Here is a 144,179-nt window from a genome sequence, read left to right on the forward strand (position 1 = left end):
CACATGGAGGGCATCAGGAGCTGCTGATTCCTCCCTTTCCCCTATCCTCTCTGCACCCCCTGCCCCTCCCACAGATGCTGCTGAATTTCATGGTCTCCTTCTGAGCCTGACTTGTCTCAACTTGCAAGGCATCTCTTTTGTCTCTTTGTTTGCACAATGAAGGACTTTGGAACTGGGGTCCTCTGGCTGGGACCAGAGTGCAGTTCTGGCCAGTCCAAATGATTCTTGGCTAGAGATGATGGAGCTGCCCAGGAGTGTCCCATTGCCCACTGCCCTGGCAGACGGCTCTGTTTCGAAGTGATTAAGGAGGGCAACCTAGGGAGACAGGTGTGGCAATGTGAGGGCCATCCATTTCTGGTGACACCTCAGCAGGGAAATGATTACCAGCCCAGATCTCTGGGAGCATCCCCTTCAAATGCCCCAGCAACTGAGAAAGGACCTTGAAGTAAATTTCAGCACTGACCAGAACTGTAAAGGGTTTGCTCAGCACCAGACCCACTCCCAGCTTCAGGGATTTACGTTCTCATTCTCCTCCCGATACAAACACCTCTCCAGGCTGGGGTCTTGTCCTTCCACCTGGGACTTATCTATGTATTGGAAGAACCTGCCTTTTTCTTTAGAGTCTTAGTATAGTTGCTAGGTAATTGGAGAATTGCATCGTCATTGTGAGTAAAACAAACATGCCTCAGAGTAGGAAACACACCAAAAAGGTTTAACAATCCTCCAGAACCACAGCTGGAATTCCTCCTGCCCCCTAACACTCTGGGACTCTGAGAATGTCTGCGGGAGGGAGTGCATTCTCAGGATTTACAGCCTCATCATTCTTCCTGCCCAAAGTCTGCCCACAGAGCCCTGGGTCCATCTTTCCTGCAGAGCTCATGGCACCGGACTTCTCCATGACTTTGTCTTAGCGTCTAATCCTGCTCCCAGCTCAGCCCAGTGCAGGGCAGGAGCACGATGCACATTTGCTGAGTAAACATTGAACCAATGCCTCAAGAAAGCAGATGGCATTCTTGGGTGTCTTCATTTAGTTTTCCAAACCTTCACTTCTCAGGATGAACAATAGTTACAGAAACTGCAGCCACGCAGTCTAAGGTCTACCAGGCCTTGCACACTTCCTCACCCACACTGGGAAATGCCCTGAGTGGCTCAGAGGGAAAGGGCTCTGAGCTTGGGCAGAGAATCATGTGCACTGTTTTTAATAAGCTCTGCCCGCTTGTCGCTAGCCTAGAGATGCAATCAGCTTTGAGCCAAGCGGGGGCCATGCATCATGTTAAGTGTATTTTCTTCTCTTTAGCAGAGCAATCTGCTGAAGTGATTTCTACATGAAGTGAACCTGACCTGGCATCTGGGGCCTTCCTGGCCTCTCTTTTCTGTGCTGTTCTTTCTCTATCTCCTCCACACTCAGGCCTGTGGTGAACTCCCTTTGTTTCTCTTCTTCTTGTTCATCTTGAAGGGCAGCAGGAGGTGAAGATAGTGCCTGGGTGGCTCTGGGATGCCACGGGGCAAAACCCCAAGGACAAATGCTCGGAAGCTTCACATGGGTGCAGGGAGATGACCTCTAGGACCCCACCCAGTCCAGGCCTTACAGCAGGGCCTGGGTTTTGAGGGATATGCCAAACAGCCTGGATCCTGCAGAGGGATCTCAGCCCTATGATGGGCTGAGAGTGAGCCCACCCGGCTGCGACATTTGTAGCCCCTTGGCTTGCAGTGTGGAGGAAGGGGTGGGCTGGCGAGGAGGGTGGAGAGTGGAGAGGCAGGGGACCTGCACAGGTGTCCAGGTGAGAGGGGCTGAGGCTAACTCCAGATGTAACCGGAGTGAAGGCAGGAAGGGGACAGATTCTTCTAGGAGAAGTACTGTCAGGGCGTTCTGCTGGGGTGCAAGGGTGGAGGTGTAAAGGTGGCGTCCTGCCTTCAGACTTGAGCAAATGGGTGATGGTGGTGACAGAAGGAGGAGAGGCAGACTTGGAAGAAAAGTTGAACACTTTGGGTATGTTAAGAGTAAGACGACTGCGTGCAATGGCTCACACCTGTAATCCCAGCACTTTGGGAGGCTGAGACAGATGGGTCACCTGAAGTCAGGAGTTCAAGACCAGCCTGGCCAACATGGTAAAACCTTGACTCTACTAAAAATACAAAAAATGAGTCAGGCGTGGTGGGGGTGCCTGTAATCCCAGCTACTTGGGAGGCTGAGGCAGGAGAATTGCTTGAACCCGGGAGTCAGAGGCTGCAGTGAGCCGAGATCGAGCCACAGCACTCCAGCCTGGGCGAGGAGCGAGACTCCATCTCAAAAAGAAAAAGTAAAACACCCCCTACTTGCTGAAGGGAGTGTAAATTGGTGTCTCCTTTTTGGAGAACTATTTATGAATACCTCTCAGAGCTACCAATGCACCCACTCTGATCCAGCTGTTTCCCTTCTAGAAATTTATCTTTATCCTGATGATAGAGCCGCACCCCGAAAAGTGAAAGGTATACCAGCTTGTTCATTTCATGGTGGCATTGTTTACATTAAAAAAAGTTGGAAAGCACTTAGTGCCCTCTGTTGGGGGAATGGTAAAGAAAATTATGGTCCAGCTAATCATGAAGTGGAACAGTGTACAGCCATAAAACGGAACAAGGAAACTCTGCATACACTGATGTGGGAAGGTCCCTGGGATACAGTGTTCAACTGAAAAGTCAAAGTGGCCGGGTGCAGTGGCTCACGCCTGTAATCCCAGCACTTTGGGAGGCTAAGGCAGGCGGATCATGAGGTCAGGAGTTCAAGACCAGCCTTGCCAACATAGTGAAACCCTGTCTCTATTAGAAATACAAAAAATTAGCCAGGCATAGTGGTGGGCACCTGTAATCCCAGCTACTTGGGAGGCAGAGGTAGGAGAATTGCTTGAACCCGGGAGGTGGAGGTTGCAGTGAGCCGAGATGGTGCCACTGCACTCCAGCCTGGGCGACAGTGCGAGACTCTGTATCAAAAAGAAAAAGATAAAAGAAAATTCAAAGTGCAGAATGGCACGTAGAGTATGCCAGCATTTGTGGAGAAAGAAGGCAAAAAATATTTATTTATATCTGCATAAAAATCTCTCGGAAACTACACAAAGATCTACTCATAATAGTGGTTCTGTTTTCTGGGGGTAGGTGGAGTAGATGGGGGTAGAGGAATGTGGGGAGACTTTTCTATATGCCTTTTATATTTTTTTAGCTTTAACCCTATAGATTTACCTGGTTGAATTTTTTAAAATTTTATTTTAGAGTCGGAGTCTTGCTCTGTCACTCAGGCTGGAGTGCAGTGACATGATCATAGCTCACTGAAGGCTTGAACTCCTGGGCTCAAGAGATCCTCCTACCTCAGCCTCCCCAGTGGCTGGGACTACAGGTGTACACCACAACACTAGCCTTAACTGTTGTCGACTTTTAAAAGCCTAGTTTGAAACTTAAAGCCCACAATGATGTTTTGGCCTAGGTGGGCTCTGCCTTCCCTCCCCCGTGTATCTGTCCTCGCAAGATGTCTGTACATTTGCAAAGGAGCTTATCTGTCCTGAGGGCCACCCCCATTTCCTAGAAGATGAGAACTAGATCTTCACCCAGACCTTGCTTCCCTATCCATCCCCTCCCAAGGTCATTGGTAAGCCTGACATCAGGTGAGGGTCTCACTTTCTTCATCCAGGGACTTGTCCATCCCTGGAACACTCCTAGTTTCACCCCTGTCCTAGTGGGCACTCATTCATGAACCATAACAAAGCTTTTCTTCAGTGGGAATGAGCCGTGCTCAGGCATCACACCATAGGGTGAGAGCCATCTCCTGAAAGGCAACAGAGCACCCAGCCCAAATCTCCCCCACACTCGCTGCTCCACAGGGTGATGCCAGTCTTTGGCCTCAGCTGTCTGACTCAAGAGATCCCAGCTTGGAGGCACATAGGCTCGTGGACGACCTGGTGGTTCCCCTGGTTTCCCAGGGCTGCACAAGCTGCCTATAGCTTCTCTCAGCTCTGGCCTTGCTTTCTGGCTTGATTGTGGAATATAGTTTCCTCCAAGGCCTAATCTCCCTAAGTAAGCTCTAGATCACTGCCCCTACGGCCTAAGGTGACACCGTTGAAATTGTACTTCCATCCCTGAGAAGTAGTTTCGCTCCTTAAACATTCATTGTTGAAGAATGATGAATATCCCTGTCTGCCTTCTGTTAACTCTCTGGGATTTCTTTCCCTGGAGTTTGACCTCAGCCCAAGACGATTTCCTTTCTCCTTCTCATCTAGGAGCTGGAGGTTGATGCTATGCACAGATCTTAGGATGACTTGAATCACAGGTGCAGCAGGATAGGAATTTACTCTCCGCAGTTTAGGGCACAAAAAAATCCTAATTTTTGAGACAGAGTCTCCTCTGTTGCCAGGCTAGAGTGCAGTGGTGCGATCTTGGCTCACCGTAACCCACCTCCCGGGTTCAAGCTATTCTCCTGCTTCAGCCTCCCGAGTAGCTAGGACTACAGGCGTGTGCCACCACATCCAGCTAATTTTTGTATTTTTAGTAGAGATGGGGTTTCACCATGTTGGCCAGGATGGTCTTGATCTCTTGACCTCATGATCCACTCACCTCAGCCTCCCAAAGTGCTGGGATTACAGGCGTGAGCCACCGCATCTGGCCAAAAATCCTAATTAAAAAAAATATTATCTCTTCTTGCCCTCTGGAGTCCCCAGTTACCACCTCGCACCAAAACTTGTATTTAGATTTTGTTGTGTGACACTCTTATTCATTTTAAAATGGTCTCTCTTACTCTATCTCTCTTCTTCTGTCTCTGTAAACTAGCAGTTACTTCAAAGTTCAAATATCCTGTAAGGTTTGTCAGAGGTGTTTGAGCCAGAATGTCTCCAACTTGAATAGGGGTTGGGTAAAATAAGGCTGAGACCTCCTGGCTGCTTTCCCAGGAGGTTAGGCGTTCTTAGTCACAGGATGACATAGGAGGTCGGCAGGTCACAAAGACACAGGTCACAAAGAACCCACTGATAAATAAAACAAGATGCAGTAAAGAAGCTGCCAAAACCCACTAAAACCAAGATGGCAATGAAAGTGACCTCTGTTCGTCGTCACTGCTCATTATACACTAATTATAATGCATTAGCATACTAAAAGACACTCCCACCTGCATCATGACAGTTTACAAATGCCATGGCAATGTCAGGAAGTCATCCTCTATAGTCTAAAAAGGAGAGGAAGCCTTGTTTCAGGGAAGCCTCTGCCCCTTTCCTGGTAAACTCATGAATAATCCACCCTTTGTTTAGCATATGACCAAGAAATAACCCTAAGTATACTCAGTTGAGCAGCCCATACTGCTGCTCTACCTACGGAGTGGCCATTCTTTCTTTACGTCTTTATAAACTTGCTTTTGATCTATAGAATTCGATCCTGAATTCTTTCTTGCGTGAGGTCCAAGAACCCTCTCCTGGGGTCTGGATCAGGACCCCTTTCCAGTAACAGGTCCACTTTTCCCCAAATAAGTGATCTTCCTCCTCCTTCCTCCTTCTGATAGTGGCATCTAGGTCAGGGTGAATCTTACCAAACCTGCCACTGGAGCAGGGACCTCTGGCTCTCTGGGATCTCTTGGTTGAGGTGTCTCTGGGAACCAGCTTCTTTCCTTACGGTATTTGCTGTGGAGGGGTCACAGCTAGCATAACTTGTGTTTCATTTTCCTATCGGGGGCAATGCACCGTAATTACCCCGGAAGCTCAGCCTGGCTCCAACATTTCCCGTTAATGATGAGCCCTCCACCTGGTTTCTCTGTGCTTGCCGAACCTCAGAAACTCATTTGCTCTTCTCAGTGGTCCCCAGCTTTGGGCTCTCAGCTCTGCAGACTTTGCCACACCATCTCGTGCCCTGCTCAGGGCAACACCCTGGTGGACAAGGTGACTCTTAATTCCCAGCCACCCCCCACCCCATAGTGGAAATTGTGATTGGACATTTATTATTATTATTTTATTTTAGAGACACTGCTGGAGTGCAGTGGCACGATCATAGCTCACTGTGGCTTCCAACTCCTGGGCTCCAGCCATCCTTCTGCCTCAGCCTCCTGAGCAGCTGGGACTATAGTCATACCCAGCTAATTAAAAAAAAAAAAAACTTGTAGAGGAGGGAGTCTCAGTATGTTGCCCACACTGGTCTTGAACTCCTAGCTTCAAATGATTCTCCTGCCTTGGTCTCCCAAAGTGCTGGGGTTACAGATGTGAGCCACTGCACCTGGCCTTATTATGTTTAATTGGAGGGAACATTGATAAAGTCTGTTACATAGTAGCAAGAGTATCCCTAACATGCCTTACCACTGAGAAATAAGATTCTTTGCTGCTGGAGGTGTGTGAAGTTTTTCTATAGCAGAAGGAGATGTAATTTTTTTTAAAAGTCCTTTGACTACAGAGATTTTTATATTGTCTGTGTACAATATTACTGGGTTTATTAAAATAATTTAATTTAAAATATCTCATTTGATTTATCACCTACATCTACAGTTGTGTATTTAGTTATGGGACATACATCTAATTGAATTCCCATCTTTTTGTGGTAAAGGTTTATTTTCAGCATCTCTTTATGCGTCTCATCCTTTCCCACTCTCCATTTTCTCTTTTTAATGCACTATTTTCTGATTCTTATAAATGATGTATCCTCCCCCTTTGGCAAGGTAGCATTAGCCAGCAAGCATACCTAATATTTGTGTGGATGGAAGGCTCAGGAAGAGAACTATTTGTCTCTTTCGAGCTTATGGCTTTCACAAAGTGTCATAGCAATTTTTATGATTCAACTTTCAAAAGAGATTTATTAGCTTGGGTCTCTAGGAAAAAATAATTTATAAGGCCACTGACAATCATAGCTGCGAAGACATAAAATAACATGATAAGCACTTATTTTTTATAGCACTTTTTACATATGAGACTACCATGGTATGAAGTTCAATTATGATGACTGATTTATAAACATCATTTCTTGTTTAACGTGGGTAATTTTTAAAAGTATGAACTGGTGAGAATGTCAAATGGTGCAGCCAATTTGGAAAAGTGTGACAGGTCCTCAAACAACTACACATAGAGTTACCGTAGGAGCCAGCAATTTCACTCCTGGGTATCTGTCAAGAGAACTGAAAACAGATGTCCACACAAAAGTTATTCATGAATGCTTACAACAGCCTTATTCATAACAGCCAGAAGGTGCAAGCAACTAATTGTCCATCAGCTGATGAATGGATAAATAATGTGTGGTATATCCACGTAGTGGAACATTATTCAGCCATAAAAAGGAATGAAGTACTAATGCTACACCTTGGATGAACCTTGAAAACATTACGCTAACTGAAAGAAGCAAGTCACAAAGGACAACAGACTATGGAAATCTATGGAGACAGGAAGTCATTAGTGGTTGCTTAGGGCTGGGGGTGGGGTGAAGTGGGAGGGGTGGGGGTGATGGCTAAAGGCTTTCTTTTTGAGATGATGAAATCTTCTAAAATTGACTGTGGTGGTGGTTGCACAACTCTAAATATGCTAAAAATCATTGAATTGTACACTTTAAATAGGTGAATTGTATGTACAGTATATGAATTACATCTCAAAGCTATCTTAAAAAGATAAATAAGCTCTGTGCCTCATTTTGCCTCCTACAGTGTTTCGTAAAGTTGTAGTACTAAAAGGGAGATTTGATAGCAATAATGATAATAATAATAAACAGGCTGGGCGCAGTGGCTCAAGCCTGTAATCTCAGCACTTTGGGAGGCTGAGGCAGGTGGATCACCTCAGGTCAGGAGTTCAAGACCAGCCTGGCCAACATGGTAAAACCCCATCTCTACTAAAAATACAAAAATTAGCCAGGTGTGGTGGTGGGCACCTGTATTCTCAGCTACTCAGGAAGCTGGGGCCAGGGAATCGCTTGAACCTGGGAGGCAGAGGTTGCAGTGAGCTGAGATCACATCATGGCACTCCAGCCTTGGTGACAAAAGTGAAACTCCATCTCAAAATAATAATAATAATAAACAATTTCTAAGTATTATTCTTAGCAGTTACCTACGCATGGCACTTTGTGCAGATGATTCCTGCATGTGTCAGGGTTTTTCTTGCGGGCAGTGCAGTCTGATCAGTGTAAATTAGGCAGAGAGGTATTTGATGAAGGGTTTGGGGAGCTCAGAAAACGGACTGGGAAGCTAAGAACCAGGCATGGAAATGAGCAAGAACTAGGGGAGATCGGGGAGCAGGAGCAGAAATGCTCTTGCACCAGGGTCAGAAATGCCTGTGGTTGAAAGTCAGCTGTCTTCAGCGTTCGAACCTCTGTGCTCCAGATTCCAGCTCCAGGGTGGTTGGCTTAGTGGGTACCTGCCTCTCAGCCCAAGGAGAACAGAGCTTTCGATTCACAGAGCTTCTGATTCACAGAATTTCCAGCCTCTACTCAAGAACAACAGGGATCCAGGTGCTGAAAAGGGATAGATGCCTCCCACAGACTCCAGGGAAGCATTCAGTTGTGACCACCTCTACCCTTTTAAGGGATCGAAGCCCAGCCTAGCAGGAAACTGAGCTTTGGGGCTTTGAAATTTTGCCCCAGAGTGCTGCTAGAAGAATTGGATTAGATAGGATACCACCATGTCACTGACTACTTAGGGGGAAAAGAAAGCTGAGGTAGTGAAAACATTTAATGAAATCCTGAACACCCAGAGTAACCTATTTCTTCCTTGCTCAGTTCCCGTTTATATCTGAGAACTGTGTTCATGCCCCAGATGTTGCAAGAATACTGCGGAAACAAAAGTGTTCGAAATAATTCTTTTTTTTCGAGATGGAGTCTCGCTCTGTCACCCAGGCTGGAGTGCAGTGGAGTGATCTCAACTCACTGCAAGCTCTGCCTCCTGGGTTCACTCCATTCTCCTCCCTCAGCCTCCTGAGTAGCTGGGACTACAGGTGCCCGCCACCATGCCCGGCTTTTTGTATTTTTAGTAGAGACGGGGTTTCACCGTGTTAGCCAGGATGGTCTCAATCTCCTGACCTCATGATCTGCCCACCTCAGCCTCCCAAAGTGCTGGGATTACAGGTGTGAGCCACCGCGCCCAGCTGATATAATTCTTATGCTCAGGATCAAAATGATAAGGGGTCAATTGTGTTAAACACACACACACACACACACACACTTTGCCTTAAACATAAATGTGTTTCACAAGCTTGGAAGCAGAAAATAATTTTAGGAGCTGAGTATTATTAATCAGCCTATGTGTTTTCAACTGCACCAAGAAATATAGCAAAGATATGCAAACTCTTTGGATTTAAGACATCACCTTTGTGTTTGGACACTCTTTCCCAAACCCCGCCTAAATGACAGGTGGGACTGTTTTCTTTTAAACAGTAAAGTCAGGGTCCTGAGAAGACACTTGAATGGGGCAATTGGAGGAGTGTTTAATCGATGAACTATTTACAAAGATGTGGGCAGGAAGACCATGATAGACTGAGCAGTTGGGGGGCTGGAAGCAGCAGGGCACCCCTAGAATCTACAGCTCTGAGGGGGTGAAGGAGAAGCAGTTTCAGGAAGGAGGGTGGGATGGAAGCTGATGGGGGAGGATGCAGTCACCTGAGGCCAACCTAAGGGGAAGGAGAAGCTGTGGAGTGGAAGCCAGGGAAGGAAGGGAGCCCCGTGACACCATCTGTGTAATCAGCCTCCCAGGAGGTGGAGCAGGGTGACAAGTGCACTCCGAGGGAGGGGCCACCAGGTGAGTCAGCCCAGGGCCCAGCTGCTAAGACCAGGGGCAGGCCTCCTCCAAGTGGGGTTGGGCAGGGGGGCAAAGGAGAACAAAAAAGCCACTTTACATACTTCTGTATCGAGTTTTTAAAAAAGACTGTATTAATTTACATTGTAATTTTAAAATAAAAATGTAAAAATATTAAACATGACTCGGAAATCATTGAGTTTGAGGATCTCATGAGAAGTTGATGACCCTTCTTGAGGTAACTAATGACACTTTGGAAGGTGAAACCAGGTTGCTCGCCCACTCTGAGAAGGAGCGAGAAGGAAGAAGGAGAAACAGCACTGTGCCCCCTTCTCCCGCTGCAGTCGGGGCGAGATTTCCATGCTCTGGGAGGTAGTGGAAGGAAGCGTTCAGTGAGGCCCTTAAAGACAATGGCCCTGCCAGCCAGTTGTGATGTTGACAATGTTCTCCTGCAGGAGGGCGGGAGGCCGATAAAGTACCAAGCACAGTCCTCCATGAGCAACGGGGAGGTGATGAGCTACCCTCTCCTCCAGGGATAGACACAGACCCTCTCCTCCAGGGATAAACACAGCCAGTTATGGCCAGGCGCGATGGCTCACACCTGTAATCCCAGCACTTTGGGAGGCCAAGGTGGGCAGATCACGAGGTCAGGAGATCGAGACCATCCTGGCCAACATGGTGAAACCCTGTCTCTACTAAACACACACAAAAAAAAGTTAGCCAGGCGTGGTGGCAGGCGCCTGTAGTCCCAGCTACTTGGGAGGCTGAGGCAGGAGAGTGGCATGAACTCGGGAGGTGGAGCTTGCAGTGAGCCGAGATTGCGTCACTGCACTCCAGCCTGGGCGACAGAGCGAGACTCCATCTCAAAAAAAAGAAAAACAAAAAAACCAGCCAGTTATATTTACCAGCTATTAATTAAATTTTTCACTGGAAGCAGTCTTGCCTTGTACATAGGGATGAAACACACACACACACACACACACACACACACACACACCATATATATATTTATAAATGCATATGTAAAAATTATGGTAAAATACATGTAACGTAAAATTTACAACCTTAACCATTTCTAAGTCCTCAGTTCATTGGCATCAAGTATATTTGCATTGTTGTGGACTCATCACACCATCCATCTCCACAATTCTTTTTATCTTCCCCAACTGAAATTCCGTGCCCATTAAGCAAAATCTCCCCATTCTCCCCTCCCCCAGCCCCTGGAAATCAGCATTCTATTTTCCGTCTCTATGAATCTGACTATTCTAAGAACCTCGTAAAAGTGGAATCATATAGCATTTGTCTTGTTGTGACTGGTTTATGTTACTTAGCATAATGTCTTCAAGGTCCATCCATGATGTAGCATATGTCAGAATGTCCTTTCTATTTTGCTTGAATAATATTCCATCGTATGGATATGTCATATTTTGTCTATTTATCTGTTGGTGGACACTTTCGTTGCATTCACCTTTTGTAAACATAACACATACACAATGACACACAAACTCCAGTATGTGCCAGGGACCCGCACTTGTTAAAGGGTCATCTATAAAAGAGAAAGAGAAAATACATGTGCCAACCTAAGAGAGAAGATGAGAAGCTTCAAGAAGCTTGAGTTGGGCTTCTGTGCATCACAAAGTTGGAGCCTGGACTGTCATCTGGGCCTGGCCTCTTGGGTAGTGGTCCCTGAATGACTGGCAGAACAAGAACATGAAATGGTCTCCACACAGAAGACAGCCACGTGGAAGTGGCTGACTGGTAGACCAGCTGAGATGAAGACTACTCCAGTCCTCACAGTGGTGCTCAAATGGCCCCATCAAATCAAATGTAATGACCAGGCAGAGACTAGGGTGAAAACAGTTGTGGAAATCCATTTGTATGTCTCCTGTAATATATGATTGGATTAGCTCATCCCAACTCAATGAACTTCATTGCCAAGTTCTCCAGAGGAAAAGTCTGTCCTTCAGGTGCCTTCTGTTTTCACACAATAAGCAAGGATGACATTTTGGCGTGACTTGTTAAATTGTAGCAAATGAGACAACTGTCAGGGTGTAGACAAAGGCAAACAAATCACTTAGTGATTTGTCGAGTGAAAATCGACCTCAACTAAAGGCGCTCACTGGAGTCTCCTTGTGGCATTTCTCATGGGCACTTGCTTTCATAAGCATCGCCCTTTGATGTTATTTTGCTAGGAGAATGTGGAAAAGTGTATTTGGAAACACTGAGTTTCAGAGCTGATAGTAATGCTGTATCATTTCAATCAGAAAGGAATTTTGCAAAAAGGAACTGACTTTTTTGTTTGTTTGTTTTTGAGACGGAGTTTAGATCTTGTTGCCCACGCTGGAGTGCAATGGCGCAATCTCGGCTCACTGCAACCTCTGCCTCCCAGGTTTAAGTGATTCTCCTGCCTCAGCCTCCTGAGTAGCTGGGATTACAGGCATGCGCCACCATGCCTGGCTAATTTTTTGTATCTTTAGTAGAGATGAGGTTTCTCCATGTTGGTTGGGCTGATCTTGAACGCCCGACCTCAGATGATCCACCTGCCTTGGCCTCCCAAAGTGCTGGGATTACAGGTGTGAGCCACCAAGACCAGCAGGGACTGACTTTTAACAGATCAGTTATTTAAGCTTGTCCTCTGTGCCTGGGATGGTTTTAGGTACCTGTCTGCATTCACTGTGTTAATACAGTATAGTCCTCAAATACCACTGGTCCTTGAACAACACAGATCTGAACTATGTGGGGCCACTTCTTGGATTTTCTTCCACCTCTGCCACCCTTGAGACAGCAAGACCAATTCCTCCTCTTCCTCCTAAGCCTACTCAACCTGAAGATGATAAGAATGAAGGCCTCGATGATGATCCACTTCCATTTAATAGAGAGTAAATATGTTTTCTCTTTGTTACGATTTTCTTAATAACATTTTATTTTCTGTAGCTTACTTTGTACACAGTATATAATATACACAGTATGTAATACCTACGACATAAAAATATGTGTTAATCAACATTACATTATCAGTAAAGTTTCTGATCAACAGTGGGCTATTAGGAGTTGAGTTTGGGGAGAGTCAAAATTTATTCTTGCATTTTCAACTGTGAAGGAAGTCAGTGCCTCTAACCCCAGTGTTGTTCAAGGATCAACTGTAGTTCACCAAGAAAGCCAGGGTTGATCCCATTCCAGCCCCACCCTGCTCTTGGTGGGCGCAGAGAGTTTTGAGACCTACCTCTGGCCAGACACTGTTCTATGTGTGGAAATATTGCAATGAAGAAGATCAACCCTCCAAATGCTCACTGTGGCCAGGCTCGGTGGCTCATGCATATCATTCCAACTCTTTGGGAGGCCATGGTGGAATGATTGCTTGAGGCCCAGAATTTGAGACCAGCCTGAGCAATATAGCAAAACTCTGTCTCTACAAACAAACAAACAACAAAAAATAATGCTCACTGTACATAAACCAGGACATAAGTAATATAATTTCATGGGATGATAGTCACTGTAGAGAAGATAGGAGTGGTGCAGTGGAATAAGGTGAGATAGGGTTGGGGGGCAGGGCTCTTCTCTGGGGGTCATCAGACGGGTGAAATTTGAGCTGAGATATGAGTGATGAGGAGCTGCTGCACAAAGATGCTGGATGGAGGGAACAGCAAGAGTTGTGCCTTAGGAAGCTTTGAGTTTCTGTGGGTTTTTTGTTGTTGTTGTTGTTGTTGTTATTATTTTTTTTGAGATGGAGTCTCACTCTGTCACCCAGTTTAGAGTGCAGTGGCATGATCTTGGTTCGCTGCAACCTCCGCCTCCCAGGCTCAAGAGATTCTCCTTCCTCAGCCTCCTGAGTAACTGAGATTACAGGTGTGTGCCACCACGCCTGGCTAATTTTTTGTATTTTTAGTAGAGACGGGGTTTCACCATGTTGGCCAGACTGGTCTTGAGCTCCTAACCTCAAGTGATCCACCCACCTTGGCCTCCCAAAGTGTTGGGATTACAGACGTGAGCCATCGTGTCTGGCCAAGTTTCTGTGTTAATGGACACAGAGGAAGTCAGCACAGCTGGAAGGCAGAGGACAAGGAGGTGCATGGTCCAAGGCTGTAGAGAGAAGGGCAGCAGCCAGGTCGTGTAAGTGACTGCACACGGCAAGGATTCAGGAGTTTCCTCTCATTGCAATGGGCAGCCTTGGGGAGTTTTCCTCTGGGAGGAAATCTCATGGATTTATACTGAAGAAATAACTGGCTGTGTGCTGTGTGATAACAGATGGAAGGGGGCTGGAGGGGAAGCAGAGAACCGGGTTGGGAGGCCTGTGGGACCGCTAGAAGCCACCCCTGCACTAGGTAAACAGTGTGGACCTGAAAGGGACAGGCTGAAGCACAAAGTGTGATTTACAAATATTACTCGAGCCAGAATAAAGACAGCTGCCTGGAAGCCTCAGACACAAGTGACCTTGGATATGAACTCCATTTGGCTTTCGTCACAAGGTTTTTAAAGGAACAAAAAGGGAGGAGTCAGGGAGTGGCCCGATACAAAGTTCTGTCAGGAGTTCTCATTGGTTTCCAGAAATAACATTGATTAGTGATAGGCTATACATTGTTAAGCTATAGGGTGTGGTTTACAGTGTCCAGTGAGGCACTATTAGGTTAATTCATAACTACTCTTGGCAATAGCAAGCAGTTTCAGTGGATGAATACATAGCTCAAAAGGGGCATGTAGGATGCGATTGATGTCTCATTTTAATGCCTATCTGGGCCTAATAATTTGAAAAGGTTCACATCCCTCAGATAAAAGTTATTTTCTTTCTTCAACAGCTGTGGGCACTGTTGGAGAAGTATAATGGAAAACAAAATCTCCCAACCCAGAAATCCTCTCTACAAAGGTAGCAAAGAAAGAAAACACTCTCATTATTGAAAAAAACATTAAACCAGAAAGTGTTACACACCACAAGCAATCTGCTAAGAGACAGCCAAGATAGAAAGGAAGCTCACCTGCTTATGGAGCCAAGCAGACACAGCTCGTTCCACACACGTTTTCAAGATGGACAGTAACTGTTACCAACTGAGTCAGCTTTTCCCCTAAAGATGGTATCGTGAAGCCAATACATGAAACCCAAAGCAAGCGTCAAGCAGTGCAGACTTTATTCAATGGCCAAAGAATGGAGAAGCAGGAGCATGGCCGCAAGTCAACTTCTTGTCTAGTGAGAGGTGAGGGGGTTAAAATATAGGGTATCTTGGCTGGGTACCCTGGCTCAACCTGAAATCCCAGCTGTTTGGGAGGCCGAGGTGGACGGATCACTTGAGATCAGGAGTTTGAGGCTAGCCTGGCCAACATGGCGAAAACCCATCTCTACTAAAAATATAAAAAACAAAACAAAACAAAACAAAAAAATAACCGGGCATGGTAGCTCACACCTGTAATCCCAGCACTGTGGGAGGCTGAGGCAGGTGGATCACCTGAGGTCAGGAGTTTGAGACCAGCCTGGCCAACAAGGTGAAACCCTGTCTCTACTAAAAATACAAAAATTAGCCGGGCGGATCACAAGGTCAGGAGCCTCCTGAGTAGCTGGGACTATAGGTGTGCACCAGCACGCCTGGCTAATCTTTTGTATTTTTAGTAGAGATGGGTTTTCACCGTGTTAGCCAGGATGGTTTCGATCTCCTGACCTTGTGATCCACCTGCCTCGGCCTCCCAAAGTGCTGGGATTACAGGCGTGAGCCACCGTGCCCAGGCCGCCTTCCTGTTTCTTAAAGATAAGATAGAGAAGACAGGTTAGAGAGGAGTAGAAATTCAGCTATGTCATGTAGGCATTACACTGGGTGACATAAGTAGTAAGAGAACTTGACAACACTACTTGTCACACACAGCTCATTCTAACTTTACCTGGCAACTGAGGTGACCATCTGTATTAGCTAATGGGCTTTATCTAGAGAAAAACAAGCTTCTTACATCTTTGTGACAGGAGGCAGTTTTGCAGCTTGGAGGCATGTGCCCACTGAAGGCAGGCTCTCACCCTCCCACAGACACTGGGAGCTGGGGCCACTGTCTCTCCCTCGATGTTTGCCTTTCAAGGAGATGGCTCCTGGGTCCTTGAGAAACACATGCCTGGGTAATCAAGCTGACAAAAGTCCTATCTGATCTTCACAAAAATGTTATATACATTTGAAAGAGAGGAGAAAGTGCTTATAATTACAAGTTTTCTAAGGTAAATGCTCTGAGAATAAGAGAGGGAGGGAAATCTCTTCCCCCATTTTCAACCGGGAGAATTAAGCCTCTTGTTTTTAAGTTGCATTTGTCCTTACAGTGGCTACTAGGTGTTGGGAACACTGCCCGGGAGCTAGGAAGAGCAATTAGGGCTGGAGGCTGTTTGGCGCCAACAGGCTGTTGCTGAGTGCGGATGAAAGTCCAGAGAGAGAGTGGAAGGTGGGGGTCAAAGGGCATGGTGGTGCCCTGCATGGCAGATGGTGGAGAAACTGCACCAGGCAGGTGCCTCAGGATTTCTGGGTCAGGGGAGAGGGTCAGGTGGCCTTTGAAGTTCTGTTTGCTGTTAGCCTGACTGAGTTAACTGCATGGGTACCTGACTGTCTTTGCTCAGTCTCCTAGTGGACAACCACATTTCCAGAAGGCTTTTCACGAGTGACATAGCAACTAATGCTCTCCCAGGGCTCACTGCCTGGCAGGCTCTGCTCCAAATGCTTTCATATGTTAACTAATTCAATCCTCACTATGAGGATTCTCTACTCCCATGAGACAGGGATTGCAGGGAGTATAAGGTTGTGTTGGATGTGTTTCCTGGCATTAGTAAAAGAGGATGTGAGGCAAGAGCAAAACTAATGCATGTGCTGAAAGAGCTATGGTGCAAAGAGTACACACAAACCTTTTCTCCCCTTCTCTGTACGCTGCTGTGGACGCTGTTACAAAGCATGAAAATGAGGCCGTAGATGCAAAAGCTTAAAAGGGTGACCCATACCTCAAAAGTTCTCAGTAAGTGGCAGCATTTTATTATCGTGGCTATCATTTTGCCAGTTATATCTTAACAGGTATAAATATTGAAACCTCCTTAGCGAAAATTATAACGGTGAGCAAATTATGACAGCGGAGGAGATCTGACCTAACCATCTCCTTCTTGCCTTTTAACCTCTAAACTGTCCTGGGTCATTTTGGGGCATGGGTCAAGCTAACTTTAGGAGAAATTTAGTTTATAGTTTAAATGATGATAGACCTTCCCAAAACTAAGTCATCTTTGTAAAACTAATGAAAGGCCACCAGGTCAAAAGAATGAGAGGGGCCTGAATTCTGCTGAGATGTAGACATAGTTAAGCAATCACCAGCCGTTATTCTGGAGGTCATGAAATTTGCAAGTTTCTCAATTACTCCTATAATTAACATCACTACTCTAGACCCTAAAATTGGCCTTTTCAGATTCCTTTTCAGACTTTTGTATTTCTGAAACCAGGTGACTTTACCTGGACCCACGACCCCTACCTGTGGTCCCTGACCTAGAAGCAGGCTCAGCATATGAGGACCATTTTTTCCACACCCCTATGATTGCGTCTCCAACCAATCAGCAGCATCTGTTCTCTAGCCACCTGCCTACCAAACTATCTTTTAAAAACCCCTGCCTTCATATTTTTGAGGAGGCTGATCTGAGTAATAATAAAACTCTGGTGTCCTGTTCAGCTGGCTCTATGTGTATAAAACTCTTTCTCTATTGCAACTCCCCTGTCTTGATAAATCAGCTCTATCTGGGCAGTGGGGAAGATGAGCTAATTGGGTGGTTACAATATTACCTCTTCAATGTGACTGAGGTTCTTGAAGGCAGGAAATTGTCATATAATTTATGTCTCCCATGTCAGTACCTTATATAGGGTAGGTATCAATAATTACTCATAAAAGATGAGAATTATTGGTTCCCTAGAAGTCATTTTCCCATTCCAGGCATGGTGCCTTTTAGGGGACAGAGCTCTGACTGAACTTTATATGTCCTCCTTAGTTAGTTACTTAGGGTCTTGATTTCTTCTGGAGGCTGTATTTGTCATTTAAATTTTGCTAGATATTATGCATATTACTTAAGTTTTCACACTTAATGGCATAAATCTGTCCCTAGTATTCCCTCTCAATTTTCTAATCTCCTCTGTAACTGCAGTCTGTTTATATGTCCTCAGTAAATATTTGTTGAGTCTGATAGTTTTTGGTTATGATCATGGACTAGTGCAGTGAGGGCAGTTGGATATTTGCCTCCTGGGAGGACATCTGGGATTCACAATCTGGATGTTTGGTATCATGAGACAATCTCCCTGCCCTGGCTTGGGGGGCCACCCATGGGTTAAGGCATAAGTAACAATTCCTGACAAGAGTGGAGTCATTAATGTCTGGAGCAGGAAGCTGAGGGGAGTTGTGTTTTTCTCTTGCCTCAACATTTTAGGAGGAGAGAGAATCCTTTCTAGGCATCAGGGTCATCCCTGAGCACTCCTGGTGTGATTTTAGGGTTCTCCAAGGCCCACTGTGGTTCTAATTTCCTGCCACCATCCCTGAACGTCCCACCATTCATATCCTCAGTGTAGAAAACAGAGATGGTAACTTTGACTCCAGAAGGTCACCATTCACATGACCACTTAGGAGAAAAGGAGAAGGGAGAACTTTCAGTATTTTATCCAAATTCTTTATTCGTCACTCAGCTAGCCCAGACGTCTTCTTAGGAAGCATTGGGAGATATGAGAGAGTGGTGTGGGGTGGGAAGCAAATGGTTGGGGAGACATAGCATCTGGCTTTTTTGGGAAGCCCTGCTGGGTTTAGACAAATCTGCAGACAGGAGGAAGAATGAGATGAATGGCACTTAAGTGTTATTCCTCTCCAGATCATGATTCTCCCAGTTTGAATTAAGACTCTTCTCTGAGTTTTGGAGGAGAGATGCTTGGAAAGGATGATTGAAGAGATTCATCCACCCATTAGACTCCCTACTATTGATTAAGGATGTAATGAAGTGATATAAGTCATCCAATAAGCTATGCTTACTATGTTTTTTTTTAAACATAGTAAATGCAAACCAAATAGAGCCCTCTCCCACCTTAGCCAGTAGAGTGACATCTTAGGATCTTAGGTGAAGTCTTTTTTTTTTTGGTTCTTTTAGTTTTTAAATTTGGAGGATTAGGATGACAAAAATGACACCTATGGGTGAAGGGGTATGGAAGGACTGGAATGACATTCAGACTTTTTTTTCAGTAGGTTTGCTGGTTTAAAAAGTGTATCTGAGGACAAAATGCTTGGATTCAAATCTTGGCTCCCTAACTAACTGAGATCTGTCTTCTCTGTTCTTTGTCATCTTCATCAGTAAAATGGGGGAAAATAACACTGTCTATGTCTTAGGGAGAATAAGATGGAACATTGCATATAAAGTGTCTAACACAAGTCCTGGCACATAGTCATCAATAACTTGTTTATTATTGTGCTTGTTAAATTCCATTCACCTGGAAGATCCAGGGATCCATTCAAAGTTGGCTCTGGCTGCCATAATGCCAAGTGAAGTCGTTCCAATTTTGCAGTCTAAATAGCACACACCGCCTTGTCCCTAAGAGAAATACCAGCCCCAGACATTGTGAATTGATCATTTCCACTGAACCATTTATAAGGCAGTTGATCCTTCTTATCATTAAGGTGAGCAAAGCAGTTGTTGTGGGCACTTCTCTTCATGATGATGTTCAGTCATTTAGGTCTCTGTGGAATGGCTGGCAGGAGGCCCTAATGGTGACAGAAATCCCAGTGACTACTGTCCTACTGGCTCTAGTTGGGAGCCTTTCCTAGCAGTCCTACCATGACTGGCCTCTTGGATCCACTCTGAATTCTCTACTTCTCTTTGCAGTAGAAAGGCATTAACTGATATTTCTCTTTCCAAATTTCTTTGCAATGTTTTCTGTAGAAGAACTGAACATTAAATAAATATTATTTCTAGAACTCAGTTTTCGCAAGAGATAGCATTTCAGTCCCACAAGAGCAATATTTATATCATTGCAACTATGGGGCTTCGGTGGGAAAAGGATGACAATATTTTTCCATTTGGATAGCTGTTTCTTATCTAAACTTATTAAATGGTGAGCAGAACTCTTCATTGTAGACTTTTCCCAACCCTGAGTGCCAAAGCAAACACACAAATTTCGGACCACTGACATGTTGCTGCAGTAGTATAAGGGCAAATAAGTCTGAATGGAGATAACAGACTTGGAAACGGTACTTTGTGTCTCTACTTTCATGGTCCTTCCCTCTACTGACATGGAAATAGCACCCTAGGCCTGCCCAGGGCCATCCCTGAACTAGGGATGCATCCCCCGTCAAAACAAACTGAGGACATTGGATAATTCACATTTTACGTAACAGTATTTTACTCAGATTTATGTGGCTGCTGATGAATTTTCATCAAAAAAGTATTTTCTGGAATAAAATCCATTAAACCAATTTAATCCCTTAATCAATTTTTATGTAGTGTAGTTAAATCATTTTTATTTTTCTAAAAGTTAATGAAACATTTTCTATTTTTATTTCTGAAAAGTAATTTTCATCAGGATAGATTCTTTTCCATTTAAAGCTTATAATAAAGAGCTAATTAATCAATTGATTTTTGTCCTCATCAGATTTTCCTGAGTATAGCTTCTGCTACTGTGAGTTTTCTTTTATGGCCAGATCCAAAGTTTCCTTTTGTTTTATTTTTCCCCTGCTGTAGTCAAGTCCAATGTCTCAGGCTCAAATTTTGCACATCTAAATTTTGCCAGCAATATTCTGTTTGTTTGTTTGTTTGTGACAATGTCTTACTCTGTTACCCGGACTGAAGTATAGTGGCATGATCATGGCTCACTGCAGCTTTGACCTCCTGGGCTCAGGTGATCTTCCCACCCCAGCCTCCTGAGGAAGCTGGGACTACAGGCACGTGCCACCAAACCTAGATAATTCTTTGTATTTTTTGTATAGATGGGGTTTTGCCATGTTGCCGAAGCTGGTCTCAAACTCCTGGGCTCAAGTGTTTTACCCACCTCAGCCTCCCAAAGTGCTGGTATTACAGGTGTGAGCCACTGTGCCTAGCCAGCAATATTCTTTTTAATCAGTTTTCAATTGGTGACAAAGTGACTATTTCTACCTATAATATTCATTATGGATTGGATAAAACATATTGTCTAATTATTTTGGTGTCATTATATTCAGAATTCCCAGTATAGTCATCCCTTCATACAGGAATGGAATAATAAAATTATACATTAAATAAGTGTTGTAAATACAGTAGATGTTTCTAAAGCTAATTTTTAAATGAAAGGACAATATATAAGTCTAGAGCTAACTCCTCTGTCATGCACAATCTGAGTTAACAGAATAGAGTAGGGGTTAGCAAGCTTTTTCTATAAAGGGCCATGTAATAAATATTTCAGGCTTTGCAGTTCATATGTTCTCTGTTGCAACAACTCAACTGTGCTGTTGTAGCACAAAAGCATCCTGGACTATTCATAAACTAATGAGCATGGCTGTGTTGCAATAAAACTTATTTACACAAACAGATGGTGGTCCAGCCCAGATTTGGCCCATGGGCTGTAGTTTGCCAATCCTTGGAACAGATAAATGTTCATGCTATTATTTGTTTAGTAAGAGTATTCCTTAGTTGCCAGGTTGACCATGAACTACCATAAATAGAGAGCTCCTGGAATGTATATTGGAAAAGTTTTTCTTTTTGTCCAGTTTTTCAGGATCACAGCTGTTATACAAAGCTCTGTGTACCAACAATGCATATATCACCAGGCTCATATACAATTTTCTTAGAGGAGCTCAATACCCTGTGGACTTAAATTAAAAACCATAAAACTGCTTGAGAGTGGACAAAGAGAAGATAACAATTTTTCCTATCTTACTGAAAATAGAAGCCGAACAATCACTCGGACTCACATCACAGGACTAATTATGGATGGACCATTTTAGATGATAAAATAAAAACTAACAGGAAAGGAAAGCATGACACTAGCTTTGGTATTCAGTCATGGCTTAGAGTTACTAGCCTCATCTGGGTATAGCAGACAAGCTCTGGCCTTAGGAAAATATTATACTCTACACTTTGATGACTCCCCTAAAAACAAAACAACTAAAACAATTGTAAAAAGCAAAGCCTATTACAAAGAGGGAGCCAAAATTCAACATGAAATATACCATGCTTAATAGAATTGAATTCTTGAATAATGTTCTTCTGGCCTCCAAGTGAGAATAAAGGCTGTGCTATTTAAGAATGTTTTTCAGCTGCACATAACTGCCTGTATTAGTCCATTTTCACACTGCTCTAAATAAATACCTGAGACTTGGTAATTTATAAGGGAAAGAGGTTTAATTGACTCACAGTTCTGCATGGCTGGGGAGGCCTCAGGAAACTTACAATCATGGTGGAAGGGGAAGAAGACACCTTCTTCGTAAGGCTGGAGAAGAGAGAAAAGCGTGTGTGAAGGAGGAACTGTCAAGCACTTATAAAGCCATCAGATCTCTTGCAAACTCACTCTCATGAGAATAGCATAGGGGAAATTGTCCCCATGATCCAGTCACCTCCCTCTCTTGACACATAGGGATTACAGGTGCCTCCCTTGACATGTGGGGATTACAATTCGAGATGAGATTTGGGTGGGGACACAGAGCTAAACCATATCATTCTCCACCGGCCCTTCCCAAATCTCATGCCTTTTCAGATTTCAGAACCAATCATGCCTTCCCAACAGTCCCCCAAAGGCTTAATTCATTCCAGCATTAACCCAAAAGTCCAAATCCAAAGTCTCATCTGAGACAAGGCAAGACCCTTCTGCCTAGGAGCCTGTAAAATCAAAAGCAAGTTAGTTACTTCCAAGATACAGTGGGGGTACAGGCATTTGGATAAATTGGCCAAAACAGAGGGGCTACAGGCCCCATGCAAGTCCAAAATTCAGTGGAGCAATCATCCAATCTTAAAGCTCCAAAATGATTGCCTTTGACTCCATGTCTCACATCCAGGTCATGCTGATGCAAGCAGCAAGGTCCCATGGCCTTGGGCAGCTCCACCCCTGTGGTTTTGCAGGGCACAGCCCCCTTCCTGGCTGCTTTCACGGGCTGGCATTGAGTGTCTGTGGCTTTTCCAGGTGCATGGTGCAAGCTGTTGGTGGATCTACCATTCTGGGGTCTGGAGGATGGTGGCCATCTTCTCACAGTTCCACTAGGCAGTGCCCCAATGGCAACTCTGTGTGAGGGCTGCAACCCCACATTTCCCTTCCACGTTGCCCTAGCAGAAGTTCTTCATGGGATCTCCACCCCTGCAGTAGACTTCTGCCTGGACATCCAGGCATTTCCATACATACTCTGAAATCTAGGTTCCCAAACCTCAATTCTTGTCTCCTGTGCACCCACAGGCCCAACACCATGTGGAAGCTGCCAAGGCTTGGGGCTTGCACCCTCTGAAGCAATGGCCTGAGCTGTACCTTGGCCTCTTTTAGCCATGGCTTAAGCTGGAGGTGTTGGAACGTAGGACACCAAGTCCAGAGGCTGCACAGAGCAGGGGGGCCCTGGGCCTGCCCACAAAGCCATTTTTCCCTGTTAGGCCTCCAGGCCTGTGATGGGAGGGACTGTGGTGAAGGTCTCTGACATGCCCTGGAGCCATTTTCCTCATTGTCTTGGTGATTAACATTTGGCTTCTCATTACTTATGCAAATTTGTGCAGCTGGCTTGAATTTCTCCCAAGAAAATGGTTCTTTTATTTTCTACCCCATCATCAGGATGCAAATATTCAAAACTTTTACGCTTTGCTTCCTTTTTAAACATAAGTTCCTATTTCAGATCATTTCTCTCAAGTTCAAAGTTCCCCAGATCCTAAAGGCAGGGGTAAAATGCTGCCAGTCTCTTTGCTAAAGCATAGCAAGAGTGACATTTGTTCCAGTTCCCAATAAGTTCCTTATTTCCATCTGAGACCACTTCAGACTGAACTTCACTGTCAACATCTCTATCAACATTTTGGTCAAAACCATTCAACAAGTCTCTAGGAAGTTCTAAACTTTCCCACATCTTCCTGTCTTCTGAGCCCTCCAAACTGTTCCAACCTCTGCCTGCTACCCAGTTCAAAAGTTACTTCCACATTTTTTGATATCTTTACAGCAGTGTCCCACTCTCTGCAGTACTAATTTACTTGCCTAAAAATGCTGCAAATAGTACTCACACAATAGTGCAGAGATAGGCAATCATTTGTACTAGTTTAAATAACTCTATATGCCAAGCAAAAACCCAGGTGTTTTCATCATTCTTTGCTTGCTGGCTTTTGGTCCTTACACTTGTTGCCTCATGGTTGCAAAATGGCTGTTTTGTCTCCAGACATTACATCAACATTTGAAGGAGGAAGAAGGGTTAGTGTCTGAGCCACTGACTCTGCTGATAAAAGGACAGAGAAAGCTCTCCCAAAAGCCCTCAACAGATTTCTGTTTGTCTCATTGGTCAGAACTATCTTACTTGACCACTAATGGTTACAGAGGAGAGCAGTGATGCAGGATTTTTCTTGGTCCCTTTGCCAGTCAGGGACCTCTCGCTGGTGATGCTGGAGGCCTTGCTTGGGGCATGCTACCTGTCCCTGGAGGTGCCTCACCCAATCGGCCCCCCTGGGCCAGGTCTGGCTTGTATACCAGTTCCTGAGTTCTTGTCCCACGCCCAGAATGAATGAAGCTGTGCTGAACTCTGAAGGGTGAGGGTGATAGAGAAGAATTTTTTTGACCAATAAAACAGCTTTCAGTGGGGAGGGGATGCAGGGGTGGTCTCCCTACCAGAAGGTGGGAAAGTCCCCCATGTGGCTGGGTCTGGGGCTTTTTATGGACTCAGAATGGGGAGTATGTGTTGATTGGTTTATAAGTATGCAAAAAAGTTTAAAGCAAAGACTCTACTCAAAGGTGGGCATGACAGTGTAGAAAATCAGTTAGGAAAGGACAGGTATATGTAAAATAGGTGAAGGGTGGGGATCAATCAGAGGAAAGCACACCAAACAGGAAGACAAGTTCTCAATCTGGTCCGAGGATTTAAGTTGTAGCTTGGCTTTCAGGCTTTAAACTCTCTTCAGCTTGGAGGCGGGATTTCACCGGGGACCCGCCCCATCTGCCTAGGCATTTGGCTGCCTCCTCCTGCCCTTAGTAGGAAAGTGAGTGTTTCATTTTCTCAATTTCTCTGTGGATGTGGACAAAGGAGAAAGGGGTAGGGAATAGGGGGTTGTAGTCAGCCTCCAACAGGTTATTACCACTGAAATTGTGCCCTAAAGGATTAAAGAAGTCAGTAACTAACAGAAATTCTTGAGTTTGCAAGGTAAGAAACAACTTGCTCAAATGCTGAAACTCCCTCTGCTTATGAGATAAAACTAGCAGAAATCAGTTGGAACCACCATGGCCAACTGGAGTTTGCACACAGTGAGCTTGGTGAAGTCACGGCCTGAATTTCTACCACGTGTTTCATATTAACCCCTTGAAATTTTCTCATGGGACCCCTGAGGCAGCATGAAGAGATAACTGTGCAAACCTGAGGACTTTCTAGGCCTCCCCTTTCCTTTCACTAATCACCTACAATCCCAATATCCACCCCCTAAACCTTTTCTAATAAAATTATGCCCTGCCTTAAAGCCATCTCAGGGAGACAGGTTTGAGCTTGACCCCTGTTGCAATAGAAAGCTTTTCTTTTGTCAAAAACCCAGAGTCATAGCATTGGCTTCTAGTGCATCAGGCAGCAATCACTTTTTGCTTGATAACACCATTTTTCATAAGTACCTGAAACTGGATTCACTAATTATGTCAGCTAATGTTGACACTGATAGAGGTAAACAACTCATTTCTTATTTATAAATCTGCAACTGTTGACAAGAAAAGCCATTGGCTTGGTTATAACTTTTGAAATGTGCTGCAATTATCCAGGTGTGGTGGCTCATGCCTGTAATTCCGGCACTTTGGGAGGCCGAGGCAGGCGGATCACGAGGTCAGGAGATCGAGACCACCCTGGCTAACACGGTGAAACCCTGTCTCTACTAAAAATACAAAAAATTAGCTGGGCATGGTGGCAGGCACCTGTAGTCCCAGCTCCTAGGGAGGCTGAGACAGGAGAATGGCGTGAACCCAGGAGGCGGAGCTTGCAGTGAGCCGAGATGGCGCCACTGCACTCCAGCCTGGGCAACAGAGTGAGACTCCGTCTCAAAAAACATAACAATAATAATAAAAAATAGAAAGAAATGTGCTGCAATCACAAAATTTCCCAGAACTTTATCTTATATGACTGTTTTCCTCCAGCTCATGGACAGCTATGTCTGAATCAACAGCAGTCCATAGGGCACTGCCCGAGGTATCAGGTGATGTCTAAAAGGATTCAGTAGGAGGAGCAGGCATCTGGGAATATACCAAAGGAAATAAAGTCAACACCTGGTAACAATATCTGCACTCCCAAGTTCAATGCAGCATTATTCACAATAGCCAGGATATGGAAATGACTTCTGTCTGTCAACAGATGAATAGATAAAGATTTGGCATACTGTATACACAAAATGGGATACTATTCAGCCTTCAAAAAAGCATAAAGGCCAGGCATGGTGGCTCATGTCTTAATCCCAGCACTCCGGGAGGCTGAGGTGGGCAGATCACTTGAGCTCAGGAGTTTGAGACCAGCCTGGGCACCATGGTGAAACCCTGTCTCTACAAAAAAGTACAAAAAAGTTAGCCAGGTGTCATGGCATGCATCTGTAGTCCCAACTACCAGGGAGGCTGAGGTGGGTGGATCACTTAAGCCAGGGAGGTCAAGACTGCAGTGAGCCATGATTGTGCCACTGCACTCCAGCCTGGGTGATAAAGTGAGACCCTGTCTCACAAAAAAAAAAAAAAAAAAAAAAAAAAAAGCAGTGTGGAACTGTGCCGCTTGCTATAACATTGATGACTGGAAGACATTATGCTAAATGAAACAAGGCAGATACAGAAAGGAAAATACTGCATGACCTCATTTATATGTGGAATCTTTTTTTTTTAAAGTGAATATACAGAGATAGAGAATACAACAGTGGTTACCAGGAGTTGAGGAGGAGAGCAGGGAGGAGATGTAGGTCAAATGATACAAAGCAGCAGATATATACGATGAACAAGTCTAGAGATCCAGCGTACAACATGAGGACTATACTTAAAAATGTCACATTGCACTTGGGATTTTTGCTAAAAGAGTAGACTTTACGTGTCCTTGCCACCTAAATGAGTAACTGTGAGATGATGGATAGGTTAATTTTCTTGACTACCATAATCATTTTACTATCTTCATATCAAAATATCATGCTGTACACCTTATATAAATACAATAAAAATTATTATTAAAAAAGAAAGAACAGGCTGAGAATGGTGGCTTATGCCTGTAATCCCAACACTTTGGGAAGTTGAGGTAGGGGATCACTTGAGACCAGTAGTTCAAGATCAGCCTGGGCAACATAGCAAGACCCTATCTCTACAAAAAATAAAAATAAAAAAATTAGCCAGATATGGTAGCATGCACCTGTAGTCCTAGTTACTCTGGAGACTGAGGCAGGAGGATTCTTTGAGACATGATCATGCCACTGCACTCCAGTTTGGAGGACAGAGCAAGACCCCAACTCTAAAACAACACACAAAAATACAGCCATTTCTCCTGGGTGAAATGGGGGAGCTCAGACTATTTTGTTTTATTTGTCAGGAGTTTAAAGCCCATGTGAGCCAACTTAAGAAAATTCTGTTTGTATTTGAGTGTTCTTTATTGGAAAGAAATGGACTTTTCCCTAATGAGCCCATTTTACAAATCGAGAGCTCCAAATGCCCGGTTCCAGCCCCCATGATATAGATGGGCAGCAATGAGGACCAGAAATGCTGGGAAGTGTCCTTGTCATGCAAGGAAAACTTGGAACTTCAAGGATCCATCATGGGATGCAGGACAGTAGGCTCCACCCCTCTCCCTGCTTTCCAGTAAATGATGTTCAGGGCTCACATGCCTCTTCCAAGGCATGATGTGGGGTTGCAGTTCTGATCCCAGCAGAGAACAAGGCTCCTGTGAAACAATTAGTTTTGGCTCAGAGGCAAAAAATGGAAACCCCATTCCTGTATTTACCCTTCATTCTTTCCTTACCTCATACAGCTGGTTCCAGGTTTGATTGCATCATATACATAAATAAATAATCTCCTGCTTTCCTGGTTTGGTTTAGTTTTGCTGGAGAGAGGAGTTTATGTGTTCGTCCCATGACTAGCTGGGTGGTCAAGAGATTGGAAAGTAGGAGTTCTAGTTTAGACCAAGTCTCATCTCAGAAACCACAGAGTAGAACTGATCCCAAACGTCATCATCCCTGTAGGGAAAAGAAAGAGAGATCAGACTGTTACTGTGTCTATATAGAAAGGGAAGACATAAGAGACTCCATTTTGAAAAAGAGCTGTACTTTAAACAATTGCTTTGCTGAGATGTTGTTAATTTGTAGCTTTGCCCCAGCCACTTTGACCCAACCTGGAGCTCACAAAAACATGTGTTGTATAAAATCAAGGTTTAAGGGATCTAGGGCTGTGTCAAAGTGGCTGGGGCAAAGCTACAAATTAACAACATCTCAGCAAAGCAATTGTTTAAAGTACAGCTCTTTTTCAAAATGGAGTCTCTTATGTCTTCCCTTTCTATATAGACACAGTAACAGTCTGATCTCTCTTTCTTTTCCCTACACATCCCAATAGCACCTGCCTGACTAATGCATCATGCTCTGCTGACTCCATATGTGGCTGGTTTCCTGGATCCGATTCTGACTGATGGTATATTAGTCTGTTCTCACGCTGCTAATAAAGACATACCACAGACTGGGTAATTTATAAAGAAAAAGAGGTTTAATGGACTTATGTGTTCCACGTGGCTGGGGAGGCCTCACGATCATGGTGGAAGGTGAAGGAGGAGCAAAAGCACATCTTACATGGTGGCTGGCTAAAGAGAGAAAGCATGTTCAGGGGAACTCCCCTTTATAAAACCATCAGATCACATGAGACTTGTGCACTATCACAAGAACAGCACCAGAAAGATCCACCCTCATGATTCAATTACCTCCCACTGGGTCCCTCCCATGACACATGGGAATTATGGGAGCTACAATTGGAGATTTGGGTGGGGACACAGCCAAACCATATTAGATGGCTTATTTGGTTTCTATGTAGAACCTCTGCTTTTCATTCAAAAGTCTTCATTTAGCCACAAATAAGCTCTGTCCCTAACTTCCACTGATGGAATGTACACATAAGAAACTTCCACTGATGGAATGAACACAGAAGGTGCCTACTGGGAAGAAAACTGGCCTGAATCTGAGCTGGGTCAAATGTCTGCAGTCAGTTTGAATGGCTGCTCCTTATGGGAATAATTTACATTCTCAGTAAAATTCTCTAGCAATTTTCTGATTGATTTTAATGAGCTTTAAAGCCTTACGTAGAAGATCCCCCAGCTGATAGTCAGTCTTGGGCATGGATTAAGGGCTTTTAACCAATCTTGCAACAAGTTTAAGCAGATATTCTTTATTGGGTCCAATCTAACCAAAATTATTTTCTTATGTTCTCCCCAGTAACGTGTCATTATTAAGAGAAGTTTGGCTTGCTTAGAGGCCAAATTTAGAGGGTCCTGAAATTTTATTTTCTTTTACACCACTTTCCAGCATGTTACCTGATCAGTTGTTTATTATCTTTGCTGTTGAATGGAGTGATCATTCCAAGGGCCTGAGGCAGGAGGCCCAGGCACAGTGGAAACTCTCCCAAAGACCAGGATCTTTGTTTTGTTCCCTGACATATGCTGAGCACCAGGAATAGTGAATGAATGAAACAAATTGTGAGGTTTTAAAGAGCTGAAATATTTAAACACTGGGCACAAGGTTGTTGCTTAATCAGTGCTAGATCCTTACCTCCCCCTTGTGTCCAGGTCTACTTGTTACTGCAGTTAAACCACTTGCTGATCCTCAAACAACTAGTTAGTGGCACAGCCAGGCCTAGGACCCCAGTCTCTACTGTTCCAACTAACCCATTCGCAGGCAGGAGCACTTTGAATGGTCTCTTATTTTTAAAAAAATTAAATTAAAATTGTCTATTTATTTAGAGACAGAGTCTTACTCTGTAGCCCAGGCTCGAGTGCAGTGGTGCAATCATAGCTCACTGTAACCTCCATCTCCTGGCCTCAAAAAGTGTTTGAATTACAGGTGCAAGGCACTGTACCTGGCCTGAATGTTCTGTTCAGACAAAGCCACCTCTAAGTCGCTGTGGGGCCCCAGACAAGTGATTTTTGAGGAGTCCCTATCTATAGGAACAAAGTAATTTAAAAAATGTATTTCAGAATTTACAGGCCCATGTGAGATATGATTTTTTTAAATGAAGATTTAGAGTAATGGGTAAAAAAGAGGTATTTGTGTGTTTGTTTATTGTTCAGTCAGTGAATGTACAGCTTCTGCCTCATATCCAGGCACCATCTCTTCCTGCTTTGTTGTTAAATGTTCCATTCCTGGGTAATTTCATGTCTGCCATCGTGGATATGCCGTGGCTCCTTGAACCTGCTTGTGTTGAAGCAGGATCTTCCTTCCTGTCCCTTCAGTGCCCTAATACCATGTATTTAAGGCTGGACACATCACCACTCCCAACCTGCCTCACCCACTGCGTCACTTGTGATCACTGGCTTCTGGTGACTCTCACCAAGGTCTCTATCATGCCCCGTTATAATGACTACAAAAGCAAGTCTTACCTATAGGAAAATAAGAATTATAACCCTTTTACTGGTCATGTGAAACTTACCATTTGCAATTTGTACAGCATAAACACAGAACAGCACATCTTTCAATGCCTGCATCCTGAAGGCATTTTGTTTATGTCTTTCAATCTGGCTGTGCTATTGTTGGTGTTTAACAGTCTCCCCAGCTACACTGGAAACTTCCAGAAGGCACTTTTCACTTGCTTGTGTGTTTTTCCCAGTGTCTATTAGAGGCCTTTGCACAGGGTAGGCTCTTTGGAGCAGCTGAAGGTCACACATCCCATGAGCGGGCAGCAGGGTCAGAGGTGGCCCCCGTGTTGCCTAAGCAAGACTCTCCCCTGCCCTCTGCCCTCTGCACCTCCGGCCTGCATGTCCCTGTGGCCTCTTGGGGGTACATCTCCCGGGGCTGGGTCAGAAGGCCTGGGTGGTTGGCCTCAGGCTGTCACACACCTAGGGAGATGCTCCCGTTTCTGGGAACCTTGGCCCCGACTCCTGCAAACTTCAGTAAATGTGTAACTCGACCCTGCACCGGCTCACTCTGTTCAGCAGTGAAACTCTGCATCGATCACTAAGACTTCCTGGAAGAGCCCAGTGTGAGTGTCGCTTCTGGCATCTGTCCTTCTGGCCAGCCTGTGGTCTGGCCAAGTGATGTAACCTCCCTCTCCAGCCTGTGCACAGGCAGCCTGGGAACAGCTCCATCCCCACCCCTCAGCTATAAATAGGGCCTCGTGACCCGGCCAGGGGAAGAAGCTGCCGTTGTTCTGGGTACTACAGCAGAAGGTAAGCCGGGGGCCCCCTCAGCTCCTTCTCGGCCTTGTCTCTCTCAGATGTAACTGAGCTGTGGGCCAGGAGGAAAAGGCCGGGAGGAGGCACGGTGATGACTGAAAAACCTCTCCCCTCTCATAAGACCAGTCATCCGGACGCGGGCTTTCCCCCACTCGGTGCCCACCCGGGGTCTTACAGGAGGAGCTGCTCCTCCTCAGCAATAGGACAAGATGGTCAGGTCTTCCTGCTTCCGCTGAGAAGAGTTAGGGTCCTCAGGGACAGAGCAGACTGGTACAGGAACAGAGTCATCATGGCCAAGAGTCCACCGGGTTCTCTTGCCATCAGAAGGAATAGCAGGGCTTGTGCAGGAATTGGGGCTGGAGGGAAGGGCCGGGCTTGGTCAGTCTCCAGCTGGGATCCCCAGAGTGGTCACCCTACCTCTCCCTCGAGACAGACTGCCTGACTGTGTGTCATCAGGCTGGTCACCGTCTCCCTGAACCTCGATTTGCTCACCTATAAAATGGAACTAATAATGATGCCTGGGCTCCCTGTCTCAGGGGCTCTGGTATAGCTGAAGAGAACTAATATAACATGAAAGTGCTTTCTAAGCTTTGGGATAAGCTAAAAGGCAGTTTCCAATTTTATTCGAGGGCAGCGTAGATTGGTGCTTCAGCTCGTGGATGACAGAGTCAGGGGGCCTGGTTCTGAGTCCTAGTTCTGTCTCTTCCCAGCTGTGTGATGTTGAACAAGTCACTGGACCTCTCTGTTCCTCTGCAAAACAGCATGAACCAATTCATTAACTACTTCTCCAGGATGCAGTAGGTCCCAGGGACTATCCTAGGAATGTGGGCTGTATTAGTAAACACAACAGCGGGAACCCTGTTCCAGGGCTCACATTCACATCAGAGCAAACAGACAAAGACGCTGGACAGAATAAGTGCATAACTACATGGTACAGAGGGTTATAAGGAGGGAAAAGGGGAGCTGGATGAGAGAGTTGAGAGTGCCCGGCGTGGTGGGGAAAGCTGCAGGGTGAAATACTGCATCAGGGAAACCTCAGGGAAGGTGAGGACTATGGTGAGGTCAGAGGGGTTGATATGAGAACGGTGCCCTGCAAATGGCAGGCACCACAGGAGCGTGAGCCGTCATCTTCACCTTTAGCATTCAGCCCGGGAGAAGTAGGGAGACATAGAAGGGGCAGGTGCTGGCCAAGAGGCAGGGGCAGGAGGGGAGAAGGCGGAGGGGCACTCAGGGCACCATTACTCCCAGGACGCGGCTGCGTGCAGACCTGGAACCAGCCTAGGGAGCAGCCGCAGATCACAACTGAGAACAAACGACAGTCTCTGCCTCAAAAATGGCCCATGGAATTGCGTCTCTGGAGACGCTGCCTTAGCAGGAGCAGCACAGTGAGCGGGCTGCATCGACCAGCTCCATCCAAACCCCAAACAGTTGGCACTTGTCAGGCAGGACTTCCCAGCAGTCGGTTCCCACAGGTTTCCCCTGATGACCTGATTTGATGTGACTGTCTAGATTAGGTGTGAACTGGTGGCTTAGGCTTCTCTGCACAGAAAGGCCTGCAAGCAGCAGAGAGAGTTTTCTGTTCTGTTTTTCCATGTCATGTGGCTCTTCCTGAGAACAGCGGATGGAGTCAAATGCATGGGGAGTGGGGTGAGATGGTAGCTGAGGTCAAAAGTCAAAGTCTCTTTGGCATTTGAATGACTGAAGCAGAACAAAACACACCAGGTACTTCAGCAGCTGCACCATGTTGAGGGCAGGTGCTGGTTACGGGTCTGGGTGAGGGAAGCCAGCTGCCAATGTAAGAAGAATGACTGGGTGTGCTTAGGTGAAGCAGAAAACTCTAGGCATCAAGGTGGCCTTGAGTCAGTGATGACACGCTACAGCTCCAAGGAAGCCTGGCCTAGCCCTGGGGGGACAGAAAAGACTAAGAAGTGACGATATTGCAGTACACCCCCCTCCACAAGAAATGAGTGAGATGTGGTACAAAATGTTAGAATTGAATGAATCAATAGAATAAACGTTCATCCCTTCAATCAAGAAGAGTCAGATGAAATGAATTAGCAGGGCCAGCCCAAGAACCTTCTCTTCTGGAGGTCTCAGGGTAGCTTTCATTTGTAGCAGCTGAGGCTGAAGCCCAGCTGCAAGGCCTTTGAGAGAACGTGGTGCTGGACCCGTGTCTACGGCAGGGGTTCTAAACCCTGCTTACATATCAGAGTCACCTGAGAATTTTCTTTTTTTTTTTTTTTTTATACCTGGTCCCAGCACAGACTAAGGAATCCAACTACCATTGGGCAAGCCATGCTAGGTATGCATGCCTTTGGGGCTCTGCAGGGGACAGCGCTATGCAGGGATGGTTGAGAGCTGGTTTTGGGGTTGAGACACGTGGGAAATACTTGGACTTTGGGCTGAGCCTGTGGTGCTCAATCCCGGCTGCATGTTAGGACCACAGGGAGATGAAAAAACCATCCCCAGCCCTCACCCTAGGGCCCTCGAATGAGCATCTCAGGGGTCTAGGAGGCCTCCACAAAGACCTACTGATTGGCACACACTTGTTTCTCTAGGAAGACAACTTACAGCTGCAGGCAGAAGCATGTCTTAATCTGCTTGGGCTGCCATAAGTACCACAGACTGGGAGGGTTTAACAACAGAAATGTGTTATCTCACAGTTCTGGAAGCTAGAAGCCTGGGAGCCAGCCATCAGCAGAGTTGGTTTCCTCTGGGTCCTCTATCCTTGGCTTGTAGATGGCCGTCTTCTCTCTGTGTCCCCACATGGTCTTCCCTCTGTGTCCCCACATGGTCTTCCCTCTGTGTGTGTCCGTGTCCTCATCTCCCCTTCTCATAAGGACACAGGTCATATTAGATCAGGGCTCACCCTCTTGGCCTCATTTTCACTTAATCATTTCTTTAAAGATCCTGTCTCCAAATAATGGTCACATTCTGAGGTCCTGGGGTTGAGGACTTCAACACAGGCATTATGGCCGTTGGGGGAGGTAGGACATAATTCAGCTGATACTGGTGCATTTTGCACTTGGATCATGTAGATATTTTCCATGGAGCTTTGAATCCATTTCTTCTTTTTTTTGTAGACATGAATGGATTTATTCTGGGCTAAATGGTGACAGGGAATATTGAGACAATGAAAAATCTGGTTAGATGGCACTTAACGGTCAGTTAATAACCACCTTTCACCCTTTGCAAAATGATATTTCAGGGTATGTGGAAGCGAGCACCCCAGTCTCAGATGGCTCTTGCCGGCGTGAGCCTGAGGGCCACCATCCTCTGCCTCCTGGCCTGGGCTGGCCTGGCTGCAGGTGACCGGGTGTACATACACCCCTTCCACCTCGTCATCCACAACGAGAGTACCTGTGAGCAGCTGGCAAAGGCCAATGCCGGGAAGCCCAAAGACCCCACCTTCATACCTGCTCCAATTCAGGCCAAGACATCCCCTGTGGATGAAAAGGCCCTACAGGACCAGCTGGTGCTAGTCGCTGCAAAACTTGACACCGAAGACAAGTTGAGGGCTGCGATGGTCGGGATGCTGGCCAACTTCTTGGGCTTCCGTATATATGGCATGCACAGTGAGCTATGGGGCGTGGTCCATGGGGCCACCGTCCTCTCCCCAACGGCTATCTTTGGCACCCTGGCCTCTCTCTATCTGGGAGCCTTGGACCACACAGCTGACAGGCTACAAGCAATCCTGGGTGTTCCTTGGAAGGACAAGAACTGCACCTCCCGGCTGGATGCGCACAAGGTCCTCTCTGCCCTGCAGGCTGTACAGGGCCTGCTGGTGGCCCAGGGCAGGGCTGATAGCCAGGCCCAGCTGCTGCTGTCCACGGTGGTGGGCGTGTTCACAGCCCCAGGCCTGCACTTGAAGCAGCCGTTTGTGCAGGGCCTGGCTCTCTATACCCCTGTGGTCCTCCCACGCTCTCTGGACTTCACAGAACTGGATGTCGCTGCTGAGAAGATTGACAGGTTCATGCAGGCTGTGACAGGATGGAAGACTGGCTGCTCCCTGACGGGAGCCAGTGTGGACAGCACCCTGGCTTTCAACACCTACGTCCACTTCCAAGGTAAGGCAAACCCCTCTGCCGGCTCTGGCCCTAGGACTTAGTTTCCAATATGTAGCTGAGATCAGCAGGTCAGGCCTTGGAGATGGGCAGGGGGCAGGCCTGCGGACATACCTGGTGACCACCCTTGAGAAGTGGGGAAGTGGCTGCTCCGCTGGGTCCCTGGATGGGCCGTCCACCTCCTGGACCTGCTGCCCTACTATGTGCGCGACTATACAACATCCTTTTTCTTACATCATTTAATCCCCTTATGATGTGGTGAAGAGGTATTTGTGCCTTCGTTTACTAGTGAAGAAATAGAGACTCGGAGAAACAAAGTGCCTTGCTCAAGATGGCACAGCCACCAGTGGGGGTCCTGGGATTGAAACCCACATCTCCTGGCCCCACAGCCGAGTTCTACACTCATAAGGGACAGGTTCATATCTCTTGAGAAGGTCAGGAACTGGGGTCCCTGGCCCATGCAGAAATAAGCAATTGGCTTGCTTAAATCCCTTTCATGTTAGGAGGGGCATTACTGAAAACCCTCTACTACAAAGATTGTTGATTTTTTTTTTTTTTTTAATTTATTGAGACAGGGTCTTGTTCTGTCACCCATGCTGCAGTGTAGTGGTGCCATCATTGCTCACTGTAGCCTTGAACTCCTGGCCTCAAGCGATCCTCCCACCTCTGCCTTCCAAAGTGTTGGGATTAAAGGTGTGAGCCACTGCACCCAGCCACAGATTGCTTAAAGCATTCATTTAACAAATACTTGTTGAGGATTTGCTACTTGTAAGACTTTAAGCCTGGCATCTCAGAGGAGGCCAGAGGAGGGCTGTATAGGCCCTGCCTCCAGGCTTTTAAAGGTCAATGGGCAAATGCCTAGGATTTGGAGCTGCAGGGAACCACAAGGTACTCAGGGAAGCCTCGGAGCCCTCAGAGGACAGAGGTCACTGGGGAGTGGAGAGCAGGCCTTGCCTGGCAGTGAGGGAAACAGGGCTGGTGAAGCTAGGAGCAAGCATGATGAGCCCAGCCTGCAGAGTTTGGGGCAAGGAACGAGGATGGGGCGGTTGGCTTGGCATGAGTGTTGAACCAGAAAATGGGCCTGGGAAGGGCAGAGCTGGAGACACTTTGAACGCCATGCTTGGTAGGTGTGGGAATGGGGATGCGTTCTGTTCAGAGGTCATCCCGGAAGCCTGCCGTGTGCAGACTGGAGGCAGGGAGGATTGTTTGAAGGTTACGCAAGAGTCCAGGCACACAGTCACGGGAACACGTGCTCAGGGAGCAGCTCGGCAAATCCATGGGTGGGGTGGGGCTGAGGGGTGTGTCTAAGAGACACTGAGGAGGCTCTGTCAAGATGTTAACCTCGTGAGGGACAGAGAGCCAGGCGGGAGGTGAAAGACAAGACCGTGGAGAAAGAGGTTCAGTGGCGCATAGTGATTTTTCTTACCACGACAACCTCCTTGAGGTCTTTCCCTTCGGGTTCAGGGGTAGGTGATAGATGGGGGGATTGCTCAGCCCTAGCACTGACTGGTCACAGGGGCAGAGGCCAGCCCGAGGGTTGCCCGGTTGAGGGTGGCAGCACACTGTGCAGGGCAGAGCGGGGACACATGGACTTAGCCTGCTGTCCCTAGGAGAAGTGCTGGGAGGAGCGCTCACTGAGAAGGAGGGTCCTGCAGAAGGCAAAGGCAAGAAAGCCAGTGGCGTCTGAAATGGGTCTCCCTTCGAAAGAGAGCACATCCACCTGACCCAGACCGCAGAGCCAGGCCAGGAGGAAGAGGAGGAAGAATAAAAAAGCCAACCACATCGGGACTCAAAGGAAGCCCAGGATCCTCGCCGGCCTCCACCGCATGCTGCCCTGACCCTGCCCCACTTCCTAACCTTTGCTGGCCTCAGTTTCCGTCAAAGGAGGCAGCCACTTCCTGCCCACATGGTCTGTCCAGTGAGGAGATCGGGGGCTGTCTCAGGACCTCTAGGTTTCCCTTTAGCAATGATGTTCTATTTATGTGACCTCAGCAGGCAGCTAGATGTGTCCCACTAGAGAGGACCTGAGGATCTGGGGCCTGATGGGCTCCAGGGTACCGTTTGCCCAGTGCTTGCTGTGCTCCTGAGCATGGGGCGCTGGCCCTGGCAGTTTCCATGACACCAGGTCCTGACTTGACCTCGACAGATTTACCTAGCCTCCGGATGAGAATGGTGAGCTGTGTGTGTCAGACGAGCAGAGGGAAGACGGCAGCCACTCTCATGTCAAATCCCAGCGTCTTTTGGGAGGCAGCTTCCCTTTTTTGGTTTAGTTTGTTGGAAGAAAAGAATTGTCCTTTTCCCCCCTCTAAACTAAAAGGTTTGCCAGCCCAGGTGGGCAGCACCGAGGTCCCCGCAGGGAACGTGCAAGGGGAACCCTGCAGTTTCCCGCTCACATGCCCTTCCGAGACTGCGTGCTCCGAGGACTGAGGACGAGAAATATGCCAGGTCTGCCACTGCCTTCTTACGAGACCCGGATCCAGGGGAGGCACAGCCATGCCCAGCTCCTGCCTGCCAGTTCTGTCCTCCCAGCTGCCCTACTTTCATGCTGGGACCTCCAATTCAGTACAAAGGGAGACCTCACTGTTTCTGAACCATCTCTACTCAGACTCCCAAGTGCCACGTGCCCAGGGGACTGTTCTGTGACAAACTCATACACAACTTCACCCTATTCTCCTAAGAACAACCGCAGAATAGGCCTTTCAGGATGCGTGGGAGGACAGCCGAGGGCAGGGATGTGCTGGCGTAAGGTCGAGGCAGAGGGTGGGCTGCTGTCATGGAAAGACCCCACGTAACTGCCTCACACACAAGTTTGTGTCCTTCTCCCACAACGGGCTCTCCCGAGTTCTCTGTCATCTCCACGGCCCTGTGAGCAGGAGGGGAAACAGAGGGCTCACCCCTGCCCCCAAGGCCCAGTGTGCAAATCCATTCATCACAACGAGGTTGTGTGAGTCTCCCCAGTAGCAAGGGCTGCTGAGGAATGGAGCCCTCGTTTCCGGGGCCTGCGTGGCCCGCTCTGTATTCTATGACTGTGATGGGGGAGGGTGGGGCCCACAGGACAGCTGGCGGGTTCTGCCATGGCTGGGGCTAGACATGGATTAAAAAGCGAGTATGAGCAGGGGCCTCTAGGAGTGGTGGGATAGTGCGGTGGTGGCCGCATGTCATTCTACGTGCGTCCAAACCTACAGAATGTAAAACACCAGGAGGGAGACCCAAAGAAAACTATCAACTTTGAGTGCTGAGGACGTGTCAATGTAGGTTCGTCAGTTGCAACAAATGGGCCACTCTGGTGTGAGATGTTGATCACGGGGGAGGCTGTGTAGTGGGGGACAAGAGTTATATGGGAACTTTCTGTACTTTCTGCTCAATTTTGCTGTGAACCTAAAGTCACTCTAAAAAATAACATCTCTTAAATTTTTTAAAAAGTGAGTGTGTCAAACCACAGCCTTTGGGTCAGGACAGTTCTAGGTTTGAGTTGACCTGGCAGGTACCAGTGGCGTATGTCCCTTAAGGTGACAGATGCAAAACCCCCGGTTTGGTGCCTGGCATGTTGTGTGTCTTGCAGGTGGTGGTTAGGGCTGCCTCAGTGAACTCAAATGGCTGCATTTTACAGGAGAAAGATTTGAGCCACACTTGCGGTCCTGTGGCCAGGAGAATGCAGAGTGGCCTGGGGCGGGCCAAGGAAGGAGGCTGAGGCAGGGCGAGGGGCAGGATCTGGGCCTTTGTTGTCTGCCAGCCCTCATTCCTGCCCCTGTCCTGGGTGACTCTTCCCTCCCTGTCTCCTGTCTGGATTTCAGGGAAGATGAAGGGCTTCTCCCTGCTGGCCGAGCCCCAGGAGTTCTGGGTGGACAACAGCACCTCAGTGTCTGTTCCCATGCTCTCTGGCATGGGCACCTTCCAGCACTGGAGTGACGTCCAGGACAACTTCTCGGTGACTCAAGTGCCCTTCACTGAGAGTGCCTGCCTGCTGCTGATCCAGCCTCACTACGCCTCTGACCTGGACAAGGTGGAGGGTCTCACTTTCCAGCAAAACTCCCTCAACTGGATGAAGAAACTGTCTCCCCGGTAGGAGCCTCCCGGTCTCCCCTGGAATGTGGGAGCCACACTGTCCTGCCCAGGCTGGGGGCGGGGTGGGGAGTAGACACACCTGAGCTGAGCCTTGGGTGCAGAGCAGGGCAGGGTCGTGGTGGCATGGCGCTGGGCAGGCGGCCTGTGTGTCTGTCTACCAGTCCTCCATCCAGCCAGCACCCAGCTCTCCAGTTAGTGTCTGTCTTTCAAGTGCAGGCAAGGTAAAGGAGGAGAGGAAGAATGCTTTTTCTACACTTACACTTGCCTGGTAGTTTTGGAGGGGGAGAAAACATTGCAATCCGCCCTCTGAGAGAGGACCATTTTGGCCCCACACCTGACACACAGCACACCTGTGTCATCCAAGAGCTTCTTGGAACTGACTTGCCAGGAGGGTTCGGACTTCGCGTGAGCGGGGGTGGGACCTTCTCAGGGAGCGTCCTTGACTCCAGAACGCCCTTGCTGGCGACTGGCGGCTGGGTGGGGATAGGTGTTGTTAGCTCCTCTTTCCTGCTGCAATTCCTTTCCACAGAGCCCTGGACTCAAACTACACATCACCCCAGATCATCGAGGCCTGGAAATCTGCTCCCAGAGGCAGGCATTGAGTGACACGATGGCTTGACATCAACTCTGGGTGTTTTTTATGTTTTAAAAATTGTGATGGTAAAATATACATAACAAAATTTGCCATCGTAACCATTTTTGAGTGCACAGTTCAGTGGTACTAGGCACATTCACACTGTTGTGCAGCCATCACCCCCGTCCATCTCCATTTATCTTCTCATCTTCCCAAACCGAAGCTCTGTCCTGCTGAAACACTAACTCTCCATTTCCCCTTCCCCTTGGCCCCTGGCAACCACCACAATGTCCTCGAGGTTCACCCATGTTGTAGCACATGTCAGAATGTCCTTCCTTTTGAAGGCTGAATAATATTCCATTGCATGTGGTTACCACCTTTTGTGTATCCACTCATCCATCGATGGACACGTGGGTTGCTTCCACCTTTGAGCTGCTGTGAATAGTGCAGTGTACCCTGTAAACATGGGTGTACTGTCAGCTCTTATAAGTGCTTGATACATCACTGGAAATGTCCATGGGCTCTGAAGGATGCCAAAAGATGGAAGAGGCTCTATACGAAGATCAATCGAGTTGACATAGCAACGTGTCAAGCACGAGGTTGACACTGTACCCTCCCGCCTCTCTCCTTTTCATGGGTGTCATGTCATCAAGAACACTGCTGTGGCAGTAGTAAGACACAGTGCATTATTTTAGAGAATAGCATTTAAAAATTACCCAAGTAACACACCTTCAATGCAGCCAACCTAAAAACAGAATGCACCAAAGGACAACCATTCCTAGGTCCTCATCGGTAAATGTTCTATGTCCCTCGCATAGTATTTCAAATGACATGAAGGATTTTTATTGTAGGTTTTGCCGAAATTTTCCCCAAGGGGGAGGATGACTTAGTTGGGTGATGGGGGGAGCAAACATCCCTGTCGTCAGGGTTGGGTGCAAGGAGCATATGCCTGCCTGGCCTCTGGGAGAGCGCTCGCTGTGTGGCCTGGAGCCTTCCTAACTGTGCATCATCTCCCCAGGGCCATCCACCTGACCATGCCCCAACTGGTGCTGCAAGGATCTTATGACCTGCAGGACCTGCTCGCCCAGGCTGAGCTGCCCGCCATTCTGCACACCGAGCTGAACCTGCAAAAACTGAGCAATGACCGCATCAGGGTGGGGGAGGTATGTGCGAGCCTGTGTCTGTGCCTGACCTGGGTTCCGAGTGTTCACAGGGTGGGAGGCATGGATGGAAGGGACACAGAGGAGGCTATGGGTGGGGCCAGCAGGGCAAGAGGGAGCGGAGAGTAGGGCCAAAGGTGGGAGAGAAGTAGCCAGAGCACTCTGGGGCTTTCCAGGTGCACAGCAGCAAATCCCTCCCCATCCCTGCTGTGCCTCCTCCTGCTAGGTGTGTGTTCCACGGTCCTGCTCGGCCTTGCCTTGCCTCAGGGTCCTCCAGGGTTCCTATAGTGGAGTTGAAACCGGGATGAAGACAGCAAGCACCCCTGGACCTGGTGCCCTGGGCCCAGCCCCTTCTTCAGGGAAATGCTGAGCAGCAGACAGAATGTCCCCCTGCCATGTGGCACCATGCACATCTGCAGCTACCAAGGATGTGCCTTGATGTTCTGGGCCCTGTGCTCAGTGCTGGGGAGAAAGTGGGAGTTCTTACGGGGGCCAGCGGGAAGAGCCCTCTGTGCTAAGTTAGCTAAGCCCTGGCACTGGTGGGCCATGGCCAAGGGAGCCAGGAATTCTGCCTGGGACATCAGGGCAGAATGTGAAGATGGGAGGATGTAAGGGGTGTGTTAGGGAGGAGCCGGCATGTGAGTTTGGCCATTGTGGCCGATTAACGGTCATCTACACACAGACACACCCTTGCCTACACTGAGGGGCAGGCATACACTGTGCATCCTCCTGGCAGGCTGGAAAATGTCCCCCTCCAGGACAGTGCACAGCACAGAGGTCCTGAGCCCACCCCGGCCCTCTAGCCCTCAGCACCCTGGGTCACCCAGTGGGCCCTCAGAATGATCCTGATGTCTGCTGCTTTGCAGGTGCTGAACAGCATTTTTTTTGAACTTGAAGCGGATGAGAGAGAGCCCACAGAGTCTACCCAACAGCTTAACAAGCCTGAGGTCTTGGAGGTGACCCTGAACCGCCCATTCCTGTTTGCTGTGTATGATCAAAGCGCCACTGCCCTGCACTTCCTGGGCCGCGTGGCCAACCCACTGAGCACAGCATGAGGCCAGGGCCCCAGAACACAGTGCCTGGCAAGGCCTCTGCCCCTGGTCTTTGAGGCAAAGGCCAGCAGCAGGTAGCAACCCCGGACAAATCAGCGATGTGTCACCCCCAGTCTCCCACCTTTTCTTCTAATGAGTCGACTTTGAGCTGGAAAGCAGCCGTTTCTCCTTGGTCTAAATGTGCTGCATGGAGTGAGCAGTAGAAGCCTGCAGCGGCACAAATGCACCTCCCAGTTTGCTGGGTTTATTTTAGAGAATGGGGGTGGGGAGGCAAGAACCAGTGTTTAGCGCGGGACTACTGTTCCAAAAAGAATTCCAACCGACCAGCTTGTTTGTGAAATAAAAAAGTGTTCCCTTTTCAAGTTGAGAACAAAAATTGGGTTTTAAAATTAAAGTATACATTTTTGCATTGCCTTCGGTTTGTATTTAGTGTCTTGAATGTAAGAACATGACCTCCGTGTAGTGTCTGTAATACCTTAGTTTTTTCCACAGATGCTTGTGATTTTTGAACAACACGTGAAAGATGCAAGCATCTGAATTTCTGTTTGAATGCGGAAGCATAGCTGGTTATTTCTCCCTTGTGTTAGTAATAAACGTCTTGCCACAATAAGCCTCCAAAAATTTTATCTTTCATTTAGCAGCCAAACAGATGTAAACAATTTAGCAGATAGACTGTGCAAACGAAAGTGCTTTCCTGGACTTTGGATGGAATTTCCATGGGAGGTCTGAGCCAGTACTTAGCAGTCCTTTGAAGTTTTAGGTGATGCTTTTCTCTGGACACTTCCATTGGTAAGCAGTGGTGGCCATCTGTGTGATGGACAGGGGGCGGGAAGAGGGTGACAGGGAAGGCCCCATACCCCATGTGGCACCTGGGAAAGGAACCAGGCAGATGGGACTTCTTCTGTCCTGGTGACACAGGGCCAGACTGCTGCTGGTATTGTGCCCCAGGAGTGGAAGGTAGAGAAATAAATCTTCACAAATAAATATTTGCAATTTTCCCCCATCTGTTGAGTGCCTCTGCCTGCTCCTCCTCGATGGGATTAGGCCCACAGTTCGGAATCTTGGGGAGAGCCAAGGAGGCAGTAGGCACCCAGTAGGCCCACGGCCGTCGGCTGATAGCAATGGTGATGCTGTCCTACCTATGTGTGTAAGGCATTCGATCTTCCTCCCTTCCATACATATTGAAATAAATAAGCCGTGCAATGTGTTAGCTATTGATCAGAACTAAAGTGAAGTCAGCCACGGGGATTACAAATCTTGGCTTCTCCCCTCATGTTCCTGAGAGTCTTCCCCTGGTTTTGAACACGTCTCCCTAGCTTGATGTCAAGGTGAGGGATTCTGTCGGTGACAGCAGTGCCCTTAGTTGCTTCGTCGTAACTCCCCGTCACCAGTTTTATTCAGTTACTTTCCAGTCCCACTCTCAGCGCTTCCTGGCTTGTTCTGCTCTCAAAGCGGGTAGAGCTGGCACACATGGACTCTCCAAAACGGCTGCAGGATGCCAAGTTTCTCGGAAGAACTGGAAGCACAGAGACCAGAAGTGCCTTAAGGTCTCGCTATTCAGTGTGGCGCTTAGACCGGCAGTGGCAGCAGCTGCCCTGGGAGCTTGTTAGAATGTGGCTTCTCACGCCCCTCCTGGACCTACAGAGTCAGAATCTGCAGTTTTACAGGAGGTCCAGGCTTGGAAGTTGCTCGTAGAGACCTGAGACAGCGCAGCCACGTGCTGGAAACAAAGCATTTAAGTTTGTGACTTTATTTTAAAAGGCAGCAGGCAGTCGACAAACCAATTTCTTCTACTTAGAGGCGGCTTTGGCTTCTGGAAGTCGCTAGGAGTATAAAGTTGCCAACCAGCGCTGTTCTCCTGCTGTTTTCTGTGCACTTATAAATGGGAAGTTAGGTCAGGATAGATCTCTCAGCTATTACAAGGATACAAAATACGAACATTCTCCAAGTTACTTCACACACACACACACACACACACACACAAAATTAATTCCACAGGTCAGTTTCTCTGAAACATTTTTTCACTAAATTCTAAGTCTTCCTGGAGTTGCAAGTGCCTATCTCCTAGACAAGGCAATTACTCACCAGCTACAATCACTGTCAATCTGAGATTTCGGCTGGGCATGAGACCATGGTCAGGGGATGCTTTGAACAGCCTCTGAGGAAATTAGTGAGTTTGAAAAATGGAAAGATTTTTATTACTCACTTGGCAGTAAAACCTGATGGGGACAGACGTCGGGCTGTTTAAGATCCTCAGAAGAAAAAGTTGATAGTGTGAATATTCCTAAATTTGCCACACGAAGATGTACGTGTGATTATAAGGTGCTGTTGCAGAAGCCCCTGGGGGTGTTATGGGATATACACTATATGGGCCACTTTACCTTCCTAAAATCTGAAAAACTTCAACTACTGAAACATGGACTGAAGGTTTTGAATAGTGGATGGTGAATTTGAACACCATCCCGTGTGATTTTTTTTTCTAGCAGACTTTAGTTTTTTAGAGCAGTTTTAAGCCCACACCAAAACTGAGAGGAAGATATAGCAATTTCTCATATACCCCCTACTCCCTTCCAGTCTCCCCCATTATTGACATCCCCCACCCAGAGTGGTCCATTTCTTACAACCCACGAACCTACATTGACACATCATTATTACTCAACGTCCATAGTTTACATTAGGGTTGGCTCTTGGTGTTGTACATTCTATGGGTTTAGACAATTTTCAGGAGTTTCACTGACCTGAAAATCCTCTGTGTCCCTCCTATTCACCCCTCCTTCCCTCCTAACCACTGGTAACCACCGATCCTATTCCCATCTTCTCCATAGTTTTGCCTTTCCCACCCAGGATGTCATATAGTGGAATCATTCAGTATGTGGCCTTTCCAGATTAGCCTCTTTCACTTAGTAATATGCATTTAAGTTTCCTCCATGTCTTTTCATGATCACTCATTTCTTTTTTATTGCTAAATACTATGCCACTGTCTGGATGTGTCACAGTTTATTTATTCACCTACTGAAGGACATCTTGCTTGTTTCCAAGTTTTGGCAATTGCGAATTAAGCTGCTACAGACACCCATGTGTGGGTTTTTGTGTGGACATGTTTACCCCACACAATTTTTAAAGTTGCTCAATGATCAGAGATGTTCTGAGTGACTCTGATAGACCCACAAACATGTCAGTGACTCTATCCCTTCAAGAGAGTAAGGGTCTCAGGGCCCACACCCCTGAACTTGAGTAACCTCATTCTTCTGTTAAGTTAGCTGGAGCCAGGAGAGGAGTTTATGACTAAGTCCTCAAAAGCCAACACAACAGGAACAAAAATTGAAAACTGGCACTAAGTAAACTAAAGAGCTTCTGCACAGCAAAAGAAACTACCAACAGAGGAAACAGATGAACTAAAGAATGGGAGAAAATATTAGTAACTATGCATCCAACAAAGGTCTAAGATCTAGAATCCATAAGGAACTTAAACAAATCAACAAGTAAAAACAACCCCATTAAAAAGTGGGCAAAGGACATGAACAGACACCTCTCAAAAGAAGACACACAAGCGGCCAACAAATATGAAAAAATGTTCAACATCACTAATGATCAGAGAGATGAAAATCAAAACCACAGTGAGATAGCATCTCACACCAGTCAGAATGGCTGCTATTAAAAAATCAAAGGAACAAAAGATGCTGGTGAGGCTGAGGAGAAAAGGAAACACACACACTGTTGCTGGGATTGTAAATTAGTTCAGCCTCTGTAGAAAGCAGTTTGGAGATTTCTCAAAGAACAAAAAAACAGCATTACCATTGACCCAGCAATCCCATTACTGCATATACACCCAGAGGAAAATAAACCATTCTACCAAAAAGACACATGCACTCCTATGTTTACCACAGCACTATTCACAATAGCAAAGACGTGGAATCAACCTCGTTGTCTATCAATGGTGGACTGGATGCAGAAAACGTAGATATACACCATGGAATACTATGCAGCTATAACAAAGAATGAAATCATGTCATTTGCAGCAACATACATACAGCCAGAGGCCATTACCCTAAACAAATTAATGCAGGAACAGAAAACCAAACACCACATGTTCTCACTTATAAGGGGGAGCTAAACACTAGGTACACATTGGGCCATAAATATGGGAACAACAGACACTGGAGACTCTAAAAAGGGGAGGAAAAGAGAAGGTCAAGGGTTGGAAAATTATCTACTCGCTACTATGTTCACTATTTGGGCGACGAGTTCCACTGAAGCCCAAATCTCAGCATCACACAATATATTCATGTAACAAACCTGCATATGTACACCCTGCAGCTAAAATGAAAAACAGAAAGTTACGTGGAGTGAGTGTCATCCTTCGAGGCTTGATTCTATGTTTTGTGAGGTGGCTTCAGAGCAGCCCTTCACATCGGGTTAATTTGGCTCCACTGCGGGGGCCATACCCCCACCCTCCACGTCTTTCCACTCTGGACACACTTTTCCCGGGCCCGTTTTGCTCTGGGGCTTTTTTCTACCTGCTCCTTTCTGGGGATTCTTTCCTTGGCCTTGACAACCTCTTTACACAGGTGGGCTGGTCAATACCCAGCTCCAAAAGCAAAGCGACACTCCACAGACCTGTCTCCTCTCCGTTACTCTGCACCCCCAGTTCCAGCCTCTTCAGTGTCCCCAAACTCCACACCGCCTCCTCTCAGGGAATGGGCTGGGCTCTGGATGCTCCTGTGCATCCAGAGACCCTCCATGCTAGACGCTGGGCCATCGCAGGACCCCACCTGCCCCTTCTCTCTAGGACCCTGCACTGCCGGCATCCGACACTGAGCAGCGCTGTTTCACACAGTGTCGATTTTCAGTTGTTCAGGATGGGAGAGTCAATCAGGTCCCAACATGCCATCAAGCTAGATTACACAAGAGATTTAAACAGTCAGAATGCCACTCTGAATTTCGCTCTGTTGTCCAGGCTAGAGCGCAATGGTGCGATCTCTGCTCACCGCAATCTCCACCTACCGCATTCAAGCAATCCTCCTGCCTCAGCCTCCCAAGGAGCTGGGCATACAAGTGCCCACCACCATGCCCAGCTAATTTTTGTATTTTTAGTAGAGACAGGGTTTCGCCATATTGGCCAGGCTGGTCTCAAAACTCCTGACCTGAGGTGATCCACTCACCTTGGCCTCCCAAAGTGCTGGGATTACAGGTGTGAGCCACACCGCACCCGGCCAATAATACATTTTAGTTCAAGATTAGTGAGAGCTAAGGAAAAATGAGAATGCTGATTGTTCTGAAATTCAGTCTCCACATGAAAACCAGCTGAGGGTTGAGTGGAAAATGGAGAAACTTTCGCAATCAAATGAAGGTAACACTTCCTTCACTCAACAATTTACAGATGTTCACAGCCATCCAACACGAAGCTTAGTGGCTGATCAAAAGTAGCAGGATATTTTCAGGGTAAAAACTGAGACTCACGGGCAGCATCAAGAATGTCTGCACATCTCAAAAGACAGACAGCGTTTCCTTTAGGGCGCTGAGGCTGAGGTCTTACACAGAGAGAGGATTGCCAACTGGCAAAGGCCTGCTTTTCACCAACTGCTCGAACAGACTGGACTGCCTGGCTGCTGATAGGGAGGGAGAGATCCACCAGATCTATTCAGACGCCGTGAACAGAGAAAATAACACTGCCTTCAAACGTGGACCCCTAACAGATCTTGCTTAAGAATCTAACAGCTCAGCATCTGCAGTTGATCACTGCTTTTGAGTTCTGAGACATGAACACACCATGGAGGCGTCCACGTTGTCAATGACTCAGCCATGCTGGCTCCAATTACGGCACCACCAGTGCTGTTGCTGCTGTTAGAGTGACATCTAGACCCCAGTACCAGAGAGCTTCATGGTTGTTTCAAAAGGGCCCCACAAAGGAAAATCAGCCCTTACCTCCTGCACTACAGAGTTCCTGAGTGACCCTGCTTTTATTCCATCACTAGGATCATTAAGCCATGGCAGCACAGTTTGGTGACTGCGGTTCTCATATGGGCAACTCCATATAGCAGTTCTAGGGAGCTGCGAGGAATTACCAATAAAGACCCCAGATGAGAGATTGGGGAGTTCATCTACAGAAGTTCCAAATCCTTTTTTTCTTTCTCTCCTTCCTGGACACACAGCTAAAACTACAGTTCCAGGCCCCACGTGCCTGAGCTCCACACACTGGAGCGAGGGGGAAGGATTTTGTGCTCACCCAAACTGGGGCCAGAGCCACACCCTGGGCGCCCCCCTCACACTCTTCTCCCTTTCTGGTAGGTTGCAGTGGAGGGGGAGTGGGCTGAATGGTGGCCTTCAAAAAGATATGTCCACATCCCATCCCCTGGAGCCTGTGAATGTGAACACATTTGGAAAAGGGTCCTTGCAGATGCAATTAAGCAAGGGATCTCAAGATGCGATCATCCTGGATTAACCAGGTGAGTCCTGAATCTGATGACAGTATCTCTATCAGTCAGAAGGGGAGAAGGCCACGTGAAGACGGAGGCAGAGACTGGGGTGATGCTGCCGTAGCCAAGGAACACCTCCAGCCACAAGACGCTGGAGGAGGCGAGGAATCTCCCCTAGAGCCTTCAGGGGGAGCACGGCCCGGCTGACGCCATGAGTTTAGACTTTTCAAAACTGTGAGAGAATGCACTTCTGTTGTTACCAGCCACCACACTTGTGGTAATTTGTTACGGCAGCCCTAGAAATGAATGCAGGAGGTTCCCCCAGGGTGAACTTGGAAGCCATAGGATGGAGATGGCTGACTTCCAGTCAGCCTGGGTCCCCGAATGACCTACTCATGGCCTCCCCAGCAACATTATAGTAGAACAAAAAAACTTCTCCTGTGGCTGACACCCACTTTTGAGTCTGTATATTAGAAAAATTGAAACTAATGACAGGTTTACAGTATGTAAGTATTATTTCATCTTTAAGCTTTATTCAATAGTAATTTCTCCAAAGCAAAGCAAATAAAACACATACCAAAGAAAGGAGAGATGTTCTGGGGGAACCATGGACAAAGGCTCTGAAGCCTTTTGCTTTACCTAAAGATTCTTGTTTCTTTCCTTTTTCTTTTTTTCTTTTTTTTAAGACGGAGTCTCACACTGTTGCCCAGGCTAGGGTGCAGTGGCATGATCTTGGCTCACTGCAACCTCTGCCTCCCGGGTTCAAGTGATTCTCCCGCCTCAGCCTCCTGAGTAGCTGGGACTACAGGCACGTGGTGCCATGACCAGCTAATTTTTTATTTTTAGTAGAGACAGGGTTTCACCACGTTGGCCAGGCTGGTCTCGAACTCCTGACCTCAGGTGATCCGCCCACCTCGGCCTCCCAAAGTGCTGGGATTACAGGCATGTTTCTTAGAAATAGGTGTTATGGCATCAGGGCTGTCACTGAGAAAGGCAGTGTGCTGAGTCCCGGGCCAGCCTGGGGCTTGACAGGGTCAAAGAAATCAACAACTTGCGCTCCAATTCTTGACTGTCAGCTTCTTTGTTGTAGTGCTGATTTTAGGGATGAAGAATTATGTAACAATTAGTAAACCAGGCTCTGGAATTATCTTGCTTGGGTTTCAACCCTACTTATTAGTTATCTTGATGACCTAAGCTGTCCGTTTCCTCATATGTAAAATGAGAATAATAATGCTGGAGTTGGATGGGCTGTTAAGTCATAACCCTCTCCTCCTATGTTCTAAAACAAATGAGAAGGGCAGAGCACTCAGGGAGATGGGGACAAACATTTGGGGTCTATTGATGAAGGCTGGAGTGGAGGAAGTAGTTTACCTCCATGTGGCTACTGAGGTAGCTTTGCACTGGATCGGCTTAGCGAGGCTGGACCTGTGTTCCCCACGACTCCCTTCCTGGGATGGTTTGAGGTTGGCCTTGGTCACAGGAAACAGCTGCAGGAGGTGGGGTGGGGTGGCTGCATGCTGACACGCAGCAGGCTGCTGCAGCCCCGGCTCCACTAAAGCTCTTGCACGTTGACTCAGAGCTGCAGGCTCTCCTGCTGGCTTGGGGTGGGAGGCAGGCATGCAACTCCTCCAGCTCCTGCTGGGTCTCTTCCTTCAGCTTCCCTGAATCCTGGGCCAAGTGCATGTGCAGCTTCCTCTGCACGTCACCCCATCACTGAACTGGGGAGACCAGGAGGCAGCAAGAGCCAGATGCGGGCTCCATTTATCCCCACGGGTTCCAGTTCATTCTCTCTCCCCCACTGCACGCCCGTCTTTCCTTCCGCTGGCCCCCTGCTGATGGTACCCCACCCTACCACAGCCCTGCCAGGTGAGCCGGCTCCCACACCAGGGAGGTCAAGCCCTGAGAAGAAATCCCTTCTCTGTCTCTCTCCCATGGTTCTGTCACTGACCAAATTTTCCAACAGTGAACTCCAGAACTGGACACTTCCCCCTCCAGGGGCAGGGCCTCCAGTGCTAAGCCCAAAGCAGATGCTCTCTACACAGGGCGCCACTGTCCAATGTCTGTTACCTGCAAACAGAAAGTGCAAGCCCCTCTTTGTGGCAGGCTGGGGGCTGCGTGGAAGCCCCTGGGGCTCCACACACACCTGGCTCTTGGTGCTTTCACCACTGGGGTTTCCTCTGACTTCTCTAGCCCTCATCCCGGTCTGTGCTAAAAAACTCAAGCCTGCTAACTACAGGACCTGCTCTCATTCCCTACCATTTACTTCCTCTCCCCAGGGCTAACCTTTGAACAAAGAAGGGACTGAGATGCACGGGAATGCAAGACTAAGGACTCAACATAGCTGCTTCCAGCTCATCAGGCTGGGAGGGCCGAAGCCACAGCTAGGCGGGGGCTGCACGGCACTCCATGCTGCCTATGTGAGTTCAACCAACCAACCAGTCTTGGAGTGCCTCTCCCCAGTGCTTCCATCTCTTCTTCTCAGGGCAGTCTTCTTTCCTTCTATCCACATCAGCTTGCCAGGAAGGGCCTGCCGACTCCTAAGGAAGGTGTTACCCCTCCAAGGAAAGGAACTTCCACACATCGAAAGAAAGGGTCAGTGCTGGCCAGGACCCTTCCCATCAGTGCTAAGAGGAGCATCCGCCTGGAAGGGAATGTGTGTCATTACAGGGCATGAGTGACAAGGAGTGCTTCCCTGGTGGGGAATTCCCAAAGAAAAGGAGCACACACTCATGGGAGACACTTCTTTTATTTAGGAAGGAGGTCTTTCCTACTGGCGCCGGCTCCTGCCAGAGGTCGGGGTGACAGCAGGATCAGAAGCACTGCTCTCACACACAGTGGGAGTGGAGGATGGCTTCCCGCAGTCTCTTTAGAAAGCCCAGGAGTTCTCTTTATTTCAGAGAAGGGCATTTCTATACAAGACATCACTCCACTACAGTCGTCACTTGCAACTACAGGCTCAGGGGACTCTTGATATTCATAGGTATATATTTACTTTAATCATATTTTAGAAATCAGCTCTTCCACACTAAGATTTACAATAAAAATAAAATAATTTGTTGTGTAAACTATAGTAGAAAGTTTCAAATGTCTTAAAAACTATCTTCCACACAATGGAAAAAGGCTTTTGTGTTCTTTTGGGCAAAGGAAGACCCAAATACGCTGAGAGAAGACGCATGGGCGTGTTGCTGGAGTGATGCTGGAAGCACTTCTTTGCTACGGACGGTTGCTAAGAGAACAGAGTCACTTTCTCCCCTTCAGCCTGGAAGTCCAACTCTTCTCTTGCTTAAGAATCTAACCTCGGGATCTTCCAAGATGCTTAAGGCTGCTCTGCGGTTGCCTGGTCCTTGGCAGCGGCAACAAGCTCTGCGAGAGCTGGAAAGCTTTTTATGTCACTTGCTTGTAGTCCCAACTTTTGTATCTGCAAAGGCCATGAGAATGAATTATGTTACTGCAATTCAAGCTGAATATGGGGGAAAAAAAAAGAAAGAAAATCTTCATCCTCTACTCAACCAGAAGACAGTTCCCTGAAGACTTGTAGGACATTTTTTCCTCTAGAGCAAAGGATTTACTTGTTGTAAAATGTGAGGATTTTGGGGTCAAACACTTAGCATTCTAAGAAGCCAGTATGTTAATTTATCTCAGTTCATCAAATCAGACAGAATAAAAGCCTCTTTTGTGGGCCTAAAAAAATTCTAGAAAAGAAAATCCACACTAGAGGAAATAAAAAAGTGAACTATTTTTTAAGTAGCGAATTTTCAAAAAAGTACTGGTCTGTGCTCTTAGTTTCTTAACATATTGCCAAAAACCTTTTAGAATCAGATGAGTTGAAAACACTTTGTTTGGCAAAGCAACTACCGTGGATTATTTTGGTCACCGAGACGTGGCACACTATGTTCCCACTTTTGTTTAAAAATGACAATAACAACACACACACACGTATACATCCATACACAAACACACACACACGCACCACACACACGCACAGAGAAACATCCGGAAAGATACACACCAAGCCTCTGTCAGCATTTTGTGGTTTGTTCTGGGGACTGGGACTGCGGGAGCACCTTTTCTTTCCCTTCTCTTTCCTTTTAGTTCCCTATCCCACTCTCCTTCCTTCCTTCCCTTTCTTTTGCTCATTGGCTCTTCACGTTTCTATAACATACTTTCTTGCTTGTAAAAAGTCTTCGGGTTTTTTTGCCAAATAAAGAAACATGGCAGTTGACTTTTACCGGGATGTATCTCTAAATTCATCTCAAAGCAGAAAAAAGTTGAATTTTCAGTGATGATCATGATGTGTAGAAGAAATTCCTTAGTGAGCTAGAAAATCAAGTGTCTTGTTTTGACTTTTTTTTTTTTTGCTTTTTCTATTAACATTGTATCAGTTCTCCAAAACACCACCAAGTGTCCTCTTGTGGAAACTTTATGATTTCACTTTTTTTCCCTGTGGAAAGGCCTCCCTTGAGGACCTAGTACTATGTGTGACACTTTAACAGTTTAGAAGGCCAGTTTCTGAACATCTAGAGGTTTTATGATACTGTCCTCACAGTATCATAAAATTTCATTTTATGGTGAAATTTCATTTTCACCTCAGTGAAAAATGAAAAGACATTCATTGCACCTTATCCATATCACCTCTTAAGTGATAATATCCACATTACCATTCAACTACATGCCATGATTCTAAAATTTGTGTTTTATAGGAAAGCTACAAAAGCCAAGCAGGGAAGCAGAGAAGTTATGCTCAAAGGATTTCTCATGCACCATAGAGGGGTAATGCTTTCAGTTATTTTAAGCTAAACCAGCAAGCATTTCAAAAGCCTGGGGTTCCCACCAATTAAGTATCAGGCACTGGACCAAAAAGTCTCACTGTAGTGAGCTCCGTGAGCATGGGCACTGGGGAAACAAGCAGATGGCAACAGCGCCAGAGAGCACGCCACCAGACTTCAAAACGGGAATTCTCATATTGCCTTCTCATACTGCCTAGGGGCAAAGTAATCTGGGAGCCCCGACTCCTAGTCTTAACACAGGAAGCAATTCCCTAGCCACTGTGACAGCATCTCTGGGATCACGTGAGCCACCAAGTAACTGCCCGGCTCTCAGAATTTGGTTTCAGGCTCGCTGGAGCTGCCGGCGGCTGATGGGTTACCTGCTCTCCCAAGTACTCAACATCTAGGGCCAACTGCAGCCTGATTTTGTCGTCGTCGCTCATGCCACCACTGGGACCGACGGGGTTGGCGGGAGTGGTTTTTCTGGCTTGTTTCAGCCTTTTCAGGCTCTCTTCCATCTTCTTCACAGAGTTTAATACATCTGACACGGTTTCATAGTACCTTGAATACAAGACACGTTTTATTGGTGAAAAGAGGCATTTGTGTGTAACACCAAATAGAGTAACTGGCTTTGTGGACCAAAAAAAGAGATTTTTAAGATAAAAATTCACTTCCAACGAAAATTCAACCACGGTAAGTATTTAAGTTTCTTAAGATCATTTTATATATATATGTATATATATACATGTATATACGTATATATATATACACACACACATATACACATATGTGTGTGTGTGTGTGTGTGTGTGTGTGTATATATATATATGGTCTTAAGTGTCTAACATAGCATTCCCTCAGAATTTAAGAAATATGTGTGTGCGTGGATTTTGCTTAAATTTTTAATCCTGAACATGGAGAAAACTATAGACCAATTTTGTCTTTCATGTATCGAGGGTGGACATCTGTAGCTCATGCCCAAGATCAAGTAACAAGTTCATTTCCAATCAGTTCTAGGAACAGTTCATCTTTTAGAGTGTAAAAGTATTTCAGAATTTTAAATCAAGCTCATTGCCTTCAAAATACTTTCAATATAATTTTCAAATTATAAATGAGTTATATTTCAAAGCTTTGTCTACAAGCTGGTTACTTGGCATCTGAAATACATTTGCCCACAAAAACTGTATTATACATCATTGTTATGTTCTAAATTAACCCATAAATGGCCACTTAAATCTTAAGTAAATAAAATACTACTGCAAAATTAATATTTAATAATTAAACAAAATTGGTAACAAAATTGAATAACACACTTTTTGATTTGGGAAAAGCAAATTTCATTAGAAAAAGACAATCAAGTGTTTTAGAGGTTTTAGGAATCGAGTCCTTGTCAGCTGTAATTACTTTTAAATGTATGTTTTCTCTTCCTTGATTACAAGGGTTTCACCAACCTAAGTCCTTTGAGTATCTGTTATGATTAGAGCCACTTTGGACTGACAGGGTCTGAGTAACGAAAGGGCCTCCCAGAAGAATGTGGCTGGACCTGGGAGAACGGCACCTGCAGGGAACGCAGGCAGGGCCTGGAGATGCAGGGGCCCCGAGGCTGAGGCCCAGGCAGAGGAAGCCAGCCCACAGGCCGTCCACAAGGGTGTGGGGAGGGAGGAAGCAAACAGCGGGACACACACTCTGCCTAATCCAGTGAAGAAGTGCTAGGCAGTCTCACTGCCTTATCCATACGCAATGCTTGATTGCCTTGGGGGTTTCTGCCGCAGACTCTTCTAAGCAAGGCCCACAAGGTCTGCTTTTAATTTACTTACTTATGAGTGCTTTCACTGAGAGTGCCTTCTAGCCACTGCTGAATTATTGCTTGTTTGAGCTTATCCTTGTGTCCGCTCTGAAGCTGGAATAAGGACTTCAGAGCACTGTCCACATAGGAGGAAGCTGTGGTTGGGACCTCCTGGAATGATGATGGTAGGAGATAAAGATGCACAGGAAAAAAACAGAAAAGAAACAAGAGTAAGTTACCCAGACCTCAAGTCCAAAAGGATACTATTAACGTTCTAGTTTTGAGACACGGACAACTTCCATCCCTCCCAAAAGTAACACTGGGGTCCACAGAAAGCTGCCTGGAGAACACGAGGGAATAAGAAGAGCCAGCACAAGAAGGTGATGTCTGGAGCCAGGCTGGGCTGAGGTGCTGGCTGGCACAGCCACCCACCGCTCAGGGCACCGAAACTAGGGCACTGCTTCCCGTAGCCTCACGTCCACACCAATCACCTGGTGATCTCGTAAAACTCAGGTTCTAATTCTGTTGGGGGCAGTGGGTGGAAGGGTTGAGTTCTGGGATTGTGCTTTTCTAGCAAGCTCCCACCCACAAGGTGATGTGAATGCTGCTGATCACTAGACCACTGTTTGAGAAGCAAGGATACAGGGTCAGGAATGTAACCTTTCTTAGCTCTGGTTTCTTCATCTGCAAATGACAATACTAGCACCCATTTTGTAGGAGGATAATAAGACTATGCAAAGTGTCTAGCATAGTGAATGACCCGTAACAAACTCTCAGTAAATGTATTACTGTAACAGCCTATTGAATAGAAAGGGAGAGTTGGTAGATTACTAAAGAAAAATAACATATTGGTTTCTCTCTCCCACTTTCAAGTGGCAGCTTCAAATCAGACAATAATTATTGAGCAAATATAAAATGGCATAATATTTGCATATAACCTATGCACATCCTTCAGTATAGTTTAAATCATCTTTAGATTACTAAAATTTATATTTTTTTTAATAAAAACTTTTTTTGTGTGTGGAGACTGGATGTCATGACATTGCTCAGGCTGGTCTCAAACTCCTAGGTTTAAGCAATCCTCCTGCCTCGGCTTCCCAAAATGCTGGGATTTTGGTGTGAGCCACCACATCTGGCATGTATTATTTTTTATTGTTGTAGTTTTTTTTTTCCCTCTAAATATTTTCGATCCACAGTTGGTTGACTCTGTGGATGCAGAACCTGGGGACAAGGGGCCAACTATACTTCCAGTAACAATAAAGAGGGAACAAGATATAAAGTGTGGAATACCTGATATGGAGACAAAAATGCATAGGACTTTAAAATGTTATTAAAATGCTTTCTTCTGAAAAACCTACTTTTCCTCAAGACCGAAAGGAAACTGAGTATATCCTTAAATACTTTTAGGATAGGATGGGAAAGGTCTAACTATTTCAGTTTGTGGCCCAGAGCCCCTGACCACCCCTGCCCAACCTCCCTCTCTTCATCAATACCATTCTCAGAATGGGATGAGCTCAGTCTGTCTCAGGCTACCCTGGGAATCCGCCGCTTCCTTCCTTCCTCTTTGGCTTTCCTAACACACACTTCCTCACCTCAAAATTCTCTCCCATAAATGGCGCTGACCTTATTGGTTCTTCGGTAAAGCCTGGGAACCTCCAGGGCGCTTTTTAGGAAACCGAAGCAAGAGTCACTTAAATCCTGGATGATCTTGCTACTCAAGGAGGGCACACAGGCTGACAAAGAGCTCTGGGAGTCCTCCAGGGCTGCTGTTGAGATTAAAGACTGGATTTAATCATCATGCTCAGGCCCAGACATGAACTTCATTTGAAATACTGTCACAGCATTTACATTGTGTACTATAATAAATCAGATCAAATGAATTAAATAAAACATCTTATTTAGGTAAGTTATAATACAGAACAGAGAAACAACCAAGGATTTACAACTACAGAAGAAAATGTTAAATATACCCTACAGTCTCTGAGATTTTATTTTAAATCATTTCTTATTCAAAGATTTGCTTAGTCAAGATTCATTTTTACCTGAGATAGAAGAAAAATTCTTAAAGCCAATCATTTCAAGTTTTGGCTTGATTATTTCCAAGAGTTCTGGAAGCTGAAATAAATATGCACTTTATATATTCAGTTACTTTTTATAAATCAAAGGAAGAGGCAATTCTATTTGCATCTACAAACTCTAGAATTTGCTAATGAATGGTGAACTTAAAATCAGGAATTTCAGTAATTTTCATCAAAGGAAAGAAACAGTTTTAATGCTTTTACTATAAAAAGATTTCAATAACATGAGAAATCACATGGTTTAATGGCTATTAACAGGCACAGAGAATAAGCAAAAACATTTTCTACTCTATGGCGCTCCATAATACGAAAATAGCTCACAGTAAAGACCATATTCTTACAGAAAACATACAAATTTTAAAATTCAAAACAGTATTTATTCAAGCACCACAACATATCTAAACTTGAGGAAAGCAGAATTGTGTATCAGAGGACTTAACCACTAAATTCACCCCACAGAGTTGATGTTACAAGCAAAAACATACGGATATACAGAGAAAAAAGAGGAGGAAGTTTTAATATTTTAGCACTTTCAAAGTATAGCTGAAGATTAAACATCAACAGAAAATATCGGGGTAAATTAATGTAAAGTAACTAAAATCCAGCCCACTAAAGATCATGCCTGACCAGAATAAGGTGAGCTAATGGAAAAAAAAAAGTGGGGGAGCATGGCTGCTCAAGCTTGTCCCATCACTACTGAAAAGGAAGCAGGGTGGAGGTGAATACAATACAGAATGCACTCCACGCAGGAGGAGAAGTGCACACCCTTAGAAACCCTATATGGACATGATCTGTCAGGGGAAGCTGGAGAGACACCTAGAAAGGGAGGTGAGTGAGAGGTTCTCTCTTGGGGTACCCACGGGTCCCCCAATTTAAGTCCCGTAAGGCCCAGTGGTGTTTGCCTTTTACACATACTACCTTCTGTGAAAACATTAAACCAAGCACCTGGAATTCTTCTGGGACACAGGCTTACCTGCTCCTGAAGCTTGTCCAGGTCTGCAACCACATACACGAGCTGAGTGCGGGAAATGGAAACCACAGGCTTTGTTTCTGAAGGACCACTTCCTTGGTCTTCAGTGTTTCCTTGGGTGATGGAAGGTTCTTTGCTACCAGTTACCAAAGGTTTCTTGATCTCCTTGGGACTTTCATTAGAAATGGGCCTGAGTGAAAGCTGAAAAAGGATTTCACTGATTAACTACTTTCACACTAGCAAGATACATGAGCATTTATATATTATATATGTGTGCGTCAATAACTCACCATTAAATGCTAGCTGTCTACACAGCATTTAGTAAAAACTTACTAATAAAAGTACACAATATTGTATCTACAGGAAGGAGTGAAGCACTAAGAGAGAAACAAGGACAAACTACGGCCCCATGTACATTTACCTTCTGGAACTTGTCTAATTTCTGGTGATAAAAATAACATGTGAAAAATAAAGTGCCCAAACCACAATAAAATTAATTTTGGGGACATCACAGGTTTTAAAAAAATCAATTATATTAGGCAAATAACATAGCGTAATACATTTGTAATTATAATTAACAAGGGTAAAATATCAAAATCCAAACCTTCAAATACAAAAAACAAAGTGTTCTTTGTGTCACATTGTTTATAAGGGAAAAAAATCAAAGAGAAGTAAGCTAGCATCAAGAAAAGAATGGGATAGAATGGGATAATGAACATTCAGGGCAAAGTGATCTACTAGAGATAAACGGAGAATTCCTGGCTAGCAAGAACGCATGCTTAGCCTAATTGAATAGTCGTCCTAACCCCACTCTGTCAGGGGAATCACACAGTGGTCTTCAGAAACAGCTGACAGCCCAGGCTGGTCCACTAAGACCCTTCTGAGTGGAGGAAAGGCAAAAGGGAAACACAAACTAGATTTCACTAGACTCCCATTACCTGACAGGAGCTTTAGTCCAAATAAATCCTCACGACAGCCACATACAGAAGCTGTTTTCCCATTCTCCAGATGAAGACTCAGCTTAATTTCTCCAGGTCCACAGAATTAAAAAGTTAAAGAGCCAACGTTTGACATTAGCTCCAAAGCTGACACTCTTTCCATTAAAATACACTGCAAGAGGAGGACTGCGATCCTTTCCTACTCCAAATTACAAAGATTTTACTCAAAGTGTGCTGTTTTCTCCCTGTTGTCTTTGTTATTTTTTAGAACACATCTCCTTTGCATACTCCTCACACTGCGATGACTGGTTTACCTGAGTGTCTGTTACTCACGCTGTCCCCAGAGAAAGGGCAGCACTGCAATCCGAGGTCCCAGCAAGGACCCGCCGGGCTGGTGCTCTGCACAGGACTGGACCAACGCTCTTGTGGATCAAGAATTTCTGGGTTTTTGTAGGGTATTAATAAGTCATCAGAGCATGTGGATATTTAATATATTTGATTATTTGAAAAGGGAAAAGGATATTCAAAAAAAGAATTTTAATACCTTTTTATGTTGATGACAATATCATTTTGTAAACTTCCAAATATTAAGTATTAAAATGCATATATTTTCATTTCTAATCATTTTCATAATCACCTTGAAAAAAATGAACATCTTTTTTTTTTTTAAATTTGGAGGCAGTTCAAAGATTCAGGTTTTGAGAAGGAAAAAAACGGACTTGCCAGAGTGGTGCTTTTCAACAAAATAAGTTTGTGATAATAGACACCCCTAAATGCAATGCTTGCAGGAGTAAAAATGAAACACAGACACAGGGCTGGAGACAATCTTGGGAAGTCAGACTACTGTGGTCCTCTGAATTAACCTCTCATGGTATTTACAAAAATCTTAGGGAGTTAGCCTAACATATCTTTAATTTTTATCAGTATTGATTATGGATGAGCTCCACAGCCAGCCCTTACCTCATTGACAAACACAGAGTATCGTGCCAAAATCTGCAGAGTGAGTCTCCACAGGCGATGCACCAGTAATGGCAAGAACATCTCATCTGACCAACACCTCCTAAGGCTGCTCCAAGTTCTATGAGAAGCCAAAAGGCAATATGGACTTTCAGCTAGAGAAAAAACAACAACAACGCACATTTAAGGAATTTCAGGCAATTTTAGGCTATAGTCTAATGTAAGACTTTCGATGTACGATTCAAAGGTAAAGAAAATGGCCTTCTGAAGAAAACCATGTGGTCAGCAAAGCTGTTGGAGGCACAGGGATGAGGAGTGGCCACAATCCAAGTTCCCTACCACATCCTTCATGCCACGCACAATTTTACATGACACTATTTCCCAGGCGTTTGGATAAACATCAAACACATATAGCATTCAGAAATAACGTTTAATAGGTACTTCATACCAAATCGACAAACATGGGCTGGAGTGGCAATCACTTGCAGAGGTTTAAACTTCAGTTTCAAATTTGTCCTATTTCACAAGAGTCTTCCTCTATCTCAACATACTTCTTATTTTTATAGAAGAAGTTAACTACATATGACCATTTTTGGCAAAGACAGATGAAAACTAACTCTGAGGCTAAAATTGATTCAAAATGACAGTAGACTTAGCTGTATAAAAGAGAGTGGAAATTTAAGTTGAGGAACCTAGATATCAGCACACAGTATTTCAGTGGTCACTAGGAATAAATATATGATACAAAAATTAATGAGGCTGTCAGGGTATGTCAACATGTACTGGTAAGTCCACATACCTACAACTGTTACCTGCCCAACATCCCAGGATGGGCGGCCAGGGCACAGGAGGCCCAGGATGCATGCTCCAGCTGTGAGTCATTCTCAGTGAGACGCAGGAGCACCTGACCCTCTACCATGCAGACCAGTCCTCAGCCTGGGAGGAAGGCAGATCACAGCCAATTTGCTAAAAAAACCCAGCTGATCACATAAGCACACCAAGGGGCCATATCCCCTGGACAAGTTATATTCAGGAATGAAAATGAGGTCTGTTTCCTATATTCTTATTCATTTTTCATCTCTATAAAGCAAGAACTCTATACACCAAAACTATTCGGTTTATTTTTACCTTATTAAAAAAAGAAGTCAGGCTGGGTGTGGTGGCTCATGCCTGTAATAATCCCAGCACTTTGGAAGGCCAAGGTGGGTGAATCACTTGAGGTCAGAGTTCAAGACCAGCCTGGCCAACATGGTGAAACCCCGTCTCTACTAAAAATAAAAAAATTAACCAGGCGTGGTGGTGTACACCTGTAATCCCAGCTACTTTCGAGGCTAAGCCAGGAGAATCGCTTGAACCTGGGAGGCGGGGGCTGCAGTGAGCCAAGATCATGCCATTGCACTCCAGCCTGGGCAACACAGCGAGACTCCATCTCAAAAAAAAAGCAAAAAAAAGAAGTCAAACTAAGTGATTTTTAAGGTCCAGCTTACTGTATGATTAAAAAAAAAAAAAAACAGTAAAAGTACGCTCAGAATACTGCGATCCAGATGACTTGGTGAACTGAATGAACTCATTTAGGATACCATGCCACTTATCACTTTAAGGGAGTTACCTGGGGCATCTTCCAGGACATCTGTAAGTGCTGCTTCTAAGGATCCCGCTATTTCTCTAAATCTGAGATAAAAACAAGAACAAGAATTAGTGTTTATGACTCTGGTAGATGCCTTTCCCTATCCATTCTCTGTTTTTCCTAAGTAACAGGAACTTCCTCTGTCACTAGCTGGTAAGTCCAGCCTCGGAATGCCTATTCTCCCAGCCTTTTTTTTTTTTTAACTGAACAAGAAATCGTGACTAAGCCACTGTTATATAAGGGTTCTCTGTTATTTGCAGCTGGTCTGAATCATAACTTACCCCATGTTTCTCAAATTAAACAAACTGCCAGTTAAGTCTCCATCAAGAAGTTGTTGCTGGTGAGCAGCACCTGATTATGATCCTCTATTCACTTCAAGGCCATAAAACTTTGGTTCCTCCAACCCATCTATCTTAACACCATCACAGGAAGGTAAACGTCCCCAAGCTAAGAAAGCTGCATTCTGTACCTGTGTTGGCAGCTTGAGAAAAATCACAGGAAGTGGCCAGTTAAAACTAGAATTCGCTGCTTGGTGCTCTTCTAATCTGTGACCCTCTCCCACGTCCACGGTACTTGCCCTTCGGGTTCTACGGCTGTCTGTACCAGCACTTCCTAGATGTGTGTTCTTTCTTCCCTGATGACAGCTGGCTCACCTGGCACCTCAGCTCATCCTATCACAGACTTCTGTTCTAATAATGGATATGGACATGTTTTTATGACTTTGTGAAAGGCAAATGTGTTATATAGTTTTTTAAAGCTAGCTGCTTTTGCAGACATTGTTTTCTAACTATATAACTCTTGCAATTTCATATATCTCTTTACTAGCATGCTCTTTTGTCACCTGCTAATTGCCTTACTAGTAATGAATTCTGATGCATGCTCAATATCAATTTATCCAACTGATATTAAATTTTTTTTATAGTACATAATGTGCTTTTACAAAGTGGTTCACAGACTGAGCTAAAGGCAACTGTCTGAAGAGTAAAAAGAACAGCTTGAGACAAAAAGCAGCAGCCCTACCCAACACAGCTGAGCACTGAAGACACTAAGGCTATCCTGGACCATTATAGTTGGCTGGTTTCCAGGAGCTGTCCCGTCTGCCCCATGGAAGGAAAGGAACTCTCTAATTGCCCAGTGAAGCTTACAAAAGGCTAGTCTTTTCAAGCTGCAGTTGAGAGGTACAGAAGGAACAAGTGACAGATGGAAAAGTGGGATAAGAGAGCACTGGAAACTAGCCCAGGAACAGCAGTAAGAGGAGGCAGTGACACTGAGCACGGGAACAAGGGAGATGGGACTGCTCTGCACCTGGGAGAGCAAACCAGCACCTAGAGCTCAATCTCAGACCCCCAAGTCCTGCCTTTTTTCAAAATCTCAACAAAATATAGGAAGTTAGCCCTGACACAGAAAAGGCCTGATAGCTGGCACAGCACTGTTTATATCAGGGAAAAACTGGAAGCAACCTAAATGGCCAAAAGAAGGAATATGCTTATGGAACCTGCGATATATTCAATGGACTAGTATGCAGTATTAATGTGGAAGCTTGATGCTATAAACCAATAAGGAAAAATAGGTATAATTTAGTACTATGCAAAGACATGGGACACAAAGTTTTATGTATATTTATGATTAATTCTGAAAAGCATAGAAATGAAAAAGGACCAAAGAAATGCAGCAGAGCCTTGATCCCTGCACTTCACAGAGAGGTTCTGCCTGTCTGTGAGCAGGGACAGTGATGCATGATTACAACTGCCTGAGTCACTTGGCCTAGGTGTGCTCCCCAGCCAGGGGACCAGCCCCTCACACAGCTCTGCTGTGCAGTCACTTCCAGGAATGAAGCAACAGATCATATTTCTTTTTGGAAAATGGCCAAAAGTGAGAGGGAACCTCTGCTGAAATCTGAAAAGCCATGCTGTGGTTTTCATGTGCACGTCGAATGTCATTCTACTCTCAACAGGATCCATGTAAGAAGGGCAACCCCAAATACAAACATTTCTAAATTCTTAAATATAGGCCTGGGGAAGGTCTCTAGACATATTCCTCCACGAACATCACAGGTCTACAATAATGCTTAAATAAAAATAACAATGGCGATAATAATAGTGATGCCTATTGTTTTTTTTCTCTGAAGTATTGGAAACATCATTAAGTGCACCCGTCTCTTGTGGATACACGTCTGAGAGGAGTGCAGGAACAGGAAAGGGCTACTTGCACCTTAATACTACTATGTAGATTCCACATCATAAGACTGTGTTCAGCATATACTATGTAATACAGTATATACATGTGAATGTACTATAAAGATTTCAATTTTAAAAAGAACAGCAAACTGAAATTTAGGCTTTAGCATTTAAAGGGCTAACACCTGCAGTTTCCAGGCAGCCACTGACTCATTATAATTTGGGGCTGTTTTGATCACATCTGCATTTAATTTCTTCCTATGAGATACTAAGTCCTCATCTACTTTCCAATATGCCCGTAGGTGCAAATGAAATGTAGACACAGTGGGGTCTCAGGAAGAGTTAGAGGATACAAAATGTGTTCACAAGAATTGTGGTGGTGGCTGGGGTGGGGAGGTGGCCTTTTTCCTGAAGGTGATTGGGATGTGGGTATACAGTCAGATCCAGGAGCAGAAAACTATTACTGAGAGTGCAATATTAATATTTCTTCTTAGGAAATGTCCAGCCATCACCACCCCACTGTCTTGAGGTTTACTTCAAATGACCTTGAAATGAATCTGATGACAATGCAACTCTGACCCTAATCATGTTTGCGGAACTTTTTGTCATCCTTCAGAGCAAACAACCCAACATCTGATAAAAATCAATAGAAAAGTTCTACAAAGTCTTAATGGAATTTACTTTTTAGATGGAAAAACAAATGTACTAAAGACAAGTTCTACACTTCCATAACTCAAACGTATTTTTTTAAAATTTCATGAATTTTAAATAAAAGAGGTTTTTTTAAAAAGGCTAATCAGCTCCTTTGAAGGCTTAAGGCTGAAATCTGGTGAAGGTGAAAAAGACTTTCAGGGAACTGGCTGAGTTTCAATGTAGTTTAAGGTCCAATTACCAGCTTTGAGAGAAACTGAAATGAAGGGAGATGCAGCTGAAGCCAAGCTGGGCCATCAACAAGGGGCCCAGCCTGGCAGAGCCAAGAGCATGGGCTGAAATAGCCCATGGGGGCTCCAGGAGGTGCAGGGGTGGGATGGAAGAGTGAGGTGATGGTGCATGGGTCCCAGGGTCTGAGGAAAAGGACCAGGAAAGTTTGGAGGCAGGAAGCAGAGGAGTATGTTTGTGAGGTGACAGCATTAGATAACTAAAGCAATCTAACTCCAAACCTGGATGACAAAAAGAGATGGGGAAATGTAAACATTATTTCCCCATAGCAGTATCATTTTATAAAATGATGCTTTGCTATTTTAAATCCTGCTCACAAATCAAAAAGGTTTCTTGCCCTGGCTTGATGTTGATTATCATATACCAACTATTTCCAGTGCATCCCATTAATATCTTAGATGAACAAATCCGTAATTTCCTGCTGAGAGACCAACTACATGATGATGCAACCTTGGAAAATTTAGCATAAAACACAGTATTATAAGTGAAAGGGTACCTTACTACTTCATTCTGAGAACTGTGATTTCATTATAAAAAGATGATTACATACATTCTCAATCATCTCAAGCAATTATCATCAGGGTACCTAATTCTTGATTTCCCTCTCTGTAATTATTCCTCAGAACGCTAGGGGAAAGGACTGCATCATAATTAATGAAAGCATCCAGCAATTTTAATAAAAAAGCCTATGATTCTTCAAAGAGCATTTCAAGTAAAATCCATTCTACGGAAGAACATACCATGACTTCATTCAAGAGAATCTGCAAAAATGACTCTTATCATGTTTTTCCAATGCAGTGTATGATAAGGGTTCATCCTAAATTTCCCCCAAGTATTTTATAGAATGGCTTATTGACAAAGGTGATATCATCATGAAACCTGGAAGAAAAATGTCACCATTTTCCTGAATAGAGGGTACAAATGTCACAAAGATGATAAGGGAGGCTGAAATAATGACTAGGCTTCTCATAAACTAATAGATGGAACCAGCTGCAAAGAACACTTAAAGCTCTGCTTCTCCCCATTCCCTCTAGGGGAAAAGTATCTCAGATGAGCAAAAACAGATGTGAGACAGGTTCATTATTTGAGGCAGACGATGAAATAGGGTAAATGGAAAAAAAAGAGCTGCTGTATAACTCCTACTTTCTCTTTTCACAATGAATGAGGACATGGTGGGTGGGAATGAGGCTGGGCTTGGAGTCAGCTCCTTCCAACTCTTGTGTTCTGAGCTCTCCAATTACCAAAAAAGAAAACTTATCTTTTTGTCATGCAAGCCAGACTTTGGCAACCATAATACTTCTTACATCTCTTTCTCCACTTTCAATTTTGTCTCCCAAAGCCTATTATGATGATCAGAGAAAAGGAGCCGCTAACTGAGGCAACATCCTTAACTGGCATTCCAATTCTGTTTTAGAAGGGTGCGGGGCGGGGGCGGTGAATAGATGACCAACCTTATCTGAAAATAAACAGGCAAGTTCCACTTCTTATTGAAGCTGTGATAGGCAGGATGGGCTCTTAATCTCTTTACACTAGCCTGTGATCCACACTGCCGTTCCAATCTTCTGACAAAATCCATACTTATGGTATATTTCTACAATAAAACAAAAGGAAAATTTTCATTATTAGAACACTAACTAGAACAGGGAGCACGTACTGAAAACTGTAATCAAGATAAAGAAGCTCAACACGTAAGAATCACAGTTTCTAGAGTTAACAAGGAACTTACAAGATCTTTCTTCCAATGTCCCCATTTAAAGATACATAAATGCCCAAAGTGGTTCTGTGATATGTCTTCCGTGTCTTCCATGGCAAAGCCCATCTGAGACCCAGGCACTCTAAGTCTGGTGCTCTTTAAATGGCAGTGCTCATGTTCTAGGGCCCCCTACCCCAGCCCACTGGAATTAGAATTGACAGCAGATTAAATGACATAGTTCGTCATTGCCTCACAAAGGAGAAAGAAGGAGAAAATTCTCAAGAAGAAAGAGAGAGAAGAGAAAGAATCAAACCATGTGAGTATTCACTTCATTTTTATAAATAAGATAGCATGAAAACTGACAGGGAGATGTACCAAAACCATTAAGAGTGGCAGCTAACTCGTAGCATTTATCATCGACACACTGTGCTTAGAATTGTCTTATTTAATTTAACCCACAAAACGACCCCACAAGGCAACTACCATCATCATCATCATCATCATCCCCATTTTACAAATGATGCTTCTTCTTCTGTTGAGGCTCACAGAGAACCTGCTCAAAAGACAAGCCAGGAGGTAGAGGAAGCAGAATGCTAGTCAGTCAGTTGACCAAAACTGCGGCTGCATGTTGCTTTTGTGGGTACTTTATTCCCGAAGCCCCCAGGCTCTAAGAACACTGTTGAATTTTTTATGTTCTTCTCAATTAAAAGGGGCTCAATCCAGGGTCATCAAACCATTAATCTAAATATGCTAAAGTCTGTGCTTAGAAAGGATCTTATAGTAGTAAAAACTACAGGCTTTAAATTTATTTTAAATGGTTTTGGGCAAACTTATGTTATCCCAGAGGGTGGTCTAGGTGTGTGGAGTTGAGACAAAAATAGGGATTATTCTTCCCTTTTGGGACAAAACTATACCTCTGCATATAATGGATGCTAAAACAAATATAAAGATACTGCCCTCTTACAAGAAACACATTACATTAAGGCTTAAAGCTGAAAGTATTTCTGGAAATAAATGGATACTATCTGCTGGAAACTATACTCACAAATGTTAAGTATTAGCCTAAAATTATAAAGTCAAGTTCTATCAGAAAGGTTCATTTCTGAGCTGAAACATTTCCTGAGTCAAACATGGTCAATACGAGTCTCTAAAGCACACAGCAAATTGTAAAGCGTCTTCACATTTGCTAGTGCTTAAAGCTTACAATTGCTTCTGCTTAAAGCCATTATTTCACTCTCCTTATGCGATCTTATTTAAAAAGCCCTACTTTTTAAAATTACAAATGTTGTTGCTACAAAATTTATTGAAAATGGCACAATCCTGTTATTCAATGCACTGTAACATGGGACAATCAGCCAACGGATAAGGTAAGTTGCATTTCTGGAATGGTAAACCTCCCAATGTGCTGTCTTATCTGTGGGAAACCTGCTGGGCCCCAGGCTGTCTGTTTATGCTTATCTTGTGCCTCTCTACACTTAAAAAATTAATAAACAAATTCGCCAGGGAGGCTAGACAAACAACAAATATGACTTCTAGAAATAAAAAAATAGGATAATTAACCAGAAACTCAATGTGCAGGTGGAAAAGAGTTTAGACACAACTAAAGAAGGAATTAGTGACCTAGAAGACAGACTGTGAAATTATCGAGAATGCAGCAAATACAGAGGATAGGGTGAGCCTGTCGAAACAAGAGATCTAGATGGAGATGATAGAGGAATGAAAGAAAAGCACAATTGAAGAAATAATATATAAAAATGTTCCAGAATGGATGAAAGATGCCAATTCTCAGATTCAGAAAACCTATCAAATCCTAAGGATAATAATAAAAAAAGAAGTTCTACTGGACATATCATAGCAGAACTTACTTAGCACACCAAAGTCACACAGAAGATCTTAAAAGCAGCCAGAGAAAAAAGGCATTAACTACAAAGAAATAACAATTAAATTAACGGCTAACTTAATAATGCAACTCAAAAGACAATACTCAAAGTGCTGAGAATTCTGTTAATACATCCAGCAAACTGACCTTACAAACAGAAGCAATACAGTTATTTTCAGACAAACACAAACTGAGAAATTATTAAAAAAATAAATTATCATCAACAGAAGACTAAAAAGTCTTCTAACATGAATTTCAGAAGAATGATTCAAGAAGGATGAGCTGACATTCAAAAATGAACAGTAAGCAATGACAAACATGTAGGGTAATTCCCAGAGGACGATGACAATTTAAAACAATAAAAATGCCCAGTTTTTAAGATTTTAAAAAAACGAAACAGAAGTACGAGCGAGGAAACAAAAACATATACTATGAGAAGGGATGGTTGGTGTTAATGTGTTCTAAGTTCCGCGTATTGTCCAGGAGAAGGCTCAAGAACATAAATCAACTTTAGATTCTGTTAAGTAACCAGTAAGGTTACTCAATATGTACAGAAATAAAGGGCACAACTTCCAAATTAGTAGAGGGGACAAAATGGAATAAAGATGGAAAACAGATCCCCAGAAGTCTAAAATACAAAGAAGGTGAAAAAAGAAGGGAGGAAGAAAAGATGGGAGGAAGGAAATAAGGGAAGAAAACTGGAACAAAGAGAAAGTATAAAATAAGAGTCAAATGCACTGACAGTTAGAATCACTGTAAATTTAATAAAGTACCTAATTAAAAGACAAAGATTATCTCACTGCATAAGAAACCAAAAACTGAAATCCAGGAAAGAAGAAGGAAGAAAAGTGCCAAGAGGCTGAGCCTTTAAAATGATAGAATGGAAAGCAAACTTACACATTAATTTTTGAAATCCTAACCATGAAATCTTTTAAATAATGATTTCTTTTTTAAGAGGGCGGGGGAAGCAGGGGTGGAATAGGGCTGGACATGGGGGCTGAAATCCTAGCACTTTGGAAGGTTGAGGGGGAAGGAGTGCATGAGGCTAGGAGTTCAACACTAGCCTAGGCAACATAGTGAGACCCATCTCCACAGAAAAAAAAAAAGAAAAAGAAAAGAAAAATTGACCAGGCATGGTGGTGTGCGCCTGAAATCCCAGCTACTCAGGAAGCAGCCTGAGGCATAGGATCGCTTGAGTCCAGGAGTCGAAGACTGCAGTGAGCTATAATTGTGCCACTGCACTCCACCCTGGGCAACACAGTAAGACCCTGTTTCAAAAATAGTAATAGTAATAATAAAATAAAATATAAATTAAAAAAGCAAATAAATATTGGGGCTTTCTAACTTTTTAAATCATAAAGGACATTTATATAGTATATTTTAAAATCCAACCAATTCCTTTGTACTTGCTGCTGGAAAACATTCAGTGAATACTTTCTGTTTTCATTCAAAATTATATGGCAGAGATGTACAAACTTAATTTTTCACAGAAAACTGCAAAAACACTGGCTTTTAATGGTCTTCAGGATGTTTTTAAGAAAGTTAGAAAATAATGTACATTTCTACTCACACTTGTACCTAGCCTTAATTATACTTTATATTATAAAATGAAAATGTTCTTATTCCTAAAAGTATCATAGATCATATCTTGGATAAAACGATGTGTGTGTTTTAAGGTTAAATGTTCACTTAGTAACTCAAATTTTTATTTTTAATAAACCACAGAACCAAGACTAAGTAGAAGAGAACATGATATTTCTCCAGTCTCCGGTTAACATCTTCAAGAATCAAGACGATGGGCGGGGAGATACCTCATGAAATGCATCGGGATTCCCAGGATTAAAAAGCGAGGGTAACTTTTCTTCTAATCCTTGTACTATTTGTGGCCAGACAGAATTCACCAAAAAGTCATATCCAGGAACAGTATTGCCTTTTTCACTGTAAAATAAGGGCACATATCAGTAAAATACACCATAATCTACTTACAAAGAGCAAATTTCCACTGTGTTGCTTCTGCCAAAAGATCCGCAGTCTAAAACTTATTTCAACTTTAAAAAAAAACCGTATTTGTAATTTAGTTTGTTTCCAGACTCAAGTTTCTATTTCACTTCTTAATTTCAGTCTCACCTCAAACCTGGCAAATCTCCTAGATCCTGACTCCTCCAACTGGTGTCAAGGCTAAGGGAAACCACATAAAATCACCTTGGTACACTCTTCCCTCTAAAATACTTCCCACCCCCTTTATACTCCTATCTTGGAAACAAAAAGTACAGTAGTCTAATACCACAGGAAAAATAACCTTCACATTACTGAACACCACTAAACCACACAGCATTGTAAATTATGCTAATTTATAAATTACTAACAGCTTTGTATTTACTAAGCTATCTCTAAGATTACTTTCAGTTCTAAAATTCTATGACTATCAAATGTGAAATCTTATCACAAATCTTGACACAAAAACCTGTTAACAGATTAATGTTTTATTTTGTGTGTGTGCCTGTCTTGTTTTGTCTTTTTTTAGCACCAGACTTTTAAATTCCAAATTCCCAAATATAGATGACAGGCAGCACTGAGAGAAGGCATGCGCTTTGGAGCTGGTGTGCCTGATTCAAATATTGGAGAGCGGGCAAATCATTTAATTTCTCTGTGCTTGGTTTCTTCATCTTTAAAATGGTGATGATCATAGTACCAACTTCGCAAAGTCATTATAAGAATTAATATTTGTAAAGTACTTAGGATAGTGCCTAACATATAGTAAAAGCCCTATGTTAGTAACGGTTAAATAACGGAGATTCCTTAAGTCGCTCGCAAACTCAAAGACCCATAAACATCCATTCTAGGCAAACACCATTTCACTAATCTGCCCACTTTGTTTCATATTGGGTATTCTGCTCTATTTCAAGGTAATTTTTTAAAATGGCAAACAATTTAATAAATGTTCTATTTTAGCAAAACTGGGAGTTTTGTAGCTAAGTTGCCATGTCAAAATGGGACTTAACATTCTGGTAAGTATTAAAATAAATTTTTTAAAAGTTTTCATAATTTTCCTGCTTAACAAAAATTATCAAGACAGATAAGTTATCAAGGAAGCTTTGTTTCACTGTCCAGGAAGAGCTAGCAAATAATGTTATTATAGCTTCACCTAAGTATTGTTAGGAAATTACTGGTGGGGGTGGAGGAGGGCCAGGAAGGGGAAAGAAGATGACTGTCTCCCATATATCCAATTCCACACATCATATTATACACTTCCAAATAATAGGAAGAGCAGGCTCTGTTAAGGTATCTAGAGAAAGAAAGCACAAAATTGAGGACTCCAAACTACAGATATACATAATGTAATCACTATCAAATGACAACATTTCCTCATTCCCAAAGTTAATGTCTAATCAAATCCCCAAAGAGAGAATGTAAAACCTGCAAGATTAACAGTTGATGGATTAGAAAAGCTCATCTGTATTCTCTGGAGGAGAAATCACGAATGTTGTTGGTGTTGCCAGTTATAAAGCTCATGAAGGGTGGCACAGGATAAAAGAAAGGAGTGACAAGGGGAGCACCAAGCTGGAAATCTGAAGCCAGGAGCCGAGCAAGGGAAGGAAAGGGATATGCAGAACCTGCAACACAGTGACAGGCTAGCGGCAGATGATGATCTCGCAAGGTACAGTTCAGATTCCTCAAATCTCTAAGCCTTCTACATGAATTCCCCCACACTAAAAACTGTGGAAAAGATCCCCTAAAGCTTTGAAGCTTGACATCTCTGGACCCAGACTGGCCCTGTCAAATCTAATGGCTGATTGTTTCATATCTATGGCTTCATTTTACATCATGATTTCTACTATGTTCTTATCCCCAAATCCAACTAAATCCTTACGATTACTAAACAAAAGTAGCAAAACTAGACTTCATCTTAGGTGGTACAGAGGAAACAGAGAGGGTACTGCAAAGGCCAAGCAGCATATTAATTACCCCATATTTCTGCAAAGAACAAAAACTCAAGGCCAAATACATTGCTTGCTCCATGAAAACAGAGACCTTATTTGCCTTTCGATCATTAAACATAGTTAATTCTTTCATTTCGCAAGCACTAACTGGGCAGCTGCTAGCTCTAAGACACTGTGTCAAGAGGCAGGGGAAGGTGTGAGCAGCGGAGAGGTGATCATAATGCAACATGGAAATCAGTACTCAGCAGACCCAAGAGCAACACATCCTGGAATCCAGAGGACATGATGAATGCTGAACATTAGGAGAAAAAATGGTCTTTTTTTTTTTTTTTAAGATGGGGTTTTGTCATGTTGCCCAGGCTGGTCTTGAACTCCTGGCCTCAAGCGATTCACCTGCCTTGGCCTCCCAAAGTGCTGGGATCACAGGTGTGAGCCACTACGCCCGGTCAAGGATGGTCTCTTGAAGGAGGTGGTATCTGAGCTGGAGCTTCATGTGGAGAGGCAGTTTGACAGGAAAACAAAGGGCACAGGAAGGGGAGGGCAGGCAGAGGAAAAACGCAGAAGCACGTTGAGTACAAGGGAGCTGGGGAAAGGCAGCTAGCACTGTGTGGCTGGAGCATCCAGGGCTATGGAGGGAAAGTTCCACGGCAGAGAGAGTCCTACAGCGGAGAGCTACCAGGCAAGAACAGAAAGGGCCTCATGCCCTCCTTCGAGAAGCCTGGATCTTCCTCCATGCGCACTGAGAAGCCACTAAAGATTTATGAAGAAATCTATGAATCTCAGATTTCTGGGTAAATGTGACAGTCAGAAGCCTAGACTAGAGAGGGAGAGACTGGAAGCAGGGAGACAGGGTGGGAAGATTCTATTATTGTGGACAGCAGATGACAAGGCCTGGACTGGGACAATGGCAATGGTGAAAAGTAATGGGATATTTATGAAAGAGAATCAGGAAGTCATGGAAACTGAACAAAAGGAGGAAAAATTGAAGATGAGTTCACAATTAGTATAAAACCTGTTGAAATAAACTGAATTAATATTTATAGACAGATTATGACATATTAGAATCATGGAAGGAAAGCAATTCTGACTTCAAACTAAATTTAGGAAAAAGTGCAGAGAAGAAGAAAGGCTAGGCTTTGGATTCGGAAATGTGGTCTTCAGTCTCAGCTTCATCTCAGTTTCCACAACTTTGAAATGAGGCTAATGGAATCTGCCTCACAGTATCATGGGTAGAAACAATGAAATAACAAGATTCATAATGGATTCATACAAGACAGTTCATACAAGACAGTCATCGTCCATCGGGCACCTGCAGTTAGCAGGTGCGGTCACTGAAAGGGAGGTGGGGGTCCACACAGGGTTGTTTAAATTACCTGGAGATGGCACCTCCTGTGACTTCTCGAAGAAGGCGGCAATGGTGAGGAACAAACTCCAGGAGTTTATTATACATGACCTGAAGGCCATTGGGATGAGATTCAACAAACTGCTCTATAATCACCTATTAAAAGGAAAATCATTTTTTAAAAAAGCATTTAAAAGGGAAGTACAAACGATCTATTTCAGAGAAAACAATAAAGAAAACTTTACAAATCTGCTTCCTCACGCTCACCCTCCTCCCTGTGACACATTTTCTAAACAGTGAAGTAAATAACAGGTCACATTCAAAACTACTTCCTCGGATTAGGCTGTACAGATACAACTGTGGGGGAGACATGGGCTGACAAACCATGCACTCTCATCTGCTTTCCTGTGAGCCTGAAAATAACAACTTTTAAAAAAAGATTTAAAGCAGAGCACATGATTCGCCACCACAACTCCTCACTGTCTTCATCCTGGCCTTTTTTTCTACCATCATTCAGATTAGGGAAGGGCTTGAGGCAGAGAAAGACAGAAGAAAATATATTAGTTTATTATTTTATTTTTTGTGATAAAATTGGGAGACAAGAATGATATGACAAGATAAGCTGAGTTTAAATAAAACACAACGTGGCTACTGAATTTAATATGCCACTGAAAGTTCAAATAGTTCTTTAATTTAGCACACTAGATTCAGTTCCGTGAAAAAGGAATAGATTAGTGACTAAAATATTTTCATTGGTTGGCCGCAGTGGATCACGCCAGTAATCCCAGCACTTTGGGAGACCAAGGCAGGCAGATCACTTGCGCTCAGGAGTTCAAGATTAGTTTGGACAACATGGCAAAACCTCATCTCTACAAAAAAAACATTAGCCAGGCATGGTGGTGTGTACCTGTAGTTCCAGCTAACTGGGAGGCTGAGGTAGGAGGATTGCTTGAGCCCAGGAGGTTGAGGCTACAGTGAGCCATGATCATGCCTCTGCACCCCAGCCTGCGTGACAGAGTGAGACCCTGTCCCCCAAACCACAAAAAAATTTTTTTACTTATTGACAAAGAAATAATGTACGTAATTTTTTCACCCCCACAGAGACAGCTATGGAATATAACATGATATAAACAGAGAGAACTGAAATATCATTTATTTTTAGTAATCTTAACAAGGCCAAAATAATTATTAAAATGAGTCCCTACATTTCATTTTTATCATTGGAAGTCTCAACTTTCCACTTTAAAAAATAAAAGACTTTCACCCTGAAATCATGTGAGTATAATCTTTGTATTTACTAACAGTCAGAACATTCATACTGACAGGACACTGGAGGAAAGTCCCCAAACACCGAGGACGGGCTCAGTGACTTCTCTCAGTTTGAAGCAGACAAAGCTGCTGTTTTTGTATGTCAGAAACTGTTGAATATCAGCAACTTTATATGGCGCAATCTATACTCTGGCTGCTCAGAAGTGGGATATACTTGTTTCATACATTTTAACTATATCCTACTAGGTGAAGGATACTGCATAGCCAAGTTCTAGATTTAAGGTATTACTTGGCTAATTTGCTATAAAAGCCCTTGATCTTTGAATATTCCTCCTCTCACCTTCCTGGTCCAGCAAACTCCTCTGTATTTTTCAAGACTTGGGCCAAATGTCATTTATTCCCTGAAGACTTGAGGGTACCACTGTCTACCCCACTCACACACCTTTCCACACTCACAGCACTCCCTGCACCTTCCTCGTACACTGCAGTGTTGTCACTGCTTAATTGCCTTGGTCCACCCACAAGACCAGTGATTTGAAAACATTCTTTTAACAATTACTGAGGAACCATCGCCTCCCATAAAATTGACCTAAAAGCACGTGGATGCACACGTTCTCCCTAGGCGAGAATCTCGCCCTTGAAGCCTGAGCCGCAGCATTCCTAGGACACCTGAGACGGCACACCCAATTCCTGGCATCGTAACATTACTTCCCAACTGTAACCCATGGAGACCAATCCTTCCTTATAGCTGGTACTGTAGGAACTGAGAATCTTTCCAGAAAGATCTCTGTTCTCTCTTCTTATCTTCCTCACACCCAGTGAAGAGTCAATGACAGAACAGAAGCTCATGAATGTTTGTTGAAGGAGGTACACAGACCTCGTCTATGTATGGTTTCACTAGTACTTGGCCAACCAAGGCCTCCGCGTCCCGTGTCTTGTCAATCGTGGCGTAAGTCCGCAAGCAGTGCCGTATTATATCGACGTCAGACGTCTGAAGGCCTTCTAATAGGAGACCTTCCAGTGACTGCTGTAACATGGCTGTAATGCCAGCTATACGCTGCAAGAAAAGGTGGGTAAATAAAAAAAAAGCTCTAGTTGTAACAGTTTCTGAAACTGCAAGTAGATATATAACAAGCCTCTTACACCAACAGATAATGACATATATAAAATCAAAATAACTTTTCCTGGAGAATAACAATGAACCCCTCACTCCAATCACTTTATAAGTAAATCTCTGCTTCATCAAAGAAGAATTTAGACAGAATTACAGAATGAGAAAAAAGTTACCTTCCTCTTAAGCTACGAAGTCAATCTTGAGGAAACATCATGGATTTAAAATCCAATTAAGGGCTTTGGATAAATTAATTGTCGACATCATATAAGACGTCCAATTCCATGAAATTCAGAATTAATTTTACTCTTATCATCTGGAGAATGTGACTGAGTCTTTACACAAAATCTATAATGTGTGACACTTAGGAAGCTGGTGCCCAAAAAATTAAAAATTGAAAAAAAATGCAAGGTTAGCTTCAAAACCCTGTAGATCAACAATATTACTAGTTTAAACCAGAATTATTTAGCAAGTCCCTAAACACCAAACTGTGGAAATCCAAAACAACACTTACCGGTCTTACTTTGTCCAAAAGAGGCATGCCTTTGCTTTGAACAGCATGAAACTGTAACTGATTAAATTCTGTGGCAATTCTCTCCAAAATTTGTCCAGTCAAAAGGGGGCTAGTAGAGAAAACAATTATAGAAGTGTAACCCCTAAGGTCTCTATTTCCACGAGAATACATCACACGCCTGGCAGTGAGAGACTTTCATACCCACTATATTTTGACTTTTGTCAGAGTGTTTTATGTGGCCACCTTGTTACAAGGTGAAAGCTAAAGCGTCTTTTGTGCCATCAGTCAATGTTCCCCAGACGCCATATGCACAGCATGTTCTAAGTGCACCGGGGAATCTGTTGAGTACAAGCTGCTGATGCTGCCTGGCCTTGACCCACAGGGACCAGACAGCAGCAGGGCTGGCTAGGCCTGTGGACATGCAATTATGTGTTTCTGCCACCAACTCCAAGCTCTCCCATTCATGACCTTCTTCTTCAGCTCTAACCTCCCTTCTTTTTCCCTCTTCCCCCTCTCCCCTTTCCCCTTCTCCCTCCTTATCTTTTCTTTTTCTTTCCATCTCATTTCTTATAGCTGGATCCTTTCTACTTCTCTGCCTGCCTCACTCTCCTTGCTAAAATACCTCTAAATATTTCTAAAATACCAAATATATTTGTCTCCTCAATGAATGAAACTGATCCTCCAGCAGCAATAAATATCTCAAAATATCTTATTTTAAATTTAAATAGTAATAACTTACTTTAAAATTACATTTAACAAACAGCAAGAGCAGTCAACCTACATGCTGTGGGTCCTAGTGAGAGGGCATTCTTTACGTACCTGGCACAAAATATAATAAATGCACTTTTTCCTCCCAAACATATTATAAAATGTCAATATCACTCAAAAGGAAGTAAAATAGCAGAGGAGAAGTATAAAGGCATAATCACTTGCTGTGTATACTGAGGCATCCTGTGTACACTGATGGCTCATCACCAGTTAGGGAGGAAAAATGTCCCTATCATGAGGACATATAAAATGCTGCACTGAGACCATCAGTGGTCCACCCAGTTCTGTATTTGTAGCATCCAAACTAGTTTAGAGGAACAGGAACTGCCCAGTGTGACCAACCAGAAAGGGAAACTCTGTCTTGAATATCCCTGTTTCCTGAATAATCTCGTGTGAATTAATTATTTATAAATTATCTAAATGTTTCTTGGCTTAACAAGCATGGTATATCTACTATTCAGTAATATTGCCCTGGTTTTACCTTCACTACAGCTCAAATTTGCAGATCTGAATTTAAGAAAAGCTCCTCAAAGATGATTCGGAGCAAGGAAGAGTGCAGTGTCTATTATACTGAATATAACATACTGAATATAATATAATACAATAATATAAGAGTATGTCTAGAAACAGACATCACTGAGGTCATCAGAAGCCCGTTCCCCACTAGTGGGAGACGTTTGGTATCTTTTCTTAGGTACCTACTAGTTCCAGACACTGTGGTGTAAAGATGTCAGGGGCCTTATAGACTGATGGAGAAGGCATGCAAGCCAATCAACAGCTCCAGTCTCACCGTTAAGTTGTCTAGGGGATGACCCGGAGGCCCGATGAATGCATGGAGATGGAGCATCTCAATCTGAACGGTCAGGGAAGACGTCCTAAAAGAGGCGGTCTTGTAACTGAGCTTTATGGAAGGGAACTCTTACAGTGTCTTGTTTGTACTTTCTCTCACAGAACTGAGTGAGACAGTTTAAAAGAAAGCAGAAGGGATCAACAGTATCCCACACAAAAGAGAAGAATAAATTTTACAAATCCATATCGTTTTATAACCTGCTTTTTTTCCATTTAGCACAGTATTTTTAAACTTTCTATACTTTAAGCATGTTTTGAGCTAGATTTGGATGGAATAAAGAGAAATCGGGCAGGTGAAAGGGAGGGGGAAGTTAAAGGAAGGGCTTTTAGTACAACAAATGGCCATACATAGTAAAATTAAGGAAGCGTAAGTCAGCAATGTTCAGGGCAGTCAGGGAACCAAAGTAGTTCTGAATAGCTTTAGTGAAGAATACAGAAGTGGCAAGGAGCAGCTTGGGAGTTTAAGATTTACCTTAAAAACACTAGGAAACCATTGTTTCCCAATCACATAGTAAGAGGTGATTAGACAAATCTAAAAGATCCATTTGGCAGCTAGGGTTAGTTGTCCTAGAGAAAATGAGAGGTCAGTCAGGAGGCCACTGCCTGAAACGAGGCAATGGGAGAACTGAGAGGGGGAGGCAGACATCTCTCAATCTCAGAGACGCTAGAGCAGCAGAGTCTCCAGGGCTTGCCTAGTGAATGCCAGAAGGAGATGAAGTTTAAAAAAGGAGAAAATGACTCCCCCAAGATGTCTAGCCTCGTTAGTGAAGGAAATAAAGGCACCGTTTCCTAAGACAAGGAATAAAAGGGAGGAGTAAAATGTTTTTGCTGGTGGAGAGAGGCAGGGAAAGAAGATGAGAGCTCAGTTTTCAACACGATGAATGTGAAGTGCCTGGAGAACGTCCACTAAACTCCCCGCAGTCATCAGACTGATGAGTCTGAGGACTACAGAAGTTCATCTGCAGGTAAAGAGATCAGCATCCAGGAGGCCATTAAAACCATGGGGTTGGATGAGGTTACCCAGAAAGTGCTGATCAAGAGCACAGTCCCAAGAACAGTGCCCTGGAGAAAGCTGGCATGAAAAAGGGCAGTGGAGTCCATCAAAGGAACAGAATAGGAATGGGGAAGGAGGAAAAGAAAATGAGGAGGCAGGTATCACAGATGCCAAGTGAGGACACAGTTGGGAGGGGCTGTCAATGCTGTTGAGTGGAAGACAGAAGCAGAGCAGTTAGTGGAACAGGGCTCCACTGGGCTCTCAGAACTGACACTGACGGGGACTCTGATGAGCGCAGATGAAGGGGAACAGAAGGAACAGAAGCAGAAGTACTACAGGCTGAAGAAAAAAGATGGCAGCGATTGACCACTTATTTATACATCTCGATCAGGAAAGAAAGTAGAGACCTAGGACATGAGAATAATTTCCTTTTCGGATGCCTCATCTCCTCATCTATAAAATGAGAGATACACAGCATACTGTCTCTATAGTCTCTCCAAATCTAAAATTCTGATTCCTAAAATTAAGAAATCCAACTTGTCTTGATAATACGATCAGGACTTTGAACTGCAGGTATATTCCATTTGGTCCTGGTTGGTTTTCCTGTAGCTTATCCCATATTAGTCAAGGAAAAATATGATGGCTATCAATATGACTTTCAGAGATGCTTGTGTTAGGCTCAAACTAGACATGTATGAGGGTCTACTCTATGGCTACCAATCCTGCAAGTGGAGTTCCTATTAGCCTTATATGAGAGATGACAACACCAAGACACAGAGTGAAGTAACCTGACTCAGGCTACCCAGCTGGTACACGCAACATAAGCCCATGCTCTTTCCACTGCAGCATGGAGTTTCCCATTAATGTTCATAATGACCCATTCAATTCATTTTCTGAGTCACTCAACTACCTGACTGATTTTAAATTCAGTGTGGGAAGGTAATAAGACACTACAGTATAACAAAGGAAACAGTCATCTTTTGCTTATTTTGCAAGCTTTTTCTTTGCTGTTTATAAATTTCAGTGAAATATGTCCTGTACTATTTCTTAATAACACTTGTGCATTTTGAACCTCAAGATACGTCAACTGGAATACTCTGGGCCTGTCTAAATAAGATGACTGCTATTCCACACCTTGAAGGTCACCAGGGATTTCACTAGTCCATGGGTAAGGCAATTTCAAAGATAAAAACCTTCCACAGAAAGTACACGTTCTCTGACTCCCTGAAAGGTGCTGTATTGGAACAGTGGCCTACGACCATCAAGGCTATATAATAATATGTATAAGCTTTACCATTTCATGCACTCTGCTTTGCTTGAGCTACATTTAAAAACACTAAGCCATAGACTGGGACTCTCTTCTTTATCAGAAATGAGTTCTAACTAAAAAAATTTTTACCCTGGATGTGAAGTATTAATTTATGAGTTATTTAGTAAAAAATACTTACCTGCTTGCTTCTAGTGCAGAGGTTTCTTTAGAACTTTGAGAGTTTAAGATTTTTTCAATTTTCTCAACTGATCGAATAACTTGTATAAGCCTCAATACACACATCTATAAATAAAAATTAAGGAAAAAAGTTATTGTCATGTTTAATCTTAATTTTCTTATTTCATCATCCTAAGTGCAGGAAAATACAAAGTCAAAAGTCAACATAAAATTACCTATAGCATTCTATATTTTTAGTATTTCTACATAACACTAAATTCCCAAGAATGTAAATCTTTTGGCTTTCTAGAACAAACATATTTCAATATTCTATCACAATTTCAGAATTTTTTTAAAAACTTATTTTTTTGGTTTCTTATATGATATCCTTATTCCTTCTTTCTTTTCCCCATCTTTTTTAGGACAGGGTCTCACTCTATCACCCAGGCTGGAGTGCAGTGCTGTGATCTTGGCTCACTGCAGCCTCAACTTCCCAGGCTCAAGTGATCCTCCCACCTCAGCCTCCCAAGTAGCTGGGACTATAGGCACACACCACCACATCTGGCGAATTTTTTTGTATTATTTGTAAAGACAGGGTTTTGCTATGTTGCCCAGGCTGTTCTCAAAGTCCTGAGCTCAAGCGATCTGCCTGCCTCAGCCTCTTAAACTGCTGAGATTACAGGTGTGAGCCACCACACCTGGCCTCTTTCCCCCATCTTAAATACACCTTTATTTTGGTACTACATTTATGTTTGTCAGATCCTTTTTTTATGTTCTTAGTTTCCGATCATACTTGTCCTCTTCATTTACATGTGCATGATATACCGATAAACGTTAAGTGCCAATTCATTAAAGACATTTATTACACAAGGCAGATATTATCAAGGAACATTATAAAAACTCATTGTTAAAATAACAAAAATTAAGTCATTCATTAAATAAATAGTTACAAAGCATCTACCATGAACCAAGACATTCTTCTACACATTGGGGATATAAGTGGATAAAACAGGCAAAAATCCCCTTCTCATGAAGTGAACAATCTTTTCTAGCAATGCATTACATTCTTGAATCTTTGGACAAAAGCTGAGAAGGGATCTAAAGGAGAATTAAACAGAAGATCTCTAAAACAGGCTTCTCTCCCTTGAGATTTTAAAAAGTGTGCTTGGGTACTAAAGTTATCAAAAGAAAAATAAATACATAAATACATCTAATAAATACATTTAGAAAACACTTTAATATAAAAGAGAGACATCACACTCCTCTCTGCAAAGGTATCAAGAAGAGTAAATCAGACCATATGCCTGAAAGTGCTTGTTACTACAAGGTGCTACAGTGAATCAACGCTTTAATATTGTAATATTTGAGTATACCTTTTTTTTCCTAATGTCCTCTTGTTTAGACATTCGTTCATCAACTGCCCGAATTCCTTCACTGACAGACGATCTAAGGCTCTTTAAAAGACAAAAAAAAAAAAAAAAAAAAAAAAAAAGTACTGCAGAGATTGTTTTGTAACATTATGAAATTTACACATTTAATTCAATTCCACAGGACTTAACACCTACAGGCCAGTATTACACAGATATTGACAAATTACAAAATATTAGACACAATTGCTGTTTGTGTCTCAAGATTTAGGGGGAAAATGACATATAAAGCCAAGGTCATGCAGGATTGGCTGCCAAAAGAAAATTAATATATATACAATCAGCATCACAGGTGGTCAGGGTAAAGAAAGGATAACCTGAGTCAAAGTATAAGGGTGTCTGGTGGGGGAGATGAGACTTGAGGTAGATTCTAAAAATTTGTGGATGCTGACAAACGTAGAGAAAAGATTATCAGAAGACAAGGCAGGAAGACAGAACAGTTATGACATATTTCAGGACCAGTGAGGAATACATCCGGGGGTACTGCAGGCATCAATTTGGACAAAAGTAGAAATAAAACAGGAACGGTTAATTCAAGAGGGCTATGACCAGGTAAGACTTTAGACCAGATTCTACACATTTTAAGTACTAATATATCATGAAAAAGTTGTTTTGGGAAAATTCAGAATCAAGAAGTCAAGAACAGGAGGCAAGGAAAAGGGAGAGGTCATAAGTGGAGAAACATGTCCAGAAGCTAATGAATTAATCAGAAATTAGGGCCAAAATGAAAGTAATGGAAAAACTAGAATAAACTGGAGAAATCACAAAAATTCTATAGAAAAATGAATTCATTCATCCCACAAATGTTACAAAATACCTATTAAATGCCAGCTATTGTGCAAGCCAATGAGGATGCAATGGTGAACAAGATAGAAATAGTCTCATTTCTCAACGACTGCAGAATCTCACAGAGTAGCTTCATGAGTTGGAGGCCAAAAAGGAAGAACAGGTCTATTGCTAAACCAATCAGGAAAAAGGTGGCTATAGAGACAGCTGTGGAAGGAGGGAGAGCATATGGTGCTGGCAGGTGGCAAGGAAAAGACTAGAGCCTGCAGGTGAGACAGCAGTTAACAATGACAGAGCAGAATTCGGGAGAGTGAATCCACCTCCATGGGAGAGAATTTGGAGAGGAGAGAAGAGGAGAGGAGAGGAGAGGAGGGAGAGGAGAGGGCTGAGGACTGAGGGCTGAGGCTCGGAAAACACCCTATCTCCAAGGCTAGGGGTAGGAAGAGGTACACTGAAAAGAAGGCAGGAGAGCCACCCAAGAGCCATGTAAAAGCCACCCAGAGTGTGGAATCCAACAGTGGATCACAAAAACAATTTTCCTTCCATGCCAAGAAGAAGCACTTTAAAAGCTTTTTTAAAAAATCGAACAAGACATAAACATTTGAAAATATTTGCTAGTTCAAGGCACAACTCGAGATCTCTCTTTTAAGAATTATTTCTTGCCTGCCATTCCTATGGACTTCTAAACACTGACATTTCTATTATTCTGCATTTTTTTTTCAGCACTACACATGCACTGAATGTTTACTTATGTCACCTACTGTGAGCATACTATGTGCCAGGGACTGTCTTAGGGGCTAAGTGCATAAGGCTACACAAGCTGCGCATGATCTAATGGTGACATACACAGGTAATAATGGTGCAATCAACCAAGTTTATGACAGTTCATCAATCCTAAGACAGCATGGAAGTCGGGGTGCCTGACACAGACTGTGGGGTGGACCGGCAGGGACAGGACAGGGTAGCACACTTTTCTGTTGAAAATGATGCCAAAACTCCCTTCTCTACTGTTCATCCGGATGGAGTCCCTGTCTCCAATGGCTTAGACATGGGGAGTCCCAACTCACAGCAGACATTATCTTATAGAAACATTAAAATAAATACAATTAGTTATTACATTAATTGTATATTATCCTTTGGTTACATTAGGGTTTACAGAGCTTCTGTGGACTACTCTACGAACCTAACAATATATAAAATATTATTTGGGAAAATATTTGTAAAACTACAAATTTTTAAAATAGAAGCTATTCTTAAATTAGTGACTACCTACATATGAGTGAGCTGACAGTAACAAGTTGAGTTTTCAAATAGCCTTCTTCTCCTCCCCCCACATTTTAAAGCTGTCTACTCTAAGAATCTGTCATATTCAAATCAAACATACATTTTTTTGGTTATAGTATCACACGCAAAAAATAGAGAAGGATTTACAACTTTTCTGAGGATGAGTATTATAATTACTAAACATTCAAAAAACAAAAATCAACAACCTAACAGATTATAGGAATTTTTTTTTGGAAGGGCAAACAAGCATATCATGCTTTAGGGTAAACTGTTTAATGTTATTCGGGAAACTTACCAGAACCTCTTCTCGTAATTGTCCCAAAGGCACAGAAAGCTGGTTGAGGGCTTTGTCCATGCCAACCTAAAGGCAGAAATCATGTTGGCACACACACCTCACAATCAAGAGTAACAGCTAAGTATCTATTTAATGATCAATGTAGTGCTAGACTTAGGTTATTCTTTCTGTACAACAAAATGAACAACCATATATTGTTAAGTAACTAAATAACAAATGTTATTTTATAATAAATATTGTTGATAGAATGTGAAAAAACCTTTGATGTACATGAAAACTATAAAAATAAGAGAAGTCATAATAAATAAAAGCCTCCTTAGGCACAATTTGCCTCTGAATAAAATATTTTATGAATTTGAGAAATTTTAACTGGAGATAAAGAGCTATCTGTCTGTAATTTACAATATTCAACCAGTTGATGTGAAAGTCTCAAGGAGTATATCTATCCTAACCATTATAACCCTTGAGAAAAATCCAAATGAAATAGAATGGAAATATAATTTTCTAGGTTTCTAATCCTACTACAACATTTATCTTAGATGTACATTTCCCAAATGCAAATATGGCTCATTAATTTTAATGCTTCTTAAAATTTCCATGGAGATGGCTACTTTCTGTACTTCTTTGGAGAGAGTTTTAAAAGTAAAATAAAATAGGAACAGGATGACCAAAAGGCAAACTTTGGGAGTATTAAAATATAAGCACTCCTAATCTACTTTTATGAACAGCTGATATGCTCGTGACAAACTATTCTCACATTTTATAAAACCAAGCCTCCTAAAGATCAATACTGGCCAATGTTCTCTCAATCTAGCTGTGGCTAGCGTATGTATCTGAAAGTAAATTAAACACTTCCTTAAGAACAGTTGATATTTGCTCTTGCAAATTGGTCTAAACCAGAGAGATTTCATGGTAATCAGCAGCTAATGAAAACAACCAGTCTGCTACTGCTAGCCTTTGTTTTTCACTAATAATATCAAATTAAAAAAATATTTAATTTAGAATAGTCTTAAGTAAAAAAGCAAAATTGTATATCAAGAAAGTTTGGTTATTTTATTGATGACATTAGGGATCTCTTCAAATTTCTGTGAGGACATCAACTAAAAGGTTTCTAAAAACACACAACACTTCTAAGAATAAGTATGAGTGAGAAAGAAATTGTATGTGTGTAAATGGGACCGTGGATTTAAAGTTTACCAAGTTTGTTGAAAGATTGACAAAATCTGCATAATCCTTGTTGATGAGTTCGACCATGGCTGTTTTAAGAAGTTTATAGTAGAGCTCCAGGTCATCTCTCAGTTCTTCCAGCTGGACCCGCTTCCTACAGTCAGACACAAAATGATCGACATCGAAATCTTCCTGAAAAATAAAACCAGAGAAGAAAAAATTATGGCAATGATATCACAGTGACATATACAAATGAAATGGAAGAAAGAGTAAGAAAGCCCATTCCCGTCATTTACAAGGCCATGCTGCTGCAGGAAGAAAGTATCTTGGCTTATACATGACAGTATGAAGGTGTTTGTCTGCTTTATAAAGGTGCCAAGAAGGGTGGCCCCTGACTGAGAACATCCTCTTCTGTTGCCTAAAATTCTAAAAGTGAACTTCTTTTTCAAAACAACACAATTCAATCAGGTTCTTCTCAAAACAGAAACGTTTCCCCTTAATTTAAGAGTAACAAATGTTCAATGTAAAACTTTCAAACAACAAAGAATTATATTAAAAATCTCCATCAGAGTAAAAAAAAAGTCACCGAAATTCTCATGCTGTAGAGATAAGCACTATTAATTTTTTTCTCTACCTAACATTGTGATTCACATCCTTCCAGATGTTTTTCTATGTGTCACATGGACACACAGAATCTTAATATTCATGCTGTTATGTAAACTGCTTTTCCCCATATAACAATACAACTTGGATGTCTTTTCATAATCCATATAAATTTGCATTCATGTTTTATATGGATGTTGAGTATTCTATTGAACAAGATGTTCAGGAGCTTGCGGAGTGCGCTGCAGCTCAGCAAGGCCGCTGTGGCCAGACTGCCAGATTTCTCCTCTCTGCGCAGGGCATCTCTGAAAAAAAAGGCAGCAGCCCCAGTCAGGGTCTTATAGATAAAACCCCCATCCCCCTGGGACAGAGCACCTGGGGGAAGGGATGGCTGCGGGTGCAGCTTCAGCAGACTTAAACGTCCCTGCTTGATGGCTCTAAAGAGAGCAGCGGACCTCCTAGCACAGTGTATGAGCTCTGGTAAGGGTCAGACTGCCTCCTCAAGTGGGTCCCTGACCCCCGTGTATCCTGACTGGAAGACACCTCCCAGTATGGGCCGAGATACTTCACACAGGAGAGCTCTGGCTGGCATCTGGCAGGTGCCCCTCTGGGACGAAGCTTCCAGAGGAAAGAACAGGCAGCAATCTTTGCTGTTCTGCAGCCTCCACTGATGAAATCCAGGCAAACAGGGTCTGGAGTGGACCTCCAACAAATTCCAGCAGACCTGCAGCAGAGGAGCCTGACTGTCAGAAGGAAAACTAACAAACAGAAAGGAATAGCATGTCCACTCAAAGACTCCATCCAAAGGTCACCAACATCAAAGACCAAAGGTAGATTAATCCACAAAGATGGGGAGAAACCAGCACAAAAATGCTGCAAATTCCAAAAACCAGAAGGCCTCTTCACCTCCAAAGGATCACAACTCCTCACCAGCAAGGGAACAAAACTGGACGGAGAATGAGTTTGACAAATTGACAGAAGCAGGCTTTGGAAGGTGGGTAATAACAAACTCCTCCAAGCTAAACGAGCATGTTCTAACCCAATGTAAGGAAGCTAAGAACCTTGAAAAAAGGTTAGACGAATTGCTAACTAGAATAACCAGTTTGGAGAAGAATATAAATGACCTGACGGAGGTGAAAAACACAGCATGAGAACTTCGTGAAGCACACACAAGTATCAAGAGCCGAATCAATCAAGCGGAAGAAAGGATATCGGAGACTGAAGACCAACTTAATGAAATGAAGTGAGAAGACAAGATTAGAGAAAAAAGAATAAAAAGGAAAGAACAAAGCTCCAAGAAATATGGGACTAGATGAAAAGACCAAATCTGTGTTCGATTGGTGTACCTGAAAGTGACGGGGAAAATGGAACCAAGTTCGAAAACACTATTCAGAATGTTATCCGGGAGAACTTCCCCAACCTAGCAAGACAGGTCAACATTCAAATTCAGGAAACATAGAAAACACCACAAAGATGCTCCTCGAGAAAAGCAACCCCAAGACACATAATCATCAGATTCACCAAGGCTAAAATGAAGGAAAAAATGTTAAAGGCAGACAGAGAGAAAGGTCGGGTTACCCACAAAGGGAAGCCCATCAGAATAACAGTGGATCTCTCAGCAGAAACCCTACAAGCCAGAAGAGACTGGGGGCCAATATTAAATATTCTTTAAGAAAACAATTTTCAACCCAGAATTTCATATCCAGCCAAACTAAGCTTCATAAGCAAAAGAGAAATAAAGTCCTTTACAGACAGGCAAATGCTGAGAGATTTTGTCACCACCAAGTCCGCCTTACAAGAGCTCCTGAAGGAAGCACTAAACGTAGAAAGGAAAAACTGGTACCAGCCACTTCAAAAACATTGCAAATTGTAAAGACCATCGACACTATGAAGAAACTGCATCAACTAACGGCAAAATGACCATCTAGCATCATAAGGATAGGGTCAAATTCCACACAACAATATTAACCTTAAGTGTAAACAGACTAAATGCCCCAATTAAAAGACCCAGACTGGCAAATTGGATAGAGTCAAGACCCATCAGTGTGCTGTATTTAGGAGACCCATCTCACGTGCAAAGACACACATAGGCTCAAAATAAAGGGATGGAGGAATATTTACCAAGCAAATGGAAAGCAAAAAGAAGCAGGAGTTGCAATCCTAATCTCTGATAACACAGACTTTAAACCAACAAAGATCAAAACAAAGAAGGGCATTACATAATGGTAAAGGGATCAGTGCAACAAGAGCTAATTATCCTAAATATATATGCACCCAATACAGGAGCACCCAGATCCATAAAGCAAGTTCTTAGAGACCTACAAAGAGACTTAGACTCCCACACAATAATAGTGGGAGATTTGAACACCCCACTGTCAATATTAGACAGATCAACAAGACAGAAAATTAACAAGGATATTCAGGACTTGAACTCAGTTCTGGACCAAGAGGACCTAATAGACATCTACAGAACTCTCCACCCCAAATCAACAGAATATACATTCTTCTCAGCACTGCATCGCACTTATTCTAAAATTGGCCACATAATTGGAAGTAAAACATTCCTCAGCAAATGCAAAAGAATGAAAATCGTAACAGACTCACAAACCACAGTGCAATCAAATTAGAACTTAGGATTAAGAAACTCACTCAAAACCGCACAACTACATGGAAACTGAACAACCTGCTCCTGAATGACTACTGGGTAAATAATGAAATGAAGGCAGAAACAAAGATGTTCTTTGAAACCAACGAGAACGAAGACACAACGTACCAGAATCTCTGGGACACATGTAAAGGAGTGTGTAGAGGGAATTTTATAGCACTAAATGCCCACAAGTGAAAGGAGGAAAGATCTAAAACTGACACCCTAACATCAAAATTAAAAGAACTGGAGAAGCAACAGCAAACAAATTCAAAAGCTAGCAGAAGACGAGAAATAACTAAGATCAGAGCAGAACTGAAGGAGATAGAGACACGAAAAACCCTTCAAAAAATCAATGAACCAATGAAACCAGGAGCTGGTTTTTTGAAAAGATCAACAAAATAGACCTCTAGCCAGACTAATAAAGAAGAAAAGCAAGAAGAATCAAATAGATGCAATAAAAAATGATAAAGGGATATCACCCCTGATCCCACAGAAATACAGACTACCATCAGAGAATACTATAAACACCTCTAGATGAATAAACTAGAAAATCTAGAAGAAATGGATAAATTCCTGGACACATACACCCTCCCAAGGCCAAACCAAGAAGAAGTTGAATCCCTGAATAGACCAATAACAAGTTCTGAAATTGAGGCAGCAATTAATAGCCTACCAACCAAAAAAAGTCCAGGACCAGACAGATTCACAGCTGAATTCTACCAGAGGTACAAAGAGGAGCTGGTACCATTCCTTCTGAAACTATTCCAAACAATAGAAAAAGAAGGAATCTTCCCTAATTCATTTTATGAGGCCAGCATCATCCTGATATCAAAACCTGGCAAAGACACAACAAAAAAAGAAAATTTCAGGCCAATATTTCTGATGAACATCAATGCAAAAATCCTCAATAAAATACTGGCAAACCAAATCCAGCAGCACATGAAAAAGCTTATCCACCACAATCAAGTTGGCTTCATCCCTGGAACGCAAGGCTGGTTCAACACACGCAAATCAATAAACGTAATCCATCACATAAACAGAACTAATGACAAAAACCACAAGATTAACTCAATAGATGCAGAAAAGGCCTTTGTCAAAATTCAACACCCCTTCATGCTAAAAACTCTCAATAAACTAGGTAGTGATGGAACGTATCTCAAAATAATGAGAGCTGTTTATGACAAACCCACAGCCAATATCATACTGAATGGGCAAAAACTGGAAGCATTCCCTTTGAAAACTGGCACAAGACAGGGATGCCCTCTTCTCACCACTTCTATTCAACATAATATTGGATGTTCTGGCCAGGGCAATCAGGCAAGAGAAAGAAATAAAGGGTATTCAAATAGGAAGAGAGGAAGTCAAATTGTCTCTGTTTGCAGATGACATGATTGTATATTTAGAAAACCCTATCATCTCAGCCCAAAATCTCCTTAAGCTGATAAGCAACTTCAGCAGTCTCAGGATACAAAATCAATGTGCAAAAATCACAAGCATTCCTATACACCAATAACAGACAAACAGAGAGCGAAATCATGAGTGAACTCCCATTCACAATTGCTACTAAGATAATAAAATACCTAGGAATACGACTTACAAGGGATGTGAAGGACCTCTTCAAGGAGAACTACAAACCGCTGCTCAAGGAAATAAGAGAGGACACAAACAAATGGAAAAACATTCCATGCTCATGGACACGAAGAATCAATATCATGAAAATTGCCATACTGCCCAAAGTAATTTACAGATTCAGTGCTATCGCCATCAAGCTACCATTGACTTTTTTCACAGAATTGGAAAAATCTGTTCTCAAAGAAGAGCCTGCATAGCCAAGACAATCCTAAGCAAAAGGAACAAAGCTGGAGGCATCACGCTACCTGACTTCAAACTATACTACAAGGCTACAGTAACCAAAACAGTATGGTACTGGTATGAAAACAGATATATAGACCATTGGAACAGAACAGAGGCCTCAGAAATAACACCACACATCTACAACCATCTGATCTTTGACACACCTGACACAAACAATGGGGAAAAGATTCCCTATTTAATAAATGGTGTTGGGAAAACTGGCTAGCCATATGCAGAAAACTGAAACTGGATCCCTTCGTTACACCTTGTACAAAAATCAACTCAAGATGGATTAAAGACTTAAATGTAAGACCTAAAACCATAAAAATCCTATTAGAAAACCTAGACAATACCATTCAGGACACAGGCAGGGCAGACTTCATGTCTAAAACACCAAAAGCAATGGCAACAAAAGCCAAAATTGACAAACGCAATCTAATTAAACTAAAGAGCTTCTGCACAGCAAAAGAAACTATCATCAGAGTGAACAGGCAACCTACAGAATGGGAGAAAATTTTTGCAATCTGTCCACCTGACAAAGGGCTAATATCCAGAGTCTACAAATAACTTAAACATACAAGAAAATTTAATCTCCAATACAAGAGTTGAGAGGAGACCTTTAAGAAGTGGTCATGAGGGCTTTGTCCTCATGAATGTATTCATGCTGTTACCATGCTAGTGGATTCATTTTTGAGAGAGGGTTATAAAAGTGAGTTCATCCCTCTCTTGCTCTTGTATGCTCCTGCCATCCAACTTCTGCCACATGATGCCCTACACCCTATTTTGACACAGCAAGAAAGCCTCCACCAGATGCGGCCTCTTGATCTTGAACTTCCCAACCTCCAAAACTGTGAGCCACATAAACTTCTACAGTTTATAAATTATCCAGTCCCAAGTATTCTGTTTTAGCAGCACAACATTAGACACTCACTAATATGGAGTGTTTTAGTAGAATCTAAACACTCTGGCTAGTAGAATTGATTCTTTAGTAGAATCAATTCTGCCTAGTAGAATTTGATTCTTTAGTAGAATCAATTCTGGCTAGTAAAATTTGATTCTTTAGTAGAATCAAACTCTGGCTGGGCGCAGTGGCTCACGTCTGTAATGCCAGCGCTTTGAGAGGCTGAGGTGGGTGGTTCACTTGAGGTTGGGAGTTCAAGACCAGCCTGGCCAACACGGCGAAACCCTGTCTCTACTAAAAATACAAAAATTAGCCCGGCGTGGTGGCATGTGCCCGTACTCCCAGTTACTCGGGAGGCTGAGCCATGAGAATTGCTTGAGGCCTGGAGGCAGAGGTTGCAGTGAGCCAAGATGGTGCCACTGCACTCCTCCCTGGGCAACAGAGCAAGACTCTGTCTCCCAAAAAAAAAAAACAAAAAATGAAAAATAAAGTCAAATTCATTGAAACAAAAAGTAGAGTGGTGGTTACTAGGTGCTGGAGAATGGGGATTGGCGTTGGGAGTAATGTCAAATGATATAAACTTTCAGTTATAAGACAAATAAATTCTGGAGTTCTAATGTATAGCATGATGACTATAGTTAATAATATACTGTATTCTTGAAATGTGCTAAGAGAGTAGATCTTAAGTGTTCTCACTATAAAAAGAGGGGGTTAACTATGTGAGGTGATGAATACATTACCTTGATTATGGTAATTATTTCACAATGTATACACATTACCAAATCATCACACTGTATATAATTTTTATTTGTCATACAATTTTTATTTGACAATCATACCTAAATAAAGCTGGGGTGGGCAAGCAGTATGAAATCAAACCTAATTTTAAAATGAGCAAAAGATCTGAAAAAATGCTCAACATGAGTTATTATTAGGGAACTGCAAATTAAAACAAGACGCCAATGAAGAGAATGACTAAAATTCAAAACACTGACAATACCAAATGCTTCTGAAGTTATGGAGCAGTAGGAACTCTCATTCATTCCTGGTAAGAATGCAAAATGGAAGTCACTTTGGAAGACAGCTTGGCAGTTTCTTACAAAACTAAACAGAGTCTTGCCAATTGTGCTCCGTATTTAGCCAAATGGGTTGAAAATGTATGTCCATACAAAAACCTGCATGTGAATGTTTATAGCAGCCTTATTCTAACTGCCAAAACTTGGAAGCAAATATGATTTCTTTCAATAGGTAAATAGATGAACAAACTGTGGTATATCCATACATGGAACATTACTCAGCAATTAAAAAAGATGAGCTGTATCAAGCCACAAAGACATGGAGGAATCTTAAATGTATATTTCTAAGTGAAAGAAGTCAATCTGAAAAGGCTATATATACTGTATGATTCCTGCTGCATACATGATATTCAGGAAATGGCAAAACTATGGAGACTAAAGAGATCCGTAGTTGCCTGGGGTTAGGGATGGGAGGGTCCTGGAGGTGCTGAAGGTGCCGGGAGAGGGGAAAGAATGGACAGGCAGAGCACAAGGGATTTGTAAAGCAGTGAAACTGTTCTGTATGATACTGTAATAGTGGATACATGACACTATGTACTTATTAAAACCCATTGAATGTAGAACACAAAGAATGAACTCTAATAAAAACTATGGCACTTCAGTTAAAAATAATGCCTCAATATTGGTTCATCAATTGTAACAAAGGTACCATACTAATGCAAGATGTTACTAGGAGAAACTGTGAAGGGGGAGGCAGGAGGGGATAGATGGGGCCTCTGCTTTCTGCTCAATTCTTCTATAAAACTAAAACTGCTCCAAAGAAGTCTATTAATTAAAAAATACTAAGGTAGATAAACTTTTTTTTCCTGAATGGAATAGCACCCACTTTTTGAAAATAAGCTGTTTTAGTTAAAAAGCAATATTTTTAAAAGTAGACATTTTTCTTGTTAAAATATATATATGCCTGTGTCTGAAAAGCTGGAAGAAGTCAAGAATTATGGTCTGAAAGCCCAGAAATTAAAAGAAAAATCATTTCTCTTTATACTCAGAGATATTTCTGACTTAAACCCAGGTAAAGTACAAATGCCCCAAACACAAATCAAATACAGGATAATAAGACAGCAAAACAAACCAGCTGTGGAAAACGTAAGAACCATTAACTAGAATAGCAGTGACAATCAAATTTAAAACCAAATAAAGTTTAAAAGTTTAGCTGCTTTAATAACTAGTTGCACCCAAGGATGGCAAACAATGACTAACACAAGAGAACTGGGGAAGTAATCATTTAAAGCTCACCTGAGACCCAAATATCAATATCCTTAACACTGAGAAAATTTCATAGAACTTTTAACAGAAGAGCAAAATTCTCCAAGCTGCCCCATGCTGAACGTCAAAAAGTAAAATGTTCCCCAAATATAGAAAACTATCAAATCATTGGCTACTGCAGTGGGGACAGAACCCAAATCCCCCAGACATCATCATTCTGTATTCACAATGATGGGAGGTACTACCAAGAGGCAACACCAAGCTGAAGACATGATCTCTGCACTCAAAACATGTTCAGTTTCATTGAGATAAACACCAATACAAAATATTATGTGCTAAACTGTGGACTAAATAAACTATAAGTGGAAAGTCATAAAAGATTAGTATAAGCTCCTGTATGTCTGTGTGTTTCAAACCATTCTTTAAGACAAAGGGCCAACAGATAAGAATAAATGCCCCTGCATATTCGATAAACATTAAATATTCACTACGTGCAGAAAAATGAAACTGGACCCCTATTTCTCACCATATATAAAAATTAAGTCAAGATGGATTAAAACTTAAATGTAAGACCTGAAACTATAAAAATCCTAGAAGAAAACCTAGGAAAAATTCTTCTGGACATTGGCCTAGGCAAAGGATTTATGACTAAGACCTCAAAGCAGATGAAACAAAAACAAAAATAGACAAATGAGACTTCGTTAAACCAAAAAGCTCTGCAGAGCAAAAGAAATAGCAGTGTAAACAGGCAATCTACAGAATGGGAGAAAACATTTGGAAATTATACATGCAACAAAAGACTAATATCCAGAGTCTACAAGGAACTTAAATCAACAAGAAAAAAACAAGTAACCCCATTAAAAAGTGGGCAAAAGACATGAACAGACATTTCTCAAAAGAAGACACACAAGCATCCAACAAACATATGAAAAAATGTCCAACATAAATAATCATCAGAGAAATGCAAATTAAAATCACAATGAGATACCATCTAACATCAATCAGAACAGCTTTTATTAAAAAGTCAAAAAACAACACTGGATGTGAGAAAAAGGAATGCTTATACACTGTTGGTGAGAATGTAAATTAGTACAGGTTCTATGGAAAACAGTATGGAGACTTCTCAAAGAACTAAAAATAGAACTACCATTTGACCTAGTAATCCTAATACGGAACATCTGCCCAAAGGAACTCATTATATAAAAAAAGACACCTGCACTCCTATGTTTATTGAAGCCCTATTCACAATAGCAAAGTCATGGAATCAACGTGTCTATCAATGGAGGATTGGATAAAGAAAATGTGGTGCATTTATACCACAGAATACTATGCAGCCATAAAAAGATGAAATCATGTCTTTTGCAGCAACATGAATGGAGCTGGAGGTCATTATCCTAAATGAACTAACTCCGAAACAGAAAGTCAAATACCACATCATCTCCCTTCTAAGTGGGACATAAATGATGGGTACATGTGGACATAAAGATGGAATTAATAGACACTGGGGACTTGAAAGGGGAAGTGCTGGAGGAAGATGAGGGCTGAAAAATTATCTATTGGGTACAACATTCACTATCTGGGTGATGAATACACTAGAAGCACAAACCTCACCATTACACACTATAACCACATAATAAACCTGTACATGTACCTCCTGAATCTAAAATAAAATAAATAAGTAACAAAAGAAAAACCACAATGAGATACCCAATAAATAAATAATCACTGCTGTAATTACAGGGGCACAGCAATGAAAAGCAAAGACAATACTCCTGTTCTCAAGGAGCATATATTCTAATGGGGAAATGAGAAAATAAACATGTAAACAAACATTATGAATAGCAGTAAGTGCTACAAAGAAAATAAAATGGAACCCTATGAAAGCGAGTGATGAAAAGGGGATAGAAGACCCTTACAAAGTGGTATCTGAGCTGAGATCTGAATGTCATGAAGGCAACAGCCATGGGAAAGACTGTGGGAAGGGAACCCTTCCTCACAACAGCAAGCTATGGGCAAAAACGTCCCTGGAGCTCTTCCCTCCAGCCCCTGCCCTCAAACCTAGTGCTGTCCCCAGTGCAGGGTGGCTCCACTGACACATGACCCAGTTAGTCTGGAACTCGTGTCTTCCAAGGCTCATTCTAAACCTTTATTTGGTTACCAAATTACTGAAGCTTGAGAAATTAAAAATGTATGCTAAAGTGCTTTCCAGCATCTGTGGACAGATGATCTTAGAAGTTTTATGAAATAGTAGCACTTAAGTTCTAAATAACTTATTATGTTTAAATGGATTAATCAATTTTACGTCTAAATCCTCTGTTCAATACCATATCTGTGTTTGATGTATTTACGAGAAGGCAAAGAAAACCTATAACCTGTCACTTCCATTTAACAAATATTTGTGCTCTGTCCCAGCTGATTTCTTCTCTTTCTCTCTCCTTTTTACCCCAGTTTAACACTAATGACAATCTATGTGGTCTTCTAGCTTACTTTCTCAACTTAATTTCTTGAGCTCTTAAGCAGAATGGTCTCATTCTGAAGTGCTTACTGCTGTGGGTGTATTAGGGACACCTGAGAAAGCCCAAGCCCCATTTTGTGATTAATTTGGTTAGTTAAATCCTCAAAGAAATTTGATGTTAAATGCTGTATGACTGAACAACAAAGATCTATTTACATGATGCTTATCTAACTTTGAACAAAGAAATATCCCAAGTAATAAAAACTCAAGGGACCAAGAGTTCAACATTTTATTCAAGTAATACATTTTATAATATTGCAAGAAGTGACTTGGAAAATTTTTGCATACCAAAGAACTTCTTTTTACCAAAGGCCAACTGAATAAACTGTGTATGTCCAATGGTACTGATCTCATACCATCAAGAAAAGTATTTCACATTAGGAAATCCCTCCACATGTGGGTAATTAGAAAATTCTGTGACAATCAGTCTCAAATATATTCTTTATTTCTGTTGCAAACTGAAGCCAAAGAGAATTCAAGCTTTTCATGAAGACCAAAAATGAAACCATGAACCTGTAAGGTCAGCATTTTAGTTGCTGTGAAATGATGGCACATGCTGTGCCCGGCACTCAGCAACACTGGGCTGTTGCCTTCACACTTACATCCGCTTTCCTGTATCTCATCTACAGGCCAAGAGTCCAGATCACTAGATGGGTTACAAGTTGTTTTAAATAAGTGATGGCCCTCAATCTTGTCCCTACTGATAAAATGCATGTGCTTTAGCATAGGGACTATGTGACATTTTTGGGCTGTTCTCAGTATTCAAAATCACACATTCCAAAGTTCCTACCATCTAGAAAGGAAAGCATGACACGATTATTTTTCCAGTACTGAAGCCTGGGAGTCATGAGATAAGGGCCCTGGGTTGCCCCAGTTAGCTGTGTGACTCTGGGGGAAGTCACAACATCTCTGGACCTCAGTTTCTTTATCTGCAAACTGGAAGAATCTACTACAGTTGTCCCTCTGTATCCGAGCATTCCATACCCTCTAATTCAACCAGTCATTAACTGAAAAGATTCTTTAAAAAAATAATTAAAAAAAAAAAATGCAAATAAAAATACAGTATAACAACAATTTCACTGTATTAGGTAGTATAAGTAATCTAGAGGTGATTTAAAGTATTCCAGAGGATGTAAGTAGGTTATATGCAAATACTACACCATTTACAAGAAGGTCTTGAGCATTTGCAGATTTTGCTATCTGTGAAGGGGTGGGAGGTGTCCTGGAATCAATCCTCTGCGGATACTGAGGGGCAACTGTAAGTTTCTTTATTCACAGAAACATAAAACGACAAGAGCCAGAAACACTGCAAAGAGTATTGAGATAAGCATCACCCCATGACATAAATGAGGAAACTGAAGCCCGCAGAGGCCAGCGATTTGCACAAAATCACACATGAGTGGTCAGCAGAGCTGAAACTGGGGCCCACATCTCCAGGTCACTGCTATTCAATCAGCCAGGCATTATTCTCTTGGACACACCTCCTGTTTCAATATTCCCTATTCACACACTTAGAATACAGATGAGCCTCAGAACTACAGTAAGGGGTCCCCTTATCTGAGGGAGATACATTCCAAGACCCCCAGTCAATGCCTGAAACCACAGATAGTACCCAACTCTATACACGCTATGTTTTTTCAATCAGATAACCAAGATAGCTACTAATCAATAGAAACTGTCCATCAGTGCAATAAGCTGCTCTGGAATACTTCCAAGTGTTCCGGAAAATGCTTTCTCATGTTTTCATGGTGTACACAGGTGGCAGTCTGATTACGTACAAGCACCTGTTACATACAAGCACCGAGATGCATTTTGAAAAGGGCACCCTGCCTGTGATGTAGAACATGGACTAGAAAAAGGCAAGAATGGATGCCAGGGGACTATAGTAAGAAGCCACTAGATTATGATGGCCAGAGATAACGATGAGTCAGAAAGTGGGAAAAGAGGAGATGGAGAGAAGTAGACAAATTTCAGAGATATTTGGGAAGTGAAATCCTAAGGCTTAGTAACAGGTTGGATTTCAAGAATGCGAAGGAGAGAGGTGTTATCAAGGATGACTCCTTGATAACATCTGACTCACAACCAGATGGATGGATTACCTCAGGTCTAGTATTACCTGAGATAGGTAATACCAGAAGAGAGCCAAGTTTGAGAGAAGGTTGGTTTTTTTCATCTTCCCCCAACAAATTCAGTTTTAAATATGCCAAGTTTGAGGTACCACAGAGATAGCCAAGAAGAGATGTCAAGGCGCTGTGCACCTGGGGTTGCAGATAAGTAGGTATTTGGGCCAGAAGTATGAACCTTTCACCTGTCTAAACGTGGTCATTGAAGCTGCATGAAGTGGGTCACCTGCGGAAAGTGCACAGCATGTGAAAAGGAACAGACACGTGGCTGAGTCCATAACCCACCAATTAATGGCTAGGAGGAGAATGATTATGCAAAAGAGACAAGCAGACCAGAGAGGCCAAAAGATAACCAGAAAGCACCAGATTTCAGAAAGCAAATGAAGGGAGCATTTGATCTACTGAGGTCAGGGAAGGAGGCAGAAAAGGTCTGGTGGATCGACTTCTATCTAGTTAACTTTGGTGAGAAGTCTTTAGTGGAATGATGGGGCCAGAAACCAGAGTGAAGTGAATTTAAGAGTGAAGGGAGAGAAAGTAAAGACAACATTTGGCTGTGAGCATTTGGCTGTGAGATGGAAGAGAGCGATGGGCTTTAACTGGAGGTTGGAGGGTCCAGCAGAAGAAACTAAAATAGGAGTGTGTCTGAAAGCCAATGGGAAGAAGTGTGGAGAGGGTGGGAATAACAGGGTCCTGGGAAGGGAGAGGGCACCGGATCCAGGCATGGGAGGCAGACCTCAGGAGGAAGGAAAGACCCCTACACCAGTGTCCCCAACTACCTGTGGGGAACCGGGTGGCCCAGCAGGAGGAGCGCAGCCTGTATTCACAGCCACTCTGTATTGGAGCTCCGCATCCTGTCAGATCAGTGGCGGCACTAGATTCTCATAGGAGCATGGACCCTCCTGTGAACTGCACATGCAAGGGATCTAGGTTAGGCACTCCTTATGAAAACCTAATGCCGAATGATCTGTCACTGTCTCCCATCACCCCCAGACAGGACTGTCTAGTTGCAAGAAAACAAGCTCAGAGCTCCCACTGATTCTACATTACGGTGAATTTTATAACTATTTCATTATGTATTACAATGTAATAATTATAGAAATAAAGTGTACAATAAATGTAATGTGCTTGAATCATCCCAAAACCATCCCCTGCACTCCTGGTCCATGGAAAAATTGTCTTCCAAAAGTGTCAAAAAGGTTGGGGACCACTGCCCTACACAACAGGTTAATGATGGGAGTGAGAACAGGTACAAATGCAAGAACGAGGTTGTTGTCAGCAAGATGAAGGAGCTACCGCTTGATGGCCTCTATTTTTTCTGTAAAACAGATGAAGTCATACGTGAGACAGAAGGATGTGATTTCCACAGCATACCTAGGTAAGTGGGTTTAAGTTATCCCTGTTAGCCTACCACCTCTCTCCTACTACCAGTATCTTACATCCTAATTCATCTACTGATTGTCAACCCTCTCTAAGAGTGTTTGTACTTTTTCTTTTTTTCTTTTTTTTGACAGGGTCTCTTTCTGTTGCCCAGGCTGAGGTGCAGTGCTGCAATCCTGGCTCACTGCAGCCTTGACCTCCACAGGCTCAGGTAATCCTCCCACCTCAGCCTCCCAAGTAGCTGGGACTACAGGTATGTGCCACCACACCTGGCTAATTTTTTAATATTTTGTAGAAATGCATTCTCACTATGTTGCTCAGTGTGTATACTTTATTAAGCTGACAAAGTCAACAGTATCATGCCACTACCACCTTTGACCCCTCAAGTGATTCGTTCATCTGCCACTCCTGCTTTTTGATCATTTACATAATATTTTTCACAAACTATCCCCTCCTGTATTTCTCAGATCTCATAAAAACCACTGAAATAACTTTTTAAGTAGCCTCCCGCCACCAGTCAGTTCCAATTGCAACATATATGATCATGTCATTTCCTGCTTTTAACCTGACTGTAACTCCACAATGAATACTAAATCAAGTGCAAATCCGTCAGTACAGTATACAAGGCCCATTGAAACCTGCACACAGCAGGTGATCATGGAATGCCCACTGACTGAACAATTGCTACCACTGCACTAGCATGCCCTCATAATCTATGGCAACCTAAACACAGTTTCCCACCAACACCAGAAGAGACGTAATACCAGAAGAGAGGTAATACCAGAAGAGAGTGGATTTCAAGCAACTTTAAATCTGGATTTTCAAGCAATCTCAAATCTCCCAATGCAAATGTCATATCCCAACCTTCTCACACGTACAAAACCTATCCAATTACAAAATGTGCTGAATGAGACACAAACATAGAAATATAGCCTGGACAAGTGTTCCAACCATCCTTTCTGCCATGGAAGTGCAACTTATATATAGTTTTATATGTTTAAGGCAACACAAATTGCAAATAACCTTTATCTTCAAGCTCCACCTAAAAAATCAACAACATTTTACACAGAACAGCTGTTCTATGTATTTTTTTCTATGTATGTTGTCACTTTTATAAGCACTACAAAATGTACGGCATATTCACAGAGCCACGAAATATGCAATTGCTGGCATTCCAGCCACCACCCCAGTTTGCACTCTAAGTTCTATTTTAGAACTTGTATTTCTGTGATTTCACTTCCTGAAGCTGCATTTACCAAAGGCATTCTGTCAACTCAGAGTGGGAAAGGTGGTGGGGCTAGTGAGTCAGAGAAGATGCTGGTGTTGAGCCTTAAGAAGTCAAGAGATGGACAAATTGAGATTATTCTGTACTCTGAGATTCTTGACGTCAACAAGGCCCCTGATCTCCGTGTATGGCCTTTCCTCTTCCAGGGCACCTCTCCCCAGCATGTACCCTTAGCTGTTTCTTTCTACTCTCATTTCAGGGTAACTCTTAGCCAGTAGGCAAAATGAAGGGTTTCTGGATCAATGAGTTGATTCTGTACATTCTTTGAGACATCCTAATGAAGTTACACCTTTTAGTACAGTGGTCTAATAGGCATATCACTTACAAGAATAAGGTACATTATTCCTGGGTATAGATAAGTCCTACATACGACAAATGATATGGTCACACTGAAGAAGATACAGATATACTTTAAAAAAAAAAACAGCTTTGGAGATGTAATCTGAATGCAAATATTATCAAAAAGAGATAGGCTAATTAATCTAGAAAAATAGAAAACATTATGTCACCAAGAAAGGCAGAGTAAGATTTCAACTCACTTGCTCAAAATTGTAGATGTCTACTAACAAGCTAAAACTTTTCGCTTTTTAACACTGAAAGCAGCTACAAAAAGGTGTCAAAAATCCTAGTCCTCAGGAAATTAAATATAAACATTTTTTGAATGGTTTAAGTGCAGACCCAGAGGGATGCACCAAGTAGGAGCAAAGCTCCTCCTAGCTCTCACTCAAAGCCTGGCCATTTTCAAGGCTGTGCCTGATGAACTTTATCATCAGTGAAGTGTTTTCAGTTTATATTTCTTTTCTCTAAGTTTATGACCTACAACTACCAACTTCTTCAAATGCATCATGTAAAAAGAAGTAGAGCAACTTCTTTAAAGAGTAATGGTTTGCTTTGTCGTACTGCAATAGTCGGTAAGAATGTTCTAAGCTTCTAAATATCCCATTCTGGAAGCTTTAGCTGAATGTTAAGCAAAACTTCAGATTAAGTTCTTTTTCTTTCCGACCCGAGTCCCTAGGAAAGTACGTGGGCTTGGAGATTTATTCAACACACACTTAATGAGCTCCAAGGCCCCGGTCAACAAGCTTCTTTCCGACAAGGGGACTGGCAATCTGACTGCACTGCATGGTAGCAGGAACGGGTAACAGTTGCTTTGACATGCAGCTCAAAACCACTTGCCCAGAACTTTCAGGCCTTTCCATGTAACATGCACGATTTTACAGAAGTGCTTTCTCCAGGCTGCACCCGCCAAACCTGACGCCAAAAGACTCATTGCGAAGTGCAGCGAGGTCTAGGCGGAGGACCTGACACTGAGCGTGCGCAGGCAGGAGCAGCCGACCGAAGAGACGGCCACAGAGGGCACAGGGCAGAGGCATCCCCATGGCCCGGCTCCGGGGAGCGGACGCCGCGCGCACCTTCATGAACTCGTCCTTGTCGAAGCAGAGCGTGTCCGGCCCCTTGGGCAGGTTCATCCTACTTTTCTCCATCCCGCCGGCCACCACCTCTCAGTGCCAAGATCCAAGCGAGAAAACGCAGGAGGCTGCGCAGACGGACTCGGCGGCCGCGGCCACCGCCAGTTTCTACGGCACACGGGGTCCGCTTCCGCCAACATGGCAGCTCCCGCGCCGCGACCAATGAACGACGGCACCGCAAGCCGGCCTGCGCCTGGCTCTGGCCAAGAGGGGCGCGGGGGCCGCCGCTGCTGCGCGGGTAGGCCGTGCTGCCCTCATGCGGCGGAGGGCGGTACTGCAGCCTCGCGCGGGCTCCTGCAAGGCTGCCCACCTTCCTAGGAGGCGTGGCTGAGCTGCAGGGGTGGGTCAAAAGGGGTGAGCGGGTCTCCCTCCCACCCCCACCGTTTCTACTGGGAAAAATTGTCCTGCAACGCTTTTCCAGTGCCTTCTACCCTGAGACTGCTCTGCTTCGTTATGCATGGCCAGAAGTTGGCCCTTTGGTTCTCAGGCCCTTTTTCCAGGTTGGACGTATCACTGTGGTCGCATTCTTCACCTCCCTGTGCGCGGTCACTGCTGCTGATGGGCGCTAACGCCTCTATGGAGACCCCCGCCCTTAGCCTCTGTCCCCACAGAGAAGTGTAGCGTCTCCTCCACTGGGCTCCGTTACTGGGAACTCATAGGGAAGAAGGTGGTCAGCTAGGCGGCTTTGGGTCCTCTGAGTAGCTCCCTGCTCAACCTCGGTCTCCGTTCCAGGTGGGCAGCCTCTGAGCGCAACTTTGGGTCTTCAAGGTGCTTAAAGGAGTGCCTCGCTATCTGATTAAACACAGCAGACAAATACATGTGCATGCACATTTATTTTTAATTTCAACCAGGAATGGACAAATTTTTGTGTTGTGGCCAGTACTGGTGCAACCAAACCAATTTCTCAGACTGTCTTCCTCCTCCTCCCCCCACCCACCCCAATTTTATTCTGAGACGTTCTTCCTTTTTCTCCTCCCTTGCTTTTTTCTCCTCTTGTCCCTTCCGCTAGCTGTAAATACCGTGGTCAAATGATGATGATTCATTTTTCTTCTTTTCTCCTTGACATTCGGATGATTCAAACCACAAACCTCACTTCACACTCTTCATTCTGCAAACCTTTCCTTCCCGCTTCTGTTGAGGAATCTAGGCCTCTCCTCCCAATTTTTCTCCTTGGAGATAAGATTAATGCCATGATGGCCCGTAAAAAGGAATGGGACAGCAGAGGGTAAGACCTCACCATGAGACTTTGTATTTCAAGTATCTCAACTAGAAAACTGGTCACTTAAAAAAAAAAATGTAGGCATAGAATCCAAAACGCTCTACTCCCTAGCACTGGACCTAGCAGGCCCTGTTGAAGAGCCTATTTCCTGCCAGTATCTACAGAACAGATGAACAGGATAAGAGCTGGAAGGTAGCTGGAGGATCAAAATATTCTGCCAGAGGAGCGATTGGGAAAAGTACATCCTAAGTCCCTGTTATGTTTGTTTTGCTGGAGGAAATGAAAACCTCATTTTCTGTTTAATTTTTTGTTTTCTCTTGTTATGAAAATTTTCAAGTACACAGAAGTCTGGAGAGCACAAGAACCCCACCCTATGTACTTAGCACCTCGCTTCAACCATCATCAACCTGTCTCCTCTGCCCCTCCCCACCCACCGCGTCGAGACTTTCTTTTTTTGTTGTTTTATATATATATATATATATTTTTTTTTTTTGAGACGGAGTTTCACTGTTGTTACACATGCTGGAGTGCAATGGCATGATCTCTGCTTACTGCAAACTCCACCTCCCAGGTTCAAGCGATTCTCCTGCCTCAGCCTCCCGAGTAGCTGGAATTACAGGCATGTGCCACCATGCCTGGCTAATTTTGTACTTTTAGTAGAGATGGTGTTTCTCCCTGTTGGTCAGGCTGGTCTCGAACCCCCAACCTCAGATCATCCACCTGCCTCAGCCTCCCAAAGTGCTAGGTTTATAGGCATGAGCCACTGAGTCCAGCCCTTTTATTGGAATATGTTTTAAAGCAAATTCTAAACACCATATCATTTCCTATCCCCTAATACCTCAGTTTACACATCAAAAGAAGAAAAAAAACCCTGACATTTTATAACACCTAACAAAACCAGCAATTCCAATAACCAATCTATAGTGGCTCTGAAAGGTGGGCCTTTATCCCAAGGTCACACTGTTAATAAGTGGCAAGTTGCAAACCCAGGCAGCCTGGCTTCAAAGCCCAGTACCAAGGCACGGGAGAGGATGCTGGACAGATGAAACAAAGATGTCTGCAACCCTGCCTTCTCTTTCGAGGCTCTGCAGGAAGTCTAGGTGAGCTGGAACTTGAACTCTTTCTTTCTTCACTGTAATTCCCTTCTGACATTGTTCCTGGGACTTTAGAAATAAAATGAACCTAAATTTGTACAGACTGGGCTTATCTTGAGGATGCTAAAGGGATTAAGTGGCAACAGCGATTGAGGGTCCCTGCTGCCTGCTGTCCTCCCAAGATTCAGAAGGGAACCATCAGGACCCCATGGAGTGGGCTGCGGCTTGGAGACACAGATTGTGGTGCATATCACCACAGCCAGGCGCAACAAGAAAGACTTCAATGCTAGCATCATAATCTACAGAGGACAAACGCAAGAGAGAGAGCCTACACCTGCCCAGAGGACATGGCCCTGGGTTTCCACTCAGAGCTGATGTTCAACTGGCACACAGTATTTCAGCTGTGCTACTTGGTAAGTATTGCAACATCTCAAAGGTTGGTGAATGGCCTCTGTACAGAATCTGCTGCCCTGACCCCTACCTTGGCCTCATGATCCAGCCATTAGAGGGTTACTGCCTGGCTTAGCGGGGCTCCTCTAGCCAGCTTCTGATTGGCTGGTGTCTGTGCTGTTAAATATTTGTCTGCTGTTAAATATTTGAATGTCATCTCTGGTAGTGATACTTATTTCATAGTATTTGCAGGAAGAGAAAATTTAAAAGTGCATATAAAGCACCTGCCTAATCAATGCAAGACATAATATGAAGTCTTTGTACCTGAGTTTTTTCCCCCTTTGTTGATCTGTAACTTTCTTCAAAATGAGACTTTAGTTGACACATTTTTCCATCTTTTTCAGTCTCTCCCCTAATTTCATCCTTTCTTGGCTTTTCTTTATAAAGCATGCACCTGCTACTTCATTTCTAAGTAAATATTAATCCCCCTTTGACTTTGCATCTCTGGAGAATTTTTAGTTCCCTGTTTTCAGTGGCATTGTGACAGGTCCCATTTTTTTCTTCCCACTCTCCCCTATTTATAGGCTCCACATTTTTGGCAGGTTTGCTATAGAACACTCAAAAATTGCAAGGGGAAATATTATGCTCAGGAAATCACAGGAGCATTTTCTCTAGTAATCATCACCAAGTTCTTATGCTGATCCTCTCCTGAACTGTTGGACTAAAGCAGCTGAATTTTCCAAAAGCAACCAGAGCCGCCCTTGTTCACTACTGAAGGATAGGAGGGTTTCCATTTTTAAACGGATCATGTGCTTGACCTGAAGGCTGAGGATACAGTCAGACGGTCCTGCATTCCTAGAGGAGGGCAGACATGGGGGTAGGGGTGGAGCAGCAGGGGACAGGGGAGACAGTCACCACCTTCAGGACCTGCACTCTGACTTGGAAAGCTCAATGAACCAACTGGGCTATTTCAACATCTTCTATATTTTGTTTATAACTCTGCCTCATTCCAGGGTGGATTTGAGGTGGTTTGGCTTGATTCGTGAACATTTCTCATGCCAATTAGAAGACATTATGTTAGGGGGGGTCCCCAATTCAGCCTCGTCTCCCTCATCAACTAGGAAATGTTATAGTAATACCCAAATATACTTCCATCTATGTTTTGTAATAGACCCTGCTCATAGAAATGGTAGGGATAATATCTTTTCCTTTTTAGCATTACAGGAGAAATTGTGACTTTGAAATGAACCAAGAAGGTTACAGTTGTCTTCAAAGGAAAAAGAGTCAGTCTAGCATGCCATTCCAGATGTGACTCTATGGTGTATCCTGTGCCTTTCTTGACTTTAAGCTATTTTACAACTCTGTAAGTTGTGCATAACTGATAGCAATGCAAATAATAGTAACATTTGTCTATAAACATGCAAATAAATTTTATCCTGTGAAAGTAAAGTTGACCCATCTTGCCTCAGTTTCCTTTGGAAAAAGCCAGTTTTGCATATCTTAGGGAAGTTCATTCGCACATCCTTGGCTGTATATTTGTCTGCTCTTTAGATTGTCTCTTGAAGTGGTGATAACATTTTACTAGTTCTCTTGTTAAGTACTGAGTTCAAATCTTTACAAGTATTCTTTTTATATTCATATGAAAGTTATGATTTAAAAAAAATTAACCCTTAGGAGCATTTCAAATCATAAACTGTGATAGGATCCTCATAAATGAAAGTGCAGAGAAATAAAATCAGAGTGAATTTTAGAATTGTCTTCTGTGTGGCCAGCACTATGACAGGGGCTAAGAATGAATGAAGCTCAAGACCCAGCCTTTGACCCTGAAGAGCTCAGAATCTGCTTAGAGAGACACGACCTTCAAGCATGATAAATGTATGTGACTCTTTCACATTAGTGCCCCTCGGGGTTCTGCTAACCTTTCTCTTCCATGCTACCCTCTCCCACAGTCATCTCAGCTGTGCCCTTAGGGTTTCAGCTCTGGTCCACATACTCACAATTCTCCCATCACATCTTCACCATGCGCTTCTTTCCCCCCTCCACTAGACCCATGTATAATACTACTTCACTTTGATGTCCCACTGATGCCTCAAACTCAGCATGTTCAAAATTGATTCATTATCTTTCCTGAAAGGCTTTCTTATCCTCCTTCATTTTGTTTCTTGATAAATGGCTCCACCAAATGCCAGCTGCATAAGCCAAACACCTAGAAATCAATCACAGAACTGAGCCAACCAGTTGCACTTTAAAATACTCAACCACAAACCTCAAATGGGTGCAGAGGCAGAAAAGGGATGATCCCCTTCCTCCCCATCATAAAGGGTCAAGGCTGACACTCCTATAACAAAAGACAGGTTAACAGAGAAAAGCATCAGAAATTTACTATGTGCACACATGGGCACTGGAATCATACAAAACATGAAAACTCCAAAACAGCCAGCTGGTTGATGCTTAAGTATGCCTTTCTTCGGGAAGTGGGGAGATGGGGGTGTAGGAGTGAAATAATTTACAGGGGAAATGAATGGACCCAGGAGACAGAAAGTAACCTGAAAATGATTCTCTTTGGAATTTAGATGAGCCCTAGAGGCAGACAGTGTCTTGTGGAAAAGTCCATCCAGATGTGGTTGTACTCCTCAGTCTTCCTTCCTGTGATACAGAATGAGATTTCAGGGAATGGGTGGAGGGCAATTGTGTTCCTCTTTGGGGGTCTGGTTTCCAGGTATATTAGGGAACCTCAGAGAAGAACTTCATCCTGTGCTTTAGGAGAGACAAAGAACTGGAGCCAGAGAAGAGGAGGGGGTGGTAGAGACCTTGAGGCTGCTTCTCCAGTTCAACGTGTCAAAGTGCCATATGTCAGGGCACCAGTTTCTGAGCCCCAGCAGGATACTCAGCAGTGACTGCGAACTCCCTTGTATCTCCAGCGGGCTTGCTTTCTCTCTAATGAAAATGACTAGTTCATGCCTTCAAGACTTGCCGCAACTTTCTCCCCTACTTCTTCCCCACAACGCCCCCTCTGTCTTAGCTCATGCCCTTCTGTCACCTTTTGTTGGGGAAACAGAAGCAAATTGCACAACAATTCTCACATGTTCTTACCATCAGATCACATCTATACTATATCTGTGTCCAGGTATTTTCATTTTTTATCATTTATTCCACACGCATTTATTAAACACCTACTCTATGGTAGGCAATACACTGAGCACTGGTAATTCAGTAATGAACAATACAGAAAAGTCCCTCTCATCATGGAATTTCCATTGTAATGGAACAGATGCACGATAAACTAATAAAAACTAAAAGTTCACTAAAGATCAAGCCAAGTTAGTGAGAAGAGCGGTGAGAGACTGTCATAGGGGAGCAAGTATCCCCACTGTCACACAGTCAGTTCCCTCCTCGGGTGCTTGGGACTCATTCTCTCCAGCCCTTTCCAGGACTCCACTCTGGGAGGTAACTCAATGCCTCCTTTCTTTTCTTTTTGCTTTTTCTTTTCTCTTCCTTCCTTCCTTCCTTCCTTCCTTCCTTCCTTCCTTCCTTCCTTCCTTCCTTCCTTCCTTCCTTCCTTCCTTCCTTTCTTTCTTTCTTTCTTTCTTTCTTTCTTTCTTTCTTTCTTTCTTTCTTTCTTTCTTTCTTTTTTTTTGAGACAGAGTCTCACTCTGTAGCCCAGGCTGGAGTGCAGTGGCAGGATCTCTGCTCACTGCAGCCTCCACCTCCCGGGTACCTGTTCAAGCAATTCTCCTCCCTCAGCCTCCCGAGTAGCTGAGATTACAGGCATGCGCCACCATGCCCAACTAATTTTTGTATTTTTAGTAGAGATGGGTTTCACCACATTGACCAGGCTGGTTTTCAACTCCTGGCCTCAAGTGATCCACCCTTGTCAGCCTCCCGAAGTGCTGGGATTACAGGTGTGAGCCACTGCGCCTGGCCTCAATGCCTACTTTCTCATGGACCACTCCTGTCAGCAACCTCCAAGTTTCCTGCCCTGCCGTCATTCACAGTATAGCTTGTAAAATACTTCTTTATACCCTGGTTGCCCAACTTGGTTACCATTCCCCTGGGGATACCTGAAAACTCTCTATACAATCTTGTGCACAGATCATTATAAGAGAGTCCCTTTCCAGATCTTCTCCTTCCATATACACTCTGTAGTAGAACTGATATGCCCAAGAATGCATCAGATATCATTAGTGATAAATCTAACTTCCTTTTATTTATGATTCATGGATCAGGGCAGCCACCATCCTACAAAATAGAACAAGAAGGCCAGATGCGGTGGCTCATGCCTATAATCCCAGCACTTTGGGAGGCCAAGGTGGGCGGATCACCTGAGGTCAGGAGTTCATGACCAGCCTGGCCAACATGATGAAACCCCGTCTCTACTAAAAATACAAAAATTAGCCAGGTGTGGTGGCAGGCACCTGTAATCCCAGCTACTCGGGAGGCTGAGGCAGGAGAATCACTTGAACCTGGGAGGCGGAGGTTGCAGTGAGCAGAGATTGTGCCACTGTGCTCCAGCCTGGGTGACAGAGTGAGACTCAGTCTCAAAAAAAAAAAAAAAAAAAAAAAAAAAAGAACAAGAGGTCCCACTGGGAAATTGCAGAACGGGGGTGGTTTGTAAGGTGAGAACAAGGAAACAGAACAATAGAATAAAAGAAGCTGATTGGTTAACATCAGGTTATTTCGGGAGGTGACTTGTAGGGGTTAAAGCAGGGGAAATGTCCGTATGATGCTGACACAAGTGGACTGGAATCTCCTGTTTTCAGGAAAAAACTGGTCTGTTTGGAGATCTATCTCCTTCCTTAAAGTTTCAATTTGATTAAATGGCAGTCAGTACGAGTGACTCCATTTTAGTTTAGTCTGGTCCATTGAGGCCTAGCGCAGGAACTTAGCCCCAAAAAACTGGTCTCCCTTAATTTTTTAACAGAAACTTCAACACTTAGGACTTCCGTTCTTTCTTGTTAAGAGCAAAGGGTATCATTAGAAAAAGAGTCTTTGGGTTACTGTTAGCATGCTCTGAAATCAGAAAAGCAGAATCCCTTTGGGTTAGTGACACTGATTCTTTTAAATTAAACTAAATTGGTTTGAGGGACTACCAAAAGTGTCCAGATACAATGGGGGTAGAAACACAAATCAGCATTTTAACAGGTGTTTTTCAGATTCAGTATGGTTAAGTAAAGAAAATAACTGAAAGCTAGCATTTAAAAAAAAAAGTAAATTGTATCAGGCAAGTTTTATTCCAATCAAGTCAATCTTTTCCTATGTTATATTTTTAAAATATTAAATATTTTCAGCCTATAAATAATTTTAAAAAATATAGACTTATGATGAACTGTTTCAGGTGTCAACTTAAAAATGTTCAAGATGGTATATAAATTCTATCAGGAGGTGTGTGAGCAAAGACGTCTACTCCTAGCAACCTGTGCTCGGGGTCTCCCGGTTCTCACTTCCTGTTCTTTTCTTAGTTTATCATAGTCACGTAGGTGTTCTCCCTGCTATTCTGGACCTATATCCTAAATCTCCCTTAAGGATTACCCTTTCTTATCTGACCTCCACATTTCAGATTCCCCAGAGCTTGATTCTGAGTCTCCCTCTATAGCCACGTGCTTTCTAGACCAGGATTTGTCAACCTTGGCATAACTGACATTTTGGGCTATATTATTCTTTGTTGTGTATTGTAGGATATTTGGCAGTATCCCTGGCCTCTACACACTAGTTGCCAGTAGCACTCCCTGCCTGAATTGTGACAATAAAAAATGCCTCCAGACATTGCCCAGTGTGCCCTGGAAGCAAGATCGCCACCTCCTATGTATACCCTCATCTCTCAGTTTCAGAACCACTGTTCTCGATGATTCTAGACAGTATCATTGGTTTAAGTACTTTCTGTAAATGGAAGGCTCTGAAGTTCTAATCCTGACCTGTTTATTGAGCTCAGACTCATATCCAACTGCCTATGGAATTTCTCTGTGGGGATATGTTAAGAGACACCAGGTTTTTAACATAACTTTAACTGGCTCCATCCTCTACCTGTTCCTCTCCTGGTTTTCTCCCATTTTAGTAAAAGGCATTGCCTCCTACCCAGTGGCTAGGGCTTCCACCTTTGGGATGACTTCTCCCTTACCCTATTCCCATCTGTCAGCAAGTCCTATTGATGTTACCTCCAAAACAGAATGCAGACTTGATTGCTGTTCCCATATGAATCCAAATCCTGATGTGTGTGTGTGTGTTTTAACCTCAGTTACTGCCATCAGGCTTTCAGTCCCACTACTCTAGGGAGACAGCTGTTTTTCAAGGTCATTTCAAGGTCACTCATAATCACCACTTTGCCAAATCCCATAAGTCATTCTCAGACCTCAGATTACTCAACCTGTCAGTCCCAATTGACACAGTAGTCCCTCTGTTTTTCTCAAAATGTTTCATTTTATTCACTTAGCTTCTGACTCTGCCTTTGTTTTCTGCCAGTCTTTGTTGGCTTGTCCTGACCTCAACTTTTCAGCACCAATGTGCTCCTGAACTCAGACCTGTTTTTGCTTAACTCAGAGTCTCCCTCAAGGCAAAAATGAAGGCATGACTGGGCTATGTTCTTATCTGCAGGTTCAGCTGGGGAAGAATCTGTTTCCAAACTCATTTAGGTTTTTGGCAGAATTCATTTTCTTGCACCCATATGTCTGAGGGCCCCAGCCTCTTTTTGGCTATCTGTTGGAGTCTGCCCTCTGCTCCTAGAGGTCTCCTGCAGTTCCCTGCCATGAGACCTCTCCACAGTGGTTGTCAAGAAGCCCTTTGCTTCTTCAAAGTCAGCAGGAAAGCCTCTGATTCCAGTCAGCAAAAAAACAGACTTATGTAACATGGTGTACTTGTAGGAGGGACAACCCCTTACCTCACCATATTCTACTAGTTAGAAGCAAGTCTACGTCCTGTCTACTTTCAAAGGACATAACATAGGTCAGATATCAGATGGCCATCTTAAAATGCTGGCTAACACACCTTCCCTATCTCTACTCCCTGCACAGACAAGCTCTCCCAGCCTCAGGGCTTTAAGTAACACCTCTGTTCTAATGACTGTCACATTTCTGTCTCTAGCCTGGACCTCATTCCTGAACTCCTGACTTGTATATCCAACTGCCTACTTGTCACCTCCATGTGGATTTAACAGGCATCTCAAATTCAACACATCCAAAACCAGACTCCTGATTTCCTCTAACTTGCTCCTCCTGTAGTCTTTCCCATCTTGGTAAGCAGCAGCTTTATTGTTCCAGTGCCTCAGGCCAAAAATCTTAAAATCTTCCTAATCCTTATCTTGTTCACAGGATCCACGCATAATGCATCAACAAATTCTGTGTATTTTGCCTTCAAAACACATACAGAATCTCACCACTTCTCCCCACCTGCCCATCTACTGCTCTGGTGCATGCCACTGTCATCGGTCATCTAGATCAGTGGTTCTCACCTGGGGAAGGTTTTGTCCACTCTTCTTCCCATGGGTTTTGGCAATGTCTGGAGACATCTTTGGTGGCACTACTGAGGGAAGGGTCACTACTGGCATCTAGTGGTTAAAGGCCAGGAGTGCTGCCAAACATCATGCAACACACAGGGCAGCCTCTACAACAAAGAATTATCTGGCCCTAAATGTCAATGGTGCAGAGGCTGTGAAACCTGATCTAGATGAACGCAAGTAGCCTCTGAACTGTCTCCTTGCCTCTACCCTTGCTTATCCTCCTGCGAGTCTATACTCCACAAAGCAGCCTGAGGGATTCTTTTCAAATCTAAGCCAAGGCAGGCCTCTTCTCTATTCGAAACCATACAATGGCTTCTCATTGGTCACAGAGGTAAGGGTCAATCCTAACAAAGGCCTTTGAGGACTTACGTGATCAGGACCCCACTACCTCTCTTCCCTGTCTCCTACCACTTCCCCTCTTTCTCCATTCCTATTTATCCCTGTGCCTTTCTTCAAACACAACAGGCACGCTCCCATATTCAGTTTGCTGTTTACTTTGTTTGGAATGCTTTTCTGCAGATATTACTGCTGCTCACACTTTTATTTTCTCCAGGACTTTGCTCAAATAAGATAAACTTCCCTGACACAGCCTAATAAAATAGCAACCTGCTCCTGTAAACCTCCACCTGCCATGCCCCATACCCTGCTTTACCTTTTTTCCTAACATTTATCAACTCCTAAGATAGATAGATTGATAGACAGAGAGATGAACAGATATATAGATGAATAGATAGATTAATAGATAGATAGATGATAGATGGGTAGACGGATGGATACACAGATGATAGAGATAGATAGGTAGATGAATAGATGCATAGATAGGTAGATGGTAGAGATAGATAAATAGATGATAGAGATAGGTAAGTAGGCAGATAGAAGACACATTGGATAGATATAAATGGATAGATGAAAGAGATGGATAGATATAGGTAGATGGTTGGATAGACAGATGATAGAGATGATAGGTAGATAGATAGATAGATAGATAGATAGATAGATAGATAGATGATAGATAGATAATTTGTCTGCTTATAGTCTGACTGCCCCACTAAAATGGAAGCTACATGGAGCCAAAAACTATATCCTTCTTATTAACTATTCCATCTCTGGGGTCTAGTATGGTACCTGGCACATAGTAGGTGTTCCATAAATATTGAAGAATGACTAGTTTCCTTGTTTGTACTTTTGCCTTCCTTCTAGCCATTCTCCACACAGCACTCAAAGGATATTCTTAAAATGTGAGAAGAATGCTATCACTCCCCTTCACCCACCCTTCCAAACCCTTGAACTGCTTTTTATTGCTCCTGGGTTTTTTTTTTTTTGAGATGAAGTCTCGCTCTGTCACGCAGGCTGAAGTGCAGTGGCGCAATTTCAGCTCACTGCAACCTCCACCTCCCGGGTTCAGGTGATTCCCCTGCCTCAGCCCCCTGAGTAGCTGGGATTACAAGTGCACACCACCACACCCGGCTAATTTTTGTATTTTTTGTAGAGACAGGATTTCACCATGTTGGCCAGGCTGGTTTCGAACTCCTGACCTCAAGTGATCCTCCTGCTTCGGCCTCCCAAAATGCTCGGATTAGAGGCGTGATCCACTGTGCCCTGCTTACTGCTCTTAAACTCCATTTGATTATTTACAAACCAAGCCAGATTAAGATTTTAGTCTTTAATCACTGAAAAGATTATGGTATCATCACCACTAGAGACAATTTTCTAAAGATGATAATGTTAAATCCTAAAATAAGTGTATTAGAAGCCTAACGATTTCAGATTTTACCAAAATCTCATTAATCATCCCGCCTCTGTATCTATCTAATCTTTTCCAACTGCCCAGTTTTCCCTTCTGTTTTGGGCCTTCACCATACTCTGCCAGAATTACTACAAAAGCTTTCCAATTTGTCTTCCCACCTCCAGCCAGATGTCTCCTTCCCTTCTCTCTCCACATCAATTCATTCTCCACATTAACTCCAAAATGATCATTCTAAAATATATATCCCATTACATCCTTCTCCTACTTAAAATTACTCAGGATCTCTAAATTTCCTTAGTGAAGGATTTTTTAAGACCCATTAGTTGCAAGTGGCAGCAATTCAAAGCAAACTGGATTGAACAAAAGGGAAAAAAATACAAAGCAAAACTTTAAAAAAGGAATTTTCATGTTCACATAGAAAAGGATTCTGTGGTAGTTCATAGTATTCAAAGAAAAGCAGAAACACTAGAATTTCAGGATCAAGAAATCGGGAGTTAAAATCAGTGGAATATTTTTTTTCCTCACTGTCAGTGTCTCATGTCTACTTGTCTCCATTGGAGTGCTTTCTTCTTTAGTCAGCGTCTTTCCAAGTGTCAGGGAAGACCACCACTGCCAGCTCTGGAATCACATCCACCAAAGCCAGTCGCTTCTGTAGAAAAACAGCATCTTTCCCACCATTTCTATATCAATCCCAGGGAACATTCCGATTCGTCAAATTTGGTCAGGTGGACCAATCAGATGTCCCCAACCAGACAGCATAAAGTGTGGGAGAAATATCCCACAGACATTAGCAGGCTGTCTGCAGGAGAAGGAAGATGAGAAAGCATAGTGGTCAGGCACAACTCAGTAGCTGATGGTTTCTGCAGATTATTAAACATGGCACATAAAGACCTTCCAGATCTGGTGCCTGCCAACCTCTTCAACTCCACCTTAACCCACATCTTCCTCATGTTTTGTGCTCCAGCCACAGTCAGCTACTTGAATTCTTGGGTGGCTTCTGCCTTCTTTTATCTCCAGCACATACTGTTCTCTGTACCTAAAACACCATTTGCTGCCTCATTATACAAAGATGATACTTCCACATTCTTCAGATCTTATCTCATACATTACCTCCTTCAGGAAGTCTTTGTTTTAACATGTGGATTTTATTATTATTCAAGTATAATAAGGCCAGCAGATCAGGAGATAATTATCCTTGAAAAGATCATTTATTACTCACAGTTCCCAAGAGGAGGGGGCATACCATATCACAAAGGGCCACATGGGGAAGCACCAGGGTTGGTCAGGAGATCCAGGGAGAGAGCTTTTGTGGTGGTTTTGTGGGAAGGAATGGGTGAGACAGGGAAGCAGCTCTAGGATGGTCTAGTCTGAATAATTTCAACAGGCTCTGGGGCACAGAGGTCATCTGTAATTGTCTTGCACCTGGCCATGAGGTGATTAGGATAGGAGAATAGTGGCCCTACGTATGAGAGCCCAATAAGAAAGGGGGTTGTGGGGTGTGGGCTCTGGATTGGTTGGTTTTCATATGAAAGGCACACTCTGTGGCAAGTCATTTAATATCTCTAGGAATTAAACAGTCCTGGAGGGGCAGTCCCTCCAGGGTCAGCAAGGCCGCAGATATAAAAGCAACAAAATACAGAAAATAAGTGGCAGGGTTAATACAATCTTTCCTAGCATTTTTTCAGCATCTTCTCCTAAATCAGGTTTAGGCATCTCTTTTTTATGATTCCAGAATACCCCTTGCACACTGCTGTGGTTACAATGGCAGCAGTACCGGCAAGGATATCTTAACCAACAGCCCAGCAATCTTTGACCTTCAAACTACATCTGGGGAAGTGGGTAAGAATTTGAAATCATTTTGCTGGGAGTGGGGGCTCACTCACCCACGTAACCTCAACACTTTGGGAGGCTGAGGCAGGAGGATTGCTTCAGCTCATGAGTTTGAGACCAGCTTGGGCAACATACTGAGACTTGTCTCTACAAAAAATTTTAAAAACTTAGGCAGGCATGGTGGCATGTGCCTGTAGTCCCAGCTACTCGGGAGGCTGAGATGGGAGGATTGCTTGAGCCCAGGAGGTCGAGATTACAGTGAGCCATAATCACAACCCTGCACCCTGCACTCCAGCCTGTGCGACAGACCCTGTCTCTAGTAAAAACAACACAATCAAACAAAATATTTAAGCCATTTAATTTCGATTTAATGGATATGTGACCTCATTTTTATTCCATAGTTTTTGATACTGCACATGTAGTTTTCATTTAAATGCCTATAAAATATTTATTCATTTTCTTTCTGCTAAAATGATGCAAACAATACTCTTAGGTGTATTATACACTGAATTTTGACACTTTAAAGAATACCACTACATTAACTTATGCAGCCATGATTAATTTATCTTTGTGCAGACTATTGAATAAAATTGTTCTCATCATTATTGTGCATATAGTTGATCTTCCAAATATGTAATTAGTTAGAAAAATTGAAACTCTCAACTGTTTTTTTAAGAAATTCATGCCTGTGTATATTCAAGCATATAAAACTGAAATGCGTGAATACACAACTATACCTCTCACTGCTGACTATAGTGCCTTATTGTCTTTATAAGGCACCTGCATGTGAATTAGGAAAAGAAACTCCTTCTTGTGGGCAGATGCAGCTCTGTGTTGGGTGCATGACTTGGGGGCAGAGCATGGCATGGCTTTTGGCTCCCCTTGCTGCCTGGTCAAAAATGCCTTGGTTTGTACTAACCTACAAGACCTTAGACAAAGGTGTTAAATGCACACTAGCTTTGCTCAAATGGGCAAGTCTCAACTTGTCTTCTTCCCTGAGATCCTCATGCTCTCCATAGGACAGGATAGCCAGCCATGTAACAGCACACGATGGTGTAAATTTGTGTACTCCTTATAAAATGTTTATGTTTGCATTTAGGAGTGTAAGCACGTATTAGACATTCTTAGTGATTCAACTTTGAAGCAAAGATTTTCTGTCACCTTTTCTTCAATTTAGATTAAAGAATACCTTGAGATTTCAAGGCAAAATATTATGAGTCAGTTTTTATTTGTAATTATTTACCTTTGTAATCAAAATTTTCTCAAGGAACAAAATATAAATGAATACAACATAAAACATAGATATAATTTGGATGCTGACTCTCTAATTGTCAAATACAACTCCTCATTCCAAGTTTTTTTGTATCACCTTGTGATTCCTATTCATTGATTAAAAATTAAGTAAATATTATAAATTTTCAGTTACAAATTTATACTAATGAAATATACTTTAATCAATTTTACATGTGATGGATCTTGGATTTTTTTCCCATTTTTAAAAATAGAATTTATTTTTTAGAGCAGTTTTAGGTTCACAGCGAAATTGAGTGGAAGAAACAGAGACTTCCTACATACCCTTCCCCACTCCCCCACCATGCACAACCTCCCCAACAGTCAACATCTCCAACCTGAGGGTACATTTGTTACAATTCATGAATCTCCATTGGCACTTGAGGGAAAGCAGGTATAAATAAAAGACTTCGGCTGGGCGCGGTGGTGTGTGCCTGTAGTTCCAGCTACTTGGGAGGCTGAGGCAGCAGAATTGCTTGAACCTGAGAGGCAGAGGTTGCAGTGAGCCGAGATACCGCCACTGCACTCCAAGCTGGGTGACAGAGTGAGACTCCGTCTCAGGAAAAAGGAAAAAAAAAAAAAGACTTTTGGGATAGTTTCAAGTATTCTAGAAGGAATTCACTCACTCAAAGACTCTGGTTTCCAGAGTTCTTGCTGTGCCTCCCAGGTTTTAAAAGGTCAGGCTGCGCATGGTGGCTCACGTCTCAGCACTTTGGGAGGCTGAGGCGGGTGGATTGCTCGAGCCCAGGAGTTCAAGACCAGCCTGGGCAACATGGTGAAACCCCATCTCTACAAAAAAAAAAAATAATAATAATAATAATAGAAAAATTAGCAGGGCTATTTTTTTTTTTTTTGAGTGTCTGTAGTTCCAGCTACTCAAGGGTTGGGGTGAGAGGATCACTTGAGCCCAGGAGGTAGAGGTAGCAGTGAGCTGAGATTGCAGGACTGCACTCCAGCCTGGGTAACAGAGTGAGACATTGTCTCAAAAATAAATAAATAAATAAATAAAAATAAAAAGGTCAACAACAGCAGCACATGAAATGGCTCACGCTTCATCTGTGACACAGGATGCAGAGTCAAAGATGTAAACATTGTCCAAATGGCAGAGAGCCAAAAGAGGGAGTTAGTAAGTTTCCCATATCTGAAGTCTGCCATTTGTGGGGTACTGGCAAGTCTTGGTTTCTGAAGATGGAAACATCAATTTACGTTTTAATTTCTTAAAAAGAAACTAAAAAGTTAAGCAAGAGTCCACCCGTTATTTGGTAGTGAGACTATAACACATTTCCATTTAACTTGAGCTCCCCCTCCTCCTTTTTCCACGAATGGGCCCAGGTCCACTCTGTGATCAGGTTAGGTTTGCGGGGAGTGAGACAATCTGCAGAACCAGAAGTGGGTCCCCCAAAGGGAAGAGAGCAGAAACCCCTCTTGTTCTCTTTAAGATTGACTGTGGGTAATGAAGATTATCTTTTATAAAAATGAAGTCAATACATTTTCAGTTTGGCATGAAATTACATTCCATGTGGGCTTCCATTCCTACTGTCAAATCATCAGTCTCAGGAAAGACAGCAGGTACCACCGAAATCAAAATAGTCATCGATCGTCTTTGAGTCTCACAGTTGGGTTTTTTAAAATCTACAGCTAGCCGAAGTTTCTTCCATTTAACCTTTTAAGAGCCAGGCCTGATAGACTCTAGAATAAAGTTTCTTTCACATACAGAGAATCCTCTTGCCACCTCTCAAGTTGAGCCAAGAAGCTTCGTGTCTTTGAGTACAGGAGGCTTTGGGAGGTGGGGGTGAAGAGCTGGCTGGCTGAACTTGCGGCAGAGCTCCTGGCTCCCCACTGGCTGCCTGTGGTGTGCAGAGGACATAGGAGGCCCCCACTCCTCGTGGAGAGTGAAAGTGAGAGTAAGAGGAATGGGAATGTGATAAGGCCGCAGCACACTGGGACTTTACAACGGGATCCAGACTTCAGCAGCGGAGCCCACTAGATATGTCCATGACAACCCACAAGCCAACAAAGACCTACAGTGCCGGAGGAGGCAGCACAGATCCAGGGCGCTTCTGCCTCTCTGCCCAGGGGTCTTCACCCAGCCCACACCACTGTGGAGCAGAGATGGGGAGGACAAATGGGAAAAGGGTGCCTTTACCTGGAAGAACCGGGTCACACAAATGACAGGGCTTAACTCGGCCTTGAGAGGGAGCCGCATTTCAGTTGTCTGCAAGACTCTCTTTAAACTAGAAGAGACTGAGATCTTTAAACTCTCCCACCCCTTGCTTTCCCTACAAGGTGGGGGTCTATGAGGAAGAACAGACAAGAAAAATGGAGAAGCCACACTTCCTTTTCCCATATGATGGCAGTATATTGTCTCCCCCGCTAAAAGTAGGGAAAAATATCAGAATGTGAAGGAGTAACTGTGATAATTAAGGCCCCAACTACAGAAGAGCGTTGAGGCTCTGAGACAGAATCCACCATGGGGACCCAGGGAGACTTGCACAAGGCGAGTTTGGTTCTGAGCTGGAGGCAGCTGACATAGAAGAGCTCTGTCAGCCATTCTATAATAACGCAGGCTCATGTCCCAGGGAAGGTCTGTGTGTGCATGAATTGAAAGGTTCTTGTCAGAAAGAGCAGAAACTTCCGCCCCAAAGCCAGACTCAGGAGTGCGCTGCCCAGGTGGTCGACAAAGGAGGCACTAAAACAACCCTGGAAATGTCATGAGATGAGATCAGCCTGTGCAGCTGGAAGGGCTACTCTCACGAGCAGCTTTGGGGCTTGCCAGGGACTTGCTTAAGTGACAACTGAAGGCCACTAAACTCCCTTCAAAAGAAGAGAGGGTACATCAGTGTTCGAAGCAGCACTATTCACAGTCGCCAGGTGGAAGCAACCCAAATATCCATTGATGTGACGTGGCTACGTTACCTGGGGTATATACCCTGGGGTTCCTCGTCTCGCGCCAGGAAAATGTGGGACACAGACACATGGGAGGAGTTTAGGAGCAGAGGTTTAATAGAAGAGAAAGAGAAAACAGCTCTCTCTATAGAGAGAAAGGGGTCTCCCAGCGGAAAAGACGGCTGGTGGCAAATGAACAGGATTTTATAGTCCAGCTTGAGGAGGTGGTGTCTTATTTACCCAGGGCTCACAGACTGGTTCAATCAGGTGTGACGTCACATCGTGCGTCATATCGCACGTCATAGCGCGAGGAAGACTGGTCGCCCCACCCTAATCTTATTACACAAATGAATTCTCCGTGGCCGGTGCCATCTTGTGTGCTCTTACTATACACGTGGCTGGCAGAGAATGGATGATGGAGCCGCCATCTTGAGCATGTCTAGTCCCTAGTTCCTGCCAGCATTCACCCGTGCAAGCCCCCAACTTGCTTGCCTATGTCTGCAGCTCGACTTTAAAGGCTGCTCTTTGTTGGAAAATGATTTGGGCTGTTTTTCATTAAAAAGAAAAGCCTTACCGAGGACTTCCATACCCTTACTATCTGCCTAAGTGATTCCCTCTTAACTCCTGTATCAGATGGATGAATGGATAAAACAAAATGTAGTCCATCCATGCAATGGCATATTGATTATCCAGCCTTAAAATGGAAGGAAATTCCGACACATGCTACAACATAGATTAACCTTGAGGAAGTTATATTAAGTGAAATAAGCCAGTCACAAAAAGACAAAGACTGTGTGATTCCACTTATATGAGGTACCCAGAGGAGTCAAATGCATAGAGACAGAAAGTAGAATGATGGTTGTCAGGGGTCAGGGGAACCTTATTGCAGGTGAGGACTCTCTGTGGTATCCTCAGGTGGCACAGGGCATTGTACGATAGCGTTAATCCATTAATCTGTGAATGGATTAATCCGGGGCAGAGGCCACATGATCCGATCATTTCTTAAAGGCCTCACCTCAATACTCCACATTGAAGATAAGTTTCAACATGAGTTTTGGAAAGGACATTCAAACCATAGCAAGTGGCCAATTTTATATTACGTATATTTTCCACAATTTTCTAAAAAATGGAAAAAAAGAAGAAGGTGGGTTCCATTAAGCCCTGGGTGTGTTTTCCTGTATGAGGTGTGCCGCTGGGATTTTCAGCACCTCTACTATGCTGACCAAATTGTAGCCCAGTTAGCCTGCCTGAGGTGCCTAGGGGCATTGTCCAGCCTTGGGCAAGGGTACCTGTGGGGAGAGGCATGACTGCACTGCCAACTGGGCCCTTGTTGGGTGGCACTATGGGCCTGCCCATCTCAAGGCCAGTTAGATCTCCCTGGCACTCTGGGTTGGAGGTCTAGAGACTCCCCCAGAAGGCCATGTGGCCACAGCAAGAGAAGCCACCCTTGCCTGCATTCTCACTACCTCCCAGCTAGAAGGGGCAGGTTGATGGCAGGAGCAGATGTCAGGAACCAGCACAGGCCACGCAGGGGCATCTCAGGACTATCTAGATGGGATAATGGAGCAAGAAAAGACCGAGTATCCTGAAAATTGGATAGGGAATCAGAGTCCTCTTGATTTGAACAGTTTTATCCAGTTTTGCACCGCAAGATGGTAATGTGAAATATATTGTTTGCAAAGGGTAATTAGGGGCATCTAGAAATCTTAAATCCAAGAGAAAGAATTGAGAGCTAGAGGGGCTAATCAACTATTGAAGATAAGAGAGTAGGTGGCAGGCATAGGCTGGCTCAGAAGAATTTTTCTGAAAGATCTCCTTATTAACAGCAGCCAGTCTTCACTGGCTCAAGCATGTATGTGACATTTCTTGTCTCAGAGTGGCTTAAAAGTACCGCTCAGCCCCTGACAGAAGTTGCAGAATTCCATTTCTACGTCACACAGGGAACTGGACAAAATGGATTCTAGGGTTAAGGTTCTCTAAATCCAAGTTAATAATGGTACTTCTTTATTATTTCTATTTTATTTTGATACCTGTGGCATTCCTTGAAGGCGCTATATTACTGTTGGGAGAAAAACTTTTCCTCTATTAACTTAGGTCCAGATACCAGGGGTCTGCAAATTAACTGACAATCGATATATTAACAAAAGAAAAGATGAAGTTGATTCCCTTGTCTGTGGGAGTACTCAGTACTGATGAACTCACTGAACAGCTGGGAGTACGGGCTTACATACCAGCTTAACCAGGGAAGGGAAACGGTGAGGGTGAGGGTAGGGGAAAGATAGAAGATTTGTTCTAGGAGAACAAACGGAAGGTAGACAGTTTTTGATAAGGTTTGTTTATGCACTTTCTCTAATGGTTAGTCTCCTTCCTGGCTGGAAGCTTCCCAGGACAGGGGATTTATTCAGAAGTCTCTGCCTTTAGTCAGATAAGGGAAGCTCCAGAAAGGCTTCTTTTTGCCTCTGCTGTATTTCAAATGTCTTCAATTTAAAGTAATCTTTATGCCATCTTGGTGGATCCAAGTGGGTCCCTTCATTACTATCACTTCTTTTATGTTCAAACACTGTTGTAAGAATCATGTCTTGATAACCGCACAAAAATTTGAATAGGTAGAGCTGGAGTAATAATCATAATGATAGCTAACATTTGCAGCAAGCTTACTGTATGTCAGGCATCATGCTTAGCATTCTGCATGGATTATCTAATATAATCCTCGAAATGACAGTAGGAAGTGGGTGCTGTCATTTATGCAGGAGGAAACTCAGGCTTGGGGAAGTTAACATGTGGCCATGTGATCGAGTGGAAATGAAACACAGGCTCCTCTGACTGTAGAACGCAACTTCTTATAGTGATTGTTTATTGCTGCATAATCAATACCCCCAAATTCAGTAGCCTAAAACAATACACATTATTATTTCTCACCATGTCCGGGATTTTCCATGAGGCTCATTTGGATGTTGGCTCAGCTGGCAGCCATCTGAAGTCTTGTTTGGAGTGACGGGATCCACTTCCAGGGTAGTTTATTCCCGTGACTGTCACACTGGTGCCAGCTGTTGTGGAGGCCTCAGTTGCACTCTGTGGGGGCCTTGCTGCAGAGTGATCTAACCATGCAGCAGCTGGCTTCCCCAGAAGCCATGGCAGCAGCTGCAATGCATTTTATTACTTATTCTTAGAAGCCACACACCACCACTTCTGCAGTATCCTATTGGTCACACAGGTTGGCTCTATTCACTGTGAAAAGGGACCACATAGGGGCATCGATTCCAGGAGTGAGGATCTCTGAGGGCCAGCTCAGGGCCAGCTACCACATTTCTACTACACTTTTCCTTCTTTACTGTCAACCTAGGCAAAAGCGCTGTGAAATGAAATTTATGGGAGGCCATAGTTTTTGACTGAGCTCATGCACTAATCCCCAGCAGACCAGACCAAACCAAACCAGAATGGAATCACTCATGCTGAGTGCCATGTAATGAAGCTGAACTTATATATGGGACATTTTCCTAAACAACAAGATTCACAGCAATCAATCCAAAGGGTCCTGGTCAGCCTGAGGCAGCACGATAATGAATTCCCATCTGCCTTAACCCTACAAGGAAAATAATTTTAAAATGAACAATCTGTTTTTTGTTCCTTGTTTTTGCTTTCTTCCGTCATTTGCTCTCTGTAAAGCCAACTTCCTCTGCTCAGCTCATTAGAGCACCTTTCTATTTCATAAATGGGATGCTGCCCAATTCATGAATTGCCAATAAAAGCCAATTAGATAATTAAACTCAATTTGTTGAAATTTTATTGCTTGACAGTGCTTAGACAGGCACCTGGCACTTGGAAGTCTTTCAATAAATCCTAACTTGTTTACATGAAAGAAAAATAAAAAATTCAGGACCCCAAACTGTGCCAAAGGGAAAAGTTTAGCTTTGGAACTGAGTCACGCAAAAACTGCCTTCATTTTGTTCCTAAGTAGGTAGCTGCAAATATAGAAGGCCATATATCTCCCCAGGTGGCCTCCCTCACAATTTGCTCATGAGGAAATTCTTTGGGGGCCCTAAGATCTTTATTCTGAAACAGAGTTCTTGTGAATTTCACCCTGACAATGTAAATTAAGAGCTTATCCTCACAGGTGCAGGACAGGCAGGACTAGGAATCCCTCCTCCACTCACCTGAGACAAATGCATGTCTCATGACTGCTTCCCCTGGTCTCTGTTTACTTTATTTTATATAAAAATGCAAACTCACTGAACATGAGACAAGTGCATAGTTGACTGTGTTCCTCTACCCACTCCTTTAACATATAAAATGTGGATTTGATGAGTGCTAATCAAAGCCTCAGAAAGAATGAGAAAAAAAAAAGAGATTTTTTTTTCTTCCTTTAGGCTGGAAGCTGCTAAAGTACATTTAAAGGTTGAGATTAAGGAGCCAGTGGAGAGGATGATGGTGAGGATACAGGAAAGATGGGGATCTGTAGAGCCTCAAAAGAAACCACTTGCCACCTTTTGTCTACCCTTCCCCCCTTTTATTCTTTTTCTTTCCTCTGCTGCCCACTCTTTCCCCTTTAAATATTGAAGTCTTCAAACCCTGTTTGGAAAAAGCATGAATCACAGATGTTCCTGTGATTTGTGTCCTTTTTCCCAGGCACATCCTCAACCTTGGCAAAATAAACCTCTAAATTGATTGAGACTTGCCTCAGTCATTTTCTTTGGTTTACATTTCTGTCTTTCCTCCCAGCTGTTTTCCAGCCCCAAGTCATTAGTGCATAAGAGTTGCACATCAGTACGTAAAGAGTTGAAGGCATTTTGGTATTAGTGGAGCAAATGAGCAGATGACATCCCACAGTGAGATTTGTGGTGTTAGACAAGTAGGAAGATAAATATTGAGTGTCGTCCATTGGTTTTGGAACTAGAAGTTCACTGGGCAGAGGGAAAATGCTTGCTTGTGGTAAATAGAGTAGCTCAGAGGAGTTTGAAGGTAGCTGCGTTGAGTAGATAATCATTATAGTAAATTTGAATGTGAAAGAACAGAGCTAGTGGTTAAGAGTGAAAGAAGGGATCTGACTTGATAAAGAGATTTTTTTTTTCTTCCTTTAGGCTGAAAGCTGCTAAAGTACATTTAAAGGCTGAGGTTAAGGAGCCAGTGGAGATGATGATGGTGAGGATACAGGAAAGAGGGGGATCTGTGGACGGGATAAGATCACTGGGGAGATAGTAAGAGATACTTTTACTTGTCTAGTACTGGGTAACAAAGTACCACAAACCTAAATGATTAAGATGGAGTTGGTTTTGTTTTGTTTTTGTTTTTCTTATAAATATGCAAGTTTGTGCTTAACTTGGTGGAGATGGTTTGTGTCTGCTCCACTCACCATTAGGTGGGGCAGTTTGGGGGCTGAAGGCTAGAATCATCTGAATGCTCGTGTGTCTGGTGGTTCATGCTGGCTGTCAGCCAGGACATCAATGAGGGCTGAGCTGAAACACCTCCACAAGCGTCATGGTTGGATTCCAAGAGCAAGGGCCCCAAGAAGATAGGTGGAAGACTTACCACTTGTTATGAGTCAGCCTTGGAAGTCAGGTAGCTTCCCTTCCACTGTAGTCACAGGCCTGCTTATATTCAACAGGAAGGACCATGGTCCCACAGTGTCAACTTCCCACTCTAAGGAGAAAATGCAGGATGGGATATATTGGTGTAGTTATCTTTGGAAAATACAATCCGCCCAGATACTCTCTGCACAACTTGTTACTTGCAAGTTCAGAATGTTCACAAGCTAGCTGTCTATCTCTTTTCTGTGCTCTAATATATGAGAAGGAGCTGACGAGTACAGCACAAGCACCCATTTGTGAGGTGTGCAATATGGAACACAAAAGGGGAACTGGCTGGGTGAAGCAAGGCACACCACTATATCTACCATATTATCCGGGCTCAAGTCTGCACTCTGGAAGACAGCTGGAGAGCTCTGACTAATAGGGTCTGCGGTGCAGAGTGGCTAAATGAAGTCATTGGAGCCCCTTATGAGGAATTTGCAGATAACTGGTGTCATCGATATTAGCAGTCAGAAGTAGGAGCAGAAGCTGAAAGACACAAATAAAAGGCACTCAACTGAAACCATAAGGCAGAAGTGCTTATGAGTAAGCAGAAGCCATAAACTAGAGGGAGTTCTGAAGACAGGAGGGAAGGTAATTCACAGTGCAGGAGTGGAGGAAGAAGGGACAATGGAACTGAATCACAGCAATGACTGAGCATGAGAGCCAGGCAGGTGCCTGCTGCGAGAGTGACCCCAAAAGAACCCATGGCTAGAGACAACTCTCCAGGTACCTGAGTGCCAGCCAGGGTGGCAGCCAACATGGAAACCTTCTTCTCAGCTTCCCTAGGTCTTCCTACACTAGGCTCTGATCTCCTGAGATTGGTAGACTTTCTTTGACCCAAGAGAGCCTACCTGGCACAGAATCTCAAAATTAACTTTAGGGGAACTTATTAGGGTGTCAAAGGTATGTCTACCTAAAAAAAAAATCAATACCTGCCCATAAACTGGACTTAGCAATATTTGGCAAAAGATTATAAACTGTTTTGACAAGTTGCAGGTGGCTCGCTCTATGTGTTTGTTCAGAGCCTAATATTTGTAGAAAGACATTACAGTAAAGGATTTGTCTGGGGAATCCTATACAATCATTTCACTCTGTATTATACTCCTTGCAGATGGAAGGAGGGTATATTTTCTGAGCTGGTTAGCTAAAGGGCTCAAATCATAGCACAGGTCTGTCACTTCCATGCACTGTCTCTCCCGGGTCATATTTATACTCAGTTGAAGTCTTCTGCAGCTTTCAGCGGCTGATCACCAATTGAGTGTCTCTCTGCTCTCCCAACGGACCAATGTCTAATGTCAGAGTACAGGACACAGGGATTATTTCAGTGAGTTCCTACACTAAAAGTGGTGTTGGCAACTTTTAGAAACCCACCCCTTCATCCTGGGCAAGACTTCCTATCATATGGCTAGAAAGAAACATCTATGACATTTATTCTGTGACCTATGTATTACTTTGTACATTGCCAAACATTCAGCAGGCTAGTGAGTGGTCTGTTTATTTGCAAGCTTGGGCCAATGCTTCTTATCTCTAAAAGCTGAGTACTGCCAGTGCCACCATCAATTGGTACAATCTTTTTTTTTTTTTTTTTTTTTTTTTAAGACTGAGTCTCCCTCTGTCACCCAGGCTGGAGTGCAGTGGCGTGATCTTGGCTCACTGCATCCTCCACCTCCTGAGTTCGAGCAATTCTCCTGCCTCAGCCTCCCGAATAGCCGGGACTACATACAAATGCCACCACACCTGGCTAATTTTTTGTATTTTTAGTAGAGACGGGGTTTCACCATGTTGGCCAGGCTGGTCTCGAACTCCTGACCTCAGGTGATCTGTTCACCTCGGCCTCCCAAAATGCTGGGATTACAGGCGTGAGCCACCGTGCCTGCCCAACTGGCATGAACTTTTAACAGCTTTCTAAAACAGTCGCACGTTCTCCTCTTATTTAGCTTCTAAAAAGCATTGTGTATCATTCAGCATTCTAACTAGCAGGAAAGAATTTTATTAAAGAGTATCAGGGACCTTAAAGAACACAGGAAGGTCAAAGTCGGGTTTTATAGCTGTGCCCCCAACAGAGCCAGACATGCTACACCACAAAGCATTCCAGAGAAACACTGCAGTGATACCCCAACTGTGGGCCTGGAGAGAACCATGGTCATGCTTGCTGTAAGGCTCCAACACTCTTGTCTCCATCCTTCTTAGAAACAGGTCTGCATGGTACCTGTTTCTTCTTTCCCCATTGAAGCTTCATGTGAATGTGTCTGATTGACCTAGGACACATGCCCATGCTTAACTGTACCAATCTTTGGTAGAAATGACAGTTATTAGCTTTTAGAGGTAAGAAGCATCAGCCCAAGCTTGCAAATAAATGGACCATTCACTTGCTGGCTGAATGTTTGGCAGCCTACAAAATGATACCTGGGTCATGGAATAAATATAAATGTCATAGATGTTTCTTTCCAGTCACATGATAGGAAGTCTTGCCTATGATGAGGAGGTGGGTTTCCAACAGTTGCCAAGGTAGGATGAGAAAGAACATTTCTGGTTCCTACTTTGGGGAGGCAAGGTGAAATAGGGGAGATTCCTCAACATAGGAAGAGTGGCCAGGAGATGCTGAGCTGTCAAAAATGATAACAAATGTAACTGTCACAAGATGACCAGAGGCAGCATTTTAATGTCTTCATATGGCTATTATTGAACTTCTAAAAATTACAGAAAATTGCTAATTGTAGACTCACAGGAGACCTAATAACAGAGCACCTTTTAGACATCACTAATCAGTGATGTTGGTTGACTTATCTTGTGAAAGAGTTCTCTGAAATAGCTGTCCAGCTCAATTGCAATACAGTTTCTCAGTTGGTTTTTTCATAACCCATTTGAAGCAGAGCTCAAAGCTCTCTACTCAGTGGGTGGCTGCATAATTGTTTTAGTTCATTCGTTAAACATAATTGTTTTCCCTCACTTCTGTCCTCCTCCTTTGATATATATATTCTGCAACTAGATCCCTAATGAATATGATTAATGCTTCCCATGGTGTGCAAGGGATGGAGGCTGTGATGTTGTTAAGTTGAAGACATGTCTCCGTTTCATGTTTCAGGGACTTAGACACTCAGAGACCAAGTTAACAGAAGAGTTCTCCAATTGCTTTATTTGAACAAATTTTGCCTGTCATCATGCTCAAGGGGAGCTAGACAATAGGGAGGAAGGCAGAGGGCACAGAACAGGCAGGGTATATCACGTATATTGTGTTAACCTACCAGCTCCCTGAGTCACCCACCAACCCTGAAACTAACTATAAATGTTTAAACAAAGATGCTATGGTTTAAATGTGTCCCCCAAAAAGCATATGTTGGAAACTTAATTCCTAGTGCAACAGTGTTGGGGTCTAATGAGAGGTGACTACACCATCAGGGCTCTGCCCTTATGGATTAATGTCATTATTATGGGAGTGGGTTCGTTATCACACATTTTAGTTTGTTTTGTGTTGCTCTAAAAGTCTACCCCAGATGGTAATTTATAAAGAAATTTATTTCTCACAGTTCTGGAGGCTGGGAAGTCCAGTAACAGGGTGCCATTATCTGGTGAGGGCCTTCCTGCACATGATGAAAGTCACCACATGGGTGAGAGAAAGGAGGAAAGGGGCCAAACTCAGCCTTTTATCAGGAACCTACTCCCACAATAACTAACCCACTCCTTCAATAATAGCATTAATCTATTCGTAAGCACAGAGCCCTCATGAGCTAATAACCTCTTAAAGACCCCTCTTCTCAACACTGTTACACTGGAAATTAAGTTTCCCACATGTGAACTTTGGGAGACACATTCAAACTACAGCATTGTGGGAATGGGCTTATTATAAAAGGATGAATTTGACCCTGAAAAGGATGAGTGTGTGCTTCTTTTTCTCTCTCCCTCTCTTTGCCCTTCTGCCTTCTACCATGGTATGGTGCAGCAAGAAGGCCCTCGCCAGATACCAATGCCTCAATCTTGGACTTCCCAGTTTCCAGGACTGTGAGAAATACATTTCTGTTCGTTATAAATTACCCATTCTGTGGCATTCTGTTACAGCAGCACAAAATAGAGTAAGACAACAGACATCCCAAGACGTATGGAAGACAGACTCTTGGAAACAACAAGTCAGAACATATTCTTGTGAAGAGTAGTTACCTGTAGTGATCCCTTGTGAATTTTAGACATCATTCTTCTAGAGATCTCGGAGTGTTTTATAGACACTATCTCATCCAACCTTGTAATGTCATCTGTAAGATAGTTATTCCAAGCCTGGAAGAACTAAAGAACATTAGATCCATGCACTCTTAGATGTCAGAGTAGGTGCCAGTGAATCATCCCCTTTTCTGGGCTCTAACCTATACTGAGAATAGATACCAACCAAATTCAGTTAAATGTGTCAGGTATTTAGGGCTAGGTGGGTCAGTACAGCTTAGACCCAAGACCGAAAGGGAATGCCTTACTTCCTGCCCCTCTGAATTGAAAAGTGGTGCCCAGTGAACAGTCTACCTGGCCTAACCCATTTTGCCTATCCCAAATATATAATGATTTTTGCTCTATGCTTTTTAAAGAGGTTTTATAATTTTAGCTTTTGTGTGTAAGCCTATATTCCATTTCTAGATAATTTTTGGATGTGATATGAGGTAGAAGTGATGATTCATTTTTTTCTTATATATATCTGGTGATAGAAGTGCTTCTGAGCCAGTGACAGAGTAGAGCTGGGCTGGGCCTTACCAACGTATTTCCAGCAACAATCCTGAACTGCTTGTTTTATGAGGAAGCGGATGGTAAATGATCCAAGGAACTGAAAGAAAATCCCCAAATTTAGCAATACTGTCTGCTGGATTTCTAGTTAGTTTTATTTGAAGTTCATATATTTTACCCTCCCTTAACATTTTTTTCTTATAATATGCATTCTGTTGAACCTCCCTTAACTTAGATAGATAGATAGATAGATAGATAGATAGATAGATGAAATCAATTCACTTGTTTCAATGAATCCTGAAAAATATTATAAGACAATAAGTTAAACCACTTACAAGAGCTTTGTTAGGTACTGATCTTTTGTTCCTAACCCTGTTTCCAGAAAAATTCCTATTTTTGTGGGCAAAAATAGACCAGACACCTTTCTCCCCACCACATGGTGCAATGGAATGCACAGAAGTCATGTTCAAATAAATCTTATAACTTAGATGTTACAGAGAACAAAACAATCATGAAGTAGATGAACTGTTGGAAACTGAGGTGTTCTAACTCAGCCTTTGCATCTTTGACTTATACATTTTTGTATAGTTGTACATTTCTGATTATTATAATTTTGTCTATCAGATTAGTTATAAAATTTCACCCAAGGAGCAGAGATTTGTTGTTATTGTTTTATGAAGAGTCCCATAATTCTGCTTTAAAAATAAAACAGGACTCCAAATGCATACAGCAACATTTAGTATTCACACTGGATATATACACAGCACGTACATGTGAAGTAGGCACACATGAAACCTCAACAATTACTGCAAGGTACAAAATTAAACACCGAATGGATGGAATCATTAACAGTGTTATGGGACTACAGAGCATACTGAGACTATGGTGCTCTAGGGTGGCCAGGGAAAGCTTCTGGAGGAATTAGGCCTGATGTAGTCATTTAAGTTATGAAGAAGACACCTCAGAAGGACTGGTGTGTGCAAGGGTGTAGAAAAGAAGCTGAGCATCATATGGCGGGACAGCAACTAGACTTTCCATGGGACCATGAGCAACATGGGCGAGACTGGTAGCCAGGAGTCAGGAAGCCTCCTATCCCTATGGGACAGTTCCCTGAATAAGATACAATTATAAGACACGTGATTACTTTATATACCACTAACTAGAGGTTTTGCCAATTAAACTATGACATACCATTGATTATAAGATGCACTCTGATTTCAAAGATGTTAGAATGTGTATGGGGAGGCATAAAAACATGGCTGGGTGTGGAAGCCAGCCGCCAAAATGACCACAAACATCCCTCTGTCCTTGTGTGAACACCCTTCCATAGTACCCTCCCAGATCTGTGTGACCAATAGGATATGGCAGAAATGATGACGTACCAATTCCAAGATTAAGGTCAAAAGACACTGCAGCTTCTGTTTTGTTCTCTCTCTCTCTCATCATTGGCTTTTGAGGATACCCAGGCAACCTGTAGAGAGAGGCTCACGTGGTGAGGAACTGAGGCCCTGCAGAGAATGGAGACTTGCCAATAATCACACAAATGAATTTGAAAGTGAATCGCCCAGCCTTCAGATGACTTCAGCCCCAGCTGAGAGTTTGATAGCAACCTCATGAAAGACCCTAAGAGAGAACCATCCAACTAAGCTGCCTATAAATTTCTGACCCTCAGAAACTGTGTGAAATAATAATTACTTAAATATTTCTTGTTTTGAGCTGTTAGTTTGGGGGTAATTTGTTACATAGCCATAGATAGAATTAATGAATACCACATAAAATGTGTATGTATGTATACACACACACACACACACACACACTAGGTCAGTGTCAATCTGGGGCTCAGAAAGAGATAGACTCATCTGATTTAAAGCATCCTCCTGAGTTTTCTTCCCTGGTTGCCTGCAGATCACCTGCCATCATGAATGACACAGTAACTATCTGGACCAGGGAACTCATGACCAACCAACTACTTCAAAGGAAACAAATGGTCATAGATATCCTTAACACTGGGAAGGAAACAGTACCAAAGACAGAAATTCTGGAAAAATTAGTCAAAATATACAAGACCACACTGGATGTCATCTTTGTATTTGGATTCAGAACTTATTTTGGTGGTGGCAAGATAGCTGACTTTGGTGTGATTTATGATTTTTTTGGATTATGTAAAGAACCATGAACCCAAACATAGACTTGCAAGACATGGCCTGCCTCCATGAGAAGAAAAAGACCTCAAGAAAGCAGTGAGACGAATGCAAGAATAGAATGAAAAAACTCAGGGGGTTGGCAAAGGCCAATGTTGGTGCTGGCAAAAAGCCAAAGGAGTAAAGATGCTGTAATTATGTTATCCGCAGACATTGTGTGGATTAATAAACTAAAAACTTTCAAGTGAAAGAAAGGCATCCTACTGCTGCCACTTAGACCTTGAAATGCCCCAGAATCAGGTGGAGAGATTAGAACTAGGTAACCACAGTGGGACTCAGGTGGTGGATAACACGATTGCAAATGAGGATGGTTTACAGAAGCAAGATTGGAATGTACTGAGCCAAATCAAAGAGCCTTAATAGCAGAGACAGCTGTCTGCCTTTGTCCTGAAACATTTCCTCTTCTTAAGGAGCCAACTTCAGAACAAAGCCCCACTGTATTTTATAGAAAGAATTAAGTGGAAAAACGTGTACAAAGTGGGAAGCTCAAGGGTAGGTGTGGATTCAGGCATTTCTAGAACAGAAGGACTTTAGGAAGATATAAATTAGTGCTCACTCCCAGAGGACCATGCCAGCCAAGCTAAGGTATTTTGACTTTATTGTACAAGCAGAACGCAGCCACGAATGATTTGAGACAGGAGAGTTAGGTGGTAATAACAATGTTTGGAAGATTAAACTGGCCATGGCATGTAATACAAATTTGAGTGACAGAAGCTATGAAAGCCATGGCCAGTTTCCAATGTGAGGATATTATTAATAGTTTAGACCTAGATAATCCATCCTTTCTCATCCCTCTGGCCACTTGCCTAGCTCAGGGTCAAAGGTGAGCCTAACATCTCCATTCCCAAACCCCACTGCATTTAGAAAACCCTCTTCCCATAGCCATTTACTCTCTCACAAAGGTTCTTCTATAGAAATATCCTAGGGGATGGAATCTATCTAAGCTAATACTGCGCCACCATGCTGATGCTGCAGTCTCACCAACGTACCTTAATGTAGCGGTTTCCCTGGGGTTCTTTGTCCTATGTCCAAGAAAATTAAGGAATGCAGACACAAGGGTGGGGGTGGAGTCAAAGTTTAATAAGCAAAAAAGAAAGCTTTCTTCAGCAGAGAGGGGAGTCCAAGTGGATTGCCGGGTTACAGCTGAATTTAAAAGCATTTTATAAGAAACTGCTCTCTTCCCTGTAACTGTTTGAATAACTTTTCTTACCAGTAAAGCTGTCTGTGCAATTCTTCTTCTCTTATGCAGCTGTGGGTATGTCTCTAGGCAAGCACAAAGCCCCACTTCTCTTGTTTGTATAACTGTGGGTTTGTTTTAGGTAAGCCCCCTCCCTCCCTGTGCAAGTTCCCACCATGTATATGCCTGTAAAGGGGAGGAAACTTTTTCCTGGGAGCTCACTAACTATACAAAGAACAAAGAGCTTTTGAGCTGGACCCTGTTTGCTTATCTGTTTGCAGGTGCAGCCTGAGTTTTTTCCCAGGTTATTTTATTTTTTCCTGTTGCTGTGACTTTTCAGGCAGGCCACTTCTGCAGTCTGAATTTTTCCCATATGATTTTTCCTTCCCTTCTCCCTCACTGAGAACAGGGCCAAAGGGGTGCTGGACTGGACTGTGGGAGAGGCCAAGGTGTATGCAGAGAGCTTGCAGAGGAAGGACAGACAGGGCAGCTTTCCCCAGCATGTGCAAGGAGCTTCAGAACAGCTGATGTTTAGATGGGAGCCTCAGACCTGCAAGAACAAAAGAAACAAAAGCTCCCTATTGTTTATTCATTCTAATAATCTGAGAGAGACCCTAATGGTCATCAAATTCAATTCATAATTTTGAAAATAAGGCCTTGAGCCCACCTAGTGGTCTCCTGCATCCAAGGCCAGGCTGGTGGCACCTGCTGTTTACCTCTTGTTCTCCTCAAAGGAAGGAAGCTCCGTGTCTACCTGTCTCCGAGGGGAGCCATCCATACACGGGGGAGTGACTTAGCATATGCTTCCTTGGAAAGGAGATGCTCACTCAGGTGTTTTTGCTTATTTTTTGGTAAGTTAGGAGAACTTCGTTCTGGTGCCTACCACTTTCACTAGACAAAAATCATGTTTACATCTGAAAGAGAAAAGGATTCCTGCTTAGTTTCCTTTTTGTGTCTGTACTTAGGGAAAAGTTAGCAGATAAACTCTACCTATTTTTTAAAAATAAGGCCAATTTAAGAGTGTCAAAAGGTTCATGTTATTTATTCAGGATTATTTGTTTTTACTCCTATACTTGTTCGACACTAGTATAGACTTACTCATCTTCACTTGGAAATTTTATAATTCTAACCCAAGGGAAATAACCCTTCTTTGATTGCTGTAATCCATTTCCTTCTTCACATGTCTTTTTATCTCTTTTTAAAGAAAGTCATACGCTTGACTTGTAACACTTCATGCTACCTGAGAAGAAAGGAAAAGTCACTTTGTGCTTGACTCACGTAAGATTCACGTAAGATGATTGAAATACCTGTTCACAAGAATAGCAGAGCATTATTTACGAACCTGTGCATCATATTAAACATCATTTTCTTCTCTTTATGTTTCACAAAAACAAGTTCTGTGGGGATCTCTTTTGGCAATATGGCAATCTAGTTAGCCAAATCATCCTTTCTGCTGAAAATAACTACAAAGTTTGAAAATCAGAGCCTTCTTAAAAGCACTGATGAGCTGGCAAGAAACCAAGAAATACACAGGGCAAAATCTGAGGGGAAGTGGGAACCGAGAGAAGCAAACAGAGTCAGCTTTTAGCTGGGGGACATTTGCCAAGCTTGCTGATTCTGAGCTTCAGCTTTCATTGCCTCTGGGAGCACCAGAGGCAGGAGGCAAAGCATGGGACAGCAAAGTGGGACATCCTGGGAGACCCTCTTCCCTCAAAGATGGTACCCTGAAGAACCCCACCCTTAGTGTAGGCTTGGCCTGGAAACATATTGTAAACCAAAAGAAAATTCTTAGCCCCCCAACTGACTGAATGAACCCTCCACCCTCGGACAAGAGAATCCCAATAAAACCTGAAAAACTAGTTCAGGCTTTCATGCGCGTCCGTGTGAAGAGACCACCAAACAGGCTTTTTGTGAGCAATAAAGCTGTTTATTTCACCTGGGTGCAGGTGGGCTGAGTCTGAAAAGAGAGTCAGCGAAGGGAGATAGGGGTGGGGCCGCTTTATAGGGTTTGGGAAGGTAATGGAAAATTACAGTCAAAGGGGGTTGTTCTCTGGTGGGTAGGGGCGGGGGTCACAAGGTGCTCAGTGGAGGAGCTTCTGAGCCAGGAGAGGGAAATTCACAGGGTTAATCACTCAGTTAAGGTGGGGCAGGAACAAATCACAATGGTGGAATATCATCAGTTAAGGCAGGGCAGGGCCTTTTCACTTCTTTTGTGATTCTTCAGTTACTTCAGGCCATCTGGGCTTATATGTGCAAGTCACAGGGGATGCGATGGCTTGGCTTGGGCTCAGAGACCTGACATTCCTGCCTTCTTATATTAATAAGAAAAATAAAACAAAATAGTGTTGAAGTGTTGGGGCGGCAAAAATTTTTGTGGGGGGGTGGTATGGAGAGAGAATGGGCGATGTTTCTCAGGGCTGCTTCAAGCAGGATTAGGGGCAGCATGGGAACCTAGAGTGGGAGAGATTAAGCTGAAGGGAGGTCTTGTGGTAAGGGGTGGTATTGTGGGGATGTTAGAAGAAACATTTCTTGTATAGAATGATTGGTGATGGCCTGGATACGGTTTTGGATGAATTGAGAAACTAAATGGAAGATACAAGGTCCGAATAAAAGAAGGAGAAAAATGGGTATTAAAGGACTAAGAATTGGGAGGACCTAGGACATCCAATTAGAGAGTGCCTAAGGGGTTCAGCATAATTACTTGCTTGGTTGGCAAGTTTTTGGGCTCTATCCTTGAGTTTTTTTATGTTGTCATACACCAGGCCAGATTGATTTAGGTAAAAACAACACTCTTCATTTAAGAATATGCAGAGTCCTCCTTTTTCAGCAGTGAGTAAGTCAAGGCCTCGGCGGCTTTGGAGGACAACTGCAGCAAAAGAGTCAACTTGGAGGACTGATAAAGTTTGTGATATGTCTGTGATGCTAGCAGAGAAGTCATTAGAGAGGCTACGGAAGGTCATGACAGAGGTTGAAATGCCTGCTATTCCAGTACCGAGAGCAATAGTGGAGGCAGAAAGTCCTAAACCGACCATCAAGGGAATTAGTGGAATAACTCTTCTTTGTCATGTCGGTGTCATGAGGGGAACAGGGAGCTCTTCGGTCCTATTTGCAAATTGAATTTTGGGGGTAAGGAAGACTAGTGTGCATGTGCCTGTCCAATTAGCAGGTAGACACATGTAGGTAGAGGATCCACAGAGGAAGAAGAGACCTTGTGCAAGGCAAAACTGGAGATGTAAAGTAAAAAGATGAGAAGGAGTGCTGAAAGGGGTGTCTTGTACCTAGAGTCCTAGGGATCCAGCTAGGGTGGCAGCTGTCAGAGGTTGTAATGGGGACTGATGGGGTAACTGCGTAGAGGGGGAGGTTCGATTTTCATGGTGTATGAGAAAACATTGAGTATCTATGAGCAACCTTTCACTGTTATTTTCGGGGCTGGGTATAAGTAAACAAGAATAGGGCCTGGGAGGAGAGTCTGATGAGCAAGGGGAAGGTAGCCAAGGATGGAGTGAAATACAGGGTAAGTGTCTTCCTAAGCAATAATTACTGCTAATGTTTTTAAGTTTATCAGTATTGATAGAGGGCTTGTCTGTAATATGGAGCTGGAAGCTCCAATTGTTTCAGTGATGTGTGTAATTGGGCTTCGGAGATGAAGAGTAAAGGAACATCGAGAGGGTGAAAGATTACCTAGGGGAATTCCAGTGGGTCTTTGCTGAGAGATACATAAAGGAGCGGCCACAGGAATAGTAGTTTGTGTTGTGAGAGGTCCGAATATGGGGGGAGTAGAGTTAATATAAGGAGAAAGGTTTTTTAAATAAGTGCGAAGGAGGGCGGCAGCTTGCTGATGTGAAATGTCTGGGGAAGTCTTGCTGGACCTGTCTAGAGAGTAAATGAGTTCTTCAGGAGGGTAAAGATGAGGGCTGCTAAAGGAAGTTCAGAGGTGTAGGGAGACGGGAGATGTTGCCCAGTCTGTCTGTAAGGCGGGGACAGCTGTGTAGGCACTGGAAGAAAGGGAAATGCAAAGCCAGCAGTTGTTCACTAAGGAGGGATTAGAAGTGGCTAGGAGAGAATGGGTAAGGTTGATAGTGTGGTGGAGATAGCTGGGGAGAGCTAGAGGGTGGCATAAGAATGGGAACGAGAATAAGAGTGAGTATAAAAGTAAAGAATAGAACTTCATCAGGGTGGAAGTATTGGAGGGTGCCTTGCCAGCAAAGATCATCTACCCACTCTAAGAGGGAGTTAAGAGTGGCAGTTTGGGGTTAGCACCAAGAGATATCAGCTGTGATGGCTTGAAGAAACAGTGTAAACCGGCGGTGTAAAGAAGAGTAGGGCATTTATAAGTAGTTGAGAATGGAGAATAGGAGTATGACCAGACAGAAGATAGTAGGGATGACTAGTTTTTTTGGGCTCGGCCTAAGTGGTTGGGGTGACCTCGTAAAGCCCTGTTGCAAAAAGTAGGGTAAGGACGAACAGACCTAATAGAATGAAGTGATGTATTAGGCTCATAAGGGTTATTACTGCTCTTCAGAAATATGAGTGAGTTTAAGGGAAGTAGGGGAGAGTACTTGCGGCTTCCAGGAGGAAGAGGAGGGATTAGGCTGGCTGTCCGATGGACACAGCTTTATTCTGGAATGGTGAACCTAGTGGGGAGGATCCTGCAGGCGGACGGCAGTCAGGGTACTATAGAAGACGAGGTAGCATCCGGTCCATCGAGGTTGTAGAGTTTGAGGGGTCAGATTCTTAACAAGAACTGATCATCCAGCTAGGATGTCTCCATATGGCTGGGGATCTGGAGTAGGCAAGAGAAGATTAGCAGCCTGGCAAATTTCCTGTCTAGCCTGCTGGAGGACTGGAAGATAGTCACCTAGAGGGCTGGTGTCTGGGATGAGGTTGGGGCCAAGCAAGAAAGTGTGTCCATATAAAAGTTCAAATGGACCGTACCCTGTTGCATCTCAAGGACAGGCTCTAATTCTGAGAAGAGCAAGAGGTAAAAGTACTGTCCAATCCTTTTGAAGTTGGAGGCTGAGCTTGGTGAGGTTTACCTTTAAAAGACCATTAGTCCGTTCTACCTTTCCTGAAGATTGAGGATGGTAAGGGATATGAAGGTTCCACTGAATACCAAGAGCCTGAGAAACTGCTTGGGTGATTTGACTAATAAAGGCTGGTCCGTTATCAGACTGTATAGAGGTGGGAAGCCTAAACTGAGGAATTATGTCTGACAGAGGGGAAGAAATGACTGTGGTGGCCTTCTCAGATCCTGTAGGAAAGGCCTCTACTTATCTAGTGAAAGTGTCTACTTAGACTAAGAGGTATTTTAGTTATCTGACTCGGGGCATGTTGAGTGAAGCTAATTTGCCAGTCCTGGGTGGGGGCAAAACCTCGAGCTTGATGTGTAGGGAAGGGAGGGGGCCTGAATAATCCTTGAGGAGTAGTAGAATAGCAGATAGAATAGCAGATGGAACACTGAGAAGTTATTTCCTTGAGGATAGATTTCTACAATGGAAAGGAAATGAAAGGTTCAAAGAGGCGGGCTAGTGGCTTGTACTATAGCATAGCCTGCCTTTGCTGGTGTGTGGCGATTAGGCCTGGTGGAACCGCCATCAATAAATCAAGTGTGATCAGGGTGAGAAACAGGGAAGAAGGAAATGTGGGGAAATAGGATGAACATCAGGTGGATCAGAGAGATGCAGTCATGAGGGTCAGGTGTGGTATCAGGAATACTGTGGGAGGCTGGATTGAAGTGCAGGCCAGGAACAATGGTAATTGTGGGACTTAACAAAGAGTGAGTACAGCTGAAGGAGCCGGGGAGCAGAAAGTATATGCGTCAGGTATGAGGAAGAAAATAGATTTTGGAAGTTACGAGAAATGTAGAGAGTGAGTTGAGCATTGTTTGTGATTTTTAGGGCCTCTAAAATTATTAAAGCAGCAGCAGCTGCTGCACACAGACATGAGGGCTAGGCTAAAAGAGTAAGGTCAAGTTGTTTCGACAGAAAGGCTACAGGGTGTGGTCCTGGCTCTTGTGTAAGAATTCTGACGGCACTAACCATGCCTAGGAAGGAAAGGAGTTGTTGTTTTGTAAGGGATTGAGGTTTGGGAGATTAATCGGACATGATCAGCAGGGAGAGCATGTGTGTTTTTATGAGAATTATGCAGAGATAGGTAACAGATGGAGAAGAAATTTGAACTTCGGAGGGGGATACCTGATATCCTTTGGAGAATAAATGCTGAAGAAGCAGAAGTGTGTCTTGTTGAGAAGATTCAAAGGAGGGGCTACAAAGAAGAAGGTCATCAATATATTGAATAAGGTGAGAAGCGGAGGGGTGGAAAGAAAGTAGATCATGAGAAAGAGCTTGGCTGAAGTAATGAGGGCTGTCCCTGAAACCTTGCGGCAGCACAGCCCAGGTAAGCTGCTGGGACTGTTGGGTGTCAGGGTCAGTCCAGGTGACAGCAAAGAGAGGCTGGGATGAGGGGTGCAGGGGAATAGTGAAAAAAGCATCTTTAAGATCAAGCACAGAATAGTGAGTTGTGGAGGAAGGTATTGAGGACAAAAGAGCGTACGGGTTGGGCACCACAGGGTGGATAGGCAAAACAATTTGGTTGATAAGGCACAGATCCTGAACTAATCTGTAAGACTTGTCGGGTTTTTGGACAGGTAAAATGGGGGAATTGTAAGGAGAGTTTATAGGTTTTAGAAGCCTATGCTGTAGCAGGTGAGTGATAACAGGCTTTAATCCTTTTAAAGCGTGCTGTGGGATGGGATATTGGCGTTGAGTGGGGTAAGGGTGATTAGGTTTAGTGGGATGGTAATGGGCATGTGATCGGTTGCCAGGGAAGGAGTAGAGATGTCCTATACTTGTGGTTAAGGTGGGGGGATATGAGAGGAAGACGCAAAGGAGGCTTTGGGTTGGGGAGAAGGGTGGCAATGAGATGCAGCTGTAGTCCAGGAATAGTCAGGGAAGCAGATAATTTAGTAAGTGTCTCGGCCTAATAAGGGAACTGGGCAGGTGGGGATAACTAAAAAGGAGTGCTTAAAAGAGCATTGTCTAAGTTGGCACCAGAGTTGGGGAGTTTTCAGAGGTTTAGAAGCCTGGCTGTCAATATCCACAACAGTTATGGAGGCAAGGGAAACAGGCCCTTGAAAAGAAGGCAACGTGGAGTGGGTAGTCCCCGTTTCGATTAAACAGGGGCTGGATTTACCCTCCACTGTGAGAGTTACCCAAAGCTTGGCGTCCGTGATGGTCCAGGGGGTTTCCAAGGCGATCAGGCAGCATCACTCTTCAGTCGCTAAGCTGAGAAGGAGTCAGTCAGAGAGCCTTGGGCCAGAGTTCTCAGGGCTCTGGGAGTGGCTGCCAGGTGAGTTGAACAGTCTGATCTCCAGTGGGGTCCCGCACAGATGGGACATGGCTTAGGAGGAATCCTGGGCTGCAGGCATTCCTTGGCCTGGGGGTCAGATTTCTGGCACTTGTAGCAAGCTCCTGGGGGAGGAGGTTCTGGAGGAACACCTGGCTGCTGTGGTTCAGGCATTTGGAAGTTCTTGTGTGCTGGAGATGTGGCTGGGGTTTGTCTCACAGTGGAGGCAAGGAATTGCAACTTTTTTCTATTATTGTACACCTTGAAGGTGAGGTTAATTAAGTCTTGTTGTGGGGTTTGAGGGCCAGATTCTAATTTTTGGAGTTTTATTTAATGTCGGGAGCAGATTGGGTAATAAAATGTATATTGAGAATAAGACGGCCTTTTGACCTTTTAGGGTCTAGGGCTGTAAAGCCTCTCAGGGTTACTGCCAAACAAGCCATGAACTGGGCTGGATTTTTATATTTGATGAAAAAAAGCCTAAACGCTATCTGATTTGGGATAAAGAAAAAGGATCATTAACCTTGACTATGCCTTTTGCTCCAGCCACCTTTTTAAGAGTAAATTGCTGGGCAGGTGGGGGAGGGCTAGTCATGGAAGGAAACTGTAAGCCAGACCAGGTGTGAGGAGGGGAGGTGATAAAAAGATTATAGGGTGAAGGAGCAGAGGCTGAGGAAGAATTGGGACCTAGCTCGGCCTGGTGAGGAGGGGAGAGGTCAGATGGGTCTGTAGAAAAGGAAGATTAGAAAGACTCAGTGATGCTTGGGGTTGGGACTGAGGGAGGGAAAGAAGGAAGATTTGGGATGAGTTGCACTGGGCACAGAGACTAGGAAGGGACTGATGTGTAAAAGAACGCCTGGATGTCAGGCACCTCAGACCATTTGCCCATTTTACGACAAGAATTATTTAGATCTTGTAGGATGGAAAAATTGAAAGTGCCATTTTCCAGCTATTTGAAACTACTGTCGAGTTTGTATTGGGGTCAAGCAGCATTGCAGAAGAAAATAAGGCATTTAGGTTTTAAGTCAGGTGAGAGTTGAAGAGGTTTTAAGTTCTTAAGAACACAGGCTAAGGGAGAAGAAGGAGGAATGGAGGGTGGAAGGTTGCCTATAGTGAAGGAGGCAAGTCTAAAGAAAAGGGAGAGTAGAGACACAGAGGGAAGGGGTTTGGGGGTTCTTACCCTCCAGAAAAGCTGGAAAGGGGTCAGGGCACAGAGATACGAGGTCAGGCTGTGGAAATAAGGGATCAGGGCGCAGAGATATAAGAGGTTGGGGTGTGGAAATAAGGGATCAGGGCACAGAGATATAAGAGGTTGGGGCGTGGAAATAAGGGATCGGGGCACAGAGATATAAGGGGTTGGGGTACTTGCCCTTCCCCCAGAAAAGTGGGACTTGCTGCTAAGGGTGAAGGAGAAGGGGTTGGGGATTTCTTGCCCCCCAGAAAGGTGGAGAAGAGGTAGAGACATGGAGAGAAGGGGTTGGGATACTTGCCCCTTCCCCAGAAAAGTGGGACTTGCTGCTAAGGGTGAAGGACCAAGGCAGGCGTCCCTGCGTGGTCTGACACCTCTGACACCTGGGTAAATAATCAGAAAGGCATCCCTGCAATGATTAAACACCAAGGGAAGGCTGCTTTCCCTAGTCTGTGACCGGCGCTGGAGTTTTGGGTCCACGGATAAAATGTGTCTCCTTTATCTCTACCAGAAAGTGAAAGGAATTGAAATCAAGAGAAGGGAGAGATTGAAGTGTGGCGCCAAGATTGAAAGGAGAAAGAGGTCGAGGGATAGTGAGGGAGGTCGAAGAAGAGAGTAAAAAGAGGCTGCTTACCAGATTTGAAATTGGTGAGATGTTTCTTGGGCTGGTTGGTCTGAGGACCTGAGGTTGTAGGTGGATCTTTCTCATGGAGCAAAGAGCAGCAGGACGGGGGATTGATCTCCCAAGGGAGGTCTCCTGATCTGAGTCACGGCACCAAATCTCATGCATGTCCATGTGAAGAGAGCACCAAACAGGCTTTGTGTGAGCAATAAAGCTGTTTATTTCACCTGGGTGCAGGTGGGCTGAGTCTGAAAAGAGAGTCAGCGAAGGGAGATAGGGGTGGGGCCGTTTTATAGGATTTGGGAAGGTAATGGAAAATTACAGTCAAAGGGGGTTGTTCTCTGGTGGGCAGGGGCGGGGGTCACAAGGTGCTCAGTGGAGGAGCTTCTGAGCCAGGAGAAGGAAATTCACAGGGTTAATCACTCAGTTAAGGTGGGGCAGGAACAAATCACAGTGGTGGAATGTCATCAGTTAAGGCAGGGCAGGGCCTTTTCACTTCTTTTGTGATTCTTCAGTTACTTCAGGCCATCTGGGCATATACGTGCAAGTCACAGGGGATGCGATGGCTTGGCTTGGGCTCAGAGACCTGACAGAGGCTATGATGGGAAGGGAGGTCAGATGCGTTATACCCTTCCCTTTGGAGTTTAGGCACAACTGACCAGAATTAGCATTAAAATAGAGATCATAAGATGGACAAAACAGACTTTTTGTGGCAATAAGATACCAAATTCTGAAATGACTCTTGTATGGCATCACATGACAACATGCCCTAAAGGAAATGGAAATATTTTGCCCCAAAGTCTATTTCTTTGATGTATTTTGAAATGGTCCTGCAAAGCCTTCTTTTGTGGGGGAA

The 144,179-nt window shown here is 43.5% G+C and overlaps 2 protein-coding genes and 1 pseudogene across 3 annotated transcripts; 2 read left to right on the top strand and 1 right to left on the bottom strand.

The window, feature by feature from the left end:
• Positions 1 to 31,053: 31,053 nt before the first annotated feature.
• Positions 31,054 to 42,536, top strand: AGT (angiotensinogen). The gene is made up of 5 exons (XM_003824464.5): positions 31,054 to 31,201; positions 34,416 to 35,274; positions 39,066 to 39,333; positions 40,929 to 41,073; positions 41,937 to 42,536. Exons 2-5 carry the CDS (start codon positions 34,419 to 34,421, stop codon positions 42,123 to 42,125), a joined length of 1,458 nt encoding a protein of 485 aa, XP_003824512.1. The 5' UTR covers positions 31,054 to 31,201; positions 34,416 to 34,418; the 3' UTR covers positions 42,126 to 42,536.
• Positions 42,537 to 51,268: 8,732 nt separating this feature from the next.
• On the bottom strand, positions 51,269 to 102,819 carry COG2 (component of oligomeric golgi complex 2). 2 transcript variants are annotated; one of them, XM_034948759.3, is made up of 18 exons: positions 102,521 to 102,819; positions 85,552 to 85,713; positions 84,355 to 84,420; positions 81,936 to 82,016; positions 80,585 to 80,688; positions 76,526 to 76,634; positions 75,778 to 75,957; positions 73,663 to 73,787; positions 70,160 to 70,286; positions 66,228 to 66,367; positions 61,643 to 61,704; positions 60,037 to 60,188; positions 58,142 to 58,339; positions 57,133 to 57,205; positions 56,714 to 56,856; positions 55,122 to 55,261; positions 53,685 to 53,865; positions 51,269 to 51,956 (listed from the first exon to the last, which is right to left on the bottom strand). In XM_034948759.3, exons 1-18 carry the CDS (start codon positions 102,590 to 102,592, stop codon positions 51,855 to 51,857), a joined length of 2,217 nt encoding a protein of 738 aa, XP_034804650.3. In that variant the 5' UTR covers positions 102,593 to 102,819; the 3' UTR covers positions 51,269 to 51,854. The 2 variants fall into 2 exon arrangements, with proteins under 2 accessions (XP_034804650.3, XP_034804659.3); XM_034948768.3 differs by having other exon boundaries at positions 56,714 to 56,853; positions 102,521 to 102,773.
• A 29,889-nt stretch (positions 102,820 to 132,708) lies between these two features.
• On the top strand, positions 132,709 to 133,115 carry LOC100990205 (small ribosomal subunit protein eS24-like; annotated as a pseudogene).
• Positions 133,116 to 144,179: the final 11,064 nt, after the last annotated feature.

This window comes from Pan paniscus, chromosome 1 (assembly GCF_029289425.2).
Source record: "Pan paniscus chromosome 1, NHGRI_mPanPan1-v2.0_pri, whole genome shotgun sequence".
Lineage (NCBI taxonomy): Eukaryota > Metazoa > Chordata > Mammalia > Primates > Hominidae > Pan > Pan paniscus.

Bases quoted from the DNA above. Each gene is read 5' to 3' on its own strand.
- AGT (XM_003824464.5), top strand. From the start codon at position 34,419: ATGTGGAAGCGAGCACCCCAGTCTCAGATGGCTCTTGCCGGCGTGAGC. The intron at 39,334-40,928 runs GTAGGAGCCTCC...TCATCTCCCCAG, and splicing joins ATGAAGAAACTGTCTCCCCG to GGCCATCCACCTGACCATGC. The intron at 41,074-41,936 runs GTATGTGCGAGC...GCTGCTTTGCAG, and splicing joins ACCGCATCAGGGTGGGGGAG to GTGCTGAACAGCATTTTTTT.
- COG2 (XM_034948759.3), bottom strand. From the start codon at position 102,592: ATGGAGAAAAGTAGGATGAACCTGCCCAAGGGGCCGGACACGCTCTGC. The intron at 61,705-66,227 runs GTTGGTCATCTA...TTTTTATCTCAG, and splicing joins CCTGTTTATTTTCAGATAAG to ATTTAGAGAAATAGCGGGAT. The intron at 51,957-53,684 runs GTAACCCATCAG...TGGCCTTTGCAG, and splicing joins TTGAGTACTTGGGAGAGCAG to ATACAAAAGTTGGGACTACA.